At 38.0% G+C, this 144,179-nt stretch overlaps 1 protein-coding gene across 1 annotated transcript; it reads left to right on the top strand.

Moving 5' to 3' along the window:
• The first annotated feature begins 47,225 nt into the window (after positions 1-47,225).
• LOC137501004 (C-type mannose receptor 2-like) lies at positions 47,226-143,899 on the top strand. Its single transcript, XM_068227833.1, has 14 exons — positions 47,226-47,334; positions 51,946-52,206; positions 55,569-55,745; positions 67,086-67,313; positions 72,455-72,628; positions 79,504-79,758; positions 89,176-89,352; positions 90,506-90,715; positions 92,367-92,540; positions 99,036-99,278; positions 106,476-106,649; positions 125,242-125,472; positions 132,702-132,890; positions 143,865-143,899. The coding sequence occupies exons 1-14, from the start codon at positions 47,226-47,228 to the stop codon at positions 143,897-143,899; spliced, it is 2,637 nt and encodes an 878-aa protein (XP_068083934.1).
• Positions 143,900-144,179: the final 280 nt, after the last annotated feature.

The raw sequence follows: 144,179 nt of genomic DNA, 5'->3' as shown, positions 1-144,179 counted from the left end.
GTACACTTCTTGTTTCTATAATGACAGACAAGCAAACTTATATGGAACAGTTTTTTAATGGTATTATTTTAAAGTTTCAGCCATATGACATTTTTGTTTTCTTTGCATGAAACCAGGTTTAGATTTGTTAAGCCACTATTTGAATAATATATAAATACTGTGACACCAGATCATATCATCATTGCCTGGATAAAACCTCCTATGTGATAATAGTTTTGGAGATATACTGACCCGCAGCACATACATTATGAAGAGCGAGAATGCCTTGACAATATGCACACAATATTGCACCTTAGATGACAGAACCTTATCGGCCAAAGTTCTAAGCTAAAATATTTCACGTAGGAGGTTTTGTCCTGGCAGCGACGATATGCTCTATTTTCACATACAGTAAAACCTCGATGCATCCTTTTTCAAGGGGGGAGGGGAAAAATGATGGTGGATGCTGGAAAATGATAAATGCAGGTAACAAAAAATAGGGGGAAAGAAAATAATAAAATATGGATACTGTATTTAGACATTTTTTGTCATAAAAAAATATTGTTATCATTATTATAACAACAACAGCAATAATGGTGGGTGGCCTCCAGAGCCGGGTGCAGGTCTTTTGAGTTTTCACGTGATAAGCGATCCACGTGCCTATGAAAATGTGACCCTACCTATAAGATGAATTCTAATGCTTACGTCAGCACACACACAGTCCCCAAACCATTGGAATTAACCAAGGAAAATTAAAATCCCCGACTCGATCGAGACCCCTTAAATCAAAGGTCAACGCGCGCTAACCGTTAACCATGGAGCCAGACATGCTCATATTATACATAATGATATCAAAATATTGCAGCCATGATATACGTGATGAAAATAAAAGGTGTGATGACTTTTACACCGTTTTGTCTCACTTTTCTTTACTTATCATAATAACTGAAAACCCTTAGGGTGGGTTTCCATTTGAGATTAACTGGGAGAGTAACTTTCAATACCTGCTCTCAGGTTGTTGTCCATTTGAGAGTTAATTTTGGCTGGAGTAACTATCAAGAGTCCCCAGCAAGTCTCTCGCCAAGGTAGCTTTCATGAGTTCTCATCACACCCTGTCCACTTGTCCACCTGTAGAGAGTGGAGAATAGTCGAAATGTCATCACACTACTATGGATAGGTTGCAGCACCTGTGATTATTCTCTGTAAAAAAAGAAAAAATCTAAAGAAAAAAGGTGCTGGGTAAAGTCATGGATTGAAAGGAGAAGTGCTGTAGGTGCCGATCATGTGCTAAATTGGGAATTACAAATGGAAGACGCACAGTACTTTTGAAACTTTTGTAGATTAACGAGCTCTGAAGTTGAGTTTATTATAGAATCTGTGGGACCGGTAATCTTCAAGAAGGCCACCAAAATTAGAAAAGCTATATCAGTGCGTGATCGAGTGATGGTTATTCTAAGATTTTTTGCCACAGGTAAGTTTATTTGAATTATTTGTATTTATAGTAAGGTGATTTCTATTTGCGCTAATTATTTATTGTATACAAAACAATTCTTTGCAGGTGATTCATTTAGCAGTCTTCAGTATCTTTTCCATATCCCTGTATGTACGATAGGAAGAATAGTAAAAGAAGTTGTTCCCACTATCTACAATGCCCTCAAAGGAAAATACTTACTGGTAAAGAAATCACTTATAAAATAATATCCTTATTTAATCTTATTTATTCATGAAAGTAATTACACAATTTCTAGTAATGCAAACTGATGATTCAAGGTAAAGAAACCAAAAAGTACAATTTTAGGTATACTGTACATAAGTTTTCACTTCGTACAGGAAGGAAAGAAATATAGTGTACATAATTTTGCATTACAGATTTGCCAAATTAAAAATATTAAAAAATCTCTTGCTGAATTTGACTCAGAAGTCTGTAGTAATGCAGGAGGAGATGAGAGAAAATCATTGTATCCTTGGGTAGTGCTGTTGCTGGCACTCACTGAAGAGAGTGAACACATTGCTTCTTCATCCTCATCTGCCGCATGTATTATGGCTTTTCTTATTTCATTTTTCAACTTCCTTCTAACGTACTCATTTCGAAGAGTGCGTAGTTCTAAAGCAACATTATTCCCCAAATTTGTTGTATTCGTCTGGTGTTCCTTTTGCCAATACAGTGAAACCTCGTTAACCCGGACCTCTTTAACCCGGACGTCCGGATAACCCAGAACAGTTTTGAAAAAGAAATTATGTTTTTCAGCGTAGTAAATGAAAACTTGTTTTACAGACGATAAATTGCTATTCTTGGTAGGTACATTACTCAAATTCTCTTGCCAACGGGCGAGTTCATTGCACTCACCCCACCTGCTGTTGCTACGCAGCAGACTGGTGACTCAGCCCTCTCCTACCCCCACCCGCGCCTCGCACTTGACATTGACTAAGAAACAACGTTCCTCAGTTGCGCTGCAATCTCGGTAGTGTTCGCGAGTTTTCCTAGCTTCACGGTCGAGGTACAGTATCGTTTTGCTGTTTCGTTTGCTCGTTGTCCACGATGGCGACAAAACGTAAAAACATTGTTGTGACTGTGGAAAAAAGGATGGAAGCATTGACAAGAACTGATAAGGGAGAATCGTTAAAGAACATTGCTGCTGAGTTTGGAGTAGGAACATCGACCGTATCTGATTGGAAAAAAGAACAGAAATCGCTTTGAAGACTTTTGTTTCAAGATGATTTCTAATTACAGTTTGCATAATCGGTGTAAAGCAAAAACTGCTAAACTAGAAACTCTAGATGAAGCATTGTTTGCCTGGTTTTGTGCTGAAAGAGAACATGGTTTGCCGATTTCTGGACCCATCATCCAACAGAAAGCATTGAGTTTGAACAAACAGTTGCCCCATGGAGATCCAAATTTTACAGCTAGCCAGGGATGGTTGGACAGATGGAAAAAATGGCATGGAGTGCGTCAGCTTACAATCACTGGGGAAAGCTTGTCAGGTGATGTTGAAGCAGCAGGAAAATTTAAAAAAGAGTTTGAGTCCTTTATTAAAAAGGAAGAATTGACGCCAGATCAAGTTTACAATGCAGCGGAATGTCTCGCCATGAACAAAAAAGGCATGATGGAGAAATTGGAGGCCAAGGAAAGAAAGATTTTGAGGAAAATCTTAGGTCCAGTCAAAGACAACGGCGAGTTTAAGAGATGGTACAACCAGGAGTTATACTCGCATGTGGAGAAAATAACCAACGTGAGGCGGAAAAGGAGGATTATTTTTTATGGACACATGGCTCAAATGAAGTCAACACGGTTAACCAGCTGCATTTTCACTTTCCTTTAAGAGAAAAAGGCAAAGGGGGCATGGTTCAGTGAAGTACAGAAAGATCTGCAGGAGACTGGGATCTCATTTGAAGATATCCAGGAGCGTGTCCCACTTAAGAAAAAACTCCAAGAACATCAGTGTTTCCAACCAAAGCTGAAGATGAAAACTGGAAAGGCATGGACTGAGCAACACCGTATACGCATGAAGGAATACTAGACCAACATTAAAGCTCAAGGAAAACAGTTGAAATGATGTGGTCCTTAGTTGGCCAAAATGAAATAATAATAATAATAATAATAATAATAATAATAATAATAAACGATAACAGTTGATTTTATTATTTTCTTATTAGATCTGTTTTTTAATTTGGTATTTTGTTTTATGCGGAGAGTTCTTCAAATTCCCACATAGACATACCAAAGGAAGGAGTGATTTTTTAATATTATTATTTCCTACTGAACACAAATGAGTCAACCTATTTAGGAAATGGAATGATTGATTCAGAAGATGTGGCAAGTCGTGATGTGATATCTGGATTCTGGCATGATGAAGATAACCCTGGAAATACACTTTTTCCTCTGGAACGAGGCAAAAGAAATAACTATACTACTTCACAAAAGGATGTGAGAAATGAATTCAAAAACTATTTCATGACTGACTACTGAGGGTGAAGTGGACTGGCAGTATAGGCACATTGCAACCCACAACAGAGAATAATAAACTTGTGTTGAACATTGAATAAGTCCCGGGATGATAAACTTCAGAGCATTGAAATAATGGCTATTTTGGTAATTGTCATCTGTCCTGCTACCACTTTTTCTGTTTTTCATTCCTTTTCAATTCTTGAGATACCTTAAACATTAGAGAGTATCACATTATTGATTAATTTAAATATTGTATATATTACATTATATATTTGTTATTATAGTAATGGCCAGGCTACAATCATTATAATATATTTATTTTCATGTAAATTGATGTGATTATAATAAAATATAAACTAACAACTTATTCTTAATTCAACTTTATTAAACAGTCTTACCTGATTCCTTAAGTTGTGAAGTTTCCTTTGAACGTCAGGCTCTGGAACATGAAAACTTCACTCCTATTTCCTCTAAAGCTTTATGTTTCTTCACTCTGTCACGGTAATTGGTATATTTCACATTCCACAAAATTTCTCGACTTTCATACATTTCAGTTAATAGTTTTGTTTCTTCCGGTAATCGATTTTTAGTCCTCTTGAAATTGAAAATAGAACCAAGCTCTCGATAGCTTCGCCACAATTTGAACACAGTTCGTATCTGGAGAGCTAATCTCCGAGAGGGCCGGGGAGCACGTGTCGACTAGTGAGCAAGTCGAGACAAGTTAGCTCTCAGAGAGTTGTGAGCATTTTTCCGTTAGTTGCTCTCGGCACTATGTCCAGTGGCGAGTAACTGCTCTCGAGAGGTTCACGCCAGTCTTTACTCTGAAGTGTATGGGCACCGTTAAGGTCAGTTCTTCTATTGCAAATTAATCATATATGTGGGTAATGCGGAGATAACTTGTATTTTGGTAAAGATTCCGTAGACCCTTCGCAAACGATAGGTTAGAGATTCATTCAACACGGCGCGTCTCGCATGATGTCACAGTGGGTTATGTGAGGCTGCCAACTTAGGAACTAGTTTCAAGCCCTTGCTAATGAAAAGATTATTGGTCTGGCTCATAAAAAGACAATTCGGCAGGGGGCAATAAAGCTGTCAAAATGCCTCTTGCATCCCACACACTTCACAAGGTACAACGCAACTACTCACCCTGTGACTAATTAAAACATACTCAGTGCATGCTGTGACTATTTTAAACTGTGTACTTTTCTCATTTTCAATTAAGGTGGCAGCCCTAGTCAGCCAATAGCATCACAGAAAATGGTGGCAAGTTTGAGTTGTATAGTGCCTCCCAGGACCTAGGAAAGGTTTTCATTGTAAATAAGAATTTTTCTAGGGGTCGGTTAGTGGGTCGAGGAGAAGTGTTGATGCTAGGAGGCTTGTTGTGAGGTTGCGTATGAATAACCTACAAACTGCATTCCAGCCTATAAGATCCTTGCTCAAGAATAGCAACTTGGAATAGCTCGTACATTCTCGCGTAACAGGTTGCCGCTGTTATAGGCCTAAGCTAGAGTAATGAGCTGTCTCCTTAAATTCAAAAAACTTTTGCATATTTTTTTTAATGTACGATCGATCAGTGCGGGAAAATTGTGGCCGAGGACAAATATTTTTTGACGATCGATGTGATAAAACGATAGTTTGAGGAATGATAGATGCAGGGAAATTTGACATTGGTTTATATGGAACATTTTTGAGACCAAATAAATTGAATGATGAATACGGAAAAATGACAGTTCCGTGAACGATGCATTGAGGTTCTACTGTAGTTAATTTAAACATTTCAAGTTAACAGCAGAAAATGAAAATTTTCATTAAATATCTGATGTTTTATATTAATCTTATAAATATGTCCTCACAGGTTTCCATAATGTGTGGGTTGGAGGTCACAAGGAGGCTGGTCGTTGGGAATGGGTCCACACAGGTCAATATCTCCCTCCAGTACCTTCTAGGCCAGACTTCCCTAGGTGGTCTGTGTATCCACAACGGCATCATAAGGATTGTACCAGTCTTTACCGCAACACTAATGGCAATTACATGTTCATTGACCGTTACTGCGAAGAGAGGAGGAGCTATGTGTGTGAAGAAAGTGAGTATTGGGAGAGATAATTTTGAGACTTAGTTTTCAATACCTTTTATAAGAGGTTACAGATGTTTAATTAAAATGAGTCCTCCTCCTAATTATGTAATATTCCAGGTACTTCAGTCTTTGTTCTAAACAATGTTAAAATTATGACCAGGAAAATTTTGTTCAACATTTCATTAATGACATGTTATATTCAGAACTGAAAGCAAGCTTGTAGTTTTTGTTACTGTTGATTTCGTGATCATAACAACGAGATCTTGAGTTTTTGTGAAATGCAAACCTTCGTTTAAAAAATCACATGTAAACTGGTCGGAATTCGAACCCTGGTGGCTGTGGTCAGAAACTCAGAACTGAGAAAATCTATTTAAAATTGGTACTTTGTTTCTTTCCATTACTTGTATTGACACATTGGAATTCTTTTCTTCTTCTGTATTTGTTTTGTTTTCCTAGTCTTTATCTGATGTCTCTTTCCTGTGTTTATCTGACTTTCATTTCCCATGTCAAGACCGAAGATCCGCCAAGACGACTCCTCAGTGACTGTTGATGACCACCCTCCTGTGGAGCTGAGAAGCAGAAACGCTCATCAGAGGTTGAAAAGAAATGGATGTAGATGAATTGAGTCTGATGAGGAGAGAACCGATCTATTTGAAGATGGCAGTGTATAAAGATTGTCTTTATCATTCTGTATTTTCATGTTTACTCTTCTTTCTTAATACATCACCTTCACACAATGATAGTATTTTGAATACTAGTAGTGTTATCTATATTATTATTATTATTATTATTATTATTATTATTATTATTATTATTATTATTATTATTATTATTATTCTTTCTCCGTTAGGGTCATCTAGAGATCATGTGACAATTTCAATGTTTCATCCTTTGTTTTTTATTCTTCCTTTAATACTCCTTCATCTGCTCACTATGCCTTCTTTTCCTCTCCTTGGACCATTTTGCACCTGTTTTCTTTCCCTCCCAACCTTGGAATCCTTCCATTTTTAACACTTTCTGTCTGAAAATCTCTCTCTGCTTCTTGACTTCATGAATCCACATTGTTCCAAAGATATTTGAAGATCTGTTTGGTTGTTGTTGTTATTATTATTATTATTATTATTATTATTATTATTATTATTATTATTATTATTATTTTAATTTCTTCGAAGGTATTATATTATTGTACCAGTACTTAGGAAGCAAAATATTAATTTATATTGTGTATTATAATAGATATTTTATGTACAGTAAGATAACACAGTAGCATAGTTTCAGTCTGTTTTTATTTTATTTAATATTTCAATATTTTAATTCTATGTTATTTATGTATTCACTGGTTAAGTGTAAGACAAGGGGATATGTGTCCCTAACTGTGCCAGTTAAAATAAGCTCTATCTATCTATCTATCTATCTATCTATCTATCTATTTATCTATCTATCTATCTATCTATCTATCTGTCTGTCTGTCTGTCTGTCTGTCTGTCTGTCTGTCTGTCTGTCTGTCTGTCTGTCTGTCTGTCTGTCTGTCTGTCTGTCTGTCTGTCTGGGATAACACTTGTTCAAATTTTGGTATTTGATCTTTGCCCAGTATTGTTGCATCTTCTCCCATAGTAACTCCTTCCTTTTATCTGACTATGGGGCACCTTTCTTCTTCAGAGTATTTTTATGAAAACCACGTACTTTCTTCAGGATCTGTTTCACAGTCTGTTTATTTTGTAAGTCTAATCAGCTCCAAATCTTTTATGCCCTTAAAAGTCTCCATTAGCCAGGTGATACAGACTTTCTCGTTTTGCCAGAAGGCGAAGAGGCAATTGGTCAGTCTGTAGGGAGGCAATCTTGCAACATCCCATAGAAAGCTACCTCTCTGTCTGTGAGTACAGCTCTGAACTGTGGCGACTCTGGTATTCCCCATCTTTCCGTACTGGACCTAGGGCCTTTCTGAAAATTCTTCTCTCTCTGACTTCCATTTTCTCAGTCAAGCTTTTTCTATTTTGTGATGCACACTTCATGGTATACAGGACTTCTAGATGGATGACTGCATTACTGTGGTTCATCTTCAGATTTCAGGGCAGGCATTGCTTGTTGTAGGTGTTTTGAGTCAGTCGACAGGCCGGTTCCAGCTTGTTAACTCTTGCAGAGCGGACTCCTTTGTTAATTTGAAAATATGTTGTTGTTCTTATTTTTCATGAATGCCCAACAGTTCTTCGTACTTATGGACTGTGCAAGTTTCTGTTTCTCTGTCCATTTACTTTGTGTAGATTCCTGTTCTTTCTCCAATTTCCATATTTGGACTATAATTCTGATTTCATTCTGATTTAGTAGATTTAGTGACCTTAGTTCAATAAGGTCTTTCTCCATTAGTTTATACCACTTTGGTCTAGCAGCCTTGTTTTTCAGAAATTTGCAAATTTGATGGGAAGTCTGGCAATGCCCTATAAATTGCATTCATCACAGTTGCATTGTATCTGTGATTTTAGAAACATCTTGATATAGTTCACAATTAGGTTTAGAGTAATTAATTCCAGTTTTAACTCTTGGCCATTAGATTTTTCTCATAATTTTTCATTCCTTAACTTCTTCCTTTAATACTTTTTGTTGCAAAATGAAATCAACATTGGTATTAATAGAAACTATGCTACAGGTGAATGGATTACAAAGAATGGTAATGAAAGGAAATCCATAATATCAAGAATTCAGAAGATGGAAACGGCTTTCCAACTAACATAAACTGTTTACAACAAACAATGCCTCTCCTGGAACAGTAAGATTCAACATTACCAAACAGTGATTAAACCAGAGGCACTATTTGCTTCATTCTATTAATACCAATGTTAATTTCCTGTGGTGCAGTTTCAATGTCAGTCATAAATTTAGGTTTTCATATTATATTTGAAGTATTTTCATATTTTCATATTCCTATCCTTCTATTTATTTCACGTCACACTGTATAATATTCCAAGTTACAGCTTTTCTACACTGACTTACGTAAATTAAGAAAGAAACCTTAAAAGTTATTTGTCCAAGTTTGTGAATATGATGATTTATATTAATGAAAGATCAGGATGTTAATATTTTCTACAGGTGGAGACTTGACTGAAACACACAGTCAGACTTATATATTCAAAGACAGCCACTATACTTTCTACACCAAAGCTGCTACATGGCATGAGGCAACAGACATGTGTCTGTCAAGTGGAAAGTATCTTGCTATTGTTGATACTCCTGAAGTAGCAAATTTCATAGCACTGAATGTGTCTAGAGGTAAGTAATATTCATTCTTATCTAGTCAATACCCACAAAATCTTCATTAGTTTCACATGTGATGACCTATGCTAATGAATATGAAAATATTTGGAGTAACTAGTAGTAAATAGATATGATAATTTTTTGGGTTTATGCCATGTGAAATGCAGTAGTGTGATTGGAAATTAGAAGTGGTGGGGGATTTACAGACAACAAAAAGGACTCCAGGTTTTCGGGGCAGGACGGGGTGGGGGTAGTGGTACAGTGGTACATCAAAACTTAAAAAAAAAAAACCTAACAAAATTGTAAGTTTTTTATGCTCTCTGAGCGAATTTTGACAGAGAGGTAAAGGCTGACAGTTTACCAACTTAAGTGCAGTAATAATAGTTTCTTGAGATTATGATTCAGTAACATAAGATAAAACTTTCACCAAAGGAAGAATATTACACATGTATTACAATTAAATAGAATTACGATGTGATTATATAATTAAAAATCTTTTAGTATTTTACTACACACTGAGAAACTAAGAGACTCTGTAGAGACTACAATAATTATTATTAAATTAATGTTGTAATGGTCCACCTTTTTCAGTACTATAATATGCAATATTATTAAATTACATTATTAATGTATAGTATTATTATTATTATTAAATTAATGTTGTAATGGTCCACCTTTTTCAATACTATAATATGCAATGTTATTGAATTACATTACTAATGTTTAGTATTGAGAAAGGTGGACCATTATGACATTAATTTAATAATTATTATTGTGATCACAATTCAATACGGATCAAAACCATGAAGTTTATATCTTATGATCTGAAGAGACTGCCAGACTGACGAATGCGTGTGGCAAGCAAGTGAATCATACCTCAGTGTCCATGATCTTGCCAAAAACATTATGCCCCTGTTACGCTTCTTCACAGTATATGGCAGGGCCTCTCAAACGCCCAAAATCTCACGCGTGCAGATTGAGGCGCAAGAGCTCCATGCACTGTGCATCGGTGCTGCTCGGTATGGCTCGGATCAACGCTTCGTCTCTGGGTTACTCGGCTAAGCTCGGCTCTACTCGGCTCGACTCAGCCCGGATTTGGAGCGCTATGGCGCAAGTGGGGCAGAGGGAGGCAGGCGGAGCGAGCAAGACAGGCGTGAGGAAAGAGAAAGTAAGCGCTATTGCTCCAAATGGAGGAGTGGGGGGTCTGCACTCTGGTCAACCAAGCCAAGTCGTCTTTTGCACCGTGCACAGTGCATGCACCATGCGCATGCACCCTGAGAGGCCCTGGTATATGGTATAGGTCTTTTGTTTGAGTCTCTGCTATTTGCTGTGGTGCTATGCAGATTGGTTAGCCGCGACTAACAATATTTCATGCATATATTTACAGAATATAATTTTGTTAATAATTTAAAATATTAAATGAAAAAATTACCTGATAAGATAACAAGGCTAGTACAAATTGCTTTTTTCAGTAATTCTTATAATTCCTAGTTTGAGATAGCTAAAATAGAATAAAAACTAAGGTTTCTTCACAAAGAGGGGGGCAACTTTGCCCCTTGTGCCCCCTGATCACCGCTACTGGTGAAACGAGACAAATTGCAGGGTGTTTGCATTTTATGAAGATATTGGACCACTTCCTCAGATGTGAATCACAGTTCACTATGATTGTTCTAATAATACTGATAGATGTGAATTCAAAATATCCTGTGCTTGTGGCAAATTGTATGTTGGCAAGTTGAAACATTTATCAAGGAACAAATAAATAAATAAATAAATAAAATAAATAAATAAATAAATAAATAAATAAATAAATATATAAATAAATAAATAAATAAATAAATAAATAAATAAATAAATAAATAAATAAATAAATAAATAAATAAATAAATAAGTAAATAAATAAATAAATAAATAAATAAATAAATAAATAAATAAATAAATAATGAGTGAATGAATGAATGAATGAATGAATTAATTAATTAATTAATTAATTAATTAATTTTAAAACCTCTTTTTTTAAAAGGACTCTGGCTATCAGTTAAGCAATACCAGATTGTCTCTTGTTAATGATCTGGGTTGGCAGCCAGTACTCTTTTTAATATTATTACTTAATAATAATAATAATAATAATAATAATAATAATAATATGACGTTAAACTGCGTCCACAAACCGAGTGACGACTGGTAATAAGTGGTCCTCCTCTACCATGTGTCAATGGCCTCTTTGGTGGGCAGATGAGCAGGTAGAGGTTCAGGCCACTCCCTTGCCCTTGGGGTGGAAAACTGCCCCTAAAGACAGAAGAGCCACTAGATGGCCAACGACATAGGATAATAATAAATCCACTAGCATCTGTTCATCTATTTTGTGTGGCAACTGGTCAGCGTCTGTACTCTGAGTCAGAGCGGCTGCCTCAGAAAACCTTCAGGAACTCACCCACCTGATTGTACTCCGATCCCTCAGGATCAACCCAGTCGCTAGAGAACAAACATACCATGAATCATGCAATAAGAACAACATTACTCCAGGTGATAACCAATCCACCCGCCAACTGAAAATTAAGGCGGCAACCGGCCACTCGGATTCTGGAGGAGCCGGGTTTACACAAAAGTGAGAGTTGGAGCTCTCTGGCGAACTTCTCTCCAAAACGCCCTTCTACATCGGCACGCTAAACATAAACACACTCCTGCAAGTAGGCAAACTTCTCAGATTAACATCAGGATTAGACCAGCATAAAGTCCAGCTACTCGCCATGCAAGAGACCAGGCTCACTGAGTCAGAGACATCAGAATATGGTAACTACCGCATTTTCAAGAGCAAAACTACACGAACAGTAGGAAAAGCCACACCAGTGTTAGCATGGCCTTTTTCGTACACAAAATGATCGTGAACTCCATAGAAGAGATCACACACATAAACAAGACTAATGACCTTGCGACTTCACTGTGCAAATCGCCACTACACTTTCGTAAATCCCTGAAAAAGACACAAACATTCTCCTTGGTGATTTCAACGGTAAAATTGGTGAAGAAAAATGCTACAGAAAAACCGCAGGAAGATTCTCAGCGCATGAAAAGACTAATAAAAATGACAAATGCCTCATCGAGCTCTGTCAACAACACGACCTGAAAATCATGTCAACATCCTTATGGAAAATCCCCAATAAGCTCTTCACATGTGAATCACCCAACACCTGCTGTGGCAAACACCAGATCAATCATGTCGCCATCTCCTTCCCAGCACAAAAAGTAGTACACAAAGTCCAAGTCCGCAGAGGAGCCAACATTGACTTGGACCATAATCTAACGAGAATCAAAGTGAAATGTACCCCGAAATGCTTCTACCAGAAATCCAAGGCAAACAAAAAATTGGACATAACACAAATTAAATCATCAAATCTCAGGGAAACATGGGAAAAAATTCCAGCCAAAACTTGGAAAGGAATTCCACAACAAAGTCTTGAAGAGTACATCAGAGCAAATCCCACTACAGAAAAAGAACAGACACCCTTTTCTGAACACTGAATGTGACCAATAGAATAGAAAAAACACATACCAGACGTCCATCAGCAACCGTACACCTGAAAATGAGGAAAATTTTTGCAAAGTCCGCAGACAGATCTCTAAACTCATAAGACAAATAATGAGGAAATACCTGGATGACCAACTGAAGTCGGTCGAATAGGACTTCCGCAACTACATCACCAGAGATTTTTACAGCATCTTCCACAACAGATTAAATGGTTACACGCCCAAGAACCTCTGTTTCAGAGAACAAAACAGAAAATTGGTTCTCACAGATGATGAAAATACCAAGGAACTCGTGAGATATTTCGAGTCACTACTCAACTGCCCAGAACCAACAGAAAGGTTTCCACATAAACCCCACCCGAACCCAAACCCAGACTCATTCCCACCTACACAAAAGGAAATCCACCGACACATACAACGACTGAAAAACAACAAGGCATCTGGAGACAACGGCATCATAGCAGAGCTTCTTAAACATCTAGGAAAAAGTTCACTCCAGGAACTTACACAAATCATTCAAGAAATTTGGACAATGGAAAAACTACCAGAAAATTGGACAAACACCTTCCTCATTCCACTTCACAAAAAAGGTGACCGAACAGATGTGAACAATTACAGCGGAATTTTCCTGGGGCAAGTCGCATACAAAATCCTCTCTGTAGCCCTCCTCCAAATAACACAGGAACAACTAGAACCACTCATAGGCAAATACCAAGCAGGCTTCAGGCCCCACAGATCCTGTGCAGAACAGATACTTAATCTGAAAACCATCTTGAAATTATGACACACCAGAAAACAACTTTCGTGGACTTCCAGAAAGCATATGACTCCATTGACCGGCAATCCCTCTTCCAAACACTGAGTGAATATGGACTGGACAACAAGACTCAAAAGATCATCAGACTAACTCTCACCAACACAACCTCCCAAGTAAAATTCATGGAAAATACTGTATATCTGAAAAATTTCAGATAAAGTCCAGTGTCCGACAAGAAGATGGACTTTCCCCACTACTCCTTAAGATAGCCCTGAACAAAATCATGAGAGAATGGGAACAAGCTCTAAAAGCTCAATGAAATTGGCAACCATTAAGTATGACAAGAAAACTTGTAAAAATCTCTTGTCTCGCTTTCGCAGATGATCTCGCGATCCTCGCAACAAATGAACAACAGGCAATCAACCAAATCGAAACCCTCAAGAAATGCTCAGAAAAATTCAGCCTACAAATCTCCTTTTCAAAAACCAAGGTCATATGCAACTACTGCAGCCTCCAGAATTTGAACACGAAATTTGGCACAATCGAAAAAGTAACTTGAGTTCCGATATCTTGGACAAATTGTAGTACCAACAAGGATAAGAACAGAAGGCCCTTGAGGTTTGCATCCAGAAAATGAAGAGAGCCCTCGGCCAAACGCAAAACATTTACAACAAAAAAAGCCTCTCAATCTTCACCAAAATTTGACATTACAACACCGTGATCAAACCTGAAATACTATACGCGAATGAAACACTGGTTCTCCACAGAAAAACAATACTCGAAGATATCCTGAAAGAGGAATGTAAAATCATCAGAAAAATTCTTGGCCCCAAACTGACTGACTGCAGTCTTGTACAAAAACTGAGGAGCTCTCAAACCTTGCAGCTGACATCAGAAAATGGCGCCTGAAATTTTATGGACACATCAAACGCCTTCCAGAAAACAGACTGACAAGAATCTTACTAAAGGCAACTGAAAACATCAAAACAAATAGGTGGACATTGGAAATCCACCAAGACCTGGAAAAATCAGGAATCAAAGTGGCTGACGTCACAAACCAAACCTGCTACAGAACGAAAATCAGCAAGTGGGAAGTAGAGTCAGAGGGAAACCACAAAAAGAAGACAGGAGCCAAGTAGACAGAAGAATGAAGAACCACGATGAGAGAAAAATTGAAAGCTGCCTGGCAAAGAAGGAAATGCACAACTTCTAAGTGAGCTTTGCATGATCAGTTTTCTGGTCTTTTTGACATCCAATAATAATAATAATAATAATAATAATAATAATAATAATAATAATAATAACACCCCAAATATTCCAGAGGCAACGCTTCTTTGCAATAGCATAACAACAAACATTAAATCCAAACATACATTACATACCAGAAACCAAAAAAAAAAATACAACAAAAGAATTACTTGAAAACAAAGTATTACAAGAAATTATATCAAAATGAATTTAAATGAAAAACAACAGGTAATTAAAACAACAAATATGAAAATTAAAGATTATAGCCTAGAGAAATTGAAGGAACTTACTAAAAAATTACATTTTGTGAAGAATTCAACTGAGGATAACTTGATGGCAAATATAATATGCGGTCATACGAGTTTAGTGAAGAAAGGAAGGGGATGTACAGGTACTTTAGGGCAGAAATGGGTTCCAGGAAGGACATTCCAGGAGTTATAAATGACCAAGTGGAATACACATTAGAAGAATTATGGAAGACTGAAGTATTTAGTCAGCAGTATGCAAAGATAGTTAGTTGGACATAAGGATAATGTCCAGGTAGAGGAGGTGACTAATGCTAACGAACTGCTAAAATTTACCTATGGTAACAAAGGTTTACAAAAATATACAAGAGTTGAAAACTAGAAAGGTATGGTAACTGGAATTGATAAGATATCTGGGGATATTCTAAAGGCTACCATGGGTTTGAATACCGTACCATATCTAAAATACATATTTGATTACTGTTTGCATGAAGAAGCTGTACCAATTGACTGGGGAGTTGCTATAGTAGCCCCAGTGATGAAAGGTAATTGTGATAAACATAAAGTGGATAACAATCAATCAATACTGATCTGCATTTAGGGCAGTCGCCCAGGTGGCAGATTCCCTATCTGTTTCTTTCCTAGCCTTTTCCGAAATGATTTCAAAGAAATTGGAAATTTATTGAACATCTCCCTTGGTAAGTTATTCCAATCCCTAACTCCCCTTCCTATAAATGAATATTTGCCCCAGTTTGTCCTCTTGAATTCCAACTTTATCTTCATATCGTGATCTTTCCTACTTTTATAAACGCCATTCAAACCTATTCGTCTACTAATGTCATTCCACGCCATCTCTCCGCTGACAGCTCGGAACATACTACTTAGTCTAGCAGCTCTTCTTCTTTCTCTCAATTCTTCCCAACCCAAACATTGCAACATTTTTGTAACGCTACTCTTTTGTCGGAAATCACCCAGAACAAATCGAGCTGCTTTTCTTTGGATTTTTTTCCAGTTCTTGAATCAGGTAATCCTGGTGAGGGTCCCATACACTGGAACCATACTCTAGTTGGGGTCTTACCAGAGACTTATATGCACTCTCCTTTACATCCTTACTACAACCTCTAAACACCCTCATAACCATGTGTAGAGATCGGTACCCTTTATTTACAATCCCATTTATGTGATTACCCCAGTGAAGATCTTTCCTTATATTAACACCTAGATACTTACAATGATCCCCAAAAGGAACTTTCACCCCATCAACGCAGTAATTAAAACTGAGAGGACTTTTCCTATTTGTGAAACTCACAACCTGACTTTTAGCCCCGTTTATCAACATACCATTGCCTGCTGTCCATCTCACAACATTTTCGAGGTCACGTTGCAGTTGCTCACAATCTTGTAACTTATTTATCACTCTATAGAGAATAACATCATCCGCAAAAAGCCTTACCTCCGATTCCACTCCTTTACTCATATCATTTATATATATAAGAAAACATAAAGGTCCGATAACACTGCCCTGAGGAACTCCCCTCTCAACTATTACAGGGTCAGACAAAGCCTCACCTACTCTAACTCTCTGAGACCTATTTTCTAGAAATATAGCAACCCATTCAGTCACTTTTTTTTGTCTAGTCCAATTGCACTCATTTTTGCCAGTAGTCTCCCATGATCCACCCTATCAAATGCTTTAGACATGTCAATCGTGATACAGTCCATTTGACCTCCAGAATCCAAGATATCTGCTATATCTTGCTGGAATCCTACAAGTTGAGCTTCAGTGGAATAACCTTTCCTAAAACCGAATTGCCTTCTATCGAACCAGTTATTAATTTCACAAACATGTCTAATATAATCAGAAAGAATGCCTTCCCAAAGCTTACATACAATGCATGTCAAACTTACTGGCCTGTAATTTTCAGCTTTATGTCTATCACCCTTTCCTTTATACACAGGGGCTACTATAGCAACTCTCCATTCATCTGGTATAGCTCCTTCGACCAAACAATAATCAAATAAGTACTTCAGATATGGTACTACATTCCAACCCATTGTCTTTAGTATATCCCCAGAAATCTGATCAATTCCAGCCGCTTTTCTAGTTTTCAACTTTTGTATCTTATTGTAAATGTCATTGTTATCATATGTAAATTTTATTATTTCTTTGGCCTTAGTCTCTTCCTCTATCTCGACATTATCCTTGTAACCAACAATCTTTACATACTGCTGACTGAATACTTCTGCCTTTTGAAGATCCTCACATACACACTCCCCTTGTTCATTAATTATTCCTGGAATGTCCTTCTTGGAACCTGTTTCTGCCTTAAAATACCTATACATACCCTTCCATTTTTCACTAAAATTTGTATGACTGCCAATTATGCTTGCCATCATGTTATCCTTAGCTGCCTTTTTTGCTAGATTCAATTTTCTAGTAAGTTCCTTCAATTTCTCCTTACTTCCACAGCCATTTCTAACTCTATTTCTTTCCAGTCTGCACCTCCTTCTTAGTCTCTTTATTTCTCTATTATAATAAGGTGGGTCTTTACCATTCCTTACCACCCTTAAAGGTACAAACCTGTTTTCGCATTCCTCAACAATTTCTTTAAACCCATCCCAGAGTCTGTTTACATTTTTATTTACCGTTTTCCACCGATCATAGTTACTTTTTAGAAACTGCCTCATACCTGCTTTATCAGCCATATGGTACTGCCTAACAGTCCTACTTTTAAGACCTTCCTTTCTATCGCATCTATTTTTAACTACCACAAAAACAGCTTCATGATCACTAATACCATCTATTACTTCAGTTTCCCTATAGAGCTCATCTGGTTTTATCAGCACCACATCCAGGATATTTTTCCCTCTGGTTGGTTCCATCACTTTCTGAATCAGCTGTCCTTCCCATATTAACTTATTTGCCATTTGTTGGTCATGCTTCCTGTCGTTCGCATTTCCTTCCCAATTTACATCTGGCAAATTCAGATCTCCCGCTACAATCACATTTCTTTCCATGTCGTTTCCCACATAGCTGACTATCCTATCAAATAATTCTGAATCCGCATCAATGCTACCCTTTCCCGATCTGTACACTCCAAATATATCAAGTTGCCTATTATCTTTAGAAATGAGCCTTACACCTATAATTTCATGTGTTTCATCTTTAACTTTTTCGTAGCTTACAAATTCTTCTTTCACCAGAATGAAAACTCCCCCTCCCACCTTTCCTATCCTATCTCTACGATACACACTCCAGTTGATATAGATGTTGATTCCCATAGGGAATCTGAAATATTTGTCCTGAATGAGCAAATTTATAATACCAATATAAATAGTCCGTTATTGGACATTATAAATTTTCCAGCTAGCTCATTCTTGGTTGCCAGGGTTTCGCCCTCATGTGCTAGGGTGGGCTCATCAGTTGGTACCTAGCACACTTACCAATACGCTGGCTAGTGCATACCGTGGAGGCCACTGCGTAGGCTAACTGGAGCCACCGGCAGTGCCAATGCACTAAGAGACTTTGTCTCATCACTAAAAATTGATGCCTGCTTGGCCATCAGATGATATAGATGTTGATTCCCATAGGGAATCTGAAATATTTGTCCTGAATGAGCAAATTTATAATACAAATATAAATGGTCCGTTATTGGACATTATAAATTTTCCAGCTAGCTCATTCTTGGTTGCCAGCGTTTCGCCCTCGTGTGCTAGGGTGGGCTCATCAATTGGTACCTAGCACACTTACCAATACGCTGGCTAGTGCATACCGTGGAGGCCACTGCGTAGGCTAACTGGAGCCACCGGCAGTGCCAATGCACTAAGAGACTTTGTCTCATCACTAAAAATTGATGCCTGCTTGGCCATCAGATGATATAGATGTTGATTCCCATAGGGAATCTGAAATATTTGTCCTGAATGAGCAAATTTATAATACCAATATAAATGGTCCGTTATTGGACATTATAAATTTTCCAGCTAGCTCATTCTTGGTTGCCAGCGTTTCGCCCTCATGGGCTAGGGTGGGCTCATCAGTTGGTACCTAGCACACTTACCAATACGCTGGCTAGTGCATACCGTGGAGGCCACTGCGTAGGCTAACTGGAGCCACCGGCAGTGCCAATGCACTAAGAGACTTTGTCTCATCACTAAAAATTGATGCCTGCTTGGCCATCAGATGATATAGATGTTCATTCCCATAGGGAATCTGAAATATTTGTCCTGAATGAGCAAATTTATAATACCAATATAAATGGTCCGTTATTGGACATTATAAATTTTCCAGCTAGCTCATTCTTGGTTGCCAGCGTTTCGCCCTCATGTGCTAGGGTGGGCTCATCAGTTGGTACCTAGCACACTTACCAATACGCTGGCTAGTGCATACCGTGGAGGCCACTGCGTAGGCTAACTGGAGCCACCGGCAGTGCCAATGCACTAAGAGACTTTGTCTCATCACTAAAAATTGATGCCTGCTTGGCCATCAGATGATATAGATGTTGATTCCCATAGGGAATCTGAAATATTTGTTCTGAATGAGCAAATTTATAATACCAATATAAATGGTCCGTTATTGGACATTATAAATTTTCCAGCTAGCTCATTCTTGGTTGCCAGCGTTTCGCCCTCATGTGCTAGGGTGGGCTCATCAGTTGGTACCTAGCACACTTACCAATACGCTGGCTAGTGCATACCGTGGAGGCCACTGCGTAGGCTAACTGGAGCCACCGGCAGTGCCAATGCACTAAGAGACTTTGTCTCATCACTAAAAATTGATGCCTGCTTGGCCATCTGATGATATAGATGTTGATTCCCATAGGGAATCTGAAATATTTGTCCTGAATGAGCAAATTTATAATACCAATATAAATGGTCCGTTATTGGACATTATAAATTTTCCAGCTAGCTCATTCTTGGTTGCCAGCGTTTCGCCCTCATGTGCTAGGGTGGGCTCATCAGTTGGTACCTAGCACACTTACCAATACGCTGGCTAGTGCATACCGTGGAGGCCACTGCGTAGGCTAACTGGAGCCACCGGCAGTGCCAATGCACTAAGAGACTTTGTCTCATCACTAAAAATTGATGCCTGCTTGGCCATCAGATGATATAGATGTTGATTCCCATAGGGAATCTGAAATATTTGTCCTGAATGAGCAAATTTATAATACCAATATAAATGGTCCGTTATTGGACATTATAAATTTTCCAGCTAGCTCATTCTTGGTTGCCAGCGTTTCGCCCTCATGTGCTAGGGTGGGCTCATCAGTTGGTACCTAGCACACTTACCAATACGCTGGCTAGTGCATACCGTGGAGGCCACTGCGTAGGCTAACTGGAGCCACCGGCAGTGCCAATGCACTAAGAGACTTTGTCTCATCACTAAAAATTGATGCCTGCTTGGCCATCAGATGATATAGATGTTGATTCCCATAGGGAATCTGAAATATTTGTCCTGAATGAGCAAATTTATAATATCAATATAAATGGTCCGTTATTGGACATTATAAATTTTCCAGCTAGCTCATTCTTGGTTGCCAGCGTTTCGCCCTCATGTGCTAGGGTGGGCTCATTAGTGATGAGACAAAGTCTCTTAGTGCATTGGCACTGCCGATGGCTCCAGTTAGCCTACGCAGTGGCCTCCACGGTATGCACTAGCCAGCGTATTGGTAAGTGTGCTAGGTACCAACTGATGAGCCCACCCTAGCACATGAGGGCGAAACGCTGGCAACCAAGATGAGCTAGCTGGAAAATTTATAATGTCCAATAACGGACCATTTATATTGGTATTATAAATTTGCTCATTCAGGACAAATATTTCAGATTCCCTATGGGAATCAACAAATGGGGAAAATCATCATCTGATGATACTAATGTTCCTATTTCATTCGAGATCGAGGAATTCACCTTCATCTTTTCCATTATGGAGAAACATCCTCAAGATTACTTGTAGAGTGTTCATTCAGGTATTGATGTAATAACTTTTATGGTTTGTCTCATCTTGTCACCTGTGTTATGAAGACCTAAAGACTACCTGTTCAAACCTTTCTTGAAAGAAAGTCAGTTGAAATAATTATTTGCAACAGTGCAATCTAATAGCAAGATGCCAACACGTTGAACCAGGTTTAAAGACCTTTCTTTCCTTTCACATTGTGTAAGACAAGATCGTTCCTAAGAGGGCGGTAGTCTAAGAGAGGGTGTAATTTACAGCCACACTTGGGGACGAAGTATCAGTTGGGTCATCTCAGCGACACAGTTCCTTCAAATACACACGAATAGGCTTGCCATGCTGCAAGGTCTGCAGATCATACAGAACCTTACGGGTGACTCTTTAACTAGGTACAGCTTTCTCTGATAGGTGGGTAAGTGTGCTTCCATGTGTTTGTCCTAAAGTGCTGTCATTCACGGATCCAAGCATAGCTACTAGATCACCAGTAACTGAATGGGTATCAATCTTTGGCTCGATAACAACTCACAGTATAAAGGATGGGATCGCTCATCACTGTATATTATATCTTTTAAGTCTAGTGGTTCTGCAGCTCTGCAGATCATATTATGAAGCCACACCTGAATGAACTGTATTGCAATTGACCTTTCTAAGGCCTTTGACTGGGTAGATCATGGGGGACTGCTGACAAAAAGGAGGTTTATTGGACTAGACAAAAGTGTAGTTTAGAGGGTGGCTAAATTTCTAGAAAATAGAACTCAGAGGATTAGAGGTGGTGAAGCATTATCTGATCCTGTAATGATTAAGTGTGGGATCCTGCAAGGCCCATTGGTGGAAAAATTTTCACCACCAAAATGTTGGGAACCTGGGTGGGAGAGGCAGTGGTATACAATTGCTAATCACTAGATTGCATGCCAAAAGCCTGGGTTCACTTCCAAACCTTTCTGCAGGGTTCATATGGAGTGAGGGCATTTGATACTGCTGATAGTGATTCAACCATCGGAAGGAGACATTAAGCCTTGAGCATACCTCCTGGTGTTATTCGAGAGGAGTGGACTATACGCCAACACAGGGGTTTTACCCTCTTCCTACCTCATTCCCATCATCCCACAGCAAACTGCACAGCTCACCTATGGGCGTCAACTAGAAAGACCTGCACCAGGCATCTCCAGAAGTCGCATGACATCTATCAATCAACTGCTGTATTTTATTTCCAATTTTATGTTGGACATATTGTTTCCTTTGTTCAGTATTTCATTCCCTTTAGAATGTTGTGAGTGAAGGAATGCTCTATGCTATGTATGTATCATTACGTAACTTACAGGTTATGGATCAATCTGTTGTTGACTTGTTTGCAGCATGACCATCAATACACTGTTTGTTCACAGTATACAGGGTGTATCAGAACTATACTAACAAAAAAAATCAGAGATGTTCTTCATATTATGTAAAGAACGATGGTGCAATCAGATTGGCAAAGAAAATGTTCCTTTTCGAGAAAATGAGGTTACTTTGTTACTTCTGGGCACGCGATTCAAATCGACAAACTCATCATATTTGCTATGCCAGAGCACAAACCACTGCCCGTTGCTGTGCATCAGGGGAGGGAAGGGAAGGGAGGGCAAGAGGGAGACAGAGGTAATGTTCAGTGCGAATACACATATTTCTCATTCGTTTCCCATAGTCTCTTCCCAGCCCCAGTAGGCAGTGTACAGTGTGTTCTGCACGATGTGACTATTATGCAAACCTCGTAGAAAGGAAAGATGAACTTGTACCAAGAATACAAGCAGTTTTACAGGTTGTTTACAACACACCACACATCCAGAGTCCAAAGGTCACTACTACACCATTGTGAACTATGCATCAAAGTAGGTGGGGGGCATATTGAACATCTACTGTAATCAAACCATTGAGCATATTGATTCCTTTGTTCATTATTTCATTCCATTTACAATGTTGCGAGTAAAAGAATACACAATCATGGGATGACAACGTTGCATCTTCTAGCATGTTAAATAATAAAGAACGTTACTGCAACTAACAGATGAGAAGAGAAATGATCTGGTGCATTCCTTGACTGACAAGCGTGTCTTAATTACAGTGTATTCTTGTACTGTGTGTGCAGTTATGTCTGTTTAATAAATGAACTGTGGATAAAAGAGACAAGAACAATTCTGTGCGAGTGGGATGAGGAAACTTGTGCCTATCATTAACTCTGTCTCCATCATACACTCCACTTCCCCTCCCTCCCCTTCTCTTCCCTCAAGCATGGCAGCGGATTGTGCTCTGGCATAGCAAATACGGCAAGTTCATCAATTTGAATCGGGCACCCATAATAAAAATTCTCCGCCAATCTGATTGTACCATCGTTATATGGGCTCCTTTCACATTTCAGTGTCAGAAGGAGGAAAAAATCCAAGTGAGTTCAGTTCTGATACAGATAATTATAGTTTAAGATGCAAAAAGAATAATTCATTTAGCTCAAAAAGTGTTGAAGTTATAAAGTCTCAAAATATGGTTAAAATGCTCAGTATACAGTAGTTAACATTAGAGATATATTAGTGTTCAATGTGTTAAAATATGCAAGGGGTCAATATATTTATCATGTTTTTTGAGCTTTGTATTTTTTTCCATTTATTTCAAACAAATCATTCATGTACCGGTAATTAATTTTTTTAAATAATCACATCTGAAATTGTTACATTATTAATATGCTATCTGAAAGACAAAATATGATTGAAGTTAATCCTTTTCCTACAGTAAAGTTAAGAAAATTTTTACTTAATGTGATGAAATTTGAAACATTTAGGTAAACAGAGAGGCATATTGCTATTACCATTTTAATTGGATGTGTATCCTTTCCTGAATTACTGACAGAATATAGAGATCAATCATCATCATCATCATCATCATCATCACTGCCATTCAGTTCAGATCATGGATTCCAGTTTATCGGGATTTCTATCATTCTATAGCTCAAACAATCAGATATTTCTGAAGCTGTTGTATGAATGAGCGGGGAAAACACATGTTTGCTACTCTTCAAAACAATTGTTCATATTCTACTTGGCAGTGGTCATTGTCCCCTTGTGGGTGGGGGCGGTAGAATAACACCCACGGTATCCCCTGCCTGTCGTAAGAGGCGACTAAAAGGGGCCCCATGGGCTCTGAACTTTGGAGCGTGGGTTGGTGACCACGGGTCCCTTAGCTGAGTCCTGGCATTCCTTCCACTTACTTGTGCCAGGCTCCTCACTTTCATCTATCCTATCTGACCTCCCTTGGTCTACTCTTGTTCTTTTCCGACCCCGACGCTATTAGGTTTGCGAGGGCTAGGGAGTCTTTCATTTTCACGCCCCTCGTGGCCCTTGCCTTCCTTTGGCCGATATCTTCATTTTTCGAAGTGTCGGACCCCTTCCATTTTCCCCTCTGATTAGTGTTATATAGAGGATGGTTGCCTAGTTGTACTTCCTCTCAAAACAATAATCACCACCACCACCACCAGTGGTCAGTGGTCTGATCTAGCAGCAGTATAAGGAACTGTAATGCTGCCATTCATGTTTATCAGAAGAGAGATGGATGTATTTCCACCATACGATGAATTAGAAAACAAACCCAAGCATTGCTCAAGCACTGTGTTCGATGTGTTAATATGTCTTAATGTTTTCACTAACAAAAAATGGGGAAAAGTGCGTCCATTATGCAGATATATCTACAGTATAATATGTAGTAGCGTGAGAAAAGATGACAAGATACTTAGGTCTATGGATGGACTTTGTGTACTTTGAACTAATGTCTTCCTCTGGCACTTTTGTATATACATACATTTATTCAGAAAGAATAAACACTTCCCCCATAAGGAGGTTGCCCTTGAGGACAAAGTATACTAATACATTTATGGCTATATAGTTGTGAAAAAAATGAAAAACTACAACCTGTTTTCCAGTCATTGACCGGGTCAGGGATGTAATGAATGAATCAGATATAGGCTGTTAGTACGATGGGGTCGCCACTCCCAAAGTGATTTATTAATGAATGATGGATGCTATGAAATGAGAATGGTGAGTGTTGCTGGAATGAAAGATGACAGGGAAAACTGGAGTACCCGGAGAAAAACCTGTCCCGCCTCCGCTTTGTCCAGCACAAATCTCACATGGAGTGACCGGGATTTGAACCACGGTATCCAGCGGTGAGAGGCCGACGCACTGCCGTCTGAGCCACGGAGGCTCCTCTATATGGTTGTAATAGAATGATTTTTTCCTTAGAAATCATTGGGAACATATTAATGGTTATGCCATAAAAATTCTTACAGGAAGAAAATTATATAAGGATAGTTTATTTTCAGCTTTTCATGATCTTTGGGTAGATGGTCACTTGGAAGATGACCACTGGATGTGGGCCCGAGTGGGAAGAGAAATTCCCACTGTTCAGCAGAATGCTGGAGAAGTTTTTCCTCCTTGGATCCACGTTCCATCAAGACCTGGACACAAGTGCCTGAATTTGTACCGGCCAGATAACACTGAGGTTCAGTTTCTCGATCGCAAGTGTGATGAACAATTCAGTTTTATCTGTGAATATGGTAAGACACATGCCATGAAAATGATTTGCTTGTGCTTAATACATTAAGTTAGTTTTTATGGATTCAATTTTCACCTTTTAGTATTCATATATTACTGCATAAGCTGTAGGTACTCTATGTAACAGATTTTCTTTTTTTTTCTTTTTTCCAACAGGTACTGGCTCAGAAAAGAAGGTACAGTCATTTGAATTTAACGGGCGTACTTACACATTCTATTCTGATAAAGTGGACTGGAATAAGGCGAATAGCATATGTCGTTCAAATGGCACCTATCTGGCAATAGTGAGCAGCAAAAATGAAGCAGACTTCCTCGTAAAAGTTGGTGAAGGTGACAATACTACAATAAGTTCATATTACCTTCTTTGTGCAGATTTATTTTTAAGTTAAAAAAAATAGCCCTTTGCAGTTTTTAACTGCAAAATATTTTAATAACTCAGGGTGCATAATAACAATGTTCACAGGATACCCAGTTGGATACTTTCTTTCTTTCTTTTCTTTTTTTAAAGTTGCTTTACATTGTACCGACACAAATAGGTCTTACAGTGACGATGGGATAGGAAAGGCCTAAAAGTGGGAAGGAAGCAGCCATGGCCTTAATTAAGGTGCCTGGTGTGAAAATAGGAAACCACGGAAAATCATCTTCAGGGCTGCCGACAGTGGGGTTCGAACCCACTATCTCCGGGATGCAAGCTCACAGCTGCGCGCCCTTAATCGCACGGCAACTCACCTGGTGATACTTTCTTTTTGCTACCTGCAAATAGAAAACATTTATAGGCTATCACATGACAAATATTCCCTACTATTCACTGTATCACTCAACACAAAATGAATTTCCAACTTCTGAGTGGAATGTGAAATACAAGCACAAACAGGCTCACTGTGTTATTCAGCAATTTCACTGCTAACTGGCAAGCAAAACTGAACATTCCCCAAATGTGCAACTTATCCTGAAGATTAGTCTTGCATTTTAGTCTGATAATGCTGAAAAGATTTCCATCATCTTGGGTGCACAGGTAGATTCCATCCGCATAGTTACCAAAAGTAAGGAGAAGAAAATGCCAATGAGTGAAAACACAGCCCGACGTCATATAGCTCTTTATTGGAAAAGGTTCTGATTGTTTTCCATTGAAATAAATGGAGTCTTTCATATTCTCATAAAATGAGATAATACTAACTGGCCTGGGTGTATAGCCCATCTTGTGAAGCAACCTAAAGAGCCTGTTTCTCCTGACAAGATCAATAGCTTAGGTCATGTCGATGAAGACATCTACTGTTCCTGGAATTTCTCTTGTAACTGGTGTAGTGAAAAAGTCACAGTGCTTGTGGACTGACCAGCTCTGAAATCGATCAAGCATGGATCACTGCCCTGGTCAGGATGTTTCCAGACTCAAATTCAGCAGTCATCTGTACCCAGGCAGAACCATGATTTGTTGCTGAACACCATGAACACCACTCATTGTCAATCTGCAAGCTGCCATGCTACCCATTCCTGACAGAAGTTAAAATGTGCTTGGCGACACTCAGGTAATGAAGTTAGATGTTGGAAGGGATGGCACAACTACAGATCCTGCTATGCTAACTGCCTGTACATGGTGCTTATAGACACTGGCATATCCCTAGCTTCCGTGACATGTCTCAGGATGGTGTGCAGTGAAGCCCGTGGAGTGCATCCAGCCTGTTGCACGATGAAATGATCCTCCATGCTGGTGGTCTGCCGGGGCCAACCTGAGCCTTCGACGCATACGTGTACACCAAAGCACAGTGTAGTTAGAACAGTTCATGTGACAAGCAATGTCCCAAAACATCCAGCTTGCTTCTCTTAGTCCAACGATGTGGCCTCTCTCAAACTTAACTTACTAGTCAAAGGTTTGCTGAATGTGCTATCGGGGCCTGCTGTGTGTTCACTCACGTTACCTCTGTGGTTCACATTGTTCACACTGCTACTAAAGCCATATTTCGTGTCTTGTATCTAAAAATGAGGGAGTGATACTTCTGTGGAAGGAAACAGCACACAAAAATGGTCAACCTATGACGATACTGTGTGGCAACCTTCATTGTACTCGTGTGATTTGTTCATGGTGCAAATTTATTTTCAAACAAATACATTTAGCAACTCTTTATGATCCAATCCTACAACTGATGGGCTGGAGGTAATGCCTTACCATCTATAATTGTCAGCAAGTTCTCTCATGAATTATCTTTTAAACAGTATGATTTTATTTCCATCTAAGGAATTGCTCAGAACTTTATGATCAGCACAGAAAGTGTTTTTTTTATCCATGATGTACTAGGAAAGGGGTATTTTAGTAGTTTGAATTTAGAGATAAACTCTAAAGGAGGCAGGCCTCTTTCTGTGAAGTAGGACTTAGGAAATTTTAATCTCTGAACTTTATAAGCAGGATTATCGTTCTTTTTAGAACTTTTTGTATGGCTTACTTTTTAAATTACTAACTTTAATTATAAAAATATTCTTCTACTGGGCATGTAATATCAGATGTAGTAGTGACATTTCAAACTCTAGAAACTCTGTTAAACTGAATAGGCTCTGCTGGATCTCCCAAGGGGATACAAATACACTCATGCTAGTTTCTGAGAAATCTGACTGTCGATGTAAGAAATTCCCCATCAATGTTTCGATAGCTGCTTTATTATCAAACAGTTATTCAGCTAAAAAACAATATCCAGGCATTCAAGATCTATTTACACATGCCCATGATGTGTCAGTGCCGCATTTGCTTAGTTGCGCAACATTTCAGCATTTAACACTGATTCTTTGAATTTCCACTGATACATCTACACATATCTGGTGCAGAGCTGTATTTTAAGTGTCTATATCAGCGCAGTATCTACTTTGTGACTTGTATAATCAATCACCAATGATAATTCTGTTACTTCACGGACGTGTTATGGTGTGGACTTTGTGAACAAAAATGAATGACAAACAACTTACTGAATTGTTTCATAATTTTCCTGTTCTTCAATATTTATCACAGCCAAAGTACAAGGACATCATTTTCAAAACTGAAATTTGGACTATAATAGAAAAGGAAATTAATACAGATAAATTACAGATAGGTTACTTTTTATTTTCATTTTGTTATATTCAGTGATTTGACAAAATTGATTTGACAAAACGTTAAAAACAATGTTCAGACACTTCATTTTGACTCATTTTCAATTAGTTCCTTGTAAAGGGTAACAAATTCTCCATCACATACTCTATTTTCCCATGGCTCATATTATGTACAGGGTCTTTCTTATGAACCCAGACCATCCAGTGGTGTTTCTACTCTCCGAGAACTAAACAGCTGTACGGGAGGTGCATGCATAGCTCTTGACCTTGTAAGGAGCGTGCACATGTTCAACCTAGCATCAATAACCAGTCTGAATCTCAGCTGTTAACATGGTGAGACAGTTATCATTGCAACACCATATTTTCATATGTAAAAGTTACTTTAAGTACGAGTCGGCTCGACGGGTACGCAGTGCATTTGTTCAGCAATTTCCTGGTGAAGTGCCACCTTCGTGAGCACAGATTCATGTAATTATAAATTAATTTGAAACTACTGGCTCAGTGCTCAATAAAAAACATGCACGCACATGAACAGTTTTAACACAGGAAAAGGTACATGACATTGGTGCGAATCTTGAATGGTTACTGAATAAATCACTCACAAAATTATTACAGCAAATAGGGGTTTCAGATTCTTCTGCACACAGAATCACAAAGCTGTTACACATCAAGCCATACAGTTTTACATGGGCCCATTGTTTAAAACCCGCTGATCCAGCCACAAGAGTGAGATATTGTGAGTGGGGTCTTGCATCATTGAATGATCGTTTATTCGACCCACAGCTTGTGTTCTTTTTTGATGAGGCCTCATTTCATCTTAATGGTCGTGTAAACAGTCATAATTCTCGCTATTGGTGTGCGGAAAATCCTTATGGTGTTTATGAAGTCCCTCATTGTGAAGGATGATACTCCCAACAGCTTTTATAAGGTACGATTTTATATAAGATTGTATACACGCTTTAAGCAGGGCGGCTGCACGCGACGTAAGTTGGACTGAAGCAGCTGCTGTAGTGCAGAGTACAAACACTGGGTTTATAAGAGAGACCCTGTACTTAAATTTTTTTCTCCCTTATGCTGTTTCTCTTCTTCTTCATCCAGAATTATAGCAATCACTACCAATTCCATGTCTGTACATTTTGTCACCTCAGATATCACCGACTATCAGCTATTGAAACGCTTCTGAGAGGTGTGTATAGTCGTCACTGAGACATCACAGATGTCACTGAGAGTGAACAGGGACATCACAGATATGTGTAAATAGACCTTTAAAGAAGTGATGGATGATTGTCAGCAGGTCTGATGGGACTGTTGTTCTTGACAAGTGTAATCCTGCATTGTCATGAAACAGTATAACATCATCTTCCTTAACCAGCCTAAGCTGTTGAAAATGTAGTTTCTGATGCTTTTCATCCAACTTGGTATAGTATTTATGGTTTCCATTTCAAGAAGGAATAGTGAATAATTTCATGCTGTACATCTCAAAAGAGTCTCCATTATTCTCCTCAGATGATGAAGATTTTGGTTTGGCATGTGTTTTGGGGCCTGATCAGCATTTAAGCCATTGTACAGATTGACTGAAATTATCATATAATGTAAATTTTCCATCACATTTTCATTGAAAAAAAGAGGGTTTCTTTTTCAGAAGAGCAGAGAATTGGAACCTTCCAGACCATGCCACAAATTAGAATTCTAATAACATAATAATAATAATAATAATTTGGGGATATTAGGTCTTAATAATCTGCTGACGCATTTCGCTGACCAGGATTGTTTTCAGAGCAGTAACGAATAATGTCTTGGCAACTGTCACTCCATAGTAACCAGACTGAAGATAGAGATACCCTGTTATAAATAGAGTTCATTCAAGGGTCTCCAGAGTCAAGGAGAAGGATATTAATGAGTTAACTATGGAGGGTCGCCATGATTTACTCAGTATATAGCCGTCACCTTTGTTAAAATTAAAATGGACTTGGAGGCCCTGGAATGAACTACCGTATGTTTCTAAAGGTGCGTCCACACCAAGAGGTTTTCAGTTAACATTGTTAATAAACAATGTTAGTGAACAATGTTCATGAACATTTCTGAATGTTAATAAACAAAATAGCATGTTCATTAACTTTTTGAGCATGTTGATAAACAAAATATCTAACTTTTGTGAATGAAACTTTTCATTAACTTTTTGTATTTTCATTAACATTTCAGTTCACACATGCGCAAAGACGCAATTAGAGCACGCAAATTCATATTTTTATTTCTTGAAATCGACTATCGAATTGCAAGCGACTTGTATATCATCAGAATAATACTAGACTAAGTAGATTACATAAATATAATCTTTGTTTCTTACTTTTACCAATTCCTTTTCTTACTTTTACCAATTCCTTGAGATTGTTGTATAAAGCTTCATACCTCAGGCACAATAACTGAAATTGCTTGTTTTGATACTCTAGACAAATACATTGGTGAAGTGTAGGAGTCACCAGTTGCTGGGAATCTTAAAGTTATACGTAACCTATCATTAATCGAGATGGCATTCTGATAATTTATATCATGTCTTGCCATTTCAGGCCCAATTATTGTCAACAAGAACTGAAAGTCATGTGGGGACATTCTCGGAAAGTTTTGAAAGCCTGTTACATCATGAATTAAAAGTTCTGATATAAGTGTCCTCTCCAAGCTTAATTCTAAATGCTTTTCCAATATTTTTCTTTGCCACACTTTGCGTCTGCGCTTTTCTCTAATTGCACTCATTAAAGTAATGAAAGCTGCAGCTGTAAGTATTTTCTTCTTCCTGACCCTATCCATTGTAACCTCACAAACAGATATTTTGGTGTGGACATAATGTTAAAGAAGTTTGTTAACAAAAGTTTATTTGGTGTGGACACAATGTTAAAGAAGTTTGTTAACAAAAGTTTATTTGGTGTGGACACAATGTTAAAAAAGTTTGTTAACAAAGGTTTATTAACATACTGAGAAATGTTTTCATTAACATTGTTTATTAACTTGGATGTGGACTAACCTAAGTCTGGTTACTGTGGAGTGACAGTTGCCAATACATTTTTTGCTATTGCTCTGAAGACGATCCTGATCGCAGGATCAAAACGCGTCAGCAGATTATTAACATTACGTGACCGAATATCCCCAAATTATTATTATGTCATTTAGTGGTCGTGAAAGTCTACGTATCAGAATTCTAATGTTTCCATGTGCTCATGCAAGGATAGTTTACTTGTTCTACCCAATATACTGGCACCATCTGGTGCTGCTTTTTAATATGATAATCACTCCAACCTGAAATATGACTTCGGACACTTTTATTGCCCTTATATACAGTATTTGATCAAAAGTATCTGGACAACCGTACATGTAAAATAGAGTCTGAGTGTCAATATGACACTACTCCTAATATAGAAGAATGTTATTTGGTGGTGTAAAAATCTGCCCCTGCCACTGGTCTATGGATGACTAGAGGCTGGTTTTGAGTGATTAATCATGGTTTATCATGTGGCAGTCATATTGGAGAGTTTTAGTGTGGAAAATGCCAGGAAAATGGTACCTGACAGTCTGTACAGTGCACATAGTGAAATTTGGTGGAGGTTGGTTGAGAGTGTGAGTGTATTTTCCATGGAAGGGACTTGGATGGCTTGTAATACTATTTCATCTGGTTCTGTCTCCTCACAAATTTATTATGTAATATTGTTGTATGGTAGCCCACTGTATATATTGTGGATTTGATATGGACCTTAAATTAACAGTTTTAAGGAATGATTGTGTTCAGTGTATAAAAATGAAAACTGAATTTTATGTCTCACTAAATGTGAGGGTAAATCAAAATGTAATTTCTCTGTTTTGTTGTTCATAAACAAAGGAACAAAGCTCACTCCATTATATATGTATCTGAGAGTTTGTAATCACACCAAGATTGCACACAGGTGCACGAGTAAGTTAATCAGAAAAATGGTATAGTGAACATTGCAGAAGTTACTGAATGGATGGTTATGGGAGGAGATCTGTATTATGATCCATTTTTATGGGCAAAATCACCTGTCAGCATTCACTCAAGGATTGTATTTGTACACGGAGGGGAAATGATGTCTGTCCAACAAGTGTAGAAGTGATGCTGTGCGTTTGCAGAGGCCTGAACAACTCAGAAAGACGAAGAGCAGTATGCCCATCCATAAACTTTGGGCGAGTTGGCCATGCGGTTAGGGGCGCGCAGCTGTGAGCTTGCATCTGGGAGATAGTGGGTTCGAACCCCACTGTTGGCAGCCCTGAAGATGGTTTTCCATAGTTTCCCATTTTCACACCAGGCAAATGCTGGGGTGTACCTTAATTAAGGCCACGGCCGCTTCCTTCCCACTCCTAGCCCTTTCCTATCCCATCATTGCCATAAGACCTATCTGTGTCGGTGCGATGAAAAGCAACTAGCAAAAAAATCTTATATTGTACTATGTAACTCTCTCATGTCTTCTTTAAGTTCTGTGATCCATCTAATATTATTCTTATTCTTGCTCTTCCATAATTATTCTACTGATGCTATTTTGTGGTGGCCGTATTAGATGCCCCAAGAATGATATTCATTTCATTTTCATTGTGCTAGTCACAGGTTCTATTTCTTTATAAACTGTTTCATTGGAAGCTAGTCTCCAGACTCCGTTTACTTGATAATTTTTATTTAAACAGGTTCTCACTATTCTCTTTTCTAACTTGATTATTCTATCTATTGCAACCGAGTTTGTTGTTTTGAATAATGTTTCACATGCATATGTAATTTGTGGCTGGGTGACTGTTTTGTAGTGTTTCAATTTGGTTACTATTGAGATACACTGAAGGAAACTGAAGGAAAAGGAAACCAAGGAAGAATACCAGGAAGAAATAAGATTGAACGTACCAACAGATGATACAAAAACAGGAGAGGAGGAATGGGAAAGGTTCAAGAGGACACTAGTAAAAACTGCAGAAGAAGTTTGTGGGAGAACTAGTGCCAGGAAAAGATGCAAAGGAGACCCTATGGTGGAATGACTGAGTCAAAGCAGCAGTTAGGAAGAAGAATAAAGCTTTCAGAGTGTGGTTTCAACAGAGGACAATGGAGACAAGACAAGAATATAAGACAAAAAAGGAAGCTAAAAAGGTTGTAACAGAGGAGAAGAAAAAATGGATGGAAAAGTGGACAAACATGATGGAAGAGGATAGCAAAGGAAATAAAAAAGTACTGTATGGAATGGTCGAGAGTAAGAGGTAAGGTATAAGGGAAGATGTTATAATGATAGACAAAAATGGAAATGAAGTGCAGGAAATGAAGAAACTCAAAGGAATGTGGAAGGAGTATTTTGAAGATTTACTAAACCCAGAAGGATGCACTGAGGAGGAAAGTAGAGGCAGAGAGGAAGTAAGAAATATGGAAGAAGAGAAAGACTTAACATGGGCAGAAGTGGAGCTAGCACTGGACAAGATGAAAGGAGGGAAAGCTCCAGGGTTAGATGAAGTGAGTATTGAGATGGTGAAGGCAGCAGGAGAGGTAGAGAAACAGTGGCTTTATCATGCATTGGAAGTAGTATGGAAGGAAAGGAAGACCCCTGAAGATTGGAAGAAGGGGGTAATCATACCCATTTTCAAGAAGGGGAATAGAAAAGACTTTAAAAACTCTAGGGGGGTCACATTGATATGCCACTGTGCAAAGGTGTTTGAGAAGACTCTGGGGAATAGAATCAGAAAGAGGGTGGAAGAAAAGTTAAGAGAAGAGCAGTATGGTTACAGATCAGGAAGGTCCACAGTAGACCTTATATTCGCAGTAAGATAACTACAAGTGCATCATTATGAATAGGGTAAGGATCTTGTGATGGCCTTCATGGACTTTGAGAAAGCTTATGACCGTGTGTATAGAAAAAAGGTATGGGAAGTCTTACAGAAAAGGTGTTGAGGAACAGACCGTAGAAAGAGTGAAGGAGATGTACAATGGGAGTGTCAGTTGTGTGAAAATAGGAGAAAGAACAGGCTGGTTTGAGCAAAAAGGTGGATTAAAACAAGGAAGTGCTCCGTCACCTTTGCTCTTCGTAGTAACAATGGATGAAATAATGACAAAAGTGGCAAGGAAAATTTGGAGAAGGAAAAATCAAAGTGATGATGTTTGCAGATGACCTGTTAGTCTGGGGAGGAAAGGAAGAAGATATCAAGGAAGAGTTAGATGCTTGGGTAGATGAAGTGGAACAATGTGGAATGAAATTTAATGCCCAAAAGAGCAAGATAGTGATCACAACTAGAAAGAAGGAGAGACCTACGAGAGGGATAATGCTTGGAGGGGAACAGCTTAGGAAGGTAGAGAGTTTCAAGTACTTAGGAAGTATCATAGAAGAAAGTGGAAGAAATGATAAGGAAATAATCAAGCGTGGAAGACAAGCAGGAGCATTCCTGAAAAGTGTCACAAGCCTGGTTTGGAGCAAGGATGTCCCTCAGAGAAGCAAAAGGGTGATATACAGGATGTACTTTGTACCTGTTCTGACGTATGCAGCTGAGACTTGGGTAATGAGGCAGAGAGCCGTGAATAGAATACAGGCAAGTGAAATGAAATTTCTGAGAAGCGGGATAGGAGTGACAAGATGGGATAAGATGAGAATTGAGAAGGTTCAAGATATAGTGAAAGAAGAACCACTACAGAATAGAATAGACGAATCTAGACTTAGATAGTATGGACACATGAAGAGAATGACAAAGGAAAGGATACCGAGGAGGATGCATGAAATGGAGATAACAGGTAAACAACCAAGGAAGACCAAGAGGCAGGTGGATAAAAGGAGTGGAAGAGCGTGTGCAGAGAAGAGGAGAGGACTGGGCAAGAGTGACTAGGGAGAAGTGGTGGAAAGACAAGGGGAGATGGAGAGGCTTATGTTCCAAACAGACCCGGCCAACAGCTGGAAACTGCAGATGATGATGATGATGATGATGATGATGATGATGATGATGATGATGATGATGAGACACTTTTTATTATATGTATTCTTGGTAACATGCTGTGCTGTAACCAGTTTATCTATTCTATTTTACCATGCTGGTTTCTCTTTCAGATTATATGTGATTATTTCACCTAAATATTTAAATTTTTCTACAGTTTTTATTTCTTACTCTCCCAGCTTAATTTTGGGTAGTTTATCAATATATTTATTCAAAATTAGTTTCAGCAGAATGAAGTAGTTCACACTTATAAAGTATCAATTATCAGAATATAGAAGTACAATATAACAACAAGAATCAATCTTTTCAATACCAACTTTATCACAAACAATTCTTTATTTTTCAGAATTTCTGAATTTTTGGGTTGGAGCTCAACAGATAAATGGGATCTATGTTTGGAATCATACTGGAGAAATATTTTCCACTAAACCTGGACCAGATGGGTTCCCAGAACCTTTCACGAAGAATGCTTATATTACTGATGCTTGTATCAACGTAGGACGTGTTGCTGGTCGTGCTGTGTTTGTAGATCGCCAGTGTGAAGCTCTGCATAGTTTTGTCTGTGAAGACTGTAAGTACGATCTTCATGATATTCAAAATGAACACACTTTAGAGAATGTCAGATAACATGGAAACAGAATAAACTGCTACGTGATAAAAACTTAGTAAACTAGGAGTCACGGCTCCATAGGCTTAAAGAGATTCACAACCCTCTCAATATTTTAGGTATTATAATCCAAAGAAAACTGTGTGAGCTTCTAGATTATAAATAAATTAGCAGACCAAAACTGTCACTAGAAATAAATTAGAAAAGTATCAAAAGACAAAGAAGTAAAGAGACTAAGAAGGAGGTGCAGGCTGGAAAGAAATAGAGTTAGAAATGGTTGTGGAAGTACATAGAATTTGAAGGAACTTGCTAGGAAATCAAATCTGGTAAAGAAGTCAGGTAAGGACAACATAAGGGCAAGCATAATATTGTTCTGAATGTGATTTTATTATGGTGTAAATAAATATTGCTGGCCCCGTGGTGTAGGGGTAGCGCGCCTGCCTCTTACCCGGAGGCCCTGGGTTTGATTCCCGGCCAGATCGGGAATTTTTAACTTGACCTGAGGGGTGGTTTGAGGTCCACTCAGCCTAAATTATTAGAACTGAGGAGCTATCTGACGGTGAGATAGCGGCCCCAGTCTAGAAAGCCAAGAATAAAGGCCGAGATGATTCGTCGTGCTGACCACATGACACCTCTCAACTTGCAGGCCTTTGGGCTGAGCAGCGGTCACTTGGCAGGCCAAGGCCTTTCAAGGGCTGTAGTGCCATGGGATAAAGGATAAATTAAATAAATATCACATGAGATACATTCACGTCCTTGCATAAAACCACTTTATTGCCACTATGTCTATTCCTTAACAACACACAGTTATACACAATTATACACAACATTACACTATTAAGGGAAACACAATGAAGCAATTTACTTTAGATTCTGTCGAGTATAGATTTCAACAAGTTCTTACACTGGTTATTCTCTTCACCATCACACAGTTGAATCTGAAAAGTACTGATATCAACAGTCCACACACTGATTCACTTTGCCATCACAAGGCAAGACTGACTACCCTCTCACTCAAGTTGATTCTGACAAATACACATATCAACTCACTCTTCAGCTCACTGTAACACTCACTCTAACCCATAGTCTACACTCTCACTCTTTGTCACTGACTAACTGACTGACTGACTTTACCACGGAGTCCAACGTCGACTCTTGAGTCCAGCACCAACACTGGTTCCATCACTGAACACAACACTGACTGACTTCTCGGCCTGTCATCTCAATATACACTGTTCAACAAGCAGTCTAGAAATATTGACTTCTGGAAATGTTCTTGCAACACTCTGAACGGAACATGTCTGATCATACAAGGAACAATCAGTCGACTGGGCTCTCGATTGGAGTAGATCAAACTAGAATGTTCAATTACATATACACAAACCACAGTGACACAATCTACAAAATTTCTAATGTTTCTACAAGTATCTGGATAATAAATCAGTACAGTAAGTTTCCAGAAACATCCATATGTATCAGAATGATAATGGATTATATCCAATATACGAATATGACAGAGTTCTCTACAGTTTTTGACTACACTGATTTTGAGGTTAAACATATTCACAATACATATTTGAGGTTATACAAATGTACAGTACACTTAACATTTAATAAAAGAATTAAAATATATCAAACATAATAACTGAAGGTTTTACAAGAGTTAGGTTATGTGAAGGATGGCGTACAGTTATACAAATTCTAGTGAAACTGAAGGGACCGACCATCACCCCGCCTCAGGAAACTCATCCTGCTCCCCCTCAGCCTACAATTGATTATCATGGGACACAAGATTCACCTGCCCTTTCATATGATTTAATTGACTTTGAAAGTCCGCCTGGTGACAATGATCATTAGGGTGTCAAGTCTGTATGGTCTGATGGTGTTATTAGTCAGTTCAAACCCCGTTGGTTGAAAAACATTTCACCAATATTATATTGGCCGGCAGGATAGGAGAGATGGTGGTATACAATTTCTAATCACTAGATTACATGCAAAAAGCCTGCATTCAGTTCCAAATCTCTCTGCAGCATTCATATGGAGTGAGGGCATTTGACACTGTTAATGGTTATTCATTTGTTGAATGGAGACGTTAAGCTTTGAGCAGACCCGTTGGTGTTTTTCATGTGGAGAAAGCTATGTGGCAACGCTGGAAGTTGCCCTCTCCTTCCCTCATTATCATCTCACATCCAGATGTGCAAGTCACCCATAGACGTCAAATAGAAAGACCTACGCCAGGCGAGTCGAATATGACGTAGGACACCCCTAGCACTAATGGCCATATGCTAAATAAATACAGTACTGACTGTAAATTCTTTTCTTTGGACTTTAAGGAAAGAATGACCTGAAGGAATCTCTACAATAGTCATTATTAAGTTTGTAATTGATGACATAATGCTGAAACTGAATGAGATCAGTAAATTTTTATACAAACCATAAAGGACTCTTAGTAAACAATATCTGGTGTGAACTGAACATAATTGTGGTCAAATTGAATAGAATTTAAAGTTTTACTGTGATACAAAATTATGAAAATGTTGATTAATTATTCAGTAAATCACATATGACCCACTCAGTATTAATGATGAAATCTCTTTATATAATTGAGTAAGTTATCCTTTGGTTCCATTCTTGGAAACTGCATTGCATTTTGCATGTAACATACATTGTAATGCCCAATAACAGGAATTTACTTACAGGAATCATTGTGTGCTATAATTTGAAACATTTTCAGCGGGAGATAAAGGTGAGACCCACCAGATGACCTATAAGTACAACAATCAGCTCTATACAGTGTCATCTTCCAAAGTAAGCTGGGACCAGGCATCTGAGTACTGTGCTGATAATGGATCCTACTTGGCTATCATCAACAGTAAGAAGGAATTTGAGTTCCTCTCCAAAATAGCTCCACGTAAGTGTATAATCCTAAGTGTACTCTCCTTCACAGTGGCTTTCTTTTTATTCCTTTGTTAGTGTTTTAACCCTCAACTGGTATCATTCCTTTAAATATATGTTTTCAAACATGTCAGTGCAAAAGGTAGAAGAAAAAATTACAAATCCAGAAAAAAATTATAAAATATTAGAATGATGCTCCAAAAATGTAGACGCTTCTGTTTTTCTTTAAAATATAGAAAATATTATTATTACGATTATTTTGCTGATATGTCAGTGTTATACAAAGACCATATAAACAAATAAAACATAAAATTACTGGAAAACTCAAAACACAAATTTCAGTTTTAAGGTTCAAAATCACTCTTTGTTAGAAAGCACAATTTTCCTTATCACAGGATATGTTACCTTATTTTTACATGTATATAAATACAACTCAAAACATTTCATGTCCAGATATAGCTATGATTTTCAAAATATATATAGAAAAAATGTTAGACTTCAAAATGGTTTCACACACCCACATATGTCTTTCATTTATCCGCAAAGCCTCTCGGCAGATTTTTTTTTAGCACTCCAAGCAGATCGGTTTTCCGCACTTCTGGCACGGGTACTTCGTTCTTTTCAGTTTAGGATCACAAAAGTAGCACATATTACGAACCTCAAAGAATTCAGGCAGTTCAGGTTTCTCTTGTTCGTCATCAATCTGAAGAATCCTCCTCATGCAGAATGTCAGTTCACGTGGAAGATTCTTCACCTCAGTAAGCCCGCGATGCATTTGAGGATTGACCAGTGACTTGGCAAGTGTCTTCATAAAATCAAGCCTAGCCATTATCTCAACGTCAGAGTAGGCTTGATGAAGAATGAACGCATTGATACCACATCCCACATCAACAGTAGTGAAAAATATTGCCATTGGCCATCTACGAGTTCTTTGATTGGATGAGTAGTTCGCACTCTTCCGATCCAGCCCATTGACACCCCCCTTCGTCATATTGTAGAAAGCAATCATCTCGGGCTTTCCAGTGTCAGGATCATCTGCCATGGAGTGATGCATGGAAGATACTAAAATCACTGCTTTTGACTTCTTCGGTGCATAGGAAAGTAATGTCATAGTTTCTGTAAAACCATAAAGAGCAGACTTCTCCACACGTGTCTTGTTAGGCTGAAACCGAGGGAGTATTTCTTTTTTCCTTTACAAGTTCAATCGAGGTGAACCAATTATCTGCAGCGATATTTCGGCGTGTCTTCTCAACTGGTTTGACAAGCTTCAATACCAATTGAGTGGGAATGCTCAATTTCTTTTCTTCTGCACAGAGCCTTTGTCCGTCACTGCCTTTCCCTGAATAAATGTAGGCATTATACGAATACTGAGTTCTGGCATCTGTCATACACAAAACCTTTAAACCGTACTTAGCAGGTTTTCTCGACATAAATATACGAAACCTACATCAGCCACGGAAAGGCACAAGCATCTCGTCAACACACATAGTAGAGTCTGGAGAATAACACTGCTGACAGTTCTCAATAAATCTGTTGAAAATTTTAGATACTGCAGCTGTTACATCCTCCCTTTTTCTTTCTTCCTTGTCATTGGGGTTGTCGAATCGTAGAGCTGCCAAAAGGAACAAAAACCTCTTCTTAGTCATAGTGCAGTGAAAAATATCATGCCCGGTTCCATCCGCTGAGAAAAGATTATCTACGGATTTGTTGCCAAATTTGAATATTGATGTGAATACTAATAACCCTATGAATGCTTTTAGTTCAAAAATGTTGATATCCTGTACGAATGATAACTTCTTTTGAGAATATTTAGCTCGTATTTTAGCAATTTTATTATTTGTCCACCGTAAAATCTCATCTAAAATGTCTTGAGGAATAAGTAGACCACATACTTCTTCAACGTCTGGTTTTCTACCTAAGGCATTTGCTCTTGGTTGGAGCCCGGGAATCTGCAACACAATGTTATGTTGTCTTGTTCTTACATTAGTAAGCGTTTGTGCCTTTCTCCATCGGAAGCATTTTCCCCTACCATAAAAATAGCAATTATCATGGCGATCTGAATGTTCTGTATTTACGTCCCCTTCACCTCTTTCTGTATCCTCACCTCCATCATCCATACCCACTGGTTCCTTATCATCCACTTCCTGCTCGGAATCAGTTTTGTGATAACTTTCGATCTTGTAATCTGGATTTCTAACACTGTCATCCACATCACGGTCTTCCAACACTTCATTTATCATTTCCTCCAAGTCAATTTCAAAGTTTGGTTCATTAGTTCGTAAAACTCGCCGAGATGGTCCTGATTCACAATTAAGTATTTATTTTCCACCTAGTCGATACAATGATTGCTTAAGGCAATTTTTAATGGTCAAAAGTGGTACATGTTTCGTATATTATCAACGACTAGGTGGAAAATAAATACTTAATTGTGAATCTATTGAAGTGCGATACGGACCATGAAGCTGATTTTATGTAATGGTCCTGATTGTCGCTCAGTTATTACTTATAGGAATTAAACGCACTGTAAGTAACAACAGTGTTTTATTAACTCACAATAATCACAATAAACACTCAACGCTGAATAACGTCATTCGCGAACAATAGTCACAGAACTGGTATCATACGTCTGTCAGATGGCACTATAAGTTTACTACGCTCTTACTCAAGGTCAAACAAAGCGAGCACTACATCACCTACCCTGTAGGGAAACAACACTCCAACTGAGAGGTACACAAGTGAAGAAAGCAGTAGGCTGAGGAAAGGAGAAGGGATGGCCTTGGAAAATTTTTCAGCCGCCTCACAGACGTATGATACCAGTTGAGGGACCCATTTGTTTCAGATAAAGAAGCAGGTCTGCCATGGTCTTCAACTTGGATGATGATACAGGCTGTTACATTTCTACTTGCATTTTGGCTACCCCTGCAAATACCTCTGATGTTTAAGGTTCTAAGAATAGATAAGAAATGCAGCTGTCCTATCTCCTATGTTACTGCCTATACCATTATTTTTTGTTTACTTTAAGGTGGGGGATGCCAAACTGTCAATCGTGAGCTACTGGTAGCTCACTGATATATAGTACTTTCAGTAACTCATAAAATGTTGTCTGGTTGTTTACACTTCACTAGCTCCTCAGTTTGATCCTGTATTTTTTGTTTGCCATTGTTTCTGGTTGGATAAGGCAATGGTTTCCTGGTTGAATTCCTCCTGTGCTTTTAACTTGACAGGTTTTCTGACCATCTCAAAGTATGTTGGTGTTGATGTTGTCTGAAGTGTGGCTTCTCTCTATATCAGCAAGTCAGCTGTTTCTTGTCTGGCTCTGTGGCTGAATGGCCAGCATAGTAGCCGTTGGTTCAGAGGAACCCTGGTTCGATTCCTGCCTGGGTCAGGGATTTTAGTCTTAACTGGTTGATTCCTTTGACTCAGATGCTGGGTGTTTGTGCTGTCCCCAGCATTAAAGATGTAAGCTTCATTGCTGTTTCTGTATTGAACTGAGATCACAGAGATTATTTATAAGGTTCAACCTATTCATTACTAATTACGTGTTGTATAGATGTTATTTACAACATTTATTTAACATGGGACCGGTTTCGACATTTAAATGTCGTCATCAGCCATAAACAAATCACAAACAAATGAGCAAGGACATAATAATTAAAACTGGTGTATTGACACATTGAAATATGTACATTCCAAGATTAAGAGAAGGTTTTGAAATGTTATCAAATCACAGAAGTCTTTGTACGCCCATTCATATCTTATGTTAATAATGGCATAGTGACACATTGAGATATGTACAGTGTTTTCTTACAAATCAAAGATTAATATAGGGTTCCAACATATTATCAGAGTATAAAAGTCTTTACCTGCTTATTTGCACCATGTGTCAAACAAACCATTAAACAAATGAGCAATGGCATAATAATTAAAACTGCCGTAGTGACACATTAAAGTATGTACATAGTTTCTTTTTTTTTTTTACTATTCATAGATCAAAAGAAGGTTTTTCTGATATGTTATCAAAGCATAAAAGTCTTTATATGCCCATTCACATCTTGTGTTAATAAAATAACAATAATTAGAACCGGCGTAGTGACTACTGAGATATGTATATGGTTTTCTTACCAATCAAAGTTAATAGAAGGTTCTAACATATTTTCAAAGCCAAAAGTCATTATAACGCCTATATACACCGTGTGTCAAATAAAACATCAAGAACTTAATGGAATCATTTGGTATACAGCTCTGGCTGGTCCGTCCATGTGCCAATGCATGACAAGACATATTAACAGTTGTATTTGAATCCCTGAAGAACAATCTGGCGGTCCGCTAAGACATTATTGATTCGAATGCTGTCAAAGTGAGAATGTAAATTGGTAGACACACTTTGATTGTGTAATGCACTTGTAGACTTCTCAATGCACATTGTTTCGAAAGGCTTTATTTTTGCCTGTTAAAATTTACACTGATGTATATGAAATTATGAGGAACAGTCAGTGGTAATAGGTTGTCCTTCAGAATTCGTTTTCTTGCAGTACAGATGGTCTAAAATTCTCAGTTCAATTGGAAGAATTTTTATCAACCTGAAGCGAGAATAAAAATAAAGGAACATAAGTATTAAAAGATATAATAGGCTTGGGCAAGTTGAAATGTGTTGGTATATGTAAAATGTGGCTCACCTTGGACAGCGTGTTGAGACGTTAACCTTGTGAGAAGGAGGTACAGACTGTTATGTGCTGGAGAGGAGAAGGTGGGGGGGGGGGGGGGGGGGGGGGGAAGGATCGTGTTGGGGGAGTAGTGGGTTTAAGGCTGGTCTTGTGAACAGTGGCTTGATCTGAAAATGGAAAACCACAGAAGACCACCTTCAGGACTGCCAACGGTAGGGTTCGAACCCACTATCTCCCAAATGCAGTCTCACAGCTGCATGCCCCTAACCACACAGCCAATTAATATTCAGTATGGCAGGTTGTTGGACATACATTTTCCACTTGGTTAGGAATCTTTAGTCGATTCAGGTGTGAAAATTGGAAACCATGGAAAACCATCTTCAGGGCTGCCGACAGTGGGGTTCGAACCCACTATCTCCCAAATAGTGGATACTGGCCGCACTTACGCGACTACAGCTATCGAGCTTGGTCCTTCCATACTTAATAATGACTGATGTATCGTGATGTTCTACCACATATTTTTTCTGCATTTCCAACAAATGCACTCTTAAAATAATGTCTTCTATTCCCTGAATATTTAATTTTCATGACCACATTTTGCTCAAAATAAACTTTCAACATATTAATATATTAGTTGGTGTTCAATATGTGTAGTACATATTGAAGAGATGTTAAGTTCAGAAGAAAAATGGCCAACCAAGCACCAATGGGATCTGAATCCACAACCTTCTGATTTCATGTCAGATACTCTATCCAGTTGAGCTATAGTGGCCTAGGTCAAATTTAATGTATGTACTGAACATGCCATCATCATCATCATCATCATCATCATCATCATCATCATCATCATCATCATCATCATCATCAACCATCTTCAGTTGTCCATGTTTGGTGTAAAACCGTCCTCTGCTTCTGTATGTAGATGAATGTCTCCTGTTGCTGAATCTACTCTCACTCCAGTCCTCATTTTCTCACATCTTGTCCAACTTGATTAAGCCATCTTTTCCTTGGTCTATCCCTGGGTCCCTTGCTTTCACTCACAGTTTCCAGTCATTGTCTCGCTGTTCTATGGTGGTTCCAGCTGTTTAACATGCCCAAACCCCCTTAACCTTGCCTTTGACAGGGTTTTACTCAGTTACTGTTTAACACGGGCCTGTTGTTTAGCTTCATGGCTAAAAGATTAGCATGGTGGCCTTTGTTCCAATAGGTCCCGGCTTTGATTCCCGACCAGGTTGGAGATTTCAACCTTCATTGGTTAATTCTGATGACTCGGGCCTGGGCATGTGTACAATCTTCATAATTAGAATTAGGGCCCCATCCTCACAGATGCACCGGTCACCTATAAGGCGTCAACTCAAGAGACTTGCACCAGGCCCTTCCAGAGGCCACGCACCATTATTGTTGTCTTATTACTTCATTCCGGATCTTGTCCTTTCTTGTTTTTTGAACTTTTGTTTTTAAATAGTTTGTCTCTTCAGCTTGGAGTTTACTGGCATCTCTGCTGGTTAGAGTGCAGATTTGAAGACTGTGATGACTGTTATAAATTGTCAGTTTTAATTTTATTGGGATTTGGTTATTTTTATTCTGTACTTAACATAACTTCGATATTTACTATATGTATTGAACATGACCTAATACGTTGAAACTTCATTTAAAGTCTTCCAGTCCCCTTCAACATTCTCACCCTGTCATTAGTTCTGTCACAAACTCTTTCTATATGAGATTATATTTCCTTTTCCACTCTCCTATTATCCTCTCTTCTTTGTGGCAATTGTCCAGTTCTACCTATTTTCAGCGTTACTATTACTATTCTGTGATTACCACCTAAAGTTTTCTGAGACACTGCTGTAACATGATAAGTTCTTTTATGAAATCAATCAGTTTTGGTTCTTCTCTTTCTACAACCATACCTAATAATCCTCTGTGTTAGCTGCAAAAATCAATTTGCAAATCTTGTTCTCAATTCCTTCTGCCATATGCTTATAACCTCGAGATATCTTTCATTTCCATTCCCTTCTCACTTGTGCATTTCAATTTATAAATTTCATTATGATGGTCCATATTGACTTTGATTCGACTTTGATTTAGAGATAGTTTCCACCTTTCAGTACTCTTTTATTATTACTCTATGGTTACGTAGAACTAATACTTAGCTTAACGTCTATTTTAGGACATGTTTCATCTCATGTGTGAGATATCTTCAGCTAAAATAATGCATACAAAAAATGATGCAGACAATAAAAATGCATTGAAACAATTTGAGATCCTTGAAAGTATGTTGAACACTGTTTGTTTATACTTCAATAATGCATTGTAACAACTTAAAATACTTAAAAATATATTATACACTGATTAAATGTGATAGCTTCTTCCTCTTCTTTTTCTTCTTCTGGAGGATGAAGTGCTATTGTCTTTAGCACTGCATGGTGATATGATAAGATGTTCGGTTTTAAGGCACATGCAAACATGCTCTTTTTCTCTGGTTCAGCTAAAATGTTTACCTGAAATAACTTGTAAATCATCGTTATTATTCTCATATGAGAAACATAAATATAAACACAGTTATAACAATTTCCAAAAACATTATGTGAATTTTGACAAGAATCTTGCCATATCCAGCACATTCTTTGATACCTGATGTAGGTTGTCTTCCATGCATGAAATTGGGCACAGTTGAGACTGAAGCATGTTGCCTGACAGTCGGCTCTGCTCTGCTCTGCAGTCACATTTAATCTTTAACATAGCCAAGTTCTCCTTGGATCTGCCAACACCTGACTTCAGCCTGTTCAGAGACGTCCTTGTCATGGCCAGGTGGTAAATTTCCTGCTACTTCTTCCAACCAGAGGAGAAGCAGTTAGCCAGGAGTAAGGATTATAATTTCCTTTGATGTTCTGAAGAAGCTCTTCCTGGACTTAAGTCTTTTCATAGGCAGTTCATGTCCCTACAAAGGGTGGGTACTCTCATGTTACACTTTCATCCTTTCCTTGTTCGCTGTTACTTCTAATCAGACAGAGTTTGGTGCTACTCCTACAAGAGGATAAAGGCATTCAACTGGACTAGACTTTAGACAGTCCCTTATCTATTTGCAAGTGTCATTGAGAGCTATATTCACATGGCTGGTGTGATATGAACTGTACCAGACAAGACGGGCATATTCTGCAGTAGAATAGCACAAAGCCAAAGCCGAAGTTCAGATAGTTTTGTAAACCATTAAAGATATTAACACATGGGTGACGGGCCCCGAGAAATCTCGTAGTACGCTCGCCAGTGGTCGATGACGGGCCCCGAGAAATCTCGGTTTTATTCACGACATTGTTTTTGGCCTTCCTGTGACATCTCTTGACCATATATTGAACAATTTCGGACTTGCACATTGAGTAGAATAAATCGTAGATGTATATCTGCCATTTTTCTTTTATTCACGGCCTCTTTTATTCCTTGATTTAGTTTTGAAATGTCGACTTTCTTTCTGCTGGTTCAGTCAATGACAAGATGGAGCACCCGCAGAGTACGGTGTTAGCTGCCAACGATACTTTAGAAGAATTACATGCCGATGATCGTTCAAATGGATATAGTGATAATGAATTAGTGGAAACTGAATGTGAGAGTGATAGTGGAAGTGATATTCAAGCCTCTACATGCCGTAATTTACCTAGTGTGCTTATTTATTCAAGAGACTCTGACGACGACAACGATGTAAACATTAATGATAGGTTAGTAATTGATGCTGAAGATGGTTTTGTAAAGGCAGACCCACCAACTTTAAAGATAAAAACTTGACTGGTTTAATATTTATGTACATTTTTATAATCAAGTGCACTCTAGTATGCTTAGTAGAAAAATGTCCGGTCCACAGGGTATGTGACAAGCTCAAGCATCCGGTCAGCAATGTGTTAAAGTAATTTTTAAGGAGCCCATAATAAAAAATAATAATGGTATGTGGCCTCCAAAGAGGCCTGGCGTAGGACTTTTGAGTTGACGCTGTATAGGCAACCTGTGCTTCTATGACGAGGGGGCCCTGCCTATGATGAATTCTAATGCTGAAGATGACTCACACCCAGCCCCCAAGCAATCAGAATTAACCAATGAAGATTAAAATCCCCGACCCGACCAGGAATCAAACCTGGGACCCCCTAGACCAAAGGCCAGCATGCTAACCATTTAGCCATGAAGCCAGACAAAGAGCCCATAATTGAACTTCCCATAATTTCCTGGGGTGTCGGTATCTGCTAAGATAAGGGTACTAACTTCTTGAAATTTTAGTTAGAATTGCCCTGTGTTTTACACTTAGCTTTAGAGATGTGGACATTGTTAGTTCAGAGGTGTGATTATTTTGAAAATCTGGCAAGTACTTCTGGGCAAAATAGAATGTCTTTCAATGTTCTTCATTCACCAGCCAAGGGGCTGCTCTATTTGAATGAATTGTAATGTTCCACTGTGTATTTTCTTGCACAGTAGAACGAATACCTAATTGTCAGAGAGAGAGAGTGAGAAGAATCTCTGTGTTTCATTAGGCTCAGTGTTCATACGTAGTGCATGATTCAGCTGCCTGGTTAGTGTTTCAGTAAGGCGACCCATGACTGGCTAATGAAGTAAATTTGAAGACATTTCCTCAAGAAGTACTTGTCAGATTTTAAAAGTAATTACACGTCTGAATTTACAACATCCACATTTCTAATGCTAGGTGTAGCAAACAGTGTAATTCCATTTAATTCCATTAAAAAATATGAGTTAGTACCATTATTTTGGCAGATACTGACACTCTAGGAAAGTGCTGTAAATTAGGTATTGAACTTCTTGATAACATTACTAAAAGTGAAAACAGTTTTAGATGTTGTGCTATGTTCACTGTTTTGTGGAGCAGGGCTGGAGGGGGAGTGATCTATTATGGCCACGCCTCATGTAACGTCGATGCGCTGGAGCCTCACCACCCACTGCACAGGCAACTTCGTGGGAGAAGGCCAGTGCACATTGGTCCGATACAACTGCAAGTGCCGTCATGGGCCGCTGCGTCATTGGAGGCCTCAAGGGGTGCAGATGCGACGAGGCCGCAGACCGAGAACCTTCCATATCTGGAGGTTTCCACGAGTTTTGAGTGGCCGATGTATCTCGAAGGGTCGGCCCCCTTTTATAAAGGCAGTGAACGAGTGCGAGATGGGTCAGTTCTGTGTGAGCTTAGCCAGTGAGCGAAGGAGAGCCACGAGCGCTATAGTCAAGGGTTCAGTACGAGTGAGTTACTGCCTAAGCTGAGTGTACCAAACTGTTGGAGTGTCCACATGTTGGAGCTGAGGAATCATTCTGTGTGCCTGTCATCATGTGTGTGTCTCTTGGGGCCAGCTGCTGGAAGAGAATGTTACATGTTCTGGTGCAGCATGGAAGGGAACTTTGGATTTCCATATGGGGCTGTGAATGGTGTTCTACCGGAGTGTGTGGATGGTGGATACCACCCTGGACTGCCAGACTGACATGTACAGACTGTGAACTGTAGACTGTGACAGTTGCAATAAAGTAGCTGAGTCACTGAGTGAGACTAGTGATGGAGACTTAGTGAAATGGTGTAAATGAGCTCTGTGTGTGTGTGTGTGTGTGTGTGTGTGTGTGTGTGTGTGTGTGTGTGTGTGTGTGTGTGTGTGTGTGTGTGTGTGTGTGTGTGTGTGTGTGTGTGTGTGTGTGTGTGTGTGTGTGTGTGTGTGTGTGTGTGTGTGTGTGTGTGTGTGTGTGTGTGTGTGTGTGTGTGTGTGTGTGTGTGTGTGTGTGTGTGTGTGTGTGTGTGTGTGTGTGTGTGTGTGTGTGTGTGTGTGTGTGTGTGTGTGTGTGTGTGGTGTGTGTGTGAGAGGAGAGAGGAGAGAGAGAGAGAGAGAGAGAGAGAGAGAGTGAGAGAGAGAGAGAGAGAGAGAGAGAGAGAGAGAGAGAGAGAGAGAGAGAGAGGAGAGGAGAGAGAGAGAGAGAGAGAGAGAGAGAGAGAGAGAGAGAGAGAGAGAGAGAGAGAGAGAGAGAGAGAGAGAGAGAGAGAGAGAGAGAGAGAGAGAGAGAGAGAGAGAGAGAGAGAGAGAGAGAGAGAGAGAGAGAGAGAGAGAGAGAGAGAGAGGAGAGAGAGAGAGAGAGAGAGAGAGAGAGAGAGAGAGGAGACCATGAATTGTGTAAATGTGTGTCATGTACTGTGAGCATAAGTTGTGATCACAGTATGCCTGTGATTGTTAATGTGTAGTTTCAGTAATTAGTTAATAAATTTTAGAAGTAGAACATAACCAGTTTTTGTATTTATTTATTTACCCCACCAACATGTTACAGTATCCTTAACGGTGTTAGGAGTTCAGAGAACATTTTAGCTGACATCATCATCCTCTCCTTTGCCCTTATCCAGCTCCTGCCAGGTCGGGGCAATTATGGCACTTCTCCACCTTCCTGACCGGCTCCATAGCTTAATGGTTAGCATGTTGGCCTTTGGTCACAGGGGTCTTGGGTTCGATTCCTGGCAGGGTTTGGAATTTTAACCATAATTGGCTAATTCCTCTGGCATGGGGACTGAGTGCATGTGCTGTCTTCATGATCATTTCATCCTTATCACGACACACAGGTTGCCTACAGGTGTCGAAGCAAAAGACCTGCACCAGACCTCTCCAGAGGCCACACGGCATTTCATTTCATTTCCACCTTCCTCTCTCCTTCCACCATTCCTCTTCCATTATTTTGTCCCAGTCCAGGTTTCTTCTTGTTGCACTCCTCTTTATCAAATCAATCCACCTTGTCCTAAGTCACCCTCTCACTCTTTCCCTCAAACTCCATCATTCAGCCCTTTACATGTCCAAACCATCTTAGTTTATTCCTGTCAATTCTCCCATTTAGGTTTCCTATTCTAACTTCGTTTCTAACATCATTGTTTCTCACTTTGTCTTTCCTTGACTTTCCTTTCACACTTCTTAGGTATTTCATTTTGCTGGCTAAAATTCTACTCTCCTCCCTACTTGTCATTATCCAGGTCTCAGCTGCATAAATCAATAGGGGTGCGTAATACATTTTGTACATTATCTCTTTACACTTCCTTGGTACTTCCTTATTCCATACAAGGTTTCTTACACTCTGACACATCATGTATATACCATTTTTGATACCTGCATGTTTGTGTAACTTGTAGTATTTGGTGCAGCCTTTCCATCAAGTAAGTGAATAATGTACTTTAAACATTTTTAATCTCTCTAATTACAGAGGTGATATGTAGTATCTTACTAAAATGATTTGTTTTGACTGTTATAACACATTCAATAAATTTAAAGATAAGAATTTCATAATGTTCCGTATTCTGTCTTCATTCCACTTCCCACTCTATTAATCATCTCCTATCTAATTCTACCCTACTCTATATATAATGCATAATTTTACCTGCTTTAGTCATTATTTATATTCTGATCCACACCTATTTATCTTCTATTAACATCTTTGTTTTTCTCTCTTTTTCTTTTCCACATTGAACTGTGTATTGTAATATTGCTTATGGTTCAGATCATTATAACATTTAAATTTAAATTTATACTTTATGCCACCTCAAGAACTGCCTGAGCTCTTATCTTCAAGAAATCACATGCTACGTAAATGCGTTTCTCAACTCTTCTAATATTGTGCTTTTTAATTTTTTTTTTTTTTTTTACATTTGTTTTTTGTATCAACTGTTCTTTATCTCCAAACTTCAAGAATCTGACATACGAGATTCTACAAACATTAATATGTATTTCTATTGTCAAGTATATTAAACTGTGTTGTACGATTTCATGCCTAGCAACGTTTGCAGGCTTGATCCTTGAACTATTTAATTTTCCATAGAGTTTCATAAACATTTGGAAGCACGGTGCTGGTCAGTAAGTATGTTCCACTGCTCTTCAAGAACTTGCTTCTGGCTTCATTTATGTGATTGATCCTCGACTTCTTCAGGTTTTTGGGAACTTTCAACATGCAGTGCTAATCCCTAAAGTGTTATAGTGCTTCATGAACTGCAACTGGTGAAAGATTTATACATCACCTACTGTTTTCCTGTGCATTGTTTTTTATATTTTTAATGATCGGCTGATGATGACCCGGAACAGTGGTTGAAACCAGTACCGCTTGTAATCAACAAGTAATGTAACATTACATTTCTAATTCTACTTGTATTGAAAAGGTTGAACCATTATATATCTTATACATTCAATAAATACATAAAACTTCCTTTCTTTGACAGATTTCCATGATCTCTGGCTTGGTGCTCGGGAATATGGAGGAATGTGGAAATGGGAATACACTGGAGAGTCACTTGTTGACAGTGACGATAGTAAAAAATCTTCCAACAACTCAAAAATCAACAAATTCAAACCAGCGTGGGTTGAAAGTTATTGGGAAGATGATGGAGAAAAATGTCTGAATGTTTACAGGCGTAACCTAACTGAATCACTGTTTATTGGTCAGCCATGCAACAGAACTTTTGGATTTGTTTGTGAGAGCTGTAAGTACTTCTTCTAAGCCTGCAAATAAAGCTCACTTTTTTTTTTTTTTTGATAAATAAGTATGTACACTGTGAGAGTGAAAAAGGAATTGAGGATGTGTGGTGATTTTGCATATATTGCTACCCTATTTCTTTTCAAGAAATACTGTAATAATAACCTTATGACTTCTATCCCATGGTAACTAGTGTGATTTATGAATATGTTGTATTTGATTCCCACAGGGAATCCAAAATATTTGTCCTGAATGAGTAAATTCATAATTCCTATATAAATGGAATACATTTTCCAGCTAATTAATTCTTATTTACCAGCATTTTGCCCCAGTGTGCCAAACTGAGCTCATCAGTTTGGTGACTAGAACATCTACCAGGACGCATGGCTAATGCATGTAGTGGAGGCCACTGCAAAGGCTACTTGGAGCCACCGGCCAATCTTCTGATGGCCTAGCAGGCTTGAGGAGGGGGAGGAGGAGGAGGAGGAGGAGAATTAAACACTTGGAATCACCAGTTTAACACATTGGAGACAGCCATACTTGAATGTGCTACCATCCAAATATTGCAGGATTTTTAATGGTTTTTAACATTTTTGCAATGCTAGGGAAAGCAATAATTGTAATACTTTTGGAATATTTAGACAGATCACACTTGCCTCTACACAAAAATGAGTTTTAATTATCATAATATTGTCTACAAGATTCCATGCAGCTGCGGCCAAGTATACATAGGCACTACCAAATGCAGCATCGCCCGGCTGGGACAAGCAGGTAGATCATCAGTCACTGAACACTCGCTGCTAACAGGCCATGACATACAGTACAGAGACACCGAAGTACTGTCAACTACTGTGTCTTATGTCAGGCTACAGAGGAAAGCCATTGAAATTCTGAAGCACACCAACAACTTCAACCATAAGGAGGAATCTGAACGGGTAAACAAAGCCTGAGTCCTGAAAGATTTAAATCCTGGAGGACATGATAGCCGCAGCAGACCAGAAAAAGCAATGGGTGTTCAATTGCCTGTCTCCAACAAGGCAGGTTGATGTACATGGGCTCTTTAATGCTTCAACCGTTGGCCGAAAAACAGTCAATAAGCGACCGCCTCTCCACCCTAGCATGGTGGACCAATAGGCGAGCAGCATACCGTAGCCTGCACTATATAATGAGGTGGAATTACCACAGCCTCTTCATTCCACTGCTGTCGAAGTCAGTCGGAATCCTTGACAATGCGAACGCAGTCTTCGGTGAAACATTGGGACATTCACATGCTCCTGGACCACAGCCTACAAGCCCGGAAAACACTGACATGGTTTCGTACCACCAGCCGTGAAAGCCTCAATTACCACATAATCTTAGATCTGTCTAGGCAATTACATTTATTTGAATAAAATAAGCTAATGCTCCTAAGCAACCATCTTAGCTAGCAGAGTAGAGTGGCGTTTTGTTGTACATCAGTGGTCAGAGCAGTTATCTGGACAGGAAGTTCTCAAGTGGTTAGAACATGTTTCAACTCTGTATTGAACACCAGTGTGTTATGCACTGGGGGTAGTACACCTAGAGCAGTAAAGGTACGTTCAGTTATCTGGAAGGACACTAGCTCATTTCAGAAAAATCAAGAAATTTTGTAATACGTTTTTCACTTCTGGGGAAGTCACATTCATTAAGGCATCAAGTCTATGTAGTCTGACACCAGGGTTAGCCGTTTTGAGTCCTGTTGGTTGAAAAATTTCCACTATTCGAATGTTGGTCGTTAGGGATGGAGAGGTGATTGTATATAATTTCAAATCACTAGATTGTGTGTTAAAAGGCCTGGATTTAATTCTAAACCTCTCTGCAATGTTCAAATAGAAGGGAATATGGCACTATTGATGGTGATTCATCCATTGGATGGGGACGTTAAGCCTCGGGCAGACCTACGGTGTTATTCAATAAGAGTAGGCTATGTGCCAACACCGAGTTTCACGCTTTCCCTGCATCATCACCACCCTGATGTGAAGGTAGCCCATGGTTGTCAAATAACAAGACCTGCACTAGGCGAGCCGAACATGTCCTCAGACACTCCCGGCACCAAAAGTCATACGATACCGAGCTCGATAGCTGCAGTTGCTTAAGTGCAGCCAGTATCCAGTATTCGGAAGATAGTAGGTTCGAACCCCACTGTCGGCAGCCCTGAAGAGGGTTTTCCGTGGTTTCCCATTTTCACACCAGCAAATGCTGGGGCTGTACCTTAATTAAGGTCATAGCCGCTTCCTTCCCACTCCTAGCCCTTTCCTGTCCCATCATCGCTATAAGACCTATCTGTGTTGGTGCGATGTAAAGCAACTTGCAAAAAAAAATGTCATACGATAAATAAATATATACTTCTGGGGAGGCATACGGTTCACTCGGTGTGCAAATGAAATAAGTACTAAGGATGGATGAAGACAAGAGAGAATATATCTGATGAAAGCAAGTACTGAATTAATTGTTAGTGATCAAGGCAGTGATGGACAAGATGATGTTGGTATTGTCTTTGTCCTTTTATAATTCCATTTTTGACCTAGTCCCTTGTTTCTCTTGCTCGCACTTACCATGCTACCTGTCACTGTGTTTATCCTTTTAAGTATGAAGTCCTCTTCATAGTCCTTTCGATATATAACTTGATTTACCACTTTTTGTTTTTTTCCGTACTGACCTTTTAGGAACTTCATTTTGCCCTTTGTTCCTTCTCAGCCTTTTACTATGTGTATTAATCTTTATCTCTTTGCCTCTTCTCTTTTCCTGTGTTTATCTGTTATCCTTATATGTCAAAATACTGCTCTCAACTTATTCAATCTCCTTCCTTTCAATCTTCAGTCACTACTGATCTGTATTTAGGGCAGTCGCCCAGGTGGCAGATTCCCTATCTGTTGTTTTCCTAGCCTTTTCTTAAATGATTTCAAAGAAATTGGAAATTTGTTGAACAACTCCCTTGGTAAGTTATTCCAATCCCTAATGCCCCTTCCTATAAATGAATATTTGCCCCAATTTGTCCTCTTGAATTCCAACTTTATCTTCATATCGTGATCTTTCCTACTTTTAAAGACACCACTCAAACTTATTCGTCTACTGATGTTATTCCACACCATCTCTCCACTGACAGCTCGGAACATACCACTTACAGTTTAAAAGTAATAAAGGTGTTCTTTAATCCACCTATTCAATACTTTAATATGTAACATACCACTTTGTCGAGCAGCTAGTCTCCTTTCTCCAAAGTCTTCCCAGCCCAAACTTCGCAATTTATTTATTGTATATATTCTTTTGATCATATTTATTTAGTTAATTAATATTTGTGTGTTTTTTAGTACAGCAATAATTTCATTCTTCACATCTTGATTGTTTCAGCACCAATTGGTTCAGAACCCAAGACCATGGTGGTCACACATAAAGGACGGAAGTATGCTCTTCACAATCGACTCGTGACTTGGACTGAGGCTGTGGCATCGTGTAGAGCTTCTGGAAGCTATCTTGCTGTAATTACAGACTTGGAGGAAGCTTGGAGTATAGCAGCAGCCAATATCAGTAAGTAAGATTCTTGTGATCTGAATATGCTTGCAGCCATATATGGTAAAATGTGAATCATGAAGGGATTTGAAATCATATGTTGATTGTTTCAATTCTATCATACTTTTAAAAATTATAAGTGTGATTTTCTCCACAAATCCTGGGCTAGTGGATTGTTTTGAATCTATTTTGTTTCTTTTCCATTGTTTATGTTGATTTTTAGGATCCAGCTCACTTTCCTGGACCTTGAGAAGGCTTTTGATCACATACCACATGACCTCAGAATACCTTCTCAGCTGAGTACAACTGCTTTATGTAGACCCAAGTAGCTATGTTCAGGCTGCTGCAGGAGCATCCAGTGACTTTCCCGTAACTGTTGGTATTCACCAAGGTTTAGCGCCGTCACTCTCCTGCTCATTCTACTGATGTATATTGTAACAGCAGACATGCACCATCCTTTACCAAGGACGTTTCTCTACACTGTCGATGTCACGTTGGCCTCTGAGACCCAGGTTGATCTGCAAGGCAAACCTACAAATGGAGTGATCAGGTGGCACAGTATGGCTTGAGCCTTACTAAAAAAGAAGGTTGAATATATGACATCAGATCCATACACAATCTGAACCATTAAGGTAGATGGTGAGGATCTGCCAGAAGTCACAAGGTTCAAGTACCTTGGCTCCATGATTGCTGATGTTGGCCGACTGGTCGAAGAGGTCTCTTCAAGGATAACCACAGCCTGGATGAAATGGTTTCTTGCACAGAAGAGCGAATACCTACTGTAGTTGTCAGAGAGAGAGAGGGGGGGAGAGAGAGAAAGAGAGAAGGATCTCTGTGCTGGTTATATGAGAGGAGATTCCTCATTTTGTGGTAAAACTGAACACCTTTTTTAAAGTCCATTAATGATTTGGGCAGAGCACTCTTAGTACAAAAATGCCAAGATAGTGAATGGTGTTAACTTCTTCCAGTTACATTTCATCCAATTCAATGTTTGTATGCTATCTTCATCTGCAGACTGGCCTACTCCTTTACATACTGGAGATTCCACCTGTAAAATCTATGGGCATGTCACTTCATTGCTGTTGATGGAGCTCAGAGAGTCTAAGGTACATGTTTTCACCATAACTACAAATAGTAGCTGCTGTTTCAGCGAGCTATGAGTTCACTAAAATACTGTTGGATGCTTCTATAAGCATAAAATGTAGTCATTTGAGCGTAATTCAAGAACTATTCTTTTAAGGCATTGATAACACAGCAGTGCCAGTACACTATGAAAGACCTGGTCTGCAGACTGGCATACTCCTTTACATACTGAAGATTCCACCTGTAGAATCTATGGGCATGTTACGGTACTTCATTGCTGTTGATGGAGCTCAGAGAGTCTATAGGTGCATGTTTTCACCATAACTGCAAATAGTAGCCGCTGTGTCAGTGAGCTATGAGTTCACTAAAATACTGTTGGATGCTTCTATAAGCATAAAATGTAGTCATTTGAGCGTAAGTCGAGAACTATTCTTTTAAGGCATGGATAACACAGCAGTGCCAGTACACTATGAAAGACCTGGTTTCTATTATAAAAATGGATGCCTTCTAGCCCATCAGAAGATTGGCCTATGGCTCCAAGTAGCCTATGCATTGGCCTCCACTATATACACTAGCCACGCATATTTGTTCTTTATTTGGATGAAAAGTAACCTGAGAATGTAATTACTGTAAAATATAGGCATATACCAGGTGATTCTCTTGCACCTATTAATTTTTCTTTTATGCAGCCCAACAAACATGTGAAAACGTCATAAGGTCAATATTTCTCTACTGGCATCCTTTGTGGTACTAATACCCCATAAGCTCAGCATGCAAGCGATTATGTCCACACCCAACAGTTGCTATAGTCTGTTCAAAAAACATTAGCCTACATTATTTAGATAATTTATCTACATCAGTCTACCATGTTCCTATGCTAATATGTCGTGCCTAGTGACTGGATGTAGCAAAGCGCAAAATTAATGCTTAAAACGAGGTTACAATGACGTAACGAGCGCATGAAATAGTGAACTGACAGAGTAATGTAATGTAATTCTTAATACAAGCACACACTCACCATTCCACCATAGTGCATGTGGTTAGATGCTAGCCTAGCAATTAATGGAACATATATGACTGATAGATAAAATCCTACATCTTTCATATTTTTTTTTTAGATCGATATGATGGTTTAATACTTGGGCACAGGCTAGTTTGTGCCACATGCAAACAGTAGAATGTCTATTAGGTACAATGGGGAGTGAATGTATGGTGTGGAATCTTGGGTGATCACCTTATTGGACTGTTATTTCTTCGAGGGACATATTATAGGCACATGCTACCTGCACTTTCTCTGCCATGAACTCCCACTTCTAGATGATGTACTGCTTGGAGATCATTTAACAATGTGGTTTCAACAGGATGGAGCTCCACCACATTTGATGTTAGCCATCCATCGCCATCTAAATGAGACACATCCAGGATAGGAAGAAGAGGACCTGTTCATTGGCCCACCAGGTCACCAGATTTAACACCATTGGACTTCTTCCTGTGGGGGCATTTGAAACAAATACTTTACACTTAGGTGCCAGAAAGTCCAAGCACCTCTGGCAACTCATCACTGAAACTTGCAGATCAATAACACTGGCCATGCTTTGGAATGCTAGAAGATCTATCCAGCAGCAGCCCAGGTGTTCATAAACCAAGCAGACCATCACTTCAAGCAGGTGCTACCATAGCTAAACATTGTCAGTGTAGTTTGATTCACCCTACTTCTATTCTATATTTATCTCACCCTGATGTCAAATCAGCCCTTCATAGGGCCACATACATTGTCATTCACTGAAAATATGCATGAAAGAGAGTATTTCACGTACAATGAGGTAAAAATTACATACACAGAAATTAGAAAGTATCCCCGGCCCGGATTTGAACCTGCCACCTCACACACCAAGATCTGCCCACTTTCCTTGCCCCTAGCAACTATACTACAGTGCACTGTGACACAATGGGTGCAGATTATAGCACACATAATAGTTTTAATGGGGTCACAATGCCCACTTCACGTTTTGCAGACGTTTAATTTTTATATAAATTAGAGAGCGCTGTCGTGATTGCCATTGTTTAATATTGTCACAACACAATGTCTTCCTATTATGGTTAGGCAGTAAATTCAAAGATATGTGTTTGTTTTTGCTGTGCGTACCAGAAAGGCCAATGTTTTCATTACATATTGCACCCGTCCACCTCCCGAGTCCCAGACTAGCATTTATCTCAGGGGTGTCGGTTCATTATTTAAATCATCAAATATAAATATAACGGCATAATAGAACACGGGGATGAACGGAGCAACTTAAAATTAAAAGGGGGAAGGCTCGATTGTAACTGGAATTTAAGGACTCCATGATAGGACTAGGAAGTGACTGTTACTTTAAAAAGGGCATCATCTAACTACAATAAAAAGATTATGAGAGTGGTTTCCTTTGAAATAATTTGCCAGAAGGAGCGGTTTATTACGCCATTTGACGTATAAAACTTTGATACACGTGGCAACAATATTTGAATTTACACACATGTTACATATATAAATCACTTGCCATACCGCAAGTGGTATCAATATCTTGCTGCGTTGCTTCTGAAATAAAATGACATTTTGGAGGTATAATTTACGGATCGATTCCATTTGAATCGAACCGTTACTCAAGGATATAGCTTCCTTCTATCGGGAGCCCGAGCATAACCCATGTTACGGTCGGCTTCCCGATTTAACTAAGATGATGTACTCCGGCTATATACATTTTTCCGAGACCGGTACTCGGACTGGGTAATGTTTCTCGTGAAATGCGAAAACTGGATTCCACGGACGGTTCCTATCTTACGATATCCAGCTGATGCCATACCAATGAATTAGCATTTACAGGTTATTTACATGTGATCTGAATTGTCACCAGTTAGCCTCAGTAGACTACTGCCACAGATGAGATAACGAGAAGCGGTGGGAAATACCGTGGCCATGGCCCCCCCTCGCATCGCGAGCGAAGTAAACAAACACGCAAGTATGACTGTAACATCGTCCCGTACGGAAACCGTACAATAACGCGGTAAAAAAAAAAAGATTCTAATATTATCACTCTCATTATTCAACATACTAATAGAGGGATGTTGTTACCAAATAATTTAATCCACGCTCGTCACAATCTTCATGAAATTATCATCCTCGAAATTATTATTATTATTATTATTATTATTATTATTATTATTATTATTATTATTATTATTATTATTATTCAACGGTTCCTGGCACTGTCACGTTTGATTAATATCATCATTATTATGCGGGATGCAAACACAAATGGTTATTACTGTTATTATTATTATTATATCCCTCTCGTGGTTATTATTATTATTAATTAATAGGTGACTCAAGATATTATTATTGTTCACGTCACTTAAAAGGTTATTATTATTAATGAACCGGTCACTTGCGCCAAAACATATATATTAAGATATCGGTGCAATTACAAACATTCCACTGATCAACCAACGACATCATTACAGTTATTATTATGACAATTATTATTAATCTGACCGCGATGATTTAACATCGTCCTTACATTATTATTATTATTATTATTTTAAAAAAATAATATTTTCGCCTGTAACACGGTAGTCCACTCTTATTATGTTTAACGCATAACCCCTGGTACAAAGTCGATTTATTCTGGCACTAAACACTCCAGATATGATTTACTTGGAAATATTATATTAATCGCATCTCACAAATTTAACAACTTCACTTTGAAAATATGACCATATTAATTTCAACAAAACACACTTGGTATGGCGAAGCTGGATTTTCCTTCCATGTCATTAAATGGTTCGTTAAAATGACAAAACATAAAAGCACATATCGGGTCTTATTTAACTAGCATAATCAAAATCAAATGTAAAGAAAATTATTGACTACAAAGAAATATGAATGCATGCATGACTTAACGTACTACACTATATATACAAATTTACATCTCCAACAAACTGAATACATAAAAGACCCGATTATTTACATTATTATGATTTACTACTGTCCGTGCTACAAATTTAGGATGGGGTCGTTAAGCGACCCATCTTGTTACAGAAGGTAACCAAGTATGACCAAATTATTCTCATTTTTCCCATCACGATAACATTTCCCAAATATATTTTACAGTTTAGTACTCATCTTAGTTATCGGTATTCCATTGCAGCTTTGCAGACGAGAGGCTTCATCCAGCCCCTCTCTGCGTTTTACTCCTCCATCCTTGATGGCGTAGTTTCACAAAAGATTTCCTGGCACATTATTATTTTACACTCATATCTTGACTACCACAAACCTTCACCATTTACTACGTTAACACTGTATACTTTAATTTGGATACAACAAATTTCTATCCTAGACCCAAGAATTTAATATATTTACACTATTTAATCTTCGTCCACCTACCGCACAATGGACCTGGACACGTACGACGAGGTGTCAACTATTTCGCCCGTCGCGATACGCCCGATTTATACGGCATTCTTGACGTGTTCATTACATCGGTTCGGTATAGCTAAGTACAGGCTACTACTTCCTTAAAGTACTGTTCGTCACACAGTCTATTATGTACGTACTTATGGTGATATATTTTATACTACTCTCTTGCAGGGTAATTACTTTACGTCACTGATTATTCATAAATAAAAAACACTATCCTACGTTAACTATTTCCAGATTTAACATGTTGCTTGAGCGCGATCACACTTTACAAACACTGGCGGATGCTCGCGCCATTAAATGACTGTACGTCCGTAGAATTCTAAGTTACCGGCGACCAACAGTTCAACTCCCGATATTCAATTCACGTGTGCTGGCGACCGTCAATTCAGCTCCAACGATTCAAGACAAGTGGCTGGCGACCGTCAATTCAGCTCCGTATATATGGATGAAGCCTTTTTCCCGCGGATTCGTTGACGTCATGCCCCTTAGGGACGGGGTGGATTTTTAATATCGGTACTTGCACTCCGAATTGGAAGTTAAAATTTACATCAAATTAATCCACTCCGCTAGCATATCTGCTGGATAAAATATGAACTCCTGGTGATCACAGATTTAGGAGATATGGGTGGATTTAGCTCCTCACATTTCGCGCCTTCGTAAGCGTCTCTGACAACGTGGTCTCCTTTCAGCCAATGAGATTCAAGCTGTCCGGTTTCCAAGAAATTCAGCCTTCAATTTAATTAATTTGCCAATAAGTATTGATTATTTTTCCATGCGTGACATCTAATAAATTCATTACATCCATCCGCGTACTCATATTAATTTATTACTGAATACTTTTGTAGTTACGAAAATATCTCATCCATCATTCCTTAAGATGGTATCACTGAGTCTCCCATCAAATTTTTACTATTGGCCGGCAAGCGGTCACGTGATTTAAATCTCCACCTGCTCGAACTTAGGCTAGCGAACGTACACTCAGCCGCTGTAATTTTCCATGAGGTCATGGAATTTCCGTCCTACCAAAAATATCCCAAGGTCTTACTCATGTGGTGGGTTTTCTTTGTACGACTCTCCCCCTTCCTCTTTCTGACCAAGACTTATTTGTGGACTCTGTATTTCCTTGTACGCCAACTAATGATATTCCCTGCTGTGAAGTAGCTAAAAGTTGTCGTGTTGAGCTAATCCGTCAGGCTCCAGTCTGTCGTCCTTCCTTCGCTCCGATTTCGACATTACCTAAACGAAATATTTTCAAATACACTCCTCTGTATTTCAATAAATGTACCATATTATTTTACCGATCAAATCATGATTGATTATGGGCCTAAGTCACTCGGGTTCAATATAAAACCACCAGTTACGTGGGCTGCATAAAACAAAATTAGTAGGTGCAAAAGAATCACCCGGTAGTATAATATTTGAAAAGAAGATATATCTGTAGAGTATTATTTACAACTCTTCATAAAATTGGGCTGCATTTAATTTACTGTTACAAGGAAATAAGCGAAAAATTATTTCTACACATTACATATGTCTGTTCAGTGAAGTTAACTTCAACAACTGACCCATTTTTCTGTTCACGGGGTTTTACTCCTTGTCAAAGAAGCACTCAGATATCTCAGTGACAGACTTACCCTGGAGTAAGGAATACTTTGGATCAGGAAACAGTAAGGATTCAGTCTGCAGGTCATCCTGAGTCCATGTTGAGAGGACTTGAGGCATTTTTTTAAAGGTCTTTTACTTAGCAAGAAATCCTTTTCAAGGGGAACATCGTACTGTTTATCATGTTCGTAGCTGAAATTTTTTTTTTTTTTGTACGTGCAACTGCTGTCTTGTAAGATTGTCCATGAAACCCCCTTCTTCCTCCCTTGCAGTCCTCATCAGAAGGTACAGCTGCATCAGTGGCTCTGTGTGTATGTTCCCTATGCCTTTTTTCATCCTCTTACAGTGCATTTAAAGCCTAATACCAGTACTTCCTCCAAGCTGTGGCCACTGGAGAGGAAAATTAATTACCGGTACCAAGTTACAATGCTTCAATTTCTGAACACACTGTAGCTGATGAGATTCATAGTAAAAATCTATGCAGGTTGTATTCATACATTTGTCAAACTTAACTTTTGTAATAATTCACTTCATAGTATAAAGATAAAGAGATTATAGAACAACATAAAATGCTACTGTAAAGTACAGTACTAGCATATTTCTTCTCCTCCCAGATCAAGCTAATGGGAAGTTACAATATTAATTGATATTTTAGACATTTCTTTCAACTCTTACAAACACATTTCATTCATTGAAAAGTTTGTGTACACTTTCTTGTTAATAATGCTACTTACCTCTAATGAGCAGTTATTGTTGCTTCATACAAAGATTACGCCAATTCAGAGTCTAGTGGCACACAACACAGACATGTTAAGTGCACGAGTGATTCTTAAGAGGTCTATCTTTCATTCGATGTGCAATGTTGCCATAATTTTGGTGGCCTTTTCGATAATTAAGATAAAATCAGTAGTAGTACGCACTGGTACTATACAGTACTGCAAGTCCTTCCCGGTTTAAATCACTAAATGGACACACAGCTGTGAACTTGCATCTGGGAGATAGCGGGTTTTAACTCCGCTGTTGGCAGCCCTGAAGGTTTTTCCATGGTTTCCCATTTTTACACCAGGCAAATGCTGGGGCTGTGCCTAAATTAAGACCATGGCAGCTTCCTTCACACTCCTAGGCCTTTCCTATCACAGTATCACCGTGAGACCCATCTGTGTTGGTGTGACGTGAAGCAAATAATAATAATGAAATGAAAATCCACAGCCTGTTTCCAGTCTTTTGACTGGGTCAGGAATGGAATTAATGAAGCCCCATCTAGTGGCAAGAAGAGGAAATTTGCCAGCTGCCAAAGCCTGTCGCACTCCTCTGGGGCAATGATAAATGACTGACAGATGAAATGAAATGTTAATGGAGAGTGTTGCTGGAATGAAATATGACAGGGATAACTGGAGTACCCGGAAAAAACCTGTCCTGCCTCTGCTTTGTCCAGCACAAATCTCACATGGAGTGACCGGGATTTGAGCCACGGTATCCAGCGGTAAGAGGCCAGCGTGCTGTCGCCTGAGCCATGGAGGCTACAATAATAATAATAATAATAATAATAATAATAATAATAATAATAATAATAATAATAATAAAATCACTAAATATGATTAATAATATATTGGATATACTCCACGTACTAGGAAAAAGAAACGACCAAGGAGAGATGATTTTCCAATTGTCTTCGGCATATAATCTGGCAGTAGTCAATATTTGTTTCCATACAGGACTAAAACTCATGAGAAAACTGTTGGCACACAGATTGATTATGTCCTTTGCAGCTATGATGTGCTAAAACAATTCATTGACTGCAAAGTCATACCAGGAGAACCTCTCGCATCACAGCATAGGATTTTTGTTGGTGAGATAAAGCTCAGACGTCCTTTATGCTTTGTACCAAACTTACATGTACAAAAGACCAAATGGTTCAAGCTACAGGAGAATGTAACATCTCAGACTTTTATTGACGACATCAAGGTGTACATTACCCAGGATGTAGAAGATGGCACCACCACAGATTGTCAATGGGAAAGATCTCAAAGTCACTGCACAATGACAGCTAGACAATATCTGCGAGTCTCAAAAGGGAGAATGAAGATCAACAAAGAGATGAAGTGAAGGAAAGAAGAAGTCCAGGAGGCACTAATGGAGAAGAAAGTTGCTTTCAAATAGTGGTGGAAGTTCAGGAACGACCTAGAATGGATTCAGCTCAAGTTGAGATACAAGGCAGCCAAGAAATCTGCAAAACTGATTGTGGCCAAAGCTAAACAAGAAACTGTTCAAGGATTCTATGAATGCCTAGATACTTCAGAAGGTGTGAGCCAAATCTATAAGATTGCTGCCCAGTGTGAAAAGCATTTCAGAGATATCATTGCCATGAAAGATATCAATGGCAAAAGAATTACAAAAGAAGCCAGGATCAAAAACCGTTGGCAGGAATATTTCACTGAGTGGCTAAATGAAGAATTCCCAAGGGACATGGTGGTTCTTCAATGTCCTGCACAGGGCCCTGTGCCTATGTTTACCCCGACTGAAGTTCAGACAGCTGTGTCAAAATTAAGAACGGCAAATCAGTGGAACCTGATGACATTCCATCTGAGTTGTGGAAGGTTCTGTGTATTGAAGGAATTGATTGGCTTACTAGGATGTTTAATAAGATCTCCGCTGGTGCACCCATGCCGGAGCAATTTCGCCAAAGCTACCTTGTGCCTATCTTCAAGCAGAAGGGAGATGTTGCAAAATGCAGGAGCTATAGAGCCTCATACACACTAAAAATTTGGGAACGTGCCATTACCAAATGCATCAAGAAAATGATAAACATCCATAGGAACCAGTGTGGCTTCACAAGTGGAGTTTCAACTAGTGACGCAATTCAAACTCTCCAAATACTGATGGAGAAACATTGTGCACTTCACAAGGATCTCCACAGGGTTTTCATTGATTTAGGGAAAGTGTTTGACTGTGTTCCTAGGGAAATCATTTGAACTGCACTGAGACACCAAAATGTTCTGGAGGAATATGTGAGGCTTATCAAGGACATGTACGTTCGTCCCTCTACAAAGGTGAAATCTAGTTCTGGTATCTCTAGAAGTTTCCCTGTTGAGGTTGGTGTTCATCAAGGTTCAGCTCTGAGCCCAATATTATTCAATATATTTATTAACTATCTCACAGAACAACTGATGCCACAACAAACATGGACACTTCTACATGCAGACAACATCGTCCTTGTTGGTGAAACATGTGAAGAGGTAGAGGCAGCCTTAGAACTTTGGAGATGAATGGACTCAGAATAAGCCCTAAGAAGACTGTAACTTTGCCATGCCAGAAGTTCAAGGTCTATTCAGTACAATTTTCTTAGCAGGTGAACCACTGGCTATAAATAAAAACATTTATTGCAGCCAGTGGCCAATTGTGTAAAGCAATAATACAGTGTCACAATAGTATAATAATTTGAAAGGATACCTCACACATATCTCTTAATTCAGCCTCTGGGCTGATGACCTAACAGACAGACATCCTTTCAAAAGACTCTCAAAAGATGGCTAATGGAAACAGCATTTACAGTGCACAGGAATTTGAAGAAAAAATGATGCACCTACATATAAATTGTTGTTACAGCTTAAAATAGTTAGTACAGTATATACAGTATTACACGGGAGTGAACGATGTTTAATAGTACAGTATACACGATTTTTAAGAGGATACTTTTTATGGATAGTTGGACATTTGTCTATAACAATGTACATTGTTTGATGACAATATAATCTATTCTATTCTCTCTGATTATAAATTTGGAAACAATGCTGACACATCAAGAGTACGGTACATCCAAATTGCCTTGCAGGATGTGGGTATGTCAGTCGGTGTGATGTGTGTGCTGTTGTGCATCATGTTTATACAGAACTGTTTGTGCCTACGTAATACTTACAGAACATTTATAGAAATTGTCAGGAGTGAAAGCACTTAATCTTTTCCATTTTATAAAGTATCAGTACATAGCCACATCTTTCTATTGTAGTTGGTGAATGTTAAGTTGTGGTACTGTATAATGCATCCTCTAGAAAATGGATAGCAGCTTAGTTTGAAACTTGACATATATGAAAAAATCTCCATAAATGTTATGGTACAATTCTTTAAGTACTCAGTACAAATTTTTATCCTTGGTTCATTTTTTTTCTGTTCTCTATTTTTAAAATGGTACTTTTACTGTGGAATTATTCATTTTCCAGCATTTCATGATCTTTGGTTGGGTGGTCACCTGCGAGAATACCATTGGGAATGGGAAAATACAGGTCAACCATTGGATTTCTCTCCAAATGTGTCTACTGGTTATCCACCTTGGATAAGGGTTCCTCAACAGCCTCAACATAACTGTATAAATCTGTACAGTGATTCAGGACGTCCTTATTTTGTAGACCGACGCTGTCGTGAGCTTCATGGCTATGTGTGTGAGGAGGGTAAGTAAACTCTCTACAACTAATCATAGGTATTACAGTTTTATATTGACTGTTAATAATTTATGCTATCTTTCTGCACTATAGCTTTGAAGCAATCATGATGGTTGTGTTCTTGTTTCTATTTTGATTGCATATAACTGAAAGTTTTTAACCCTCCGTCGGTCGCGCCGTATCCAGAAGGCGCTAGTTTTTCACGTCCTACTTCACAGCGCCTGCTTCTGATGAACCTGCACTCACAGTATCTTGATAGCTGCCAGTGTCTTACAATACAGTTGAGAAGTTGTCATTGTTGATAACATTAGTGTTGGGACACACAAGTATGAAGCATGAGTTCTCCACCTAATCAATACTTATTTTTTTTTTTACATAGTGTCAATATTATTTACATAAAAAAAAGTATCAGATGTAAGGCTTTTCAGGCGTTTGCTCTATTAACCAGCGTTTCGTCTTAGGTCTGACACTAGACTCGTCAGAGTGGGATGTGCCGCGAGTCTAGTGTCAGACCTAAGACGAAACGCTGGTTAATAGAGCAAACGTCTGAAAAGCCTTACATCTGATATGTTTTTGACATGCTCTATTGGTGAAAAATATCTATTTCCCTATATGGGAATTTAGAATTTTCCATAAAAAAGACAGTACCGGTTTCGACCTGTAAATAGGTCATCTTCAGCTGTTGGGATACTGAATGTTGGCACCTACCGGATGCCACGCGACCTAAACCTTCCGTGCTTTTAGTATGACCGGTAACCATCGGTTTTTCGATTTAAACAATCCTAGTGATTTGAAATTAATGCACACTTTACTTACTTATGATAATTTTGACAAAGAGCAACAGAATGAAGAGGACAGTGATACTGATGCTGAAGATATTCTGGCTGAGAGTAGAGAAGAAAACTCTGATACTGAGGAAAGTAGAGAGGAAGACGAACCTCTTCTCAGGGACATGTTTTATGCAGGGAATGATGGAAACACAAAATGGTGTAAGCACCCTGAATCTAATCATAGAAAGAAAACATCCCCACATAATTTGTTCACCAAACTGCCAGGAATTATTGGTGATGAACGTCACATAAAAGATGAAGGTGGGTGTTGGAAATTGTTTATAACTGACGAAATGTTACATAATGTCGTTCGATATACAAATCAGAATATAGAACACGTAAAAGGACATTTTCGAAGAGAAAGAGATGCAGAAGTGAGTGATATTATTGAAATAATGGCATTCTTAGGACATTTATATTTGGCTGGTACTTTACATTCCAACAAAATAATGCTGGAGGGCTTGTGAGGCACGGATGGCAATGGAGTGGAAAAATTCTGTCTTGTTATGAATTTGAGGCATTTTAAATTTTTGCTTCGTTGCTTTTGTTTAGATGACAAGGTTGCAAGAGAGAAGCGTAAGAAGACAAATAATTTGGCAGCTATCCTGGAAGTATTTCAGTCATTTGTTAGCAACTGTAAGGAGAACTATTCCCTTGGGGCGTTCGTAATAATAGATGAAAAGCTTGAAGCCCTTTGTGGAAGATGCCAGTTTAAGCAGTATATCACATCAAAACCAGCTAAATAGGGATAAAAATATACGGATACAAAACTTCCTATTGTCATAAGTTGGAAATTTATCCAGGAAAACAGCCAGAGGGGCCATTTCATATCAGTAATAAACCACCAGATGTTGTTAAGCAATTGGCACAGCCTATCTATAACACAGGTCATGATATTACGGTGGATAACTGGTTCACAGACTTGAACTTGATAGTTGAGTCGAAGAAGAAAAAATTATCTTATGTTGGCACCATTAGAAAGAATAATAGATGTCTGTCAGCTGAGCTTACGAATGTGAAACAAAACAGTAAAGTCATCAATGTTTGATTTCAAAGAACATGCCACTTTAGTCTCCTATTTTCCTAAGAGATACAGAATCGTCCTGCTCATTTCCAGTCATCATTTAGATGACGACTCCATTTATGATGAAACTGGAGAAAATGCCAAACCTGTAATTATGACATGCTACAATGGGACAAAGGGCAGAGTAGATGTCGTGGATAAAATGTGTGGGAGTTACAACGTAGCCTGAAATACCACACATTGGCCACTAGTTATTTTCTTTGCTATGTTCAATGTAGCTGGCATAAATGATCAAGTAGTGGCTATTGGGAATGAATGTTGGTAGGAGGCGACTGTTTCCAAGAACACTATCTGAGCAGTTGGTGTCAGAAGAGATTAGGCGAAGGAGCATGAATCCAACAGGTCTCCATTCGACACTGCGTTTCCAACTTAAAAAGTACCGACCTGCAGAGCAAGACAAAGAAGCAATAGCCACTGGAACTACCCTTCCTCCACTTGCTGAAAAGAAACGATGTGACATTTGTAAGCTTGCTAAACTGAAGAGGATCAATACTATGACAAGGCACAGCTGCAAGAAGTGTAAGAAACATTTCTGCCTGGAGCACGGAAGAATGATTTGTCATGAATGCTTCAAAAATCTGGACTTGGGAAAATAAAAAGAAAGATGAACAGTTCATCATGTACTTTTCTGTACTTTTCTGTTTTTACATTATTATTACTTCAAATTCTGTGAACAAGGTTATGGTATATGATGCTATAGTTCTTATTGTTGGTTATATTATTGTGTGTGAAATAAAGAATACCTAGGAGATATGACATTGAGTATTCTGGTAATATCTGAAACGAGATAAAACAACTTGCAGGACTTTATTTTTGCTGTTAACGATGGAAAGTAAAAGGAATGTCAACATTATTTAACTCAATTATATTCAAACATGTCTACAGGAAATGTATTTTTAAAACTAAGAACACAATGGTGCCTCCTAGATGCCGCACGACTTATCTTGTCGAAATTGGAGTGCGACCGACGGAGGTTTAATAAAGATGAAAGACATGAGTTGACAGGATGAGGAAAAAGTTTGTAGTTTTGATACTGAGTTGTTTTACCTCTGAATTTTAAAACCATTATACTGCAGCTGCAATTTTGAAACGTTGTTCTAATGATAATTTCATATGACTGTTGTTAGCCTGATACAGCTCTTAAAAGGCAAACCCTCCAACAAGGGTGGCATCTCCCAGTACAGGAAACTGTGTGTTATAGGGGAGGAGGATAATGTTGTGTGTGTTGTATGAGTGGCAGGGATGTTAAGGACAGCACAAACACCCAGACCCCGAATCAAAAGAATTAATCACTTAAGATTAAAATCCCCAACCTGGTTGGAAATTGGCCACTACGCTTTACATTCAGCTAAGGAGCCAGATAGTTTTCAGAAATATACTTTTATATTGAACTGTTCCATGCTCCTTGGTTGGTTCTTTCAGAATATATCACATATAAACTAGTAGGACTATTTCTTCTTCTAAGGACATATTCCATGACATGGATTGGACATGGTGGAACGATAGCTTGACTACCAAGATCACCCAATCTGATGCCCTTTGTTTTCTGTGTTTGGGGCTATGTTAAAGTTGAAGTGTTTCTCTCAGTGAGTGTAAATGAACTGAGAGTTCAGAAAAGAGAAACAGTAGCAACCATTGACAGTGTTATGGTATGACTTGTAGAATTTGGGGCGAAATCACTTATAAGTGAGATATATGCTGTGTTACAAAAGGAAGCCATATTGAATATTTGTAATACGTGTACATGAAATTTGAAGTTGTACTGAATGTTTTGCTGCATTATTCAATTAAATTCAATGAATACTTTCTTTGTGATTCAAGCTCTTTCTTGTATTTAGGGAGACTGAGTAGTGTATTTGTAGTATAACATACAACAGTCATAATAAAAAATATGGTACCAGCTTTGGGTGTAAAATTCTATTGTACTTTTTACAATTGCAGTTGACCTAATAAATTATCATATCACTCCTGAGCTTCATAGATATTTTAAAGAAATTTCACTATTGATAGGCAGAGAAAGCATTGTATTTAATATTCATTCTCTGCATGTCCTTATACTATAATTCAATTCCTGATCACCCCCACCCCCACCCAAAACAAAAATCCTCCATACACCTGTGCAAACTATAACTGTTTTACTTGTACAAAAAACAAATATCTTTAGAAAATGCTTTCATAAGAATTGCAGCTACATACATTATCAAATCTGTAACTTACTGGATTGGCCAGAAAGCTTCAAGGCAAAAATATACAAGGCTGTTGTTTGTTCTGTTACCCTCTATGGAACTGAGTGCTGACTGCCAACATCAAGGCAAAGACAGGCATTCTATGTGATGGAGATGTGAATGCTACATTGGAGTCTTAGGTTGATATGATGGGATCATGTATAAAATGAGACTGACAGTCTGTCTGCATTTGGGTATGGCTCCGATCGTAGAGAAGATACGGGAAGCACAGCTGAGATTGATACGGGCATGTTGTATGAAGTGACGTGGATTTGACTGCTTACATGGCTTTGACAATGGACCCTGCAGGAAGACGGCCATGCGGAAGTCTCAGGAAATGCTGGTTAGACAGGGTTATGGCAGATATGAAGAAACATCAGCACACCTGAAGGCACATTTGACCACAACAAATGGCAAAGGCATTGCAAATATGTGGATGCTGCAATTGTGCTGGAATATCACAAGGAAAGAGAGACTGGATTGGCCAGATGAAAGTGTCCCATCCATTTTTTTCTTTTACTGACAGCAAGGTGCAGACGAAGTATGTGTATGATACAATAACAACTAATTCTAAGTATGTTCTTGGAGCAGTCAAGATGTGATTACATGAGAACACAGTTTAGTCTATTGCATGTGAATCAAATAAATAAGACAATATTTCCCCTGCACAGTGTAATTTCTTGATGTTAAACACTGCAAACCTTGGAGATTAATTGACTTTTATTAAGATTCCAATTTCTTTGAGTAATTTTCAGAAATGTAAAGAATAGGAGAGAATCCATTGGCTTTCACCAGAATTGGATTAATAAATTCAGTCTTTAGCCATGATGAAGTTAGCAGGTTGTGCCATGTGATCAAGTATAGTAGAATGTGCAATTAAGGTTTAAACCAATTAAGCACAAAAGCTGATTTCTAAAAATGAATGTTTTGTTGATTCAACCAAATTTCCGATATAACTTTTTAATGCTCTTTCAGGTTTGTGAGGAAACTGTTATGTAAATTTCTTTTTAGCTGGCTCTGATGAGAACACCAGTATTGTGGAATATTTTGGAGGACATCGCTATGTATTTGTGAACAAACATGTGACCTGGAGTACTGCTGTTGAAAGTTGTAGAGCTATGCAAGGTTATTTGGCTGTGGCATCAGACAATGATGAACTAAGGTTCATTGTCAATGGGACAAGAGGTAAAGTCACATCTTTATGTTTAGCTTCTCTCTCTCTCTCTCTCTGTTTTCTTTTTTTGCAGAAATTCTTTCTTTCAAATCTGTTTTGTCTGAAAATGTAGTGAACAGTTTGGCCTATGCCAACGATCTTAATGACAGATTGTGCCGAAAGCTTGCAATCTAATATCGTGAAACTTGAAAATAGGTGCAATGAGTATGATAGTAAAATTAGCCTTTCCTAGACTGAAGTGATGTCAGTTTGTAAGAAACAAAAGAGGAGTGAATGTAAGGTTGGGAATACAATGCTGGAACAGGTAGATCATTTCAAATACTTAGGATGTGCATTCTCCCAGGATGGAGGTATTGTACATGAGATTGAATTAAGTTGCAGGGAAGCTAATGCAGTGAGCTTAAATTTGCAATCAGCAGTATTCTGTAACAAAGAAGTCATCTCCCAAATCAAACTATCTTTACACTGGTCTGTTTTCAGACCAACTTTGCCTTATGGGAGTGAAATCTGGGTGGACTCAGGATATCTTATTCATAAATTAGAAGTAATAGACATAAAAGCTGCGAGAGTGATCGCTGGTACAAACAGGTTGGATCAATAGTAGGTTGGTACTCGGAATGAGGAGATTAAGGATAGGTTAGGAATGAACTTGATTGATGAAGGTGTTCATACTAACCAGCTTTAAAGTAGTAGGGTAATGTGAGGTGAATGGAGGAGAATAGGTTACCTAGGAGAGTAACAAACTTGACCATGGAGGGTAAGAGTAGTAGAGGGAGGCCAAGATGATGATGATAGACTCGGTTTCTAATGATTTAAGAGGTATAGAACTAAACAAGGTCGTAGAGCTAGTTACGAATAGAGGATTGTGGACGCATTTAGTAAATTCACAGATGCTTGCAGACTGAGTACTAAAAGGCATAGCAGTCTATAATCAAGATGAATGTACATGTGAATGCTTTAGTGGAATGGTTTTCAGTTACATTGTTGAAAATTGTTGTGTTTGAAAGTACCGTATAATCTTGAATACCACCCGCCACCGAATAAGACCCGCACCCTTATTTTGAAAGGAGAAAATTTAAAAATAAAGTGAAGTAAAAATTATTTACAATCTTTCCTAACACACATAAAATGATTAGAAAGTACAAATAAAAGTAAACAGACATTTCCAGAACGATATCCAACGAGTTCATTCATCATCATCATCATCAGTACCAACTTCGGAACTTTCATCACCATCACCTTCCCACAAAATGTCGTCATCGCTGCCATCCATAGCATTAGAAATGCTACATTTCCTGAAGCTCTTACGTATGAGGTCTCCAGGGATACGATTCCATGCTGTCAAAATCCACGAACACAGCAGCTGAACTTCCGGGCGCTGAATGCGAAAAGTAGGCATCAGTGTGTGATTATCAGCCGCCATCCATTCTGTATAGAACTGTTTCAAGGCTGCTTTAAATGGACGGTTCATGCAGACATCCAGCGGCTGTAGCATAGACGTCATACCGTCCAGAATGACTGCTAGGGTGGTTTTCTCATCCTGGATATATTTCTTCACGGTATCTGTTGTGTGGCCATGGTAACTGTCGAGAACAAGCAAGCTCTTTTGTCCCAATAATGCACCAGGGCAACTTTGCCAAACACACTTTACCCAGCCCTCCACAAGTGAACTGTCCATCCAGGCAGAGTTCTGAGATCTGACGATAACACCAGCGGGTAGATTTTTGGGAAGCATCTTTCACTTGAGAACAATGTATGACGGCAATTTGATTCCATCGGCGAGAATACAGAACATTACCGTACATCGTTGTTTTTCATCACCACCTATTCTAATGGTAACACTTTTTGCACCCTTAACATTCACAGTCCTGTCCACTGGCATTTCAAAGTAGACTGGTGTCCGATCTGCATTGCCAATTTGGGAAAGCAAATATGCATTTTCCTTCTGCAACTGAATTATGTGATGCTGAAACAACAATAACTTCTCGTCGTAGGCCGAAGTTACGGAGTATCTGGCCATAAAACAGGTCCAAATCTACATGTGGAACACAGCACAACCACACACCATATCCCAATTCCTGCCTTTCTGTCACATATATATAAAGTTTATTTTCAATTTCTGGAAACTGTACACTCAGTCCACGAAAAGCTCTACGATCACCACTACATGTTAATAGCACATTTTTCTTCTTTCTCCAATAGCGAATACACAACTCATCAATATCGTATTTCCTACCGGCGGCACAATTTCCAATAATTTTGGCTTTCCAAACTAATTTCAGTTTCTCACTCGCAGTAAAAGATCGCAAACGCTTTGTGGAATTCATGTTGATACTCCGAGAACATGCGTGAGACTGACGCCAAGCACGGAAGTAGCGTATACTGAGAGCGGAGAGAGCATTGTTGCCAAGCCGCGCTGGCGGTGATGCCCGATTTGCGCGCATTCAGAAAGATGAATTTCCCAAAATTTTAAATAAGCCCTGCACCTAATTTTGGAAGTGATATTTTCGAAAAAACAGTGCAGGTGGTACTCGAGATTATATGGTATATTCATGTACTATGATATTTAGGAGCTCCCTAGCCAAGCCGGTAAAGGCATGCTCGAATCACCCAAAAGGAAAATAGCTCAATTCCCTGTCAGGAACTCAAAAATTTTAGAAACAAAGCTTCCACTTTTGGAGAGGCACCTGGCCCTGAGGTTCACTCAGCCTTTTCCAAGAATGAGTACCAGATTAATTCCTGGGTGCAAAAGTGGTCATACATAGAGCTAACTAATCTATCCCATTTAATGCCGAAGTTACGGAGTATCTGGCCATAAAACAGGACCAAATCTACATGTGGAACACAGCACAACCACAACTCCATGAGGGTTTGGGAGAAGCGGTAGGAAAAGAAGACTATAGCTACTTTGGAGGAGTAAGCTAGTGTCTTATACAAACCTAGTAGCCTAGTCACTGCCACAGCTAGGCCAAGGGGCCGCTGATAGGGCACTGTCAGCCAGAGTTTATTTGTGGTAGGTGTACCAGTACCTATTTGCTCGTACACTAGCGGGCTACTCATCCAAGTGATCTTCATGCCCAATATTTCTGAATTTCTGTAATCTCAAGAGTTCTGTCATTTTAGCATGGCTATAGCATTGAAAAGCTTAGGGAAAAAGAATGTTAAAGAAAACGTTTTCTTACTTTTTAGATAAGAGAACTTAATGTCAAACCTTCATTTGCAGTCATTCTAGTGGGATGATATTCACAATGTTTTGCTCCTTAAAACAACAATCACCATAAAAATCCTTCATTCTATCAAACATTATACAAACTTTTGCTTGTGAAATAAAATTTTAGGAATCTCATTAACAATATTTTCTGGATCATTCTGACTTTCCTAGAATTTTCTGAAGCATGGGATCTGTCTCTAACAACACCTTTCTATAGAAAGTGGAAATCACACTCTATCACTTACTATAGTGGAAGCCAACTGTCCCAAATTGACTGCTGGATGATGAGATGAAGAGACTTTGGCAAGGATACAGAAGTAATCCCATATGACAGCATTGCTCCTCAACACCAGCTATTTGTACTAGATGCTACAGTCCATATAGATTATGTATTTGTTTGGCCCACCACAAAGATTGAGTGTGTTAAATCATGGTTACTAGTACTATAGAATATCGAGCTTCCTTCAAAACAGCATTGAAATAATCAGTCTCAAATTCTACTATGTCGTCGGTAGAAGATAGCTGAAATGCACAGTCTGACTCCATCAAGATGTGCCATGTCCACCTTAGGTGTCACCAAACTAATTCAATGCCTTATTAACAAGCGGACCTTGCGGTGGAATGATGATATGCAACAGGCAACCAGGACAAAGAAGGATGCTTATAACACATGGCACCAGTCATACAGCCTGGAGAATTTAGTATGATTGCAGGCTCTTAAGTCCACTGTAAAGCAAGCTATAGTTGTTCACTTACATCTGCTTTTAAGCAACACTCTCTCACAGGAATTGTGGTTGTCTTTCGATCGCATTATGGCTATACAGACTGAAAGAAAATTCAGACAGAAATATAAGTTCCTCTGACTGACTCAAAAACAGGCAGTCTCTCACATGAACCCAGATGCTAGCAAAATTGTCGTCAGTCTTTCCAAGAAATCCTTGGACGAGAACCAAATGGCAGTTCTAGCTAAGGGACTTAATTTATCTGTTGCTTCCTCTAAAATTCCCACTGAAGAGGTAATTACTTTTGTTGAGGCAGCCACAAAGTACCTATGGATCAGGCTGAGGAAGTATGACAGAAATGTTTGAGACTTACAAGGTCTGCTGCTGTACCCACACCTAATTTAACTAGAGGGTGAGAGGAGAGCTCTGAAGGAACTTAAAGATCACCCTGAACTGACCATCCTGATGGTGGTAATGGACATTGACAAGTATAAGAACAAAATCTCGGCTATGTTGTCAGAGCCTGTTTACAGTCTGAGCTCACGTGACCGTGCCACTCGTGTGTCCAATGCCACTGTGAAGCTCTTAAGGCAATCCTCAATTTCAAAAGAGGAGGCTAAATATCTGACTTTGGGGGACGCAGTGCCCCCAAGATTTTATTGACTACCTAAAATCCATAAAGATGATGTTTCCTTCATACCAATTGTTAGTACAATAGGTTCTCCTACGTACGCTTTGGCTAAATACCTAAGCCAGTTGCTTCAGCCACATATAGGACGTACTGAATCATATGTTAGGGACTCTTTGTATTTTGTCAATAAGTTGTCTACCATAACCCTTCAACCCAATGCACTTCTGGTGAGTTTCAATATGGAATCCTTGTTCACTAAAGTGCCGATTGACTTGGTCATGTCCATCATTGAGCATCTGATCCCTGAGGACATTACTAAGCTATTTCACCACTGCATGACTTGAAGTTATTTCTTGTGGGGTGGGCCATTTTATGAACAGATGGATGGGGTAGCTATGGGAAGTCCACTCTCCCCGGTAGAGGCTAATTTCTTTATGGAGCATTTTGAGAGGGAGGCTATTGTTTCAGCACCCGTCAAACCTATGATTTAGTGGAGTTATGTGGATGATACATTTGTGGTATGAACAGAAGGTCCTGAGAAACTCCATGTGTCTTTAAACCACTTAAATCAGCAACATCCTTCAACTAAATTCACTATGGAGATGGAGTTGGATGGATGCCTCCCTCTTTTGGATGTTCAATTAAGAAAGAAACCGGAAGGCTCCTTAGGACATACCGTCTATCATAAGCCTACTCACATAAATCGCTACCTCAATGCAGATTCTCACCACCACCTGGCACAAAAACAGGGTATTCTCACAACACTTGCCATGAGAGCGACACAAATTTGTAAGCCATCAAATATCCAGGAGGAGATGGACATACTCAAAGTGATGTTCAAGGGTAATGGTTACAACAATGTACAGATTCATAGAGCCTTGCATCTCAGAGGGACAACTAATCAAAGCTCACAGAAAAAAGAAGTAAAGGGAATGCCTACCTGCCTTCCATTCACAACACCACAGACAGAATCGCCAAGGCCTTTTGCAAGAATAATATAAAAACCGTGCTTGGTACCATCACTAAAATTGCTCGTAGTTTTAGATAAAAGCAAGGACAACTTGTCTCCACTATTACACCCTGGGGTGTACAAAACTCACTTGCAGCTAGATATACATTGGCCAAACATGCCCGTCCATTGGGACTTGCATCAAGGAACACCAAAGAAATATCCGCCTCAACCAGCCAGACAAGTCGGCAATAGCTAGCTATCATCGGGTCATGATGTCATGTTCCAAGATGTTCGAGCTCTTACTCACACTAAACACTACAGGTCTCGGATTATACGGGAAGCTGTGGAAATACGTAAAAATCTTAACACTTTCAACAGGGACACTGCGTATCAATTAACTAATATGTGGTTGCCAGCCATTAAGGATTTACGTAGGTTACGTGTTGTTGCCATACTTTCATATGTGTGTACTCCGGATATGCACCCCTGCCCCCTCTCACACCCTCTCACATCATCATCATCCGCTGGTTATCTGCACATACTTTCTTTTCATTCTTCAGCTCTGTTCTATTCTATCCTGGTGTCTTTTGTTACTTTTATGTTATTAGTTTCTATTTCTCCTACCACATTTTCCCCTGATATACTCTCTGATTCTTCTCAAGCATGCGCGGTGTGATAGAACATCTCATTTGGTGCTTAATATTGTCATCTGCTCCCGCTTGGAGTGCTGTGCCAGCATACAGCGAGCCACCTGGTGGCAAACGAGAGTACCAATACAATTATCTAAATGGTAAAATATTCTTAAATTCAAACCCTCATTACGTAGAAGAGTTCCTTGGGAACAGTCAAGATTTTCTTCTGAAGATGCGAAGCAAAGTTCTCTGCGAAACGTAAAGACTTTCACCTTACTTTCATGACTCGGCATGAGCCCATGTCATGTCTACATAATAACAGATATAGATGAAAGGATTAACCCTACACAAGATAGTATGAAGTACATAAGAGTAGGCAAAAGAGTGAGGCACTTGAAACATTTATCTGAAGTCTGCAAGTATGGTTCTTGAAGGTCATGATGGAATTCTTGAGAGTAGTAATGGTAATGTTACAGATGAAATCTCTATTCAGCCAAAAGGTATTGCAAAAGTCAACAAAAATTTAGTTATGGTTCCTCGAGCACCTAACATAAAGCCAATTACAGGGATGGATGAGAGCTATAGTATGTATACATGTGTAGTTTCGGACTTCATAATAGTTCATATATTTTTTAGTATGAAATGACATTTCCCTAAACATCTGATGTGTAAAAATACATTTTTAGAACAAATTAATGTAATGAATTGTAAAAAATACAATGCTGGTGTTTATTTCAGATTTCCATGATGTATGGATTGGTGGGCATATGTCAAACAGTCACTGGGAGTGGGATCACACTGGACAGAAACTCTTAACACCATCAGCATCTCCAGTTACTGGGTCAGACATTGTGAATAAGCTTGTTCCTCAGTGGATAAGGTTTCCTACAAGACCAGTCCATGACTGTCTCAGTGTATATCGAGATAACAACAACTCTGCATACCTTTTGGATAGCCGCTGTAACAGCCAGCACACATACGTTTGTGAGGATGGTAAGCTTTACTTATGTTAGGTACCAATCATTTTTATTTATATAAGACAGGAAAACAACAATGTCACACATTGCTACTCAAGCTCTCAGTCTCTATAAATAACATTTACATTTGGCTGCATGTTATGAAAACAATAATTTTGTATGGCTAAAAAAAAGGAAAACTTCCAGATCCATTTAAATTTCTGTATGTATGTACGTACGTACGTACATATGTATGTATGTATGTATGTATGTATGTATGTATGTATTTATTTTCCCCTTCAAAAGTGGTAAAAATCATTTAAGGGAGAATATTTTATTTCTACTGTGAATTGGAACATTATTTCGTGAACCAGGAAGGGAGCTTTAGCACGTTGAGTCGACTAGAACCAGTTACCAGGTGCATGGAAATCCCAGCTCAGAGCGAGCGAGAGGAAACAAGCAGATACCGCTAGCCAGATGACCTTCAAATCAGCCATGAACACCACGTGATCAGGCGAAATATGTGTCTAACACTCGATCAATACTAGCAAAGTTATATGACGTCTGACTATGGCAGCCAATCAGGTGATAAATTTCGTGTGAAGTTAATGAAGTGACCAATCGTGTATAATGAGAAGACGCACCCCTGTCTTAAGACGGTGAATTATGGATTTTCCTAAGGAAACTTTACCCTGGATTTCTACCTCTGAATGCGACGAGTGGGGTTTTATTCTTTTATTCTGACTTCAACTACAGACGTGAAAAGACGCACTTTGCTCACTGGAGAACTTCGTCTTATTTAGAGCTTCCAACATGTTACAGATAGCAGTTCAGACATTCACAGATTCTATTTACAATTAACTGAAGATATCAAAAGATAAGTTGCTTTTCCATCTCGTCAAACAGCGGTGTGTGTTTTGGACTTGTCTCAGACTTAATTTTCAGTTTCAGCTTTCGCAAGAACTTCTACAGAGGAGATTATTGGTTCGAGTGCAAGTCAAGATGCCTGTCTTCCTACAATATGAATGGTGTGGTTTCCAGCGTGCCAGCATGTCCTCAATGAACGAGTAGAATGTGAAGCAGCTCAGACGGGCAAGACCAGGATCGATGGTGCGTAACGCGGTAATGCACTAGGTCATCAACCCAAGTTCTACGATCGACAGTCACCACCAAGTAATATTTAAACATTGTTATTCTTTCTTTCTATTTGTAAAATGTAAAATGTAATGATATAGCCTCTACTTATTTGCTTAGAAGAATTTCTATTAGTTAGAAATTTTCTATCTCTTCTTTCTTGGTGAAGGTAGTTTGGGATAATGAGTGTGTGTATTTGAACCTATTAGCTTGTTTTGAGTGAATGTCATCAAGAAATGTTTCAACTGTCCCGAGTTCATTGTAGCAGGAGAAATAAAAGTACTACGACCTCAACGTTAAACTAGGATTATTTGAATAATTTTTATACTTGAATTGAGATCAGATGGGACAGTAATTTCGTGAATTCCATTATATCAGAGTTCATTCCTCGATTATACAATGTATGGTTGGATTCCAAGCGCGATAGAGTCATCTGAGATATTGTTGTGCAGTAGCTTCCGCATGTATGATCTCGCGCCGCCAGGGATAATAATAATAATAAAAATAAAAATAAATTAACCTAATTATCGCATAAAGGAACACCTAAGGTCATAAGCATAATAATAATTATTATTGAATAAGATTGATGTGTGCTCATTTTGTATTAATTTAGGCCTGGGAAATGGCAGTATCTGACCGATACATCTATATATTTTTGCTGTGCTATTATAATTATTTGACTGGTAGATGGATATTATAGAATTTAGCGGATAAGTTGTGCATCCATTATTGAGTCAATTTAAGAAGAAAATATGTTACCTGACATAATTTCTTCGTTGTGAGCGCAGGTTAATTGAGAGCCACAATTATGGTAGAAAGATAAAAATAAATATCGCAGCTCATGAACCGCGTACGCGTAATGTTAATTCTGACCTGTGTTTAGGCAATTTTGTCGATAATTTTTGGATGATTTTTGCTCGTAAATTTTCCCTGAACATCGTCGTATGACTGAATTCTTCAATACAGTGATAATCATTGCTCTATCACATCTCAAGTTGATGAGAGGAATTTCCCACGATATTGTCATCATGAGAATATTTCCCCGACTTTGAATAAACTTGAAAATAATAATCAAGGGCTAGCATTCGTATAAATATGTATATAATATTTCCGTGTATCTTTGTGTGAATGTAGTGTGTGTGATTTGTCTGTATTTTGCTCGTTGTAATTTTACAGTCCATATTTGTGATGATGCTCTTCGCTGTTTTCATGGATTTTTGGCCAATTTTATGCCAACTTCAGTGGTTCACTATTTAACAGAATATAAACCTTTAATGAATTTTATTCATTTTTAAGGAAGAATAGGGTCTTAATTAGTGAATACATATAAATAAGTATAGGCCATGTCAGTGGATTGAATTCACAAAATAGAATTTGTAAGCGTGACATAACTAATTATTATCAATCAATGGGTAAATGTAGGTTAACATGATGTCAAATTCCAAGTTATTGTGTGAAGATCAACTACTGAATAATTATGAAAGGGAATTTATTAACTAGTTTAAAGGCTAAGGTAAACTGGTAAACTGTCAAAGTGTAGTAAATAAACAATTAAAATTCGGTACATTGATGGAATCTTATGAGACTGATGTGGTGATAGGAGTGGAATCGTGGTTGAAAGAAGGGGTGGGTAATAGAGAAGTATTTCCAGAAGGGTACACAGTCTATCATTGAGACCGAGGAGATAAAAAGGGAGGGGGGGTGTTTATTCTGGTGAAGGAAACTTACTGTTCACGTGAATGGTTTACCGATGAAAGGGATGAAATATTAGGGATAAAATTAGTTTGTGATAATATGAAGGAGGTGGGAATTATAGGAACATACAGGCCTGGAAGAGAGGAAAGAGACATGGAAATCTTTGAAAAAATAATAGATTATACTCGTAAAAACAATAATAATGATATGGTAATAATTGGGGGAGATCTAAATTTGCCTGAAGTTGAATGGAAAGGAGCTGCAAGTGAAGCCCATGAACAGAAAGTGGCAAATAAGTTCATTTGGGAGGGAGGATTTACACAAGTAGTACAAGAACCGACTCGTCTCAATAACTTACTAGATGTATTCTTGGTTAAACCATGGGAAATTGTTGATAAAACTGAGGTAATTGAAGGAATAGGAGACCATAAGGCTGTAATAATGGATGTAGGACTCGTACCAAAAAGGCTTAATAAGAGGGTTACACAAGACAAGAAATTGTACAGAAAAACTAAAGTTGATGAATTTGGGACTTACCTTAAATCACAATTCAGTTGTTGGATAAGTGAAGGGAGTAGCGTGGATACACTTTGGGCTAAATTTAAAGGAATTATTTGGGAAGGAGAGAAGAGATTTGTACCTGTTAAGAAGGGTAAAATGACCTCAGACCCTGTTTATTATACAAGGGAAATAAGAAAATTAAAAAGAAAATGTAGAATAGTAAACAGGAAAATCAAAGAGGGTAGGGAGAGTAGAGAAACTAGAAAACAGCTAATGAGGGAACTGAATAGAGTGAAAAAGGAAGCAAAAGAGAATTATATGAATGGCATACTTCAAGAGGGTAATGACCACAAAGGGAAATGGAAAAAGCTGTATTCATATATCAGGAATCAAAAAGGAAAAGGAATCCAAATTCCTACAATGGTGAGAGAAGGGGGTGAACACTATTTAACAGATACTGAGAAAGCAAACCTATTTAGTAGGGAATTTAGAGATTCAGTAGATGATTGTCAAGGGTTGGAAACCGAAACAGAAGATAGAGAGGGAGAGAGACAGAGGGAAACAAGAAGCTTCTCATTCACAAACGAAGATATTTTCAGAGAAATCCAACTGCTTCAGCAAGGAAAAGCAGCAGGAAGTGATCAAATTACTGGGGAGGTATTAAAGACAATGGGGTGGTACATAGTGCCTTATGTAAAATTTCTCTTTGACTATGTCATAAATAATAGTGTAATACCAAAGGAATAGAAGGAATCTATAATAATACCAATTTATAAAGGAAAGGGTGATAAAAGGAAACCAGAGAACTACAGACCAATCAGCCTGACCAGTATAGTTTGTAAAATTCTGGAGAGTTTAATATCGAAGTACATCAGAGGGATATGTGATGATAAAAATTGGTTCATGAGGAGCCAGTATGGATTTAGAAAGAAATTTTCTTGTGAGGCACAACTAGTGGGATTTCAGCAGGACATATCAGATCAGTTGGATTCAGGAGGTCAGTTAGATTGCATAGCCATAGATCTTTCCAAAGCCTTTGATAGAGTGGAACATGGAATATTATTAAAGAAATTGGAGGGAATAGGATTGGATGTAAGGGTTACACGTTGGATAAAAGCATTTCTAAATTCAAGGGTTCAGAAAGTCAAAGTAGGAAATAATGTATCTCAGGAAGAGAAAGTTTGGAAGGGAATTGCACAGGGTAGTATAATCGGTCCGTTACTTTTCTTAATATATGCAAATGATTTAGGGAACAATATAACATCAAAAATAAGATTGTATGCAGATGACATAATTGTTTATAGAGAAATAAACAACATTGAGGATTGTTCGGAATTACAAAGGGACCTTGAAAGTATCCAACAATGGGTTGAAGAAAATAATATGAAGGTTAATGGAGGCAAATCAACTGTTACAACTTGTACAAACAGGAGCTTTAAAACTGAATTTGAATATACTTTGGATGAGGTAGTTATCCCAAAAGATGGCAAGTGCAAATACTTAGGTGTGAGATTTGAAAGTAATTTGCACTGGAAGGGTCATATTGATGACATTGTTGGGAAAGCATAAAGATCATTACATGTCATAATGAGGCTACTTAAAGGATGCAACAAAGAATTAAAAGAAAAAAGTTACTTGAGTATGGTTCGTCCATTATTGGAATATGCAAACAGTGTTTGGGATCCTCACCAAGAATACCTAATAAAAGAAATAGATAGTGTGCAGAGGAAAGCAGCAAGATTTGTAACAGGGGATTTCAGGAGAAACAGTAGTGTATCAGAAATGTTAAAGGAACTTGGGTGGGAAACTTTAAGTAAGAGAAGGGAGAAAACTAGACCTACAGGATTATATAGAGCCTATACAGGAGAAGAAGCATGGGGAGATATCCGTGATAGGCTTCAGTTGGAAAGTAATTATATCGACAGGACTGACCACAAATATAAAATTAGAAGGAATTTTAGCAGAAGCGACTGGGGTAAATTTTCATTCATTGGGAAGGGTGTGAAGGAGTGGAACAGTTTACCAGGGGTAGTGTTTGATCCTTTTCCAAAATCTGTACAGATATTCAAGAAGAGAATAAACAGCAACAGAGAAAATAAATGAAGTGTTAGAGGGCATTCGACCAGTGCAGGTTATTGTAAATTTAAAAAAATGTGTGTGAATAAATTAATTCCATCCTCTGGTCTAAGGAGTTTGGACAGCCAAAGTAGGGGACTGCCTGTAGGGGTGAAGTACAGTGGGGACTTCGAGGGCCCTGGGACCGCTACGGTAGCTGTGAAGGCCCTTCAGAAACTCTGAAAAGTGGTGGCAAAAGGGGCTCTGGTTAAGACGCAGCAGGTCGTTATGCTACTTAGGATCCAGAACGGGTAAAAAAAAAAAAGTAAATAAATAAATGCAATGTAAATATTAATGTTATACCAGTTGTATAGTATCATTTGAAGTAATTCCACATACTGTATATCAGTTGACTATATTTGTAAGTAGTACAGGAGATATTATAAGTAGAATTTTGTAAACAATATAAATTTATTAAGGATGAGCTGTGTGTTTAATAGAAAACATTGTTAGCGTAAATTGTATAATATTGTATTATAGGAAAAATTTTCTTCTCTTGTTAATTTAATATTTAGTGCTTGACAATAATGTATTTTAGTGTACCATTTGCCACCGAGGTAGACACCTCATTTGCAAATAAAGAGATTTTGATTTGATTTGATTTTTGAAGACGATTCAACCATAATTTCATGGGAGAAAATGTTTTATTTAATTTTTAGAAAGGAGTGAAAATGATCATTTTCAAACTCGATTTAAATGAAGTCCATTGAGGAAGGAAATTTTATTTTCAAATCATTTAATTATTAATGGAAGAGATAATCTCAAAATTATTATTAGTCATTTAGTTAATTTTTAACTAAAATCTAAATATTATATTTACAGACTCAGGCATTTGCTGTTCCATTTATCGATGGAGTGTCCATGTTAGTAACGACATAAAAGAAGATGAATCATACGAAACGTTCCTAGATTTTGTAAATTATTTGTAGAATTTGAGAAGAACAGTAGTTGCAATAAATGTGTGAAACCTATTTAGCTTTCTTTCATTTGCCACTAGTTCATCATCTATTCCTGCACTTAAAAATTTCCGCACATCCAATAAGCGAACGATCTACCCCAGGAGATCCTCGCTCACCAGCCGAGCTGAGCCCGGCATGACGGGTGCAGTATGTATGTATGTATGTATGTATGTATGTATGTATGTATGTATGTATGTATTATCCGCACACTTTATCCTGGTGCATTTACACCCTAGTGCTGAATCGGTCGACCTCGGCGATCTTCGAGATTCGTACTGGCAACCTTTGAAACACAAACTATGAATCGCTTAAGCATCGTTGTGCGACATCTGGTGTACACTTTACGTACTAGTACTGTTGTTGTTTACACAACAAAGCCAAAGTATAGAATTCATGCTAGGAACAAGATTCGCATCAAGAAATGTTTTATAATGTTATATAATGTGTATGTGACATAGTTGTTGGCTTAAGATGATAACGGTTTGGAAATTTCATATCTATTGATCATATTCTCGATTCAATTCAGATTTCATTTTCATTCAGTTGGCAGCACCAGGCAGCACTATCGATACCGGGACAGCTCCGTCCTTACTCCTCAACCCCGTACACAAATGCACCAAGATAAAGTGTGCGGATAATATGTATGTATGTATGTATGTATGTATGTATGTATGTATGTATGTATGTATGTATGTATGTATGAAATGAAATGGCGTATGGCTTTTAGTGCCAGGAGTGTCCGAGGACATGTTCGGCTCGCCAGGTGCAGGTCTTTCGATTTGACACCCGTAGGTGACCTGCGCGTCGTGATGAGGATGAAATGATGATGAAGACGACACATACACCCAGCTCCAGTGCCAGCGAAATTAACCAATTATGGTTAAAATTCCCGACCCTGCCGGAATCGAACCCAGGACCCCTGTGACCAAAGGCCAGCACGCTAACCATTTAGCCATGGAGCCGGACTATGTATGTATCTATGTGCGTGTATGCGTGCTTGCGCGCGTGTGTGTGTGTGATAAAACTATCATGTGGAAATGGCAAGGCATACTTTTATGAAACTTGAGTGTTATATGTTGGGCTAATTAACATTACGATATTCAGAGGAGAAAGGAGTCTAACAAGAAAATTATCAATGAGTTCATGTCGAAACCTACTTTGGAATTTTGCTAAAATCACTTAGGTCCTACAGAGAGCTCACTCCTATGAGTATTAACTGGAAGGTTCCAAAATTAAAAAAACTGAAATCTTGAGAAATATATATAGTGGCATAATTGTATGGGATGTTAAAAGTTATGTTTAGGTTGCCCTGATTACTGGCAAAACACATGCATGCGTGTATGAACAGTTCAGGAATTTCCAGCTGCTGCTAATTCACTAATTTCAAATGATATCAAGTTTCAAATTCTAAACCCTCCAGTTAAAACTAACTGCAAATTTTCTGGCAAGTGAGTATCTTATTCTAAAGTATCTTAGACATAAAGCTGAAAATTACAGACCAGTAAGTTTGACATGCATTGCATGTAAGCTTTGGGAAGGCATTCTTTCTGATTATATTAGACATGTTTGTGGAATTCATAACTGGTTCAAAAGAAGGCAGTTCGGGTTGGGAAAGGTTATTCCACGGAAGATCAACTTCTAGGATTCCAGCAAGATATAGCAGATATCTTGGATTCAGGGGTTCAAATGGACTGTATCATGACTGACTTGTCTAGAGCATTTGATAGGGTGGATCATGGGAGACTATTGGCAAAAATGAGTGGAATTGGACTAGACAAAAATGTGACTGAATGGGCTAGAAAATAGATCTCAGAGAATTAGAGTAGGCAAGGCTTTATCTGACCCTGTAATAATTAAGAGGGAAATTCCTCAAGGCAGTTTTATTGGATCTTTCTGTTTTCTTATGTATATAAATAATATGAGTAAAGAAGTGAAATCAGAGATAAGGCTTTTTGCGGATGATGTTCTTCTGCATAGAGTAATAAATAAGTTAAAAGATTGTGATCAACTGTAAAATGACCTCAATAATGTTGTGAGAAGGACAGTAGGCAATGGTATGATGATAAATGGGGTTAAAAGTCAGGTTGTGAGTTTCACAAATAGGAATTGTCCTCTCTGTTTTAATTGCTGCATTAATGGGGTGAAAGTTCCTTTTGAGGATTATTGTAAGTATCTAGGTGTTAATATAAGGAAAGATCTTCATTGGGGTAATCACATAAATGGGATTGTAAATAAAGGGTACAGATCTCTGCACAGGGTTATGATTGTGTTTAGGGGTTGTAGTAAGGATGTAAAGGAGAGGGCATATAAGTCTCTGATAAGACCCCAACTAGAGTATGGTTCCAGTGTACGGGACCCTCACCAGGATTACTTGATTCATGAACTGGAAAAAATCGAAAGAAAAGCAGCTCGATTTGTTCTGGGAATTTCCGACAAAAGAGGAGCGCTACAAAAATGTTGCAAAGTTCGGGCTGGGAAGACTTGGGAGAAAGAAGACGAGCTGCTCGACTAAATGGTATGTTCTGAGCTGTGAGCAGAGAGATGGCGTGGAATAACATTAGTAGACGAATAAGTCTGAGTGGCGTCTTTAAAAGTAGGAAAGATCACAATATGAAGATAAAATTGGAATTCAAGAGGACAAATTGGGGCATATATTCATTTATAGGAAGGGGGAGTTAGGGATTGGAGTAACTTATCAAGGGAGATGTTCAACAAATTTCCAACTTTTTTGAAATCATTTAAGTAAAGGCTAGGAAACAACGGATAGGGAATCTGCCATCTGGGCGACTGTCCTAAATGCAGATGCAGATCAGGATTGATTGATTGATCGATCGGTCAGTCGGTCTTTGCAAAATATCAAGATATAAAAATTAATTACATGTTTGTTGTGGGTTCTAATTCATTCTATAATTAAGAGTACTTGCTTGAATGATTCATGTGAAGTTCCAGATGTGTGATTGTGTGTCATTTGTATTCATTTACTTTAACACATTTTTTCGGACTCTAAATATGGTATTTATGGCAGCTAATAATGTGGTTTTAATGTCTAGTTCCAGTTAATCAACACAAAGAGATGGAGATAAAGCAGTATAAACATCGTAACTACATTCTGGTATACGAACGAGCGAGTTGGGACGAAGCTGTTCGTGTGTGTCATGCACGAGGTGGTTACCTAGCTGTGCCTGATGACCTTGAAGAGGCTAGATTTCTTGTCTCAGCCAGTGCAGGTTTGTTTTAGGTCTTTCACTGATATAATAATACATTTCTTACATAGGTTGATGCCTTCACAGCCTGTAAAATAGATACAGAAGTTTTCCACCATATCAATAAGGAAACTGTAGAAAGAAAAGTTTCTACTGTTGCTGCTATCTATTATTTTATCTATTGCTTATAAGCTCCAAATATTTTGTACAGAAACACAGGAGCATATAGTAAATTACATTCTTTACACTATAAAGATTTTATGATGTCCGAAGCACATATCACCACCATTTATTTTATTTATACATGTTGAATGCTATGCTGTGTAGAACATGCAGAAAAAAAATATATATTTGATACTGCAATACCTTAATGATACATATTTTATTTAGTATGACATCTCATGTTGCTATAAAACATGGTTATCTGTATGATAAACAATATTGTTTTCATAAGTAATGCAAAGAAACAAACAGGTGATGAATAAATCTTGCGTAGAAAGATAGGAACAAAGATAAGAAAACACATTAGAATAAACACAATAATAGGTCACTGCCAACATCAACAGGTTAATTACGATGATGTCATGTGGTATCCTTAAGAATTTCCACTGCATTGAAAAAATTAAAGAAGATCACAATATCTTACAGCATTATTGGGTTGACAAGTTTTGAGTAGATGATATGCTCAAATTATTGTACACAGTACAGATTCAAACATAAATGTAAAATCTGAATGAAAATGAAGGGAGCTGGCTGAGGCGGTAAAGGCGTGCTTGGTTCGCCCGGAAGGACGTGGGTTCGAATCCCCGCGAGGAAGTCGTAAAATTTAAGAAACGAGATTTCCACTTCCAGAGGTGCATATGGCCCTGAGGTTCACTCAGCCTACACCAAAAATGAGTACCAGGTTAATTCCTGGGGGCAAGGGCGGCTGGGCGTAGAGCTAACCACTCTACCCCATCACGTGCCGTGGTTAACAATGGTAGAAGCCTTTACCTTCCACTCCTCCAAGGGCCTTCATGGCCTGTATGGAGGTGACTTTGTCTTTTGAATGAAAATGAAAATTTAGAAGTAGTACAGTTGTGTTATAGTTTTAAAGATTTAATTCCATGTTGTTCAGCTCTTTTATGTAGATGATGGTATAGAACGTAACACAAACTTCCTCTCTTTGTTTTGACAGACTTACATGATGTATGGGTGGGAGGAGCCCGAAAGCAATATCATCCTTGGGAGTGGACACATACAGGACGTTTAATTGGTGCCATTATACCCTGGGCTTCTCAACCCCGACCTGCTCATGACTGTGTTAACTTATATCGCGATCGAGGAAGCAAGCCTTTACTTGTTGCTAGAAGATGTGCTCAACGTTTTGGCTTCATATGTGAAGACAGTAAGTATTCTTTTGAATGAATTGTTAATGTATTTCTTTATGCCATTATTTTCAATCGGGATAAATTTTTGTTCTTTCCACTTTAATTGTAAATAAGTGACCCATTGTGCAGAAAGGGACCTAAAGTCAGATTTTTCATTTTTGAGATTTTTATGTTTCCTAAATTTGCATAGGATACTGAGCATTTAATAAAAGGTTCATGCTTCTAGGTGCAACACTTCAGAAGATATTAATTATTGACTGTTGTTATTAAAAAATCTGTATTTTTTGAAAAATCAATTACAGTTTTCACTAATTTTCTTACCAATTGTACAAAGTTTTCATGACATTGAGTGGCAAAGTCTACCACTGCTCTCTAACTTACTTTGTTAATAAGACCCATAGGTAGCGCAAGAAGTCATAACATAGAAATGCAATTTTTACACCACAGACACTTTTGTTCAGCCCTGCTGTATAATTCCCATTGCCGACTTTGGGTCGCTTTCCACACAACGCGTCACATATATAGTATATATATCAGTGACCACCAACTGGGTGACATGTGACATCAGAGAACCCATGTGATGTAAGAGCGCAGAGTGGTCAAGTGCTTCAGTCATAGTGTGGCACGAAGTGACTGCCTCGCTTTGTAGTAGCCATGTGCTGTGTCGTACATGTTAGTAGTGGTACAGTACTTCTCACCGGCTAGAATTAAACATTCCTTCAAGAATTCACCATCACTGAATGGTTCTTTGCAATTAGATATGAAATTTTAAAACTCAGTCGAACTGCTGACTCACTGATCAAATGCTCGACAGGGTTATTTAATTTATCTTTCAGGTCTGCAATTACATGTAGCCGTTCTTTGCCTTGATCATAATCTATAGTGTAACACAAACTGTATTGGCTTCTTTTAAATGTAGCTCTTTTCTACAAACTAAACATTTAGCTGTAGCATTCCTAGCATTTTCAACAAATAAATATAGATCTTCCCGTAAAGATTAAAAGATCAGGGGCATAGATAGCTTATTGCATTGTGATATGCTTGGTTCGTCCATACGTATGTATTGTACTGTTCCACTAATAACACCACGATGTACGGCACAGCATGTACTCACTACAAGCGAGGTAGTCCCTTCGCCCCACTCTTCAGCTGAAGCACTTGACCACTCTGCGCTCTCACATCACACGGGCTCTCCAACATCACATGTCACCCAGTTGGTGGACACTGATTTATAGAGTTCAGTCACATATTAATACTTCTTTAAAAATAATTAATACATTTAGCAACTTTATTGAAGGGTTGCAATAACTTAATGACACATACAAGTATATTATTATGATGATATGCAGCTTTGCTTTCATAAGTAATGGAAAGAAACAAACAAGTGATGAATAAATCATGTATTGAAAGGCAAGAACTTACATAAGAACAAAATCACAGGTCAGTGAATGAAAAGGGAGCAGGGAACAGGATACAGGGACAAACAGGAAATAAAGACAAAGACAGTCTCCATACCTGCTAATTGATGGGCTATCTCCTCATCAATCCCAGCTGCCCCACCCATACTCATTTACTAATTGTCAGAGTGTGTAAAATTCAACAACCTGCACAGGCTATAACATGTTCTTTTCTTCTTGATTTTATAAATATGGTAACTTCTATTAACAGCAACTGATGATGACCCAGTTTCACAAGTGATTCGCTTCCGAGGTCGTAATTACTTCTTCAGTAACCAAGCTGAGACATGGGAGACAGCGGTCAATATCTGCAAGTCTCGTGGTAGTTACCTGGCAATAGTTGGTGATATTGATGAGGCAGACTTCATTGCTACAGTTAGTCCATGTAAGTTTTAATCACCATTATTTGAAGAGGATAAGAAAGTGAAATGTTCATCACAGATTCATTTTATGAAACAGTGTCCTGTTTTATTTTTCTTGTTTAAAATTGCAGGTTTTATTTAAAGTTTTTGGATTCTACAGCTGTTTGTATGAACTTCCAAGAATCAAGGATGGAAATCAAATAGAGATTGAGAATTAGTTACCAAATTTCAGTTTCTAGTTTAGATTGAAACATGCAATAGACATAGACTTATGATGAAACTGAATGTGCACTTTACTTTTTCTTAATATAAGAAGAGACGTAAGTTCTTGTTGCCAAATATATTGACGATAGTAATAAACTTTATTTCTGATGTACGAAGTCCAGGGAATAGAAACAGCATCCACTTCTATTTATTTATAATTTGATTATTAAAACATCTATATTTCCTTCCGTCTAGAATTTATCACGAGTGTGCCCCATACTTAAATCAGGGGATCCCGCACTAATAAACAACTACCGGCCTATTTCTGTTTTATCCGCGATAGCAAAAGTTTTCGAATTTATGTTATGTAATCGACTAACAACATATTTAAGACCTCTTATATCAGACAAACAACACGGTTTCCTTTCACGACGTTCCACAGTCACAAACTTGGTTAACTTCACTCAGCGAGTGTCCACAGAACTTGACACGGGCGGACAAATGGACGTAGTATTTACAGATTTCGCAAAAGCATTCAATAAAATTAATCACGATGCTCTACTAAGTAAGTTACACCTGTTTGATTTCTCGAAACAACTGTTGCATTTTCTTTCAGTTCCTATCTGGGTGATAGGAAGCAGTTCGTTTCTTTCCAGAGACATTCTTCTTGGGAATGTCCTGTAAATTCAGGAATAATTCAGGGGTCAAATTTAGGCCCTTTAGTTTTTCTCGCATTCATCAATGACTTGCCTGAACAAGTGAAATATTCTAGCTGTTTGCTATATGTCGACTATTTCAAAGTGTTCAAAGCCATTGAAAACATAAACGACTGTGAACAGCTTCAGCTAGACCTGATAAGTGTACTGGGGTGGGCGACTGAAAATAAACTGTATTTAAATGTAGAAAAATGTGTATCGATGTCGTTCACCAGAAGGAAAACTCATGTCCACTACACTTACAAGCTAGGTGACAGTGATTTATGATTGGTTTCTGAGATGAAAGACCTCGGGGTTTTATTCGACCACGAGCTTACATTCAATTCGCATATACTGAAAGTGGTAGCTGAGTCGTACAAGACCCTAGGATTTATTATCAGGAATATAAAACCCTTCAAAAACACACAAACTTGCATTCATCTGTTCAATACCATAGTAAGACCAAAAGTAGAATATACCAGCATCATTTGGAGCCCTAGGTGTCAAACATATGTTTATCAGATTGAAAAATTACAAAAAAGATTTTTAAAATACTGTACTTACAATATTAAAAAAATGGCTGCTATCCCCGTATGGTACCCTATAGTGATATCCTTTTAAATTTCGGAGTGGAGAGTTTAGAAATTTGCCGACAGAAGGATGCAGTAAAATTTCTTTTTAAAGTTGTAAACTATGCTATTGATAATCCTGAATTACTTTCTCTCCTAAATTACCATGTACCTCGCTTCAGTTCCAGAAATAACATAACATTCTTAAATGAAAAACCAGGACGTGTGCCCATAGTAACTCGCCGGTAAACAGACTCTGCAGTATCTTCAACAGTGCCATTCAGAAAAATAATGGCCGTGACTTCAGTTTGCCATTCCTTGAGTTTGTAACTGAACTTCATTTGGCAAGTCCTAAAAAGAGGGGAAATTGTAAGGTGAAGTTCTGTAATATTATGCATTATTTATTTTATCATTTTACTTTGTCGTGTGTTATTCCACCGCATTAACATAAGGTTCTTTAGTCTTTAGAAAAATACTTTCATATTTGATATCAATATTATAGGAGATCAAATAAAATTGTAGAATATAGATATAAGTTTCACCATATTAATTGTAGCTTATCTGTTGTAGTTCCACTGTAATTGGGACACTAAGTCCTGTAGTGTGCAACAGACAGACAGACAGACAGACAGACAGACAGACAGACAGACAGACAGACAGACAGACAGACAGACAGACAGACAGACAGACAGACAGACAGACAGACAGACAGACAGACAGACAGACAGACAGACAGACAGACAGACAGACAGACAGACAGACAGACAGACAGACAGACAGACAGACAGACAGACAGACAAACAAACAAACAAACAAACAAACAAACAAACAAACAAACAAACAAACAATATGCCTGTATGGGATATGGGCGCACTGTCACTGTTTTCTTGATTGTGGACGGCGCCTGTATGCCATACGGGTGTGATTTTTGCACGTGTTTATAGGCAGCTGCACGTATTCCATATGGTTTCCATCCCTTGCTTGGAGGTAGTAGTTTATCTAGTGTCCACTAGAATGCAGCAGTTATCTGGAAGTTCAAACCTAAACAATTAAAAGGGTAGTTTCTCCTTGCCGTGAATTCTTCTGAAGCACTCAATATGCCGGGTGCTGAGCGTGCCAAATATGTCACACTGTTAGCTGTGTAATTGCACAAACATGTCCTGACGCCGGCTCAATGATAGTGATATCTTGGATATTTCATCAGGAGAAGTAGGTTCAGAAATAGGTGACAGTGATGAAGGACTCTGCTTACGAACCAGATCGCATATCAAGTGATAGTTCGGGCAGGATTTTTATTTGTTATGGCACTTTTGAGTGCAAGCTTTTCTAGCTGCATTATTTTACTCCAAATACAAACGACAGAAATACTTTTCTTCCAAAATTTGTGCTTATTTGTTCATTTAGATGAAGAGACCAGGCTGATGATTCACCTGCACCGTGAAAAGAAAGTACTGTTGAAGGTGGTGCAAGGAGTGCAAGGTTGGACTGTTTTCAGGGCTACTATACCAAAACAAACTGTTCCTAAATAGGTAAATTGTGTATTTCAAATGTATTTGGTGTTTATTTATTCCTTAAGTAGCCACAGTAAATGATTATTTTTTATTGTTTGAGCAGGCTTATTGGTAAAACTTGAATGTAAGAGTTTTTTTCTCGTATATTTTTTCATGTTTTTCATAAGACTAGTAAAATTAAAATACTTTAGATATGTACTTCCTTCATTTTGATATGTACTTTCTTCATTTTGGATGGCTGACAGCTTCATATGATACAAAAATCAGGTATGTACTATGTCTTTTTTTGCGAATTGCTTAATGTCGCACCGACTCAGATAGGTCTTATGGCAATGATGGGATAGGGAAGGTCTAGGAGTGGGAAGGAAGAGGCCGTGGCCTTAATTAAGGTACAGCCCCAGCATTTGCCTGGTGTGAAAATGGGAAACCACAGAAAACCATCTTCAGGGCTGCCGACAGTGGGATTCGAATCCACTATCTCCCGGATGCAAGCTCACAGCTGCGCTACTCTAACCGCATGGCCAACTCAGCCGATGTATAATATGTTTAGTTGTTGTGTAATAATGTATTAAAATTCAGGAAAAAGGTCCAGTTCACTGCCAGGGTCCATGTTGAAATATGGTAGTGTTGAAAGTGTTAAGATATTTTACCTCCTTAGTTTTGAATAGTAAAACAGCAGTTTCTAAGTATATCAGATATTACAGGAAACATATAACGGCCACCAGGAAATGTTCTCCGCAGTGCCTATCTGCTGCTGCATGAGGGAGCATCAGCAGTTTAGTTGGGAGCATGGTGTCATATCTGTCACGGTTACTCAACGACAGGCCAAGGTCGACAGGATAGCAGTGCAGGGAAGGCCCAGCATGTGAGCTGTGGGCTGTCAAAATCGTCATTGTGTATTGCATTAAGCGAGCGTTCAGATAGATTATTGAAATGGAGCAACAGGGTACAAGCGGTAATGTTTACTACTGAAGAGAGAGCTTTTTTGGTGGAATACGTTTTTTGCGAAGGCGATCGGTTTACAGAAAATGTAAAACTAAAATTTAAGATATGGTTTCCTAATTCAAAGTGTACAAACCGGGATACCATTCGGGATTTGATCAGTAAATTTTGTGTGACTGGCTCGGTTCACGATGTACCAGGAACAGGCAGGCTTACTCTTTTAACAGACGAAAAATGATTATGTGCAGTGCATTACGCAAGAAACTTAAGTGAAAGTCTTCAACAATATGTGTAGACGTGTTTAAGTCCGTCTTCAAACACAAGGACAACACTTCCAGCATCTGTTATGAATTGCTGTTATAAGGACAAAGTTTAATGTTTACTCTTTGTTTGTTCGTATGTTTTGTTTTGATACAAGTGTAAGCAGCCGTGCTGCCATCTTAACTGCTGATGCCACCTCGCGCAGCAGCACGTAGGTGCTGCGGAGAACATTTCCTGGTGCCCTGTAGATGAGTGAACTGGTTACTCTGCGCTCATGCTAGACTTAGATCTTTTAAATGATTTATTAGTCAGATAATGTAGCTACATGGCTACAGTGAACTCTAACCAAGTCATTGTAGCATTTACAGATTATTTTATAGGAAATTAAATACGAGGGGCATTCCATATTGAATTACACTTTTGTACTTCCTGCAGTATGCAGTCTGCCATTAGGCTTAGCATTACAGTGACTGAAAGGTAGTAAATAGGCCTACCAACAGGCCAAAGAAATTCTACACACTGCCCGCAGCGGGCAAATCAAACAACCGACATTACTGATTATGGGCATCCAAGTGCTGCCACATCCATCATATTTTCCTGAATTGGCCCCATCTGATTACCACCAGTCTGGGGCTTTGAAGAAACCTTTGCATGCACATCTTTTCGCTGACCACAAAGAAATGCAAACAGCTATCCAGGACTGGGTGCAGCACACGCCAAAATAGTTGTTACAGGAGAGCTTAGAGAAGTTGCCACACCACTGGTGCAAGTGTATACAGCTGAAGGTGGTATATATTGAGAGAAAGTAGATATATCTACAGAGGTGTATCTGTCCAGATTGAGTGAAAATAATGTGTAAATCAGTACAGAATGCTCTTCATATGTATAAGAATGATTGATTATAAATCAAAATAAAAGGTAAAACTAAACATTTGAATTTCAGAAGTTTATAAGCTGCAACTTTTTAACCATAAAATTTAAGCAGTTATTTAACTAATTCACCCATTCAATATATTAATTCGAGAAGGTTTCCTTTTAAAAACATTGAAATCAGTCTCTCAGGAATAATTTCAATTCATCATCATGTTCATCAGCATTTGTCCCCCTGAACTTCTGTTTCATCTTGAATAAAATTATTTGTAGCCCAGGCAGTGCCTCGTTCTCGCTGATCTTAAATACCAATTCTTACAAAATTCTGTTCAGCTGTTTTTTTGTGATGTTCATACATACATACATACATACATACATACATACGTACATGCATACATACATACATACATACATACATACATACATACATACATACATACATACATACATACATACATACATAACAGAAATGTGAAAACTGCATTTTCTTCTTATTCCGGACATGATCGACACACAAATACTATTTTTTTAAATTCTGCCTAAAGCACAAACAAAATTCTTATTTTATTTTATGTAGACTTCCCCTACCTCAGTTATTTAACTGAAATGATTAAGATGCTCTCCTTTACACACAATCTGCCATCTGCCATCTGGAAGGGTAACCAAAACTGAATGCATTAACACAATGAAGTCAAGCAACAATAAATTTCTAGCCACAAATGGAGGGAGAAAGGCAATTTAATTTTTTTTGTGACCTCTAGCTCAGCTGCAGTACATATTTGTATATGGTGATTCCAACTGCACAAGCCATTACAGTTGGGAAGTGATATAAATAGACCTGCATATATAAGACAACTACAGTTCTTATAAGTTCATTTTAACATAAAAATGGTTTCCCATTTTCTCATCAGGCAAATGCTGGTGTTGTATCTTATCTCATTCCTAGTGCTGTCCTATTCAATCATCACCATACAACCTGTCTGAGTTGATGCAACATAAAAACCAATAGCAAAAAATATTTACTGTAGAAATCATAGTTGTATATTTGGACCAATATGGTACATTCCTTTTTAGCTTAATGTAGGTATTATAAGTAGTGCATGTGTACTGTCATTTTTCTTTCAAGAAATATGAGAATAAATCCTTTTGTTTCATTTCATTCTGAATGAAAAATTAGAGAATTTGTTCTGGCAGGAACAGAGCCAATGATAACTAATAATACACAAATCAACCGAGAGGTAAAGGCAAGGCTAGGAACCCCTTTTGACCTAGCAGTCACTGGGTTATGTACAGGGTGAATCCATCGATCCATTAGGTTGTTTTCATAATCTAATTTTGCTTACACGAGTACTGTATACTACTTGTTACTGATTAAAATTCAAGTCTATATGTGTGTTTCATGCATGCAAATATATAAAGAATTTCATAGTATAATACTTTATACTGTATAAATCTTCTATAAACAGATTTCCATGATGTGTGGGTCGGTGGTTCATCGGTGAATGGTTTGTGGAAGTGGGAGCACACGGGACAGACCATACCAAACAAGAGACCAACCAAGCCTCTTGGAAAAGATGGCTATCCTCCATGGATTGGCAATACAACAAGACCAGGACATGATTGCCTAAATGTTTACAGAGGGGCCGATGATACTCCATCTTTTATTGACCGTCTATGTGATGAAAAGCATGCTTATGTGTGCGAAGAAGGTGAGACTAATATGAGCATTTTATGAACTCTTAGTGTTAAGAGTATTTCAGCATCTATCAAGGAAACAGAAGTGATGCATAGACTCTTATAAGAAACTCCAGGAAGTGATCATATTATCTATATAAACACAACTTTCATCATATCATATTTACACAAATGGTAAATTTTAAGCAAAAATATTTGATTTACTGTTTGGTAGGTCTACTAAAAATGTTAGTACTGTGTATTGGATGTGTATCCTACTTAATATGAGGTGGGTTTGTATTTATCTTAACCTGCTTATAATTTTGTTCAATAATTGATATGAAAATACCTTATAATAAATTATAAATCAACCTGCATATCATACATTTTTCAAAGAGAGCAGAAAGTAAAATTATAATTGCGTGTATGATTTGGTTCATATCTTCCCAGGCCTGGATTTAGAGTGATTAGTACCATAGCCACAGCCCATTTTGGCATTCCTTCTTCTTGTACAATAAGAAGCCTACAGAACAGTAAAAAATCTTGATATTTAAGGATTAAACAGACTTGATTACTGATCCACAAAATCAATACGATATTTGGGAATTTGGATTATGATATGAATTCTTAAAAATTTGTTAGTAAAAATAAAGTATAATAAAAAATATTATTAGCCTTCATAAAACTATTAATTATAACTAATATTTAATTAACTCATTGACCTGAAAAGACCTTCTAGGAACTATGTATTAATAATGTAGGAATAGTGGGTGTGTATTAGCATTGCCACTCAAAAAGCACTGAAGCACTTGTATGTGTCAAGTCGGTGAGTTCTTGAGGGGATACACAATCCAAGTTAATTGAACAGTAATGCTATGGTATATTATACTGAAAATTCACGTCATGTCCAGTGCTGAGACCAACCACCTCTCAGCCTCTCTTTTCATAACCTATTGGCAGCACAAATTATTCCAGGAATTTTCCTTGAATATTTTCCTAAAATGATTAAACATTCCAGAAATATTTAAAGAATATCCCTACTGCCTTCCAGAAATGTTCAAATATCTGTGATAAATAAGATTCCTAGTATATTGTGATAAATATTTTTGGAATATTACAGGGACCACAAGAAATAAATTTCATAATTAATCCATATTGTCAGCCTCAACAAGACACAAGGTCTTAATAATTGAGTGACTCCTCCTTTACAATCCAGTACAATGTTATTCCTTTTTATTTTATTTTAAAAAGAGACCGGTTTCATCTCTCCTTTGTGAGACATTTTCAGCTAAAATTATTATAATAATAAACACACGATATTCTTAATAACACTAAAAAACAATGGCTTATCCTTAAAATGTTTAAGAGTCAAGATGACTCAATCTGTCATATGTAAACATAGTTTTAAAAACAGTTCATGTTGTTAAAAAATTGCCATAAGAACAAATTACTAAGTGATGACAATCCCATTGAGTTTTGATACTCAAAATAAAAATTAATGTGATGATCACAGTGTTCTAAAATCAGAAATAAATCTTGAATTAGGTTGATGTCAACTCAAGTTAATTTCGTGTGGCTATTGCTAGCCGGGTGCAGCCCTTGTAAGGCAGACCCTCCGATGAGGATGGGTGGCATCTGCCATGTGTAGGCAACTGCGTGTTATTGTGGTGGAGTACAGTGTTATGTGTGGTGTGTGAGTTGCAGGGATGTTGGGGACAGCACAAACACCCAGACCCCGAGTCACTGGAATTAACCAATGAAGGTTAAAATCCCCAACTCGGCCGGGAATCGAACCCGGGACCCTCTGAACCGAAGGCCAGTACGCTGACCATTCAGCCAATGAGTCGGACAAACTCAAGTTGGAAGCTTGAGTATGTATGTGTACGTGTGTCTGGTTAAATAGGGCTTGTTTTTCTCAATTATTAAGACCTTGTATCTTGTTGAGGCTGACAATACAGATTAATTATGAAATTTATTTCTTGTGGTAGCCATGCCAACCAGGCATGTAAGTTAGCCAACTCATATTTGAATATTAAGACTAAGATTTCAAAAATTGGTAAAGACTTGGTTTTTCTAAAAAAATACTTACCCCTAAATTTCTGAACTTTTCGCAAAACAAATTCAAATTAACATATCGGCAACAAAAAATCCAATAAAAAACCAATACTATATGGCTCAAGAACGAAATTACATTCCTCTATAAGAAAAAATCACTGTTGAACTCTTAGCTATATGACACGCATGTGAGTGCAGTTTCAAAGCTAATTCTGCTAGAATGGGACTCCTTCCAAAGATATACTAATATTAGAATTCAGAACATCCTTTTCAAGAAACAAGATACACTAGATAAGAAATTAGAACGACTTTTACACAGTAAAATATCCAATAGTAGCTACCCTCAAAAAGTTAAAGACTCCTAAGTTTCGAGTAACGAACATGACTTTCATCCTCCTGTCAAAAATTTAACAGAATTGCATTTTGATAACATTGAAACTAATATACTGGGAAGAGGTCCGCAAATATAACTGGCCCCATTCAAACAAACAGGAGAATTTAATAACCACAGTAGCAGAAATTGAGCAGGCAATTTCTAAATTACCTCTGGAAGAAAAGGAAGAAATTAGATATGATATACAGAAAAAATTAAAAATTACCCAACCTAACCACTCCTCGTAATTCGTATAACCCAAAAACTCCCAAAATTCCTAAAAAGCTATACAGAATCTCAAACTAAAAATTAAAGAAATTAATCTAATAGTTACTAAAGCCGATTAAGAGAATACCACAGTCATTACGTACAAACAAGGTGTCATTGAAAAACATTACATGCATACATTATCATTATAGACCATTATGCCTTTTAGCACTCAGTCTGCAAGCCTCTGTGAATTTTCTAAATGTTGCCACAATCCTCTATTTGCAACTAGTGCTGTGTCCTAATTTAGTTCTATACCTCTTATCTTTAAATCATTAGAAACTGAGTCTAACCCTCATCATCTTGGTCTCCCTCTACTTCTCTTACCCTCCATAATAGAGTCCATTATTCTCCTAGGTAACCTATCCTCCTTCATTCACCGCACATGACCCTACCACTGAAGCCAATTTATGCATACAGCTTCATCCATCGAGTTAATTCCTAACTTAGCCTTTATCTCCTCATTCCGACAATTTAGTCTTCGAATGGCTAATTTTCATACCATACTCATTGCACCTATTTTCAAGTTCCAAGATATTAGACTGCAGGCTTTCAGCACAATCTGCCATTAAGACCAAGTCGTCAGCATAGGCCAGACTGCTTACTACATTTCCACCTAACTGAATTCCTCCTGCCACTTTACACCTTTCAGCAGATGATCCATGTAAACTACGAACAGCAAAGGTGAAAGATTATAGCCTTGTCTAACCCCTGTAAGTACCCTGAACCAAGAACTCATTCTACCATCAATTCTCACTGAAGTCAATTGTCAACATAAATGCCTTTGATTGATGTTAATAATCTACCTTTAATTCCATAGTCCCCCAGTAAGGCGGACATCTTTTCCCTCGGTACCCTGACATATGCTTTCTCTAGATCTACGAAACATAAACAAAACTGTCTATTTCTCTTGTACCATTTTTCAATTACCTGGTGCATACTGAAAATCTGACTGGTCTGAAACCACACAGGTTTTCATCCAACTTCTTCTCAACTACTGATCGCACCCTCCCTTCCAAGATGCCAGTGAATAATTTGCCTGGTATACTAATCAATGAGAAACCTTGATAGTTGTTGCAATCTTTTCTGTTCCCTTGCTTATAGATAGGTGCAATTACTGCTTTTGTCCAATCTGAAGGTACCTTACCAACACTCCATGCTAATCTTACTACTCTATGTCTGGCTCTATGGCTAAATGGTTAGCGTGCTGGCCTTTGGTCACAGGGGTCCTGAGTTCGATTCCTGGCAGGGTCGGGAATTTTAACGTTAATTGGTTAATTTAGCTGGAATAGGGCTGAGTGTATGTGTCGTCTTCATCATCATTTCATCCTCATCACGACGCGCAGGTCGCCTACGGGAGTCAAATTAAAAGACCTGCATCTGACTAGCCGAACTTCTCCTCGGACACTCCCAGCACTAAAAGCCATATGCCATTTCATCCCTGCCTTCCCACCATACTTCACCATTTCAGGTCTGATTTCATCTATTCCTGCTGCTTTATGACAATGGCGTTTATTTACCATCCTTTCCACTTCTTCAAGCGTAATTTCACCTACATCATTTTCCTCCTCCCCATGAGCTTGGCTGTTTGCTACACCACCAGGAAGATTTTCTCTTACGCTGAGAAGATGTTCAAAATATTCCCTCCACCTGTCCAGTGATTCCCTGGGATCTATTATGAGTTCACCTGAATTACCCAAAACACTGTTTATTTCCTTTTTCCCTCCCTTCCTAAGATTTTTTATTACTGTCCAGAAAAGTTCCCTGCTGCTTGACCTAGCCTTTCCAGGTTATTACCAAAATTTTTTCCACGGCTTCTTCTTCTTCTTCTTCTTCTTCTTCTTCTTCTTCTTCTTCTTCTTCTTCTTCTTCTTCTTCTTCTTCTTCTTCTTCTTCTTCTTCTTCTTCTTCTTCTTCAATTCAACACCTGTTTGTTGCACTCTGTTTTTGTGATCTACTTACAATTCCCTGTCTGCATCCATCCTTATTTGGAGCCATTTCTGATACACTTCTTTTTTTTAAAAACATTTACGAGCTGTTCTAACTTCATTATTCCACCAAAATGTTAGCTTTTTCCCAATTATATACACAGTTGTCCTTAGGCATTCCCTTGCTGTTTCTGCTACAGCATTCCTATATGCCACCCATTCTCTTTCTATATCCTGAACCTGCTTACTGTCCATTGGTTGGAACTTTTCACTAATCATATCCTTGTACTTCTGTCTAATTTTCTCATCCTGGAGATTTTCTGCACTTATTTTTCTGCAGACAGATTTCACTTTCTCTATCCTAGGCCTAGAGATACTTAGTTCACTACAGATCAGATTGTGGTCCATATCAGCGCATTCCTAACAAATTTCCTGAATGCAGTCTCAGTTATGATATAATTTATCATGGATTTTGAATAGCCTTATGGTTGAATAATGTATTCATAACTGGTAAATCCTATACTAGCACAGAAGTCCTGTAAATGCTTCCCATTCATATTAGATTCCAAATCTTCCCCACATTTACCAATCATTTTGTATCCTTCAGTTCTATTTTCCACTGTCACATCAAAATTACCCATTAGCATTATCCTATCCTTGCTGTTGACCGTGACTACAATGTCATAAGAAGATGTACAATATTAGAAGGATCCACCTTTCAATACTCCGTTGTAAGTTGAACTAAAAAGAAGTCACAACTTGTTTATTGGGACTGGTTTTGACACATTACAAGTGTCATCATCAGCCAAATAGTAAAATAGGGCAAGATATAAAGATACATTGAACACAGGCAAAAAATTAACATTGATTCATATCATAGCAATTAACTGAATTGCTTGATTCATATCGTAGCAATTAACTGCATGATGAATACACTGTGACAATTCTCGTCCTAATTCCTCCAACTGCCAAATCTACCCACATCATTCATTTACGTGCCTAACAGAAACTATGTTATGTGCAATCTTATTCCTGAGAACCAATCCTATCCCCAACTCTGCCCTTCCCTTTTTAACACCCATCAAGTACACTTTATAATCTCCTTTCTCTTCCTTGCTCTCATTCCTTACCCAAATATCATTAACTCCTAAAACATCCAGATGCATTCTCTTTGCTGTCTCAGCCAGTTCTACTTTCTTTATGTTATTTAATTTCACTTAATTCATTGCTGATGACGTTGCGCTGCTATCTAGGAATACTGACACAGCAATAGAACAGCTGCATGTACTAAAACTACAAGCAGAAAAAGCAGGACTACAGATTTCTTTCGAAAAAACTAAATATATAACAAACATCAAAACAGCCCCTCGGTACCTGAAGACAGAACACGGTAAAATAGAAAGAGTTGATAGCTTTAAGTATTTGGGTGAAATAGTGCAATTGAAAACAAATGAAAGAGAAGCAAACAACACCAGACGGGAGAAAATGGCTGCGGCGTTTCGTAGGACATATCCTATATACAAGAAGAAAACCTTCTCCAGACGAGCTAAACTAAGGCACTACAACACAATGATTAAAACGGAATGTCTTTATGCTAGTGAATGCCTCCAAATGACAGGAAAAGCAGGACTGAGAGAAGCTGAGAAATTTGAAAGAAAGATCCTTCGCAAAATAATGGGTCCAAAGATTGTGGATGGACAGTATAGGCTGCGAGGAAGGGAAGAACTTTACCGAGACAATGAAAGGCTAACTGAGTCCATGAGAAAACGGAGACTTAAATTCTATCGGCATTTATTTAGAATGGATGAGAAGAGACTAACGAAAAGGATTTTCACAACACTAGACAGCAGACCTAAAGTGTCGGACAAATGGTTCAGGGAGGTAAGAAAGGATCTCAGACAGGTGGGACTAAATTCGGAAGACATCTCAAACCGAACAAAGTTTAGGTCAGTGATAGACAGATTTCAGGGATTCCATGACGAACCAAAACTTAACCGTGGGTGGACGAACGAAAGAAGACAGGCTGCCAGAGAGAGGATGCTGAAGTTCTGGGCTGTGAGGAAGGCTTCCAGAAACATGTAATTGTTATCTAACGTGGTCTCTAATGGACGTAAACGAATACATATATATATATATATATATATATATATAATTATTATTATTATTATTATTATTATTATTATTATTATTATTAAGGGGAAGTGAATTCTCCATTTCCAAAAAGAAGATGCACTTCCCATGGATATATAATTCCAAAAATGTCTTTCACGGCTTCCTCCTTTAGCAGGTTAGCAATTCCTATTTGCTGACAGGGCAGGATCATGCAGTTGATCTGCCACTGCTTAGCCAAATCTTGGAGAGGCGTGCCAATCCAACTGATGAGCCCATATGGCATGTCTGGGCAAAACTCTGCAAACACACACTGCCTAACCACCCAAAAGTTGATTCTATTTCCGAGATTCTTCTCTAATTTTATTCTCTAGTTCCTCTCTGTGTAAAGATATCAGTTCATTGGTGTTGTGATTGTCTTACATTTAACTTCTCAACTGTATGCTGCTAGTTTAGTATCAGTTAAATTTCTCATGAACATTCCTGATCTATTTTTATAGCTCCAGATACAAAGAATGCTGAATCCCTCCAAGAATTCAATGGACGTATTTATAAATTCTATTCAAGAAGAGTAACTTGGGATCATGCATTAGAGATCTGCAAAGAATCTGGCAGTTACCTTGCTGTTGTTACAGAACCTGATGAGGCTGTGTTTATAGCCAGGTCAGGGAAAGGTGAGTTCTGAATTTACTGTAAGATATAATTGAACCAATTATTATTCACTGTTATTTTGCAGATATTGCATATTCTTTATTGACTGCCTTAGGAGAAACCAGCATGGCAAGGTTATTCCATTTAGTGTGTAAGATGTATGAGAGAGGAGAAGTGCCATCCGATTTTCAGCAGAATGATGTTATAGCTGTTCCCAAGAAAGCTGGTACTGACAAGTGTGAAAACTACCACACCATTAGTTTAGTATCTCATGTCTGCAAAATTTTAACACGTATTATTTACAGTAGAATGGAAAGACAAGCTGAAGCTGAGTTGGGAGAAGATCAATTTGTCTTCAGAAGAAATGTAGGAATACGTGAAGCAATCATGACTTTACGTCTGATCTTAGAGGATCGAATTAAGAAAGACAAGCCCACATACATGGCATTCATAGATCTAGAGAAAGCATTCAATAATGTTGATTGGACTAAGCTATTTAAGATTCTGAAGGTGATTGGTGTTACATACCGAGAATGAAGAATTATCTACAATCTGTATAAAAATCAGTCTGCAGTTATAAGAAGCAAGGGCTTTAAAAAAGAAGCAGCAATCAAGAAAGGAGTGAGGCAAGGCTGCAGTTTGTCCCCTCTCCTTTTCAGTGTTTACATAGGACAAGCAGTAAAGGAAATCAAAGAATAATTTGTAAAGGGAATCACAATCTAAGGAGAAGAAATCAAGATTTGCCGATGATATTGTTATTTTATCTGAGACTGCAGAGGATCTCGAGAAGTTGCTGAATGGTATGGACAAAGTCTTGGGTAAGGAGTACAAGATGAAAATAAATAAGTTGAAAACAAAAGTAATGGAATGTAGTCGATAGAAGACATGTGATGCAGGAAATGTTAGATTAGGAAATGAAGTCTTAAAGGAAGTAGATGATTATTGTTACTTGGGTTGTAAAATAACTAACGTTGGCAGAAGTAAGAACACATAAAATATAGACTAGCACAAGCAAGGAAGAGCTTTCTTAAGAAAAGAAATTTGCTCACTTCAAACATTGATATAGGAATTAGAAAGATGTGTCTGAAGACTTTAATTTGGAGCGTGGGATTGTATGGAAGTGAAAAATGGACGATAACTAGCTCAGAAAGAAACAGAATATAAGCTTTTGAAATGTGGTGTTACAGAAGAATTCTCAAGGTGAGATGGATAGATCGAATCACGAATGAAGAGATACTGAATTGAGTTGGTGAGAGGTGATTGATTTGGCTAAATTTGGCGAGAAGAAGAGATAGAATGATAGGACACACCTTAAGACACCCAGGACTAGTTCAGTTGGTTTTTGAAGTAAGTGTAGGTGGTAAGAACGGTAGGGGTAGACCAAGGTATGAATATGACAAGCAAATTAGAGCAGATGTAGGTTGCAATAGTTAAGTAGAAATAAAAATATAGCACAGGATAGGGTGGCATGGAGAGCTGCATCAAATCATTCTATGGACTTATGACTCAAACAACAACATTTATTTATTTTAATTTTTTTAGGCAACACAGGGCTACTTTAGTCAGGTTTATGGAGGTTTTTCTTCTTTTTTGTCAGCCCAATACTGTTTCATCCTTTCTTTCTGCTTCTGTGATCACTCTTGCAATTCTCTGCTTATTGATTTTTCATCTGTAGTCTAGTGTGTTTATCTTTCAATATCTTGAGTGTATTTGTTTTGTATTTTAAATCTTTTATTCTAATATGTAACTCTCTCATGTCTTCTTTAAGTTCTATGATCCATCTAATATTATTCTTACTCTTACTCTTCTGTAATTTTTCTATTATTTGAATTATTATTAATTGAATGTAATAATAAATACAAATGTAAATAAAATGTGTAATCTTGCATATTATTTTCTCAAGGTTGGAATGAAGCTTAATAAGGCATAGAATTGGGAATGGTGGCAGTAGCACCACCATTGTTAAAAGAGAGTTTGTTTAATTCAATTTAAGACAATATAGTGGTCAACTGCTTACTGACAAGCAATGCAAAATAAGTACCGGTACGGTAAAAAAAATTGATAGTTTAAATCATTTAAACATAAGAAATACAGAAACACTGATGAAAGTTCCTAAAATACTGAATACTTTCAAATGCGGTGCTATGGTAAGATGAGTCATTCCAGCAGAAACGCCAGTGATGAACTGAAGTAAGAAACACACTCACAAAGGAAAACAGAGCTCGTCTAGTAAAAAAAAAAAAAAGGTACTTCCCAATTACGTGATGCAATTGAGAAACAGCAGTTGTGATGCTTCCACCAGGGATAGGTACACCTATATTCTAATATTTTGCACTAATTTCATTCAGTAATATTTATGGCATAAATGTGTGACATTATATTTACATTTTACAAAGCCACTAGAAAATCCACTGACACACCAAAATTCTGCTAAAAATTCTGCTGCCGGACTGAGTGGCTCAGACGGTTAAGCCACTGGCCTTCTAACCGCAACTTGGCAGGTTCGATCCTGGCTAAGTCCGGTGGTATTTGAAGGTGCTCAAATACGACAGCCTCATGTCGGTAGATTTACTGGCACGTAAAAGAACTCCTGCAGGACTAAATTCCGGCACCTCGGCGTCTCTGAAGACTGTAAAAGTAGTTGGTGGGACGTAAAGCAAATAACATTATTATTATTATTAAAAATTCTGCTAGCCACTAAATGAATTTTTTCGCCACTAGAAGGATTTAGAATCAAGCCAGATTTAGCTGGAGAACCACTAAGTTGGCAATACTGTCTGTCTACCTGAAATATGAAACTCATTTCAATTGTCTAATTTACTTATACTTCCGTAGCTGAATATCTTCAACATGGCTAAGCCAGAGTATAGTGTGACTGTAGCAGCAACCCAGGAAGCTGGTGTTAAATCACAAGGAAGAAAATAAATGAACAGGTTCTGTAATATGATGGATGAAGATCAGTGAAGAATTTGAAGGAAGACTATGAAGTTGCTGGAGATTCATTTACGGTAGTTATTCTTCAGACATCTTACATGTGGACATCCAATGCTACGGAATGTCAAATGGACCTTTTTCCACCCTTAAAATATCTGACTGCCTCAGCTGGTTTAACCCACAATCTTGGGATCTAGAGACTGACACTATCCAAAGAGGGAGCTGTAATCAATGATCAATCAACATTATTTTAAAAATTCCAAGTATGTTAAAGAACAAATATATGAATTCTATGAGTTGGAATGTTCAGGGAGTGATGATGACGATAACAATGTTGATATCTGTGGGTGTTTTATGCAACTTGTCCATGTGGAACATTTGATACTATCATTTGTCTCACGTGTGAGTTTTCATTTATGCAATTGTTCCTTTCCTGTACATACAGTTCCACTTCATTCATAACAACTCAATGTGGTTATGGTAATAATCTACCTACAGGGTCTCATTACTGTTTAGGCTTCTTATTCATTTCATAAGAATGATAGGTGAGCCTATAGACATTTGCAAGTAATAGCAATTCTTGTCTGTTATGTGATGAGGTATGGGGAGGATAACCAGGTGATTATATCGACCTTTCTGATATTCTTAAGGCTTATTTTATTTGCGTAGAGTATGAGCAAGAGGGTGCATTAGGGTGATGCATTCTACCAGAGTGTAAGAAACTATGTATGGAATAAGGAAGTACCAAGGAAGTGTAAAGAGATAATGTAAAAAAAAGTATTTTACACCCATATTGATCTATGGAGCTGTGACGTGGACAATGACAAGGAGGGAGGAGAGTAGAATTCAAGCCATTGAAATGAAATACCTAAGAAGTATGATAGGAAAGGCAAGAAAAGACAGGCACTGCACTGGTTAAAACCTGATAAGAGACGTGAATATCATATACTTGTCTTAATACACAAACTCCTGCACAGTACCTCCCCCCGGTATATTTCATCTAAACTTCACTTCCTCTCTTCCTTCCATAATCGTAACACTGCTCGGGCTCCACTTTAGCTATTCCTCTTCACCACTCTTCTGTGTATAATAAATCTTTCATTGTAACCGGATCCAGGCTTTGGAATTCCCTGCCAGTAAGTGTCAGGGGCATTGACTTCTTCCTCAAATTTAAAATATCTTTACGAGACCTCCTGTTGAGAGATACCGATTGAAGTGTGTATTGGTGTGTATTGTGTGCGTGTGATTGGTAATTGTAAAATTAAAAATTGTTTCTATTAGTTTTATATAATATAAACGTAAGGGTAGTTGATAAGTGTGTACATTGTAAGTGTATGTGCAAGTGTCTGTGTGAGATAGAAAAGAGGACTGAAGTAACGAGCTAATAAGCTAATAAGCTGCATATTGTGTGGATGTGTAACTTAAGCTTAATTTAGGAAATAGTATAAGTAGTGTAATTAGTATAATTAGTAATAGGCAACCTTAATATTATTTATTGTATTGTGGTTAAGTGTAAGAGAGGGCCGTGTACCCTAACTTCGCCACATGAAAGAAGCCATAATAAATAAATAAATAAATAAATTGAAAAACAAATATGTGAGGAAGAAGGTCAGAATGGAAAACTTAAATGAGAGAATTGATAGTAAACTAAGATGGTTTGGACATGTAAAGAGGATGGAGGAGGGAAGAATACCAAAACAGATGATGGAGATGAAGTTTGAGGGAAAAAGAGCAAGAGGGAGGCTCAGGACAAGATAGATCGATTCAATAAAGAGGAGCGCAAGAAGAAGAAACCTGGACTGGGACAAAATGATGGAAGAGGAATAGTGGAATGAGAGAGGAAGTTGGAGAAGTGCCATAAATATTCCAACCAGCAGGAACTGGATAAGGGGAAATGAGGAGGATGATTTGCATAGAGTGAATGCTGGCAGTGACTATGTCACCTGGGCGTTGGCCCTAAATGCAGATGGTCAGTCGGTCGGTCAGTGAAACTTCACCACACCAAACAACACTGTATGCATGTGTAACTTCTCTCTTGGCCTTAATCAATCGTGAGACACTAAATAATACTCACAGCACTATCATGAACACTAGAAAGAATGGTGACAAATATTTCAACCTTCCCACAAACTTCACTCATGCCATAGAAGTGAATCTCTAATACCTGTTAGGTAAGAAATTTCCTTACCTTTAAAGGCCGTTGCATAGCTCACTCTTATCTATCTTAGTTCATAACAATTTTTTTAAATCCTCACTTAAACTCAAGTATCCATGTCACTTAAACTTGAGTATCTATATTTTATTTACAAAACTGCCTCCCAATGGATCCACTACTGTACAATAAAAATGAATGTTTTAAAACCTAGTTGCTGATTACAGCACACACACATTCATATCTCAATCATGATAATTTACATGTCCCATTGTAACCGTCCAGGCTTCTCCTGCCATACTAATTTAGTGTACAATCCTTTTACGTGATATCACTCGATATCAAGATTATCCGCCATCAGCAATTATTCATAAAGAGATATTCATTTAATTTCAATCATTTGTAAATAAGGTTTTTGGAATTATATTGTATATTTTAGAACATTTATTATTTAAATTATTATATTATAGATAGGAATTCATTATGTACTGTAAATATGGTCAATGCTGAGACTGAGTTGGTGTCATTTCATCTCATACTTGTGTACACGGAAAAGTTATTTTTGAAGCGGGGAAGTTGGATGACTCACGGGTTTAACTCATGAGCAAAAAGTATTACACAGCGACCTGCATGCAAGGCTAGCAAGCCAGGATACTACATCATCGCCACGCCTACTGGTTACTTGTGAAGAATGAAGAGAGGGAGATGATAATGCGATCTACGAATCAGATGCTTCGTTGTATAGAGATTTGGTATTGAGCTGTTACCAAGAGTGGGGAGAGCCTGGGGATATGTTATCTAGCGCGGACTACCAGAACCACAACTACTTTATTATTCTTGAGACAGTGAGTGGTCGCTTGGAGACATAGTTATTTTTCGTACGGTGTGTTGTCGCTTCGACACACTACTTAGCTGCTGTGATGCTGTCAGATCGGGGTGAGACGAAACAAGCTTACGGCTTGTGATATATATTCTATGATTATTCTGAACGAAGAACTATGTTTAGTTCAAGCCCACGGAATTTGGTACAAGTCTGTATTGTATCAGTAGAATAGCTAAGTTTGGATTGAGATTTCTGCTAACATGGAAAAATTCATATCTCTGAATTTTCTCCTCCTACAATCAACGATGATCAATTTTTACAAGTATAGGGCCAATGTCTAATTTAAAGACTAGGCAATTAGAGAGTGCTAGTCCAGATAGCCCAAACTATATCACAGAAGGAAGGTAGGAAGGATGTCCATGGAGCCAATTCTACAATGAGAAGAGGGGAACGAGTAACCACGGAATATAGAGGACCTCAACGGAAGGTGTAATTGGTGAGCCTCAATTAGATAAAGCAAGCAACAGTTAATTTCATTAATGTAAATTCTAAAATCCCTCTCCAAGCTTTAAGGAACTTTTCCGATTCATCTCATTTTTGTATAATAAATTCATTTTATTTTATATTGCGTTAATTTTCTTTCTCAAGCGATACTTAATGGTTAATTATTTAAAATCCTAATCCTGTGATTTAAGTATAAGTCTCTATGCTAGTAAATATAAATTTTGCTTTACAGTTTTGTTTAAAACTGTAACACTGGTATACATCAAAGAAAGGACGATAAGTTCCACCTTTTCAATACTATATACACTGACTGACAGAGCAAATGCAACACCAAGAAGGAGTGGTCAGAACTTTATGCCAATTGCAGGGTAGACTGACGTCACTGAGGTATGCTCATGATGTGAAATGCGCCGCTGTGCTGCGCACTAGTGAACGATAAATGGGACACGGCGTTGGCGAATGGCCCACTTCGTACTGTGATTTCTCAGCTGACAGTCATTGTAGAACGTGTTGTCGTATGCCACAGGACACGTGTATAGCTAAGAATGCCAGGCCGCCGTCAACGGAGGTATTTCCAGCAGACAGACGACTTTACGAGGGGTATGGTGATCAGGCTGAAAAGGGCAGGTTGGTCGCTTCGTCAAATCGCAGCCGATACCCATAGGGATGTGTCCATGGTGCAGCGCCTGTGGCGAAGATGGTTGGCGCAGGGACATGTGGCACGTGCGAGGGGTCCAGGCGCAGCCCGAGTGACGTCAGCACGCGAGGATCGGCGCATCCGCCGCCAAGCGGTGGCAGCCCCGCACGCCACGTCAACCGCCATTCTTCAGCATGTGCAAGACACCCTGGCTGTTCCAATATCGACCAGGACAATTTCCCGTCGATTGGTTGAAGGAGGCCTGCACTCCCGGCGTCCGCTCAGAAGACTACCATTGACTCCACAGCATAGACGTGCACGCCTGGCATGGTGCCGGGCTAGAGTGACTTGGATGAGGGAATGGCGGAACGTCGTGTTCTCCGATGAGTCACGCTTCTGTTCTGTCTGTGATAGTCACCGCAGACGAGTGTGGCGTCGGCGTGGAGAAAGGTCAAATCCGGCAGTAACTGTGGAGCGCCCTACCGCTAGACAACGCGGCATCATGGTTTGGGGCGCTATTGCGTATGATTCCACGTCACCTCTAGTGCGTATTCAAGGCACGTTAAATGCCCACCGCTACGTGCAGCATGTGCTGCGGCCGGTGGCACTCCCGTACCTTCAGGGGCTGCCCAATGCTCTGTTTCAGCAGGATAATGCCCGCCCACACACTGCTCGCATCTCCCAACAGGCTCTACGAGGTGTACAGATGCTTCCGTGGCCAGTGTACTCTCCGGATCTCTCACCAATCGAACACGTGTGGGATCTCATTGGACGCCGTTTGCAAACTCTGCCCCAGCCTCGTACGGACGACCAACTGTGGCAAATGGTTGACAGAGAATGGAGAACCATCCCTCAGGACACCATCCGCACTCTTATTGACTCTGTACCTCGACGTGTTTCTGCGTGCATCGCCGCTCGCGGTGGTCCTACATCCTACTGAGTCGATGCCGTGCGCATTGTGTAACCTGCATATCGGTTTGAAATAAACATCAATTATTCGTCCGTGCCGTCTCTGTTTTTTCCCCAACTTTCATCCCTTTCGAACCACTCCTCCTTGGTGTTGCATTGTCACTGTCAGTCAGTGTATTATGTGAAAGTTTTACATTTCTGTTAAAACATCACAAAATTTGTATATTTGGTACCGGTTTCGACAGATTCTCTGTCATCGTCAGCCAAGGACAATTATATAAAGACAAGTTGCATTGATCATGACTCTTATGTTAAGATTACAATAGTAGTTTAAAATATATACGTGATATGGCTCAAATAGTATTTACATATATAGATTGAAGGTTAGTAAGGTAAAATAGTCGTATTTCTGTAGGTGTACACCTTAATATTTCTAATTAAAAAGGATTAACTTGTTGAAAGAAATTCTGTTCTTGTAATGTAAAATTGTAGTAGAGTGTGATTATTGGCTTATGTCTATGATATTTTAACTGTTGACCGGCCGGTTCATTTTTGAAGGCATGTAGCCATGTTTGACACATTGAAAAAGTGAACAAACATTTAGTCATGTGTTGTTCCGAATAAAATATGCACAATGAAATTATATGCAAAATTTGAATGGGGCTTCAACTTGGACTTGAGGAAGAAGATTTATATTAAAATGTTCAATGCAAACAAAAATAGATGCATTAATTTGTCACTGCATGTTGGTGTTGACAGTCAAATTGTCCATTGAAAGTTCTATATCTCGGCTTGTACTCTGGTGTGTTTGTTTATGTTATATTGAGAGATAGATTAAACATAGTAACTGAGGTTCTTGTTAAAGTGGTACTTGAAGATCTTATGATGCAAGTTGTAGATACATAAGTTGATTTAGAAAGATCCTGAATCAAGCCGGAACCTCAGGTGCCAAGTTGGTAATAGATGTACACCTATAGAAATACGACTATTTTATCTTACTGACCTTCAATCTATATATGTAGATACTATTTTAGCCATATCACATATATGTTTTAAACTACTATCGTAATCTTAACATAAGAGTCATGATCAATGCAACTTGTCTTTGTATAATTGTCCTTGGCTGATGATGACAGAGAATCTGTCGAAACCGGTACCAAATATACAAAAATTGTGATGTTTTAACAGAAATGTGAAACTTTCACATAATATAATATTGAAAAGGTGGAACTTATCGTCCTTTCTTTGATGTAAATCTTGATTCAATACGGAACCTAAATAAGAAATTCTTAACGTTAAATATAACACTGGTACCCAAACATTACATAGAGAAATGGGAAAAAAATGGAATGATAATTGATTCTATTTGTGGGCAAGCCACATATCGTCTATATTTATATTCATGTGTCCCCAGGTATTAACTTTTGTCTCCTCCAAGTGTGAAGCTGAGGAGAGCGAACAGTTACATTTGTTGCACCAACACGGAGCTCGAAAACTATTAAGTATTCGTGGAAAGAAAGCAGTAAAGGAGAGTCTGTGTTTGTGGGGGTTAAGTGTGTGTCCATATAATTTATATGTGTAATTTTGGGGGAATCATGGCTGCACAACGTAAAAAGGACATGAAATTATGTAGCGGAAACTTAGTAAAGGGAGGTGAGATGCTGAATTCTAGAAATGTTGTAGATGAGAGCATTGAAGTAGATAAAATGGTAGAGAGTGGTGGGAGCATTCAAAATAGCACAGAATTTGATTTAGCTAGGATGGAGGGCGAGAAAGAAGGTAATACGAATAGTGAAATGAATATTCAACAACTGTTTTTGATAATGCAAGGGATATTACAGCAAACGGATGAAATTAGGAAGGAAATGAAAGGGATAGATGAAATTAGGAAGGAAATGAATGAAATAAGGAAAGAAACAGATGAAATTAGGAAGGAAACGTGAGAAATTAGGAAAGAAACGGATGGAATTAGGAAGGAAACGAAAGGGATAGATGAAATTAGGAAGGAAGTAGAGAGAACGAAAACCGAAATTAGCAGAGAAGTTAATACTAAGATGGATGCTTTAAATCGTATATTAGATGAAGCACTAGAGCAGCAGAAACTTTTTGAGAATCAGTTAGCGGAACAGGAGATGAGACTGTATCCGATGAGAAAAGTGACAGGTCTTAGTTGTAGCAAGATTATTAGTGACAAGTAAGTTCAGGAATTAGGTACGCCTAGGAGGTTATTATCGGATAGCAGATCTCAATTTACCTCGAAGAAGTGGAAGGCTGTGATGACAGAGTTAGGTCTCACACATGTTTTTTCCTCAATTAGGAATCTGCAAGGGAATATGTGTGAACGCATGATGAAGGAATTAGGTAGGATGTTTAGATCTTTAGTTCATGACAAGCGCACTGTGTGGGTGGGTTCTTTAGCGTTGATTGAGAAATGGATTAATATGGTACAGCACAAAAGTACGAAATTCACTCCACTAGAAGTTTATTTTGGCAGCAATCCAAGGAATGAGCTGACAAAAGTACTAGGTATTACACAGGAACCTCAGCGGGACTCTAAGATAGTGTCAGATTAGCGAGAAAGAATTTGATTAAAGTGGCTGAGAAGCGTAGCAAACAGCAGAAATGTCAGGTGTTAGATGAATTTCAGGTAGGAGATTCTGTTCTGTTGCGTGTTCCCATGCTCTTGTCCAGTGAAGAGAAGGTGACGAAGAAATTCTTTTTGTTGTATCAGGGTCCATTCCAGATTCATTGTTGGGTTGGTCTTTGTGCATACAGATTGAAAGATGGTGATCGTGTCGTGTTGGGCACTTATAATATTCGCTCTCTGAGACGATATATTTCTGCAATTAAGCGTAATGTCTCCCAGGTGTTGCTTTGATAGCACTAAATGTACTTCAGTTAGAAAATATGAATTCATGTATAGGTTGTGAACCTAGATCTGACACTATTGTAGAAGCCATGAATAACTTGGGAATTTTTTGATATACTTTTTCTAAGTATATTTTTTGCATTGAAAGCAAGAAATTGCTCACTGCCATCTAAGAGAGGTAAGCCTCGTGTGATGACGTGTGTGTGGTGTATATATTATAATAACCCAGAACTGAAGAACACTTTGATGGTTAAGTGCAAAGATAGTGTTATTTACCTGTTGTTAGGTTGTAAATATTATGAGTGTTGCTGACAAACTTTCAGAAGAAAATCGGCAGGAATTATTACTAATGTTATATGGTATCATTGAAACAACCACTCTACAGTGAGATACAAGATTTGATTATGTATGTTTTTATTAAGTGTTTGTAAGATGTAATGATGTATATATCAGCCGTATTGGTGTAGTGTGTTATTTTTCATATATGTTATATTTGTAAGTAACAGGAGGGCGTATGTAACCGTCCAGGCTTCTCCAGCCATACTAATTTAGTGTACAATCCTTTTACGCGATATCACTCGATATCAAGATTATCCGCCATCGGCAATTATTCATAAAGAGATATTCATTTAACTTCAATCATTTGTAAATAAGGTTTTTGGAATCATATTGTATATATTAGAACATCATTTATTATTTAAATTATTATATTTTAGATAGGAATTCATTATGTACTGTAAATATGGTCAATGTTGAGACAGAGTTGGTGTCATTTCATCTCATACTTGTGTACACAGAAAAGTTATTCTTGAAGCGGGGAAGTTGGATGACTCACGGGTTTAACTCATGAGCAAAAGGTATTACACAGCAACCCGCGTGCAAGGCTAGCAAGCCAGGATACTACATCATCGCCACGCCTACTGGTTACTTGTGAAGAATGAAGAGAGGGAGATGATAATGTGATCTGCAAATCAGATGCTTCGTTGTATAGAGATTTGGTATTGAGCTGTTAACAAGAGTGGGGAGAGCCTGGGGATGTATTATCTAGCGCGGACTACCAGAACCACAACTACTTTATTATTCTTGAGACAGTGAGTGGTCGCTTGGAGACAGTTATTTTTCGTACGGTGTGTTGTCGCTTCGACACAGAACTTACCTGCTGTGATGCTGTCAGATTGGGGTGAGATGAAACAAGCTTATGGCTTGTGATATATATTATATAATTATTCTGGACAAAGAACTACGTTTAGTTCAAGTCCACGGAATTTGGTATAAGTCTGTATTGTATCAGTAGAATAGCTAAGTTGGATTGAGATTTCTGCTAACATGGAAAAATTCATATCTCTGAATTTTCTCCTCATACGATCAACGATGATCAATTTTTACAAGTATAGGGCCAATGTCTAATTTAAAGACTAGGCAATTAGAGAGTGCTAGTCCAGATAGCCCAAACCATATCACAGAAGGAAGGAAGGATGTCCATGGAGCCAATTCTATGAGAAGAGGGGAACGAGTAACCACGGAATATAGATGACCTCAACGGAAGGTGTAATTGGTGAGCCTCAGTTAGATAAAGCAAGCAACAGTTAATTTCATTAACGTAAATTCTAAAATTCCTCTCCAAGCTTTAAGGAACTTTTCCGATTCATCTCATTTTTGTATAATAAATTCATTTTATTTTATATTGCGTTAATTTTCTTTCTCAAGCGATACTTAATGGTTAATTATTTAAAATCCTAATCCTGTGATTTAAGTATAAGTCTCTATGCTAGTAAATATAAATTTTGCTTTACAGTTTTGTTTAAAACTGTAACACTGGTGCCCAAACATTACATAGAGAAATGGGAAACCATGGAATGACAATTGATTCTATTTGCGGGCAAACCACATATATTTTATATTTATATTCATGTGTCCCCACGTATTAACTTTTGTCTCCTCCAAGTGTGAAGCTGAGGAGAGCGAACAGTTACACCATTGATTTTTGCCAAGAGAAAGAAATGTGACCACACCTTTGATTCTCTTCCGTCACAACAACCAGAATATTTTTCAAACCATAGAACAAAGTCAAAATGCCACATTGAAGGGAAAAACAACCAATCAGAGTACAGTATAAAGGTTACAGAGGAAAAGAGTAAGAAACTACCTTTGAGCCCCATCAGTGGTAGTTTGAAGGGGTTTTCCATGGTTTCCCATTTTTATTTCCTTAATTAAGGTCATGGCCACTACCATCCCAATTGTAGCCCTTTCACATGCTTGCATCACAAAAATCCTTCAATGTGTGAGTGTTACATTAAGACACTAAAAGAAAAATTACTCTGCACATGTTTTGTAAAACAACTTATGAGTCAAGTATAAATGGGGCTCTTCTACTTATGAGTCTGGGAAACAGCTATTAATTACATTTATTTTAGTTATCATATACATTCTGTATCTCTAAATTAACTACGTTTTATTATAAGATTATTACAGTTGTGAATGTTATATTATTTTCATTGCATTTTTATAAAAATTATTATTTCTTGTATTATACATTAATTTTATTCTAAGCTTTGTCTATCTGGGTAATGTCCGGTTTTGGACAAAGAAGATTAAATTTTATTCAAAATACAGTAGAACCTTGATTATTCGTCCCTCAATTATTTGTTACCCAAGAAAATTTAATCTCAGTTTTTTAAAGCAGTGTACAGTCACTCAAAAAAAAGAATGAACACATTCTTGATATCAAGAGTGACTAGTTTCACCTGTCATGGAGACATCTTCAGAACCAGGGTCATTAAATAAATTAGTAAGTCAAATCAAATCAAATCAAAATCTCTTTATTTGCAAATGAGGTGTCTACCTCGGTGGCAAATGGTACACTAAAATACATTATTGTCAAGCACTAAATATTAAATTACCAAGAGAATAAAATTTTTTTATAATACAATATTATATAATTTACGCTAACAATTTTTTCTGTTAAACACACAGCTCATCCTTAATAAATTTACATTGTTTACAAAATTCTACTTATAATATCTCCTGTACTACTTACAAATATAGTCAACTGATATACAGTATGTGGAATTACTTCAAATGATATACAACTGGTAAAAGTTTAAAATTTACATTGCATTTATTTACTTTTTTTTTTTACCCATTCTGGAACCTAAGTAGCATGACGACCTGCTGCATCTTAACCAGAGCCCCTCTTACCACCACTTTTCAGAGTTCCTGAAGGGCCTTCACAGCTACCGTAGCGGTCCCAGGGCCCTCGAAGTCCCCACTGTACTTTACCCCTACAGGCAGTCCCCTACTTTGGCTGTCCAAACTCCTTAGACCAGGGGATGGAATTGATTTATTCACACACATTCTTTATTTACATTAACCTGCACTGGTTGAATGCCCTCTAACATTTCATTTATTTTCTCTGTTGCTGTTTATTCTCTTTTTGAATATCTGTACAGATTTTGGAAAAGGATCAAACACTACCCCTGGTAAACTGTTCCACTCCTTTATACCCTTCCCAATGAATGAAAATTTACCCCAATCGCTTCTGCTAAAATTCCTTCTAATTTTATATTTGTGGTCAGTCCTGCCGATATAATTATTTTCCAAATGAAGCCTCTCACGGATATCTCCCCATGCTGCTTCTCCTGTATAGGCTCTATATAATCCTATAAGTCTAGTTTTCTCCCTTCTCTTACTTAAAGTTTCCCACCCTAGTTTCTTTAACATTTCTGATACACTACTGTTTCTCCTGAAATCCCCTGTTACAAATCTTGCTGCTTTCCTCTGCACACTATCTATTTCTTTTATTAGGTATTCTTGGTGAGGATCCCAAGCACTGTTTGCATATTCCAATAATGGACGAACCATACTTAAGTAACTTTTTTAATTCTTTGTTGCATCCTTTAAGTAGCCTCATTATGACATGTAACGATCTGTATGCTTTCCCAACAATGTCATCCACATGACCCTTCCAGTGCAAATTACTTTCAAATCTTACACCTAAGTACCGTAAAGTGGGGTAACTTCGGCCATACAGGGTAACTTCGGCCACTGATGAATAGCAACACTTATTTTCTCCTGCCTCCTATACTACAAAGATAAACCACTTGGAACAACTAAAATGCACGTACAAAAGAATGCTCTATCAACACTCGGTAGTCCAAAGAACATTGGCCGGCTTATTTCTTAGTCAATAAATTTTTTTCGCAGCCCTGACTATTGTCTTGTCTGGTAACAGCAGAAAACAAACTGTTCTCTAGCCCCAGCAATTGATTCTCCATTCTAGTGGTTTATGGGGTCAAAATGTAAGTACATCTGGTAACCGATCAACCCAATTTGATGCATTTTATTCAAATAGGTTTTTCAGGGAATAGTTTTGTGATAACAGTTATCCCCTTTAGGAGTAACTTCAGCTATGCCAAGAACATACAGAAAAACATTACGCGGCTGCGGGTATTGTAATTACAATCCTGTTTACTTCAAGAATGCTTTAGAAGGCATTAATAAAGCCACAATAGCAATAAATGGGGAAGTTTATCCCGACAGAGAGGGGAAAGACAGTTCCCATTTTCAATGATAAATAGAAGGATATCAGTTGACATGGATGATTCACATTTAAGAACTTGATTGACGGCCCAGATATTTTCCAATTTAGAAAGCAGTGTATTATGAGGACAGTGTGCAAGATTGCTTCTTTTCCGATCTCCTTTTCTCTCCATACAATTGAGCTTTATGATTTTCATACCTTTTATTTATTATCTTTTGTACTATTACAAATATTTATGCAATGCAACATGTAATTTGTAATATCATACAACGCTTGTACGCTTAGGCTAAATAAAATAGTCTCTTCTTTGTGGAAAATGTGAATTTGATCACTATACTTCTGTTTCACCACAAATCATTTTAATTTGTTTGTGATTGTTGATACTGGGTGTTCTTCAGGTTTTTAAAAAACATTCACAGTGGCTGAAGTAGCAGTACATCGAAGAAAACTTCATTTTTTGAGTTATTTTTATGGCGGCCGAAGTTACCCTAAAACATGGGGTAACTCCGGCCACTCCTTCGATAATCATAATTCATTACTGAAAAAAAATTAGAATTATGTTCATATTTAGAAATGAAAAAAACATGGCAGGACTTATATTATATTTTTCAGAAAATTAGAGGGAATATTTCATATTTTAATTTTTAAAATATGCGAAAAAGTGGCCGAAGTTACCCCGTTTTACGGTATTTGCACTTGCCATCTTTTGGGATAACTACCCCATCCAAAGTATATTCAAATTCAGTTTTAAAACTCCTGTTTGTAAATGTTGTAACAGTTGATTTGCCTCCATTAACCTTCATGTTATTCTCTTCAACCCATTGTTGGATACTCTCAAGGTCCCTTTGTAAACAATCCTCAATGGTATTTATTTCCCTATAAACAATTATGTCATCTGCATACAATCTTATTTTTGATGTTATATTGTTCCCTAAATCATTTATGTATATTATGAAAAGTAACGGACCGATTATACTACCCTGTGCAATTCCCTTCCAAACTTTTTCTTCCTGCAATACGTTAATTCCTACTTTGACTTTCTGAACCCTTGAATTTAGAAATGTTTTTAGCCAACGTGTAACCCTTACGCCCAATCCTATTCCCTCCAATTTCTTTAATAATATTCCATGTTCCACTCTATCAAAGGCTTTGGAAACATCTATGGCTATGCAATTGAACTGGCCTCCTGAATCCAATTGATCTGATATGTCCTGCTGAAATCCCACCAGTTGTGCCTCACAAGAAAATTTCTTTCTAAATCCATACTGGCTCCTCATGAACCAAATTTTATCATCACATATTCCTCTGATGTACTTTGATATTAAACTCTCCAGTATTTTACAAACTATACTGGTCAGGCTGATTGGTCTGTAGTTCTCTGGTTTCCTTTTATCACCCTTTCCTTTATAAATTGGTATTATTACAGATTCCTTCCATTCCTTTGGTATTATACTATTATTTATGACATAGTCAAAGAGAAATTTTAAATAAGGCACTATGTACCACTCCATTGTCTTTATAACCTCCCCAGTAATTTGATCACTTCCTGCTGCTTTTCCTTGCTGAAGCAGTTGGATTTCTCTGAAAATATCTTCATTTGTGAACGAGAAGCTTCTTGTTTCCCTCTGTGTCTCTTTCTCTCTCTCTATCTTCTGTTTCGAACTCCTGACAATCATCTACTGAATCTCTGAATTCCCTACTAAAGAGGTTTGCTTTCTTAGTATCTGTTAAATAGTGTTCACCCCCTTCTCCCACCATTGTAGGAATTTGGATTCCTTTTCCTTTCTGATTCCTGATATATGAATACAGCTTTTTCCATTTCCCTTTGTGGTCATTACGCTCTTGAAGAATGCCATTCATATAATTCTCTTTTGCTTCCTTTTTCACTCTATTCAGTTCCCTCATTAGTTGTTTTCTACTTTCTCTACTCTCCCTACCTTCTTTGATTTTCCTGTTTACTATTCTACATTTTCTTTTTAATTTTCTTATTTCCCTTGTATAATAAACAGGGTCTGAGGTAATTTTACCCTTCTTAACAGGTACAAATCTCTTCTCTCCTTCCCAAACGATTCCTTTAAATTTAGCCCAAAGTGTATCCACATTACTCCCTTCACTTATCCAACAACTGAATTGTGATTTAAGGTAAGTCCCAAATTCATCAACTTTAGTTTTTCTGTAAACCCAATAATTCCTTTTAAGATATCTTGATATCAAGAGTGCGCTCATTCTTTTTTTTTGGAGCCCTGTACATTGACTCCCTGGTGCACAAGTCCACGATCGTAACGTAACTACGTACATGCGCATAGATTGGCAATCCACACTGAAAACATGACTTGATACATTTTTAAATAATTTTATGTTTTGTAAAATCTGTAAACTTTTAAATGCTAATATGTGGTCTGGGGCCAATGACCTTGATGTTAGGCCCCTTCAAACAACAAGCATCATGTGGTCCATTACTGAAGAAAGGGAAGCTACTCAAAGTCAACAATCACAAACATACTTTATTGTCCATTCGATTATCGATGAATAATGTAATGTGCTCACTTCTACTCCATGATGTATGTAGCTAGGGGTAACTATGCTGGTCTTCTCTACTTCCTGGACCATACCTACATCTAGCATGTATCATCTCCGGGAGCGTAACTTTAGTCTCAAGTTCTCTGTCAATAAACTCTTTCACTCCTGTTAGAATACTGTATCATAAATATTTTGCAGCACACGCCAATCAGAAACCAACCTAGCTGTCCATCATTGTTAGCCTCCGCCATTAATAGAAACATAAAATACATTAGTTTTTAATACATCAGTGGAAAGCAAAGAAAGCTAAAGTGAACATTTACTTCCTCTTTTCAACATACGAGATGTGTCGAATTTGAAACCTGCAGCATAGAGAAAACATGTAGTTTTAACCATCAAAAATAAAGTTAATATAATTCAGCAGTTAAAGAAAGGTGAACTAATCGCAAATTTAGCATCAGAGTTTGGTATCATTGTTACAACACTGCTCAATGAATGCATTTTATGATAATATTTGGTAATCTTGATTTCTGTTTTTTTTTTTTTTTTTTTAAATTAACTGTTCAATGTATGCTGTCCATTAAGACAGATAATCAAACTAGATAATGGTCCTTTCTGAAAATCTTAACATCCATGTACAAAGGTAATTTTTTCTACTGCTCTCTTTTATAAAATTTGAATTCTGTAACTTGAAGTCCTTTAATCAGAAAGAATGATTATTTTTCAGATTTCCATGACCTCTGGGTAGGAGGTAAACTGGATTATGAAAAATGGGAATGGGATCATACTGGACAATCAATATCTCCGCACAACTCTGATCCTTCAGTTTTCCCATGGTGGAGCCGTGAAATCCCAGTCGTTAACAATGAATGTCTCAACATTTACCGTGACGATGATAGCAAGCCACTCTTTGTTGATAGACACTGCAGTGAATTAAAAGGCTTTGTATGTGAGGAAGGTAAGGGAGTCATGATTATTGTGATTCTCATAATTTGATAATGTAAGAATACAGCTCTCTTAACAATGTTAATCACCTTATTTATGTTCAACTTCACTGATGGCAATTCTTCAACCTGTGTCAAATAAAGCAAATCTCCACTGTGAATTTCAAAAAAGTTTACTTAGATAGTGAGCTTGAATATTTCACTCAAAATAATTATTGTTAACCACTATGTATTTAAAGTTTATGAAATTATAATTAATGAATTAACTTGCTGTATTGAAAGAGTGTTGTTGAAGAAAAGTCTGTTGCCTATTACGTTATTCACAACCTTGCAAAGAAATATTACCTTTGGGTATGGTGATCCCATCGTAATAATAGCCTATAGGAAGCATCAAAGTGGATTAGAACAAAGATCTAAGGAGTACACCAGAAGTGATGTGCATCTCTTGTGTTTCCATGGAGGTGTGAGAAGAGCTCCCTGGATAAGGGTGACGGAGGAAGAAGAATAAAGAAATATTCTCTAGTTGTCTCTGTTAAACAAGATTTCCAATTATCTGTTTATTGAGTCTAGCTCACATCGTCTGTGAACAAAAGGAGAATAATTTAACCCAAATAAGAAACCACATGAATGAAGAAATTGAAAATTAGATTTTTGTCTTCAGACCTTACATCTCATTCCATTTCCAGTAACTTTTCTGAATATCTAGATCTTGAAGAAGCAGTTCTTCTCTCAGACAAGTAGAAACTGGCACAGTTTGTACTTCGTCATGTCTTTTTAATTACAATGATGTACAATGTGCTTAATCTTCATATCTCCTATCCTTACTTATCTCACACTCATACACAAATATTCACAGTGGTTAATTTTTAATATTTCCCTATATCAATCTGTTTGTATTCATTTTACAAAACTTACAAATAGCTAGGGACCTGAAAAATTAGCATCTATTTATTTCAAGATTAGCATCCTTTTTTTTTCTTTCCAAAATTAGCATCTATTTACAGAGTTAAAATAATCGCATGGTGTTATTAATTTTAACAATTCCAAGTTTACGAAGTGCAATTATTGTCCTTGGTTCACACACAATACAAATTCATTGTTCAAACAAAAGCATTGTCAGTACTTCGGCATTTTTCTTTTTTTCTTTCTTTTTTTTCAAATTGCACCGTCTGTCTGTAACCACTGTGTTGTAATGAGACAACATGCGCTCGCTATCTACATTGTTCATTGGGGTCTACAACAACTCAAGACAGTATTTAGCAAATATGCTGAACTCTGTCTGAACTGCAGGTTAATGCAAGCATGACATCACATTTTTCACTTTCTTTCATCTGGGTTTGAATTGCATGTTTCAGAGAACAGTAACCAGACCAGATATTGTTTCCTGAGAGATCTGTTACTCAAAACAATTTCTCAAGCTCATCTAATTTATCAGTGTTATTCAAAATCATATTTTTTGGATATAAAGCTTGAGAAATTGACACAAATTGATTATGGTTGGGGTCTTTAGCTTTCAATGTGGCTGGTTTGCACTGTGAAGAATGAGTAGCTTTGACAAATGTGTCCCTACTGGGACCTTTCCCACCGTCCCCCATGACTCATGGGACCATGTGACAACAAACCAACCCTTTCGGGTCACGAACACATGGGACCATGCTCCACGGAAGTCGATAGTCAAGGGATCTTTTTGGTCTGTGCCGATTTCTCCTCATTGGGATTGTATACTTAATCCACTCACATGAGAAGTTATCAGCCATACGACTCAGCTAGATCACAGCTACTCTCCCGTTCCTGAGGTCTGAACACGGACTCCTCAGGGCCGAAGAACGTTCGCGGCATATAGAGGCTATCAAACATAAGCTATCTTAAAGGCCTACAATGAACGGAAGAGGATTCTGGATGCATGTTTTTCGGTATAGATAGGCATGAAATCGTTTAGAACAATTTACTATTCACTCGGTGAAATATACAAAATTTACATACACTCTTGATCCTTTTTACACAGTTGATATCAGCAATCACTTATTTTAGCAGCGGAAAAATCCGGGCTGCCATTGACATCAGATGTTACCTCCACATTCCACAGGCCAAAATCTATGTGGACGGCAACGTTAACTGGAACTCTCTTTAATCCAATTAAATTTCCCTTTTGACACAGACGTAAATATCCATATCCCTCTCTACCAAGACAGAGAATTACCGAGAGGTTATTAATATGATCTCACCTTTTCACATACTATCACTTTGAATTGCCTGTGTCCTATATTGCTTACATAACTATTACATTAGTTTGGATGTATGCTACACAAATTGTTTTGTGTATTATCGCGATTGTTTTGTGCGTTCCATCCCCCGGTTACCATAAACCACTTGAGTACGACATACACAGTAAAATGACCCTATCATATTCACAAAAACAAAACAAGCCATGTTCCCCCCAATGCGAGTATTCCATGGGACTGAATCCCGTATTACACATTAGACTCTATTTACACAAAAGAAAAATGTCCGCTTTTGAATGGTCGGCTACCTTAAGGGATCAATGAAGTAAATATAAAAACATAATTAATCCGAACATTCTGACCATATCAGAAATCCGTCACTAAAACACGGAGAAAGAAAAAGGAATGGACTCAAGTCTTCCATATAAAATTAAACACAGACTTGAACAACGAACTATCACTTGCAATCACTACCAGTGGACTTTCACGAAGTCTAGATTCAAATCGACATCGATTATAAGTAAACAAAACACTTCCTGGAAAATAAATATATCAAACACATGTATCAATAAAGACGATGGCTGTAATTTAACCCGTTGTAACCCGCTGTCTTAGCGAGCTGTTGATCCCTGCAGTGCTTGCACGAGGTTCGAACCTGAGACTCTGGTCGTCTCCATCCAGGGAGCTGTAATGCAAAACCCTAACTAAGCTAATCATGTCTCGTGCAGTAGTTACTCTCTACATTGTTTTACGGATCAAGGCTAATGGACAGTGTGTAGTATTTACATAAATTTTGTGTCTTCTTTCACACAGTAGAACGCAACATTCTACCAAAGACGTTTTCTTAACAAGGCGAGTTCCTTTTCTCTCTGGTCATAAATCAGGACCCCAGTCCATTCCCCCTCTCGCACCCCGGCGAGACTAATTCACCGCATTCCCAGGCGGCCTTCAAGGAGCCAATAACATCATTCAATTTTGCTAATGCAGGGTCACCTGCTCAAATTAGCTCATTACGATCCATATGACCAATAATTATCTATTTATTTTTATTATTCAACCAGATTATATCAAAAACTCCCTCATTATACTAGCCATTGGAACTTAACCCTTACATTCCAATCGTATCCTCATTCACACTTCCAACCGCCTTTCCTCGAAGAACAACGTCTCCTAATTTCACCCGTGTTGGTATAGATTGTGTACCTGGCATAACATTAACTTGCCATTTAAACGGATCGGCATGAAATCATCGATCAAAATATAAAATTAATAATAATAATAATAATAATAATAATAATAATAATCCTCTAACCTTTTGCTTGAAATGTATCGGTATCAAAACACTGATCAAGTTACATTAAGAAAATAAATAATAATAATAATAATAATAATAATAATAATAATAATAATAATAATAATAATAATAATAATCAAAATTAATTAAAATTATTAAATCCTGCCAAAAACACTAACAGACCTCATTAGTGTAACCTCAATAGTGTAGTGGAGGACAGGGTTCAAACCTCGGCACGTCATTCCTTGAATATCTTCAGTTACAGCCAAAACTTATATTATCATGCAACAAACTATATCTTTACGAACATAGTGCTGATTCTAGCCCAAGCCTTTCCTTCTTATACGGGCACTTGTTGATGACTCTGTCACCTCGCTAATCCCTGCGGAACTTAGGCAATTGCTCAGATGAGATCTACATTATTAATCTACATAGCATTCTACTCCTTTTCCCCCTCAATTCCTTCTCAGCACTAATTAAACAAAATATGATAACATGCAAATCTAGCCACTAAAAGGGGTCCCATATTCTATACACTAACACAGGATCACTCCCTTCCCATATCTAATTAATTAATTAAAAACAAAAATGAATAAAAGGATTTCCGACCATTCTTGGGCGGATTAAGCCTATTTATAATGTTATTTTAACCCTATACTTCATGACTATTATTTACAAAGGGAAATACTAGCATTGGAGAAGAAAACATAACTTTGTACTCAACAGTTGATGTCTTCGGCCCTGTCCGGAGGCTCCGGAGGCCTAACCATATTGGATTACTCCATGGCACTGGATCCTGGAGTCCTGGAGTTCAGAAGTTCCATATCTTGTCTCGCGTAATCCATTTTTGTAGCACACGGATCACTGAAATTAGATTGTAATTTACACAATTTATCAATTTCTTGCACACGTGTTACCGTTTACTCCTATTACTTCTTTGTCTACCCACTGCCAGTTACATGGAGATGACTATATCGGCTACTTTCAGCTAGTCTATTACACTGTTAAGCCGGGCGTTCCCAGCATCCGCATGATGCAGAATTTTCTATCCCTATCTTTTGTATGTTTTGACAGTTCAGGAACACTTCTCACTGCATTGCTAATCAGTTAATAATCTGACCTGCGCTCTGTTCAGAAACAGCGTGGTTTTATACAGTCCTTTGTTCTCCTCGAGAAATTCTACGTACTATCAAGTAGTTGTTATGCAAAATCCTACTTCATATTTCACGAAGTTTTAGTCTACTTTGCAACCGAGATCTAAAGTACATCTCATTACCGTAATCTTCTGTTGCCTGACACAAATTATAATCGAAAAAACTGAAAGATTTCACTCCCGCTTTGTTCACACAGTATACCAAGGAGCAGTAATCCGATAGCGAACCGACCGTCGTTTCCCGTCGAAAGCTCCTCAACGAATGCTAAAACTCCCTGGAAGTGCGAAAAACTTATACTGGCCCCGGTGGTAGGGGCGGTTTAGTGACTTCATCCCCACTCTTATTTCGACTGCTCCTGGATAAACCAGCCTGTCGAAATTAGCAATACGCTAGACTGTGTGACTTGGTTATGCACAAGTACGCTATGATATGCGGAATTGGATATGTTCGGCGGATCTGCAGTAATTAATTAATCCGCTCGGAGGGGAAGTAGGGAGTCCCCGAAGGCATCTGGTTTTTCACTAGGCGTACGTACGCCACCGGAGTTATATAAGTTGTTTACCAACGCCTTTCGCTTGGAGAGTATTTTCTACCAGAACTCCTGACTTTATAATTCCACCAAAATTCAGCACACTACTCTAACGGGTGCAGTATTGTTAATCAAGCCTTATTTACGCCAATAATGCATTAAATTTAGCCCGATCGCTTTGGCATCGCTGTACACTGGCATATGTTTTCCAATATGGAGTCGCTAAATAGTGTTCTTCTCCTGCTTCTTCTATGACGTGTGCCTAGTTCGGGGATTCTTTAAGCCACCCAGTGGGCGGGTGAAGGCGCCTCTCTGGCGGGCTTCGTATTGCACAACCTGATGATACTCCCAACATCTACACAAAGAGAGCTTGCTGCCTGCTTCCTTACCAAGCATATCACCTTGAAATAACTATTAATTGTGCCGATACGGTCACACTACATGCAGCCTGCTGTAGAGGAGTGAGCTTAATCAAAGCATCATTAGTTTCCACAGAAAAATTCCCCTCACAAATGAAGGTAAAACTGGCATCAAGGTTTATGCAGTTTGGGGTAAAGGAGATGAGAGGTGGGATACAGAGACCCTTCAAGTTCAGTAAGGAGGTCAACCAATCCAGCTGCATGATCTGTGACAGAAAACATGTAGGAGTGAAGCCTATTCACTTCTCGGTCACTCAGATCAGTCAGGCACTTAATACCACAGTTGTTGATGTCTTTCCTGTCAGACATCTTGAAAAATGTAACAACATCAATAAAGTAAGCACTCAAATAGAAGACAGCCTGAAACCAGCTATTCCATCGGGTTATGACAGGTGCAGGAAAAAGCTTTGCTTCCTTTGAAGCACCATACTTTGATGTTAAGAATTGTAAATAATTATATTTTCACTTTCTTGTATTAAAAAATGCATACTTTACCATCACAACCACATCTGTCATCAATGCGACCCAACCATTGCCAACCAAGCAGATCTTACGTGCCCAGCAGTGTACATGCATTAAATGATCCTCTATGACCACACTTAATGTTTCATAACACCGAGTCATGTACGGGGCACTGTCACTAACAAACACTCTAACTGCATCATGTGGTACACTATAACTGCACAGAACTTCTAAAACAGCATGAGAGTGGTTTGTAGCATTTCCTGCATTCACAGAAACAACGTGCAGCTCTCTTTTCGATCCGGCTGGGACTTGGATGATGATAAAAACACAACAGCCCATTTTATCTGTAGTTTCATCACAAAGTATGTTGATGTTCTTCCCCACTTGCAAAACACTGTCGCTTGAATCTATGGCATATAAACTATCCTTTGCATATTTCTGAGCCCTTTCGTGTGCCGTTTTTGTTGTGCGCCCCATAACCTAAACGATCGCTCAACTTTCACTCTTCCCTAGTTTCAATTTTGAACGACAGGAAAACAACCCATTATTACCGTGACACTCGATTTACATTTCGATAATAATCGATACAGATCTTATTCCCCTTGCTATTCCCGTTGTAAATATTGATTTAAGTCAGCAAGCAGCAATCGATCGGCTACTTTTCTTCATCGATCGGAACAGTCGAATGATTTATGCATCATATTTTTTAGTATTTCTGATGATTTTGCCAAAATATGTTGTTTTCGCCAGCAAAATAGCACATTTTCGCAGAATTTGCACCAATATCGCATATTCATACTAATTTCACATTTTGGGTCACAATGTAGCACTTCTATTTATGCGTAAAAATGATTTTATTCCACATTAGAATTACCGTAGGCTTGGATTCAGTACAAGATTCAAAAATTCGCATTTATTGCAAATGCGATTTTTCAGGTCCCTATAAATAGCAAACGTGAACAACACTTTTACATACTGTTTTTTAGTGCTTCATTACATAACATGACTTAAACTTAGAGATTCTTGATCACAAATCGAACTAACAAATCTTTGTGCTGTGTAGTTTTCAAGGAATAAATGAATATATAGACTGTTTTGCTTTTAATAGTGAAATTATTTTCTGGTTTGCTATGTATGAACTTAAATGTCATTAATTCCAGTTGGTTTACTTTTAGCTGCTGATACCCCAAGTGAGAACCAGGTTCTTGAGCTGAATGGTAACATGTATATCTTCACTCCAAACAAAATGATCTGGAGTGATGCATATGATGCGTGCATGAATAATGGATCCACCCTTCCTGTGGTGCTGGACTCTCAAACAGCCATATTTTTGGCTAGTGCGTGGTCAGGTGAGTGCAATGACCATCTGCAATTTCTGTCATTCATCCTCGAGTGTATTTTTTGTTTACCACAGTATCTTTTAGTGTCCTAAAGAATTGTGACTGAAATACTAATCAAGCACACCAATAAAACAAACAAACAAACAAACAAACAAACAAACAAACAAACAAACAAACAAACAAACAAACAAACAAACAAACAAACACAGCATGTGAAGCCAAAGTGACTTCTGGCCAGTCAGATGGCTTGCAAATATTGGAATGCATGAAGAATGCCAGCACGATGAACTGGAAGGTAGAATACTATCGTTTAAAAATTCTTTATAGATAAGTGCTAGTTTTCAAAATCCATAATTTCCATTGTGTCTGGCTCCATGGTTAAATGGTTAGGTTGCTGGCCTTTGGTCACAGGGATCCTGGGTTCGATTCCCAGCAGGGTCTGGAACTTTAACCACAGTTGGTTCATTTCACTGGCACGGGGACTGGGTGTATGTGTTGTCTTCGTCATCATTTCATCCTCATCACAACGTGCAGGTTGACTACGGGCGTCAGATCAAAAGACCTGCATCCGGCAAGCCGAACTTGTCCTCAGACACTCCCAGCACTAAACACCATATGCTATTTCATTTTTACTTCCACTGTTGTCTATTGTGCATCAAAGTAATGATTTGGACTCTTCAGCAGGTCAAAAGACGATACATTTCAAAATAATTAGTCAGGTAGTCACTTAAAAAAAACATAAAAGCTCTCTTTTGGTAGATATAAAATTAATTACAGTAGAAGTCCGCTATAGCGAGTACAGCATATAACGAGAACTCTGTTATAGCGACAATTTTTTCTGTCCCTTCAAAATTCCTGTATTAAACTGTGTATCGTCCTTCAGTTACAGTGAGAGCCCTATCACTGACGCATCCGTTACTACGAGCGAATAAGCACGCGCGATTTTTTCTGTTACCGATATTTGTGCATCCAGCGATTATATTGCATGCAATCGATCACCTTCGGTATCGTTTCAACTGGCGAGTTCTCTCGTCGACATTCAAAGGCGATGTCGGAGTTGATTAGTAATACGCGTCGACTGCTGTTCTGTAAAGAAAATTTGAAATGAAAGAGAATATGTTTTCATAACAAATGTGTAAATAAAGTGTCTGATAACGGTTGTTAACTCATTAAAACTAAAGGCTGACTAAACGACCGCTTAATTTTAAGGCTAAATACTGCAATTAAGAATGAGATGCACCTCGAGATATGGAAGAGTGCATAATTGATTTCAGATGTTAGTTTATATTTTCTTGCATCTGGTTAAATTATGGAAAGGCTATTATGAAACTTTATAGCGAGAAGGTTATCATCTCTCTACTGGTGCTTGAAGTATATTTTCATCCTACGTATAATACGGTTAAGTTAGGATAGGTGACACTGCTTTAATATGAAAACTGAAACGTTTGCCCCAAAATGGGATTGATCATCTTCGGTACGGTATAGTTTTCTATGTGCATTTGTGAGCTCTCTCGTTGACATTCAAAGGTGATGTTTCAGTCGATTAGTAATATCCTTCGACTGCTGTTCTCTTAAAAAAATTTGAAATGAAAGAGGCTAACATGTTTTCATAATAAATGCGTAAATAGCATGGCCGATAACAGTTAACTTGTTAAAAATAAAGACTGAAGTAAACGATCTCTTAGTTTTAATGTTATATATGAAAATTAAGTAAGAATGTGATACACCTCAAGATATGGCAGAGTACATCACTGATTTCAGAGGATAGTTCATATCTTCTCATGTCTACTTAAATTTCAGAAAGGCTATTTACATGTACATTTTTAGCGAGGAGGTTATCATTTCTGTACATGCATTTCAAATATGTTTTCATGATACAGATACGGTTAGGTTAGGTGGCGCCGTTTGAAGAAGAAAACTTAAGTGTTTGCCACAGAAACCTCTGAAGTGATACCGTATTTCTCCGAATCCAAGAAGACAATTTTTTTCTCAGAACTTCATGCAAAAACTCAAGGGTAGTTTTGCATTCGTGGCCTAACAGTAAGTTAATGTATACCACTGGTAACTACCACGATAACCACCCTGCTTTTAACCTCCGCACGCACACTCAAAACTCATTGACCGGGCAAGTTGGCCGTGCGCGTAGAGGCACGTGGCTGTGAGCTTGCATCCGGGAGATAGTAGGTTCAAATCCCACTATCGGCAGCCCTGAAGATGGTTTTCCGTGGTTTCCCATTTTCACACCAGGCAAATGCTGGGGCTGTACCTTAATTAAGGCCACGGCTGCTTCCTTCCAACTCCTGGACCTTTCCTACCCCATCGTCGCCATAAGACCTATCTGTGTCGGTGCGACGTTAAGCCCCTAGCAAAAACAAAAAACTCGTTGACAATAAACGACTGCCTCTTTATTATACATCGCTAGCCGCGACAACCGGTTGTACAGTGCCTGTATGTAACGTCACTGGATCTCGGGAAATAGTGAAGAGAAAATTACATTCTATTAGCCTCTACAAAAACGTTTCTCAAATTTGCAGAATGGGATTCTTAGAAAGGCCAGCTACTCAGTGGCAGAGTTATAATGCGTCTATTGCACTTGACGCTTAGTAAAATTAAGTTTTATAGACAGCAGGAATCATTTCGTAATGGATATTCATATTGTAAAGATACATGGAAAAGGTATCGCCTGCAAATTTTCAACGGATTCTCGTTGATATTATGATACCAATTTAAGTTAATGGTTATTAAACATTTAAACCTAAGAATTTCATATTTTTGTCCGTCGAAACTAGTTCCAAGTGCAAAGGTTATTAAACACTCGGAAATGTAGAATAACTGTGATGCTGCAAGAAAATATGGCATTGGCCTAAGGAAAGCCAATATTGGGTGTTAGCGTGAAGACAAAGAGCAAAAAAAAAAAAAACCCACCACGTACTGTACAAAAAGTGCATTCAGTGGTTCACAACAAGGATGCTTTAAAGAAGTCGACGATGAAATTATGAGGTATGTGCACGAAAAACGCAAGGACGGATTGGCCATACCGTGGCACAATAAACTCGTTTGTTGACTTTAATCATCCACGATTAGGCCTATATCGCTAGCCGCAGAATTTGTCCGAACCCGGCAAGCAAGATGTGCGTGTAAGGTAGCCAGTTATCTGACGCTGAGTAAAAGTAACAGTTTTATAGACAGTAAGAATAATTTACTGATGTATCATCCTATTGTTGAGACGCATGGAATAGGTATTGCCGGCAAATTTTCAACTTGTTCTCTTCGGTATTATGATGGCAGTTTTAAGTTAATGGTCATTAAACCTGCGGAAATAAAGAATAATTGTGCAGCTGCAAAAAAAATATGGCATGGCGAAAGCCAATGTTCAGCGTCTAAAAGTAACCTATAAATGAGTAGACCTACTGTTCAACAAAGGCATTCATATGATTTTACAAAGTACTTTTTGAGCCTGATTTAAATTTTTGAAGGAAAAAGTGGGGTTTGTCTTGGATTCGGAGAAATATGGTACTATATTTTTTTCAGAATGGTATTAAACATACACTTTCACGTAGTATCGGATTTCGAAAAATTACAAACAAGTAAGCCATAGTATGGATATCGTCTGCGGAAACACAAGTTTTGAACAAACTGATTGCCATTTCATACTGATTTTAATGTGTATGTGGGGGGGGGGGGGGGTCCGACATTTATACAAAATTACAAGTAACTATTCTCATTTTGGTTCTGTATTGAAGATGACGTATATCACAAATATTATTATTATAATATTTATAGATCCACCAGTTCAATACAATACAATACAATACAATCCACTATTTCATGTGGTTAAAATTTATACATAATACATAAAAGTCATAGGTACATGTTTCACCCTTTTTTACGGGCATCATCAGCCTATATCAATCTTAAAAACTAATGGATATGAGAACTTTCTAATCTTATAAACTATAGAGTAAAATGTTGGACAGTGATCTCATAAAATGTTAAAGTATAACATCTAAAATAGGGATATTGCACAGAAAGTATGTTAAAAATACTGTGAATTAATAGTTTTTGAAGATTATAATGTGATTAATCATGAATATTTGAGCATTTAAAACCAAAATGGATCCTCTTCTTATACATCATTGGGACTGTGACGGCCTTGAGTGTGAAAGCACAATCATCCAAGGGGGATGTTTGTTCCATTCCCATAGCATGAGTTCAAGATAGTAAAATCAATGTCAGTTATTTAAAATAGAAGCGTGAATGTATCAAATATTAAAATATGTATGGTTGATTTATCAGAAAGTCGTAGAAAAGAAGATGGGACTTCTTGTGGAGACGTTGGTAATGATAAAATGTTGTGTCAAAGCTAGCTGATGTCAGTGTTTAGTTATGTAAGTGCGGTAATCAATTGGATCCAAAAGATGGTCAAGTGGGTTGAAACATTTGTTCAAAGAAATGATCGAGTTTTTATCTGAAACAAAATGTTAAAGAGAGTTAGTTAAATAGTATTGTACATGAGACTTCCCGTACATAAAAAATGCCTAAGGCGGTACTTACTCGTACGGTGCGTGTTAAGTACGTCGGGCTGTTCCAGCAACGCTAGCTTGACTGACCTTTCTACTTCTAGTATTATACCGGTGTGGCTGAGGCGGTGAAGGACTCGGAAGGGGGGGGGGGGCGGATCCTTGCGCGCAGGTGTTGTTGTTAGAGGGCTGTTAGGAGCAGGATGGGTGGGCCTAACATTTGGCGAGGTGGTGGGAGCTTTAGAACAAAAAGTTATAAAAGTCTGCGGGATTGTATTATGTTTCGAATTCACAATACCTAATAAGGAGGAGAAACACAAACACAAACATTCTTAGGTTTATATCTATCTCTCTGTTCAAAATATATATGGCGCTCATTGGCAATTCTCGTCAAACATAAAACCCTCGGATCATCAGCGTGTCGGCTGGAACTCTCATTAGCAACACATATAACTCCCCTTATTATTCTGGCTGAATGCATCTGTTATTTAATGCTCTCTGGCAATTAATATTTTATCTCCATCTTTAGCGATCCAAGTCCCCCATTCGAATCCATTCTGTACTCTTAGTTCTAAAGTACATTCACCCTCGGGAGTTCCACTTCTGGATAATTTATGAAACAACATTCCCTCATCTATTATCTCCTAGTAAAATGACAACAGTATGGTCTCCAGAAGTGACTCGCCACAAAGTCTCGTAATCACAATTCCTATTGTAAGCTGACCTGAAGGTGGTTTGGATCTTCACACACATTCTACTGAAAATTCATGCATAGTTTCATACTCCTATCCTTACTTTAAATGGCTGCCATTTCTCCTTGGTCCTACATTCAGCTCCTACCTGAGTCTTTCTATCACATGAAATTACTCTCTCAATCTTAACAAAAATTTCATCATCTTTATTTATCAAGCTGTTAACCTATCTTGTTCCTCCTGTGGGCATTCCCAATAAATAAAGAAAATAATATAACATGCAACCTATAATGAATCCCGCTTGTTGCTATCAACTATAACACAGTCAGGCTGGGAGGCTCAGATGGTTGAGGCGCTGGCCTTCTGATCCCAACGTGGCAGGTTTGATCCTGGCTTATTCTGGTGGTATTTGAAGGTGCTCAGGTACATCAGTCTCATGTTGGGAGATTTACTGGCATGTGAAAAAGCTCCTGCAGGACAAAATTTTGGCACTTCAGCATCTACAAAAACTGTCAAAAAGTAGTTAGTGGGACGTAAAACCAATAACATTGTTATTACTATAAAACATGAAACTCTAGGAAACCCAGCCACCTAATTTATTTACAATTTCCGTAATATCTATATGATTTCTATCAAACATTCATGGATGCAGATAACTAACAATTTTGACTCATCCTTCCCATTCTTCATTGCCAAGTAGCGAATATTTTAGAATGACTTAAATATTATATTTAAGGATCTCTTATCAAGAAATATTTTAAAGGTTTTTATTCACAACAATATTCATCTTACGATTTCATGAATACAACTGTTAGTTTCCACGAACTTTATCATCAAGAATTTTAATGAACAATTCACACCAATTTTATTTGACTATATGACTTGAAACTTTAACAAAGTTTGTAATAATTTATTCTAAATGTCCTTGTGCATAAAAGTGTTTTTAATTTGCCTTACCAACCTAGTAATGTAATTTTTGTATCTGATACATTGTGTAACTAGCTGATGTACCCGTGCTTTGCTGAATTCTACATTGTATACAGAATTCTAGGTTAGGTAGTGTACATGTTGTGAGAAAGATTATATTAAATTGCATAGCTCTTAATGTTACCCTAGAAACGCGACGGAGAAGTTACCAAACGTCTCTTCTCATATAATAATAAATAATAATGTTATTTGCTTTACATCCCACTAACTACTTTTACGGTCTTCGGAGACGCTGAGGTGCCGGAATTTAGTCCCGCAGGAGTTCTTTTGTGTGCCAGTAAATCTACCGACACGAGGCTGTCGTATTTGAGCACCTTCAAATATCACCGGACTGAGCCAGGATCGAACCTGCCAAGTTGGGGTTAGAAGGCCAGCGCCCTAACTGTCTGAGCCACTCAGCCCGGCTCTTCTCATATGAAGACTGTGTTAGGGAATATTCATTGTAACGGTAGGCCCGCTTGCCTACCATCAGTCACAGTCAGGTTGGGGAGCATTATAATGGCAGACACTCAATCTCCACCTGCCTTTTTATATCCTCAGAAAGACTGTGTTAGTGGTTTTCCCAACTGAAATGAACATAGGTCATGACAATGACGTCAGTAGGAATGACACAATTAAAAGCAATGTTTTCATATGAAATACTCAATCAAATGAAAAACCATGCATTTTCTCACTTTTAACGAACAGTACTACACTTGTGATACAATTCCTTTAGTTTTGCTAATTGCCACCTTTCCAATACAATAAAAATATATTACAAACTTACATATTTATTATGATGTTTACATGGTACATGTTTCGCTCCTTTTCGTGAGCATCATCAGCCAAACTATCATTAATCTAAGATTGTGTAAGATCATAAAACAATTCTTTTGGTTCAAGATTACTCCCATAAAACTAACTGACAATCTTATAACATTTTAAAAGTCACACAACAATAAAATTATGTCTTAAGTTAACACTTTTTGTCTAAAATCTTCTTCAGTCCAAACATTTTATCGCCGAAACTCATCCGGTGAACATCTTTTAAAATTGTTTAAAAATAAGAATAAAATAAAAAACTTTGAAATCTGGCTAGTTGTGTTGATTCCCATTGCTTAACTTGTATAATCGTCATTAAAACTTCATAACAGTATTGAATATTTTCTGCAGTTGATAATTGTTATTATGGTCGATAGACTTGTTCTCGTTGCTGGAGTAACATTTATAAAATGTATTGGTATTAATTTATATTATCAATGGGGTAAAATTGTTCGTGAAGAAACTTGTTGATGAAACACTTTTTGATGTGATATTGGATTTAAAATGTTCTCGAACGTTCCATAATGGCTCATTGGTGTATCTGTAATGAAAGATAAAAATTATATGTTTATGGTTTTGATTGTATTTCTGTATAACATCTTATTGGCAGAATTGTCACTTACTTTCCTTTCTGCTGCGTAATTGTTTGGTGTTACTCCTAGCCTCTTGAGAACTACTTGTTATCCTGTTTGCACTTCTTGTGTTGTATGAGTGAGTGTGGATGAGTTTACGTTTTAGCGGGGAGGGGGAAGGGGAAGTTAAGGATGTAAAGAGAGCAGGAAACAAATTTGACTTCCAGATTTATAGAAAACCGACGTTTACTCCAGTAATGATCGAAAATGAGTCACTCCACCCCAACTCTCACAAACAGGCAGCATTTTTGAGTTTGGTTTACCGAGCCCTAAAAATTCCACTAACAAACAAGAATTTAAAGAAAGAACTTGATTTTATAAAAGATCTACCACTCAATAACGGTTACAAAATAGAAATGATTAACAAAATCATTAATAAGGTGAAAATAAAATTGGTCACTAATCTTGTACCAGATAAAAATAAAAAATCCAAATTTGCAACTTTCACATTTACTAACCCAGCTATATACCAAATCACTAATACCATCAAAAAACAAAATATTAACATTGCCTTCAAGACCCAAAACACGAACCGAAACGTTTTCTTCAACCACAATAAAGTTAATACAAATAGTAATCCATATCAAGGATCTGGAATATATAGGCTCACGTGCGCAGAGTGCAATTTTTCATACGTTGGCCAGACTGGCTGAAGCTTTATAATAAGATATCTTGAACATGTAAATGCAGCCAAACACAGGAAACATTCTGCAATGAGTACTCACATGCAAGAAACTGGACACAGTTTTACAACTATCGAAAGGGATTTAAAAATCTTAAGAAGAGTAGAAAAAGGAAAAGAAATGACAGAATTAGACACAAACAAACTCAAACAAACTCAACTCCTCCCCTCACTTCCCCTAGACTATCCCCTCCACAGTCTACTGCAGCTATGAATGCGCCACCTACCTTAACTTCCCCTTTCCCCTCCCCGCTAAAACGTAAACTCATCCACACTCACTCATACAACACAAGAAGTGCAAATACGATAACTAGTAGTTCTCAAGAGGCTAGGAGTAACACCAAACAATTACGCAGCAGAAAGGGAAGTAAGTGACAATTCTGCCAATAAGATGTTATACAGAAATACAATCAAAACCATAAACATATAATTTTTATCTTTCATTACAGATACACCAACGAGCCATTATGGAACGTTCAAGAACATTTTAAATCCAATATCACATCAAAAAATGTTTCATCAAAAAAGTTTGTTCATGAACAATTTTACCCCATTGATAATATAAATTAATACCAATACATTTTATAAATGTTACTCCAGCAATGAGAACAAGTCTATCGACCATAATGACAATTATCAACTGCAGAAAATATTCAATACTGTTATGAAGTTTTAATGACGATTATACAAGTTAAGCAACGGGAATCAACACAACTAGCCAGATTTCAAAGTTTTTTATTTTATTCTTAAATAATTTTAAAAGATGTTCACCGGATGAGTTTCAGCGATAAAATGTTTGGACTGAAGAAGATTTTAGACAAAAAGTGTTAACTTAAGACACCATTTTATTGTTGTGTGACTTTTAAAATGTTATAAGATTGTCAATTAGTTTTATAGGAGTAATCTTGAACCAAAAGAATGTTTTATGATCTTACACAATCTTAGATTAATGATAGTTTGGCTGATGATGCTCACAAAAAAAAGAGCGAAACATGTACCATGTAAACATCATAATAAATATGTAAGTTTGTAATATATTTTTATTGTATTGAAAAGGTGGCAATTGGCAAAACTAAAGGAATTGTATCACAAGTAGATCTTCAATATGGACAAGGAAAATGAAGTTTATAACCTGCAGTACTACACTTCCGATCTAACAATCCAAATTTTCAGAGCTGGAATGACCAAGTCGCAGACAGCCGTGATCCGTGAACACTCTTCGTCTCTTTTTCAGCAAGGTCAGGGGGTCGAAGAGTGGAGAGTCCCAGGGCAAGAACTATGCCCTTTTACTGATCTGTTTCCTAGGAATACCCGATGAATTAAAAATCTCAATTCACTACACTGGCGGCGGAAAGAACTATCTGACTTGGAGGCAAATTCTTCCTCCAAGCTAGAGGAGAAAGCCCCTCTACACTGCGAATTTGAAATAAAATGAATGTCGATTTAATAAAAGTGAAGCAGAAGAAGCTTTTCTTAAGAAACGGCTCTTTTCAGGGTTGAATTTTGAATTATTTAATGAATTGTGGTCCTATAATTTGGAATAGGCCTAAATTGTAATTCTAGACTAGGTACTACTACTACTACTACTACTACTACTACTACTAAGTGAGCCTCTGCCTTAAATGTGCACACTGCTCATTCAAAACAGCGTGTCAAATAGCTGAAATACTATGATGAACCAGTGTGTTATGTACCAGCAGTATCAGGAAATGTATGAACCAGAGGAATGGAATGCTAAAGAAGGAAGTTTTCTAACTCTCCAGGTATATCCCGTCAATATTCAGTTAGGCTGTTATACTCGGTACGCAGCAGTAATCCCATCTATTGGAGTTGAGGGGCAGCATAAGACAAAGAACACCACAACAATGGTCAATATAATGTTATTGTTGATGAATGTTATGGGCTTTTGATATTGTAGGCCTTCACATTTAGTTTTCTTCAGACTCTAAAATACCACTCTTATCATAGTCGGTATGGTAAAACTGAATAAAACATAAATGATCAGAAATTGTATTCTCTCTAACTTTTGTTATGCAGTACTTTTCAATAGGACCAATAAAATACTGTAAGTATTTAAAAATTAAATTTTAGGTCCCTTCCCCAAAACTACCATTTCGCTCAGTGTAATTAAAATGATTTATAGCCTAGATTGTAGTGGCTCATTTCTCGACTTTACGTATCGATTTTAATTAAATTCTCTTCGGCCGTTTTCTCGTAATGCATGTACAGACAGACAGACAGACAGACAGACAGACAGACAGACAGACAGACAGACAGACAGACAGACAGACAGACAGACAGACAGACAGACAGACAGACAGACAGACAGACAGACAGACAGACAGACATTACAGAAAAGTAAAAAGTGCATTTCCTTGTTACTGTGGACATGACTGATATATAAATACCATTCCTTTCAAATTCTGAGCAATGTACAGACAAAACTCTTATTTTATATGTATAGATTTATTCTAGCTGATGATGTCTCTTAGGGGAAAAAACATGTGCTAGATTTAATAAATTATATATGTACTGAATAGGCAAATCACTGAAATATAATAATTTAATTTATTCTTAAATATTCGCTACTTAATTTTATAGTCAATACAGGTTTTTATGTAAAACAGAGCTGTTAAAGCTTGTTACATGTAATTTGTCATTGCCTTTAGAAGCCATAGTCGCAACTCCATCAGTGGATGCCTAGTCCATCGTGTTGCTCCCGCGGTTCACTCTTGATTGCATAAATTTCACTGTTGAGTTGCTCTCCATCCTAATGATTGGATCAGTTGGGGCTGCCTTCTGCTTCTCTCTTCTGTCTTCGGCTGTGGTTGGCTGCTGCAAAACACAATTCACATTACGATCTTGGCCTTACTGACTGTTAATATGAATCTGGACCTTGAAGACACACGTCTGATATAATGAAGTGGATAAAGTACATGTGACTGTCACTTCAGCACTCGGCCGATCTCATCGTATGTAGTTTG

Source organism: Anabrus simplex, chromosome 5, assembly GCF_040414725.1.
Source record: "Anabrus simplex isolate iqAnaSimp1 chromosome 5, ASM4041472v1, whole genome shotgun sequence".
In the NCBI taxonomy this organism is placed as follows: Eukaryota; Metazoa; Arthropoda; class Insecta; order Orthoptera; family Tettigoniidae; genus Anabrus; species Anabrus simplex.
The sequence above is the reverse complement of the archived record's forward strand: the minus strand, read 5'-3'. Positions and strand labels throughout refer to the sequence as shown.

Coding starts and splice junctions, on each gene's coding strand:
- LOC137501004 (XM_068227833.1), top strand. CDS start 47,226: ATGGAGCACCCGCAGAGTACGGTGTTAGCTGCCAACGATACTTTAGAA. Junction 72,629..79,503: donor CATTGTCAATGGGACAAGAG/GTAAAGTCACAT, acceptor TGTTTATTTCAG/ATTTCCATGATGTATGGATT. Junction 99,279..106,475: donor TGCTTATGTGTGCGAAGAAG/GTGAGACTAATA, acceptor CTATTTTTATAG/CTCCAGATACAAAGAATGCT.